This window comes from Triticum aestivum, chromosome 7B, assembly GCF_018294505.1.
Source record: "Triticum aestivum cultivar Chinese Spring chromosome 7B, IWGSC CS RefSeq v2.1, whole genome shotgun sequence".
In the NCBI taxonomy this organism is placed as follows: domain Eukaryota; kingdom Viridiplantae; phylum Streptophyta; class Magnoliopsida; order Poales; family Poaceae; genus Triticum; species Triticum aestivum.
The window spans coordinates 727,233,072-727,377,250 of NC_057813.1; the positions used below are offsets into that span (position 1 = coordinate 727,233,072).

At 45.3% G+C, this 144,179-nt stretch overlaps 3 protein-coding genes across 19 annotated transcripts; all 3 read left to right on the forward strand.

Moving 5' to 3' along the window:
- Nucleotides 1-35,101: 35,101 nt before the first annotated feature.
- Nucleotides 35,102-58,255, forward strand: LOC123158643 (putative receptor-like protein kinase At4g00960). The gene is made up of 10 exons (XM_044576554.1): nucleotides 35,102-35,251; nucleotides 35,352-35,616; nucleotides 36,050-36,275; nucleotides 36,375-36,546; nucleotides 36,616-36,789; nucleotides 37,130-37,408; nucleotides 38,194-38,217; nucleotides 38,301-38,365; nucleotides 38,735-38,789; nucleotides 57,696-58,255. The coding sequence occupies exons 1-10, from the start codon at nucleotides 35,102-35,104 to the stop codon at nucleotides 57,771-57,773; spliced, it is 1,488 nt and encodes a 495-aa protein (XP_044432489.1). The 3' UTR covers nucleotides 57,774-58,255.
- A 24,957-nt stretch (nucleotides 58,256-83,212) lies between these two features.
- On the forward strand, nucleotides 83,213-101,391 carry LOC123159779 (uncharacterized). Of its 16 annotated transcripts, none has more exons than XM_044577591.1 (19): nucleotides 83,217-83,369; nucleotides 83,759-84,248; nucleotides 88,742-88,823; nucleotides 88,953-89,104; nucleotides 89,204-89,468; nucleotides 89,922-90,147; nucleotides 90,249-90,420; nucleotides 90,486-90,659; nucleotides 91,099-91,377; nucleotides 93,172-93,192; nucleotides 93,277-93,341; nucleotides 93,698-93,752; nucleotides 94,883-94,925; nucleotides 95,010-95,353; nucleotides 95,459-95,593; nucleotides 95,672-95,820; nucleotides 100,686-100,751; nucleotides 100,885-100,905; nucleotides 100,991-101,391. In XM_044577591.1, exons 2-19 carry the CDS (start codon nucleotides 84,123-84,125, stop codon nucleotides 101,085-101,087), a joined length of 2,472 nt encoding a protein of 823 aa, XP_044433526.1. In that variant the 5' UTR covers nucleotides 83,217-83,369; nucleotides 83,759-84,122; the 3' UTR covers nucleotides 101,088-101,391. The 16 variants fall into 16 exon arrangements, with proteins under 16 accessions (XP_044433539.1, XP_044433526.1, XP_044433529.1 ...); XM_044577594.1 differs by having other exon boundaries at nucleotides 83,218-83,369; nucleotides 89,243-89,468; nucleotides 93,169-93,192; XM_044577600.1 differs by lacking the exon at nucleotides 83,217-83,369 and having other exon boundaries at nucleotides 83,813-84,094; nucleotides 84,191-84,248; nucleotides 93,169-93,192.
- Nucleotides 101,392-132,572: 31,181 nt separating this feature from the next.
- Nucleotides 132,573-134,498, forward strand: LOC123159780 (chalcone synthase 2). Of its 2 annotated transcripts, none has more exons than XM_044577605.1 (3): nucleotides 132,573-132,674; nucleotides 132,776-132,987; nucleotides 133,307-134,498. In XM_044577605.1, exons 2-3 carry the CDS (start codon nucleotides 132,801-132,803, stop codon nucleotides 134,314-134,316), a joined length of 1,197 nt encoding a protein of 398 aa, XP_044433540.1. In that variant the 5' UTR covers nucleotides 132,573-132,674; nucleotides 132,776-132,800; the 3' UTR covers nucleotides 134,317-134,498. The 2 variants fall into 2 exon arrangements, with proteins under 2 accessions (XP_044433540.1, XP_044433541.1); XM_044577606.1 differs by having other exon boundaries at nucleotides 132,618-132,674; nucleotides 132,771-132,987.
- Nucleotides 134,499-144,179: the final 9,681 nt, after the last annotated feature.

The following is a 144,179-nucleotide window of genomic DNA, read 5'->3' on the forward strand; positions in this document are numbered from 1 at the left end:
CTAACAAATACCACTCGTGATTCGGCCATGAAGTTTGTAAGTGGTACATACTTCCATTGACGGTCTTACAATCAGTGGTAGACCTCCAGGGCTGTTGAAAGTGCATCTAGGCGCCTAAGTGGATTTTGGTATTGATAATTAGAAACTAAGGGGATAATGTGATTGTTTATAGTATGAAAACAAAATTTGGTCTCATGTATGAAGGTTGTTGAGCATTGTGCCCCCCCCCCCCCAAAAAAAAAGGAAAGTGCGACTTCATATAGGTTATTCTATAATCTTGTTTTATTTTGACGATCTTACGATATCATCAATACAGAACACACACTAGTAAGAGGGGACAATATTGGGAGGATGCTCGCTATATGCTATATTCACCCATCTTGCCACCAGAAAGCCCTAGGAGTACACAGCGGTAAGGTAAGTTTCTAAAAGGAACCTTGGTTTCTCAGAAATGGTATGGGAGCTTTGGTCCTGTACCATCTAGATGTAGAACTAGGAGGTGCATGACTAGCTTTATGTGTCAAACCATCCAGCGAGTGACTATGCCCCGTCACTACCAGAAATCGAAATTTCTCTGTGGGCTGAAAACCGACAGAAAAACAATTTCTTGTCAAAAAACATGATTGAGCTATATTTTGACACTTTCAGAAATAAAAACTAGATAAAACATGAGATTTGTTTTTGAATCAGCTGAACCAAATGCTAGGTGATGGGTTGAAACCTTGAGCTTTGCCCCATATCGTACAAGTTCATTCTTCTCACTATACTCCACAGTTATGCCCTAGGGGCTGCATAAGATGTCCGACATCTTCTTTTGTTTCAAACTCTACATAGTATTGGGACAAGCTTTCTCGGACAGAGGGGGTATATGTCTACAATATATGTGTATATGTGATTTGGTATGATGATCTCTAGGCTCCTTCGAGCCTTATGTGTGTTGTTGCCATTGGTGCCACATGAGCTCCATAATGATCGACTTGGCATCTTGCTAACCCATCAAACATACCTGTTGAGCAACCAGTTATCCACCACTATCTGGTATCTTCTACTATTCGTTTCATGGTTTCGTCAAACTTTATACCACTCTCACGTAGCAAATTAAACAGGCCTCGCGCCAGGACGAGGAGGGGGCCATCTTCAGCTAGCAGCTGGTAGACCTTTGGGATTAGTCCTTGTTTTTACTAAAAATGGCATAAATTATTACATATTTTCTTTGGGCTGGACAGGGGGCTCTTAGCCACACCCCTAGGCATGCCCCTCATCATCAACAACACCCTAACTTCGTCCTTGATTTGGTGAAAATAGTAATGCGGCATATCGTTGAGTACAAGTAGCAAAACATACCACAACATGTACTGATCAAACCAGCCACTTTGAATCGACTTTTTATGGAACATTGACTCACCGTGTTGACAATTAATTCGCGGTACAGTTTCCTGTCTTCATAAGCTTATCTGGACGAAGTGACGATCAAAATCTTCTTTGATCCAAGCCAAACCGCAAGCCGAGTCACTGAACTTCCTCCCCTTCGTCTGGCTAAGTCCAAGCACTGCAATGATTCTCTTTCGGTTGCAGGCTTGTAGCCTATTGTTTTTACAGTATCTTCTTTTTGCGTGTTGCAAAGTAGCTACAGACATGTCTAGCTGTCTTCACATGTCAACAACTTGTTGTATTAGTATCTTTCAGTTATCTAAAACAAAATTAGTATATTCCAATCAGACAAAACAGAGGACAAGTGGGAGGTATCAATGCCTTGTATTATTCCGATGGACAACTAGCAAGTAGTATTATACTTGAAGACTTCCGTCTAATCATTAATCAATGTTACATCCCTGTCGCATACTCACATTGATTTACAATTTGTAGGTTGGTTGGCTAATTTCATTATCTTGGTCATCTACTAGCATTAATATAAGGGAATGGATTAAGTCAGAAGCAAAGATATTAAGCCATCATATTTAATCCACAATTAGCGTTACAGAAGTAATCAATATGTACAAGTTGTTCACGTCCTTGTTTGGATGCATACCGTCGTGGCATTGTTAATGGCTGCAGTTGGGTTTAAACTACTGGAGGAGACCAGGCCAATTATAGGTTAGAAAATTTTGGTAAAGATATAGATATTACTTTCAGAAAAATGTAAATAGACCATCTATGTATGCTCAATTATCTGCAGTACTGTTTTTTTGAATTTTTAGACTGATCAACACGTGAGCAATGCTCAGCTTGAAGACAAGAATTAGATGATTTTATATAAACATATGTGCCTCCTAACAATAATGAACAACAAAGTTTCTGTCTAAGTTTACATGTGCAAGCTTACTAGTTAACGAAGTGAGAGTTGCATCTTTAGTCCAGCTCCCATACCACATAATGATGCGAAATACTACTTTGTATGCATCTTTTGAAATTTATCATGTACTCCAAAGCTAAGAATCTCTATCTATATCTCTACTACTTAGAAACAATGTAAGGTTTCATTTTTCACAAATCTCCGCACCCCCGTCGCTCCTCTCACCCTCCACCGTTTTTCTCGTTTTTTCATCCCTTTCTGAATTTCGGCAAAGCAATCCCTGGTAACCCGGTAAACCAGGTATATAGCAACAAATTCACATTCCATAAATGAATTCTTTCTTATGGTAAAACCTGATATCTTTGGTAACCCGCTAAAGCATGGTCGAGCACGGGCACATAACTATTTTGCCAGTTTAATAAATGACAACCAATCTATACTTTATATAACCAAAACATAATTTTATTTTGTCTATTTGTTTTTCATGAAGATTTGTCCCGTATGGTCGTCCTATTGTGTTACAAAATATTTGGCACTGTGGCAACGCATGGGGCACATACCTAGTAAAAAAAAGAAAAGGACAGACAAAACTGGCGAGCGTTCGTCAGGGAGGGGGGCAATTGCGAACGTTCGCCTGGTAGTTTAAGTTGAGATGGAGAGCGGTGAGGTGGCAGTTTGATCAGGCGACATGGCAGTTTCTCTCTGAGTAGGCAATTTTACTCGAAGAACTGTCATTGTTTGATCTCGTTTTACTACTAAAACTGCCAGCTTAGATCAAAAGTTCTAGTCGATGCCTTCCCTGATCAGAAATTCTAATCGAACATCCGTGTCCATGTGTAGATTTGTATTAGAATCTTCAATTCATTTTGTTTCTATAGTTCATTAATTCATTCTCTTTTTTCTCAGCCCTTCTATTTGAAGTGGCTTCTTAATCTCAACTTGTTTAGCAGTATGTTCAAGGGTAGGATGTTATACAGTACAAAACTATTGCCATCTCAGTTTGACAAATTGTTTTCTTTTCATATACTTAGGTGCAGGGTTTGAACCATATAGACTCTTTTTGACACAGATTTCAGATGCCCTGTCATATAGTTCTTTATTTAAAGAGGCATGGCGAGTATATATGATGAATTTGAGAAGAAGCTAGAGGATTCAAATGCAACACCATTGTCTCTTCCACTAGATTTTTTGAAAAACATCACATGTCATTTTTCCAATGAGTCAGTACTTGGCCAAGGTGGGTTTGGATTAGTTTACAAGGTATGACCTCTTTTACTCCACATATCAAATGTTAGCAAACAGCACTTAATCAAAGAGATATGTGCATGCTATGAAGAGATGTTTAACGTACAACACAGGGAGTTCTTCAGAGTGGGAAAATCATTGCTTTGAAGAAGCTTTCTGAAATATGTCCAAAAGAGGAGACGTTTCAGAATGAGGTCAGCTATCTTATGGGGATCAACCACTTATGGGGATCAAACACCAAAACGTGCACTACCGGACTCGTGCACTACCAAAACGTGGTACTTATTGTAGGTTACTGTGCCGAATCAAAATGGGAAGCGATAGAGGAACCAACTGGGAGTGGCAAGCATATTTTTGCAGAAATGCCTAACAGGTTGCTCTGCTTCGAGTATGTATCCAACAAAAGCCTAGACAAACATATTTCTGGTATAGTTGCGAAACATTTCTTTCCATTTTCATTATGAAGTTTACTTCGTTTGAACACAGCTCAAAATTATATTGTATCAGCTATGCTTTGGAAAAAATTGTCCTAGCTTCTGGTCTAAAAAGTTGCAGGTAATTGACATCGTAGAAACAATATATCATTTGGTACCACGCACAAAATTATTACTGTTATGGAGCTTGCACACATACACACACATGCACGTGCGTCCATGCACAGTCATGTAGTGAGGCGAATAGCTTGAAGAAACTAGGTTCCCCTTTTTACAGAAAACTATATAGTCATCTTTTTTTACTGGAAGGAGCAAAACACTCAAATTATAAATTGAAGAGTACTTAAACTTAGGTGATGCCGACTCATGCTACATGCCTCCCACAAATGCATGCTCATTACAGTACCACAAGTGTGATCGTTGAACAAGTTTAAACATCTTTGTTTTTCCTTCTCAATATCTACAGATGAATCTTTGGGCCTTGAGTGGAATATGAGATACGAGATAATCAAGGGGATATGCACTGGTATGCATTTCCTTCATGATGAATGCCATATTGTCCATCTGGACCTGAAGTCAGAAAATATATTGATGGACTCTACTATGACACCAAAAATCACGGATTTTGGTTTATCAAGGATCTTTGGAGAGCAACAATCACGAATTATCACTGATAATCGTACTGGAACATGGTTAGCTACGGGTCTTCCACCTATAATTTTTTTTCTTTTCCTCAGCTACCTTATATCTATTCTTTGTTTATGTTTGCACTCCTTACTTTATACTGCTGCAGTGGATATATGGCGCCAGAATACTTAATCCAAGGTTTAGTCTCAAACAAGGCAGATATCTTCAGTATGGGTGTCATAGTCAAAGAGATAATTACAGGTCATAGGGACTATCCATATTTCCAGCAAGATAATCCCCACAGTACTACAGCAACTCCAGCAGTTTACAGAAAAAGTAAGTTGAAGTAATCTACCTTTGCATGTGGACCATCCTTGAGCTCATTATTGCAAATGTATAGGTGCTCCTTAGCTGGAGGAACAAACTCATATCCGCACCAAACTATAAATCAACAGAAAGATCTATCCGACAAGACAATGTATTGGTATAGCCCTTGAGTGTGTGGACCCTAGCATGGAGAAAAGACCTACTGCAAAGGATATACTCGAAATGCTTAATGGATTAGATAAGGTACTATCATATACTCACATATCGTCAATATATCATGTCATAACTCACGGTTTAAATGTTTATGAAGGAACATAATATGCCTAAATAATACTCCCTCCATCCCAAATAAATATCGTTGATTTAGTACAACTTTGTATTTAATCAACGACACTTATTTTAGGATGGAAGGAGTATTACATAACTCCATATTTTATGGTGCTGATTTTAGCATCATAAAATTACTTACACTACAAAAGTCCAGTAATATGTAAATCAAACTCTTGTATGCTTCTTATCCTTTTTATTATATGAAAAAGAAGTCCAAGATTTATGAAACAATGATCAATAAAGAGAAACTAAATTCTGTGAGTCTTAAATTTAGTAGTTCAAAATAACCAGCTGTGACTTTGATGTGTATATGTATAATGTATGAGGCAGATGATGGCCGATTATGAGCTGCAGTCGGACATGCAGTGCAAGGACATGCTGCAGGTTCTGAACACTACTGTAAGTAACGATCTCACATCTCAGAACCGGAGTATCACTCACATGTTAAACAAAGAGACAGATAGTAAAGTGGTAGCCAATGCGAAATCTTTAGAGGGTATGCCACTGATGACTTTGCCTGAATCAAACAAAATTAGTGAGATAGTGAAGTTGTGGGCAGCGAAAGCATCCAGTAACCTACAGTCAGCAAGTGACACAACCATTGTGGTAAGCTCATTGACAATGAAATCTAACTTGGAAACCTTTGTCTACTTACTTAATAACGGGTCTAAGACAATGGAAGTTTTTGTATGTTTTTTACTAAAACCAGATAATAAAAACCTGAGTTGCTTTTTCCTAAAGGACTGCTAGCTGTTTTTGGACTGGGTAATCAAGAAAGACTAGATGGCACCATGTGCACTACAGCAGGAATGTTATGTAATAGAATGTTTTTTTAATGAAGTAAAAAAAGAACTAAAGTGACTATGCATTTGTGGGGCACAAATTTCAGGTAATTACCTATCATGCTCTTATGAAACATACGCACACCCCTTGTGGCCTTCTACATCGTACAATTCGGCGACACAGGAGTAGTTAGCGGGGTAGTCAGTTTTAACGACTGACCTCTCCATGGGCTTCAAGCTACTGGGTTGCTGAACTGGCCTGCCTAGACTCAGGAATTCAGGATGCATTTGAACTTTACAAATTCGCCATTCATGGGATTTGCTCGATTAATCTTATCTTTTGTGTGCTTTTCTTCTGTGAAAATATTTCTCTAGCAAGCATAGCAGCGCACTTCTCGCAACTCACTTGTGAAGAATGTGTGAAGCATCATATTTGGAATCATTGGATTCATCTCACGTTGTAGATGCTGCCCAACAAGTCTGGATAGGTACAGGGCCTGGGAAAAGTCACCTCGGTGGAAGGGTTTTTTTATCTCCAGTCATTAGATTCGACAAAATATAAAACCGAAATTAAGAGAATCTCTAGCATGTTGCTCGATTTTCTTAGCCAGAGGTGGACGCATGTGGCCTGCTTCCGTCCACGAATTCTTGCCAAGCGAGGGCGGAGGGAGGAAAGCCATTGGCGACACGTCCAACTCTACTCTCTCGCTGCTTTCTTCCTTTTCTTAGGAAATGGAAGCTTTTATTTACACCCTGTCTCTGTCCTACAGTTCTCTCGTTTCTTGGAGTAATTAGTGTCAAAGCTTTGTTTTATCTTAGTACTAAATACTGCTTATATTTGAAATAGAGGGTGTATATCGGTGCCCATAATTTTTGCAATTATGATGTAAGACACACCGATGGAGTAAGCGACTGCTTCATATCGCGCAGGTACAAGAGACAACTTAGCATTGGCGGTCCTGGAGGTGCTAATGGTCTCACATGTCTGACGGGGTTAGGAAGGTAAGCAATGCTCCCTCTATCTTTTTATACAAGGCCACCAAATAGTGTAATAGCTAGGGAGTACTCCCTCCGTTCCAAAATAAGTGTCTTGAGCTTAGTACAAATTTGTACTAGAGCTAGTATAAAGTTGAGACACTTATTTTGGGACGGAGGGAGTATTTATCCTGTTCTTTTGACTGCCTAAGAGCATTTGACTTTATTTCTTTATTTTAATTTCTTCGGGGAATTATTTGTATTACTCATGTAGCAAAACTACCAACAAAATTACACTGTTTAACAATCCCAAACCTAGCCACACCATGGTTTAACATCCTGGGCGGGTGCTACTCAACTTCCAAAGTTTTTCTTCTTCTGGGTTTTTGAATTTGGTTGGATACATCATTAAATCTGGCGCGAATTGTGTAAGGCAGTTTTGAACCTCTCTGTATTTTCGCTTTTGCACTAGATGTTCTTTCTTCCGATATTTGTTGTTCTGTTATCTTCTCAATAGTGGAACCCGGTCCAATTCAGATCAAATGCACGGATTTTTGTTATCTCATCGTGCGCGCATTCTTTATCTTCCGTGAAACTAGAAAATTGATACATACAGAGAAAATTCAGGAGAGTTGTTAGCGAATTTTGGTTGAAGAGGGGATAGCACTGCGTGCTAGCTTAATCATCCTCGTACTTGTATCGCTGAACTAGTTGCTGCCGAATATAAGCATGTGACTTTGGCATAAACTAGGTGAATTCCAACCCTAGGGAAGGGCGCAATCGTTCGGGACTGCTCGTGTCTGGGGATTCGCCGTGCACAATACACACATGACCCCTTCGCTGTGCGCATCGTTGATTGTAGCCCCTGGCCCTGCCGACTGGTGATTCTGAGTCGTCACAAGGGGAGAGCCAATCCCTATTACAGGTTGTCGCCGCATCGTCCTCAATTGAAACATTGCCTAGGCTCCAGAGTGAATGATGACGTGCCGTCCCGTCACCCAATCACGCGAGAAATGGGAAGCTAGCTCGGCCTTTACCCGCAGGGCTAGCGCCTGCGTCTCCCTGCTTATAAAAGGCGTGACCCACGCTCTTCTGCCCACACTCCACCTTCTTGCTCTTCTTCTCACTTCTCCTATGTTTTATGTTTACACTTCAATTTGTTGTGTCGTGTTTTTCCTTTATCGAATTTTGAGTGAATAGCATAAAACTACCACTTTTCGTGTTAGAGTTCCAAAAAACTACCACAAATTTATTTGTGACTGATAACTACTAGAATCGACGTTGGCTGTTTCAAAAAACCCAAATCACCGAGGATTTAACAATTGATCACGATTATGACAGTAAGGCCCGCGTGTAAGAGAACTGATTATTTGACCGTTTGTTTGACCGTTAAATGACATGTGGGGCCCACATGTCAGTGTCTCTTCATCATAAAAAAGCAAGCATGTCCCTGCAAACATTTAAGAAACGCAATCGGGTCCCTGTAAACTTTTAAAAAGCACTCGGGTCCCTCTAAAACTTTTTTAAAAAGAATTGAGTTTGTCTGGCCTGTGGTGCCGTGGCAGTGCGCCCGTAGCCAAGCTCGCCGGCCAACAGCAGCCGTGATGAGCTCGCCGGCCAACAACCAAGGCGCCACCACGGAGCTCCCTTTCGTCGCTCGTCGTGGTCCAGTGTGCGCGGGGTGCGGGTGGACGACTCCGCCACCCTGCGGGCCGCCGCCATGCAGGACCCCATCCAGGCAGGCCGCCGGAGTTAGCCGCCCGTGCCACCTGCAGCCGCGAGCCACCTCCGCTTAGACCCTGCATGACCGGTGGCTACTGGGGTTGGCCGACAAAGCAGGGAAGCGCCTCTGGCCGGTGGCGCCATGGATCCAGGACATGGAGGGCGGCGCCTCGGGCGCCGTCGCTACAAGCCAAGGCTGGCGGCGCATCGGGCTATAGGCCTGGGGAGGGGAAGAGGGTCCGGGGAGAGGAGGCAGAATTGGAGGCGGAGGAGCGGCCGACCGACGCTAGCGAGGTGGAAGGATGGGCGGTCGGCGCTGCTGGAAGGAGAGGCGGTTTCTTAGCAACGGGCATTTTGGGTCTTTTAAAACAGCCGACGCCAATTCTGGTAGTTATCAGTCACAAACAAATTTGTGTTAGTTTTTTGAAATCCTGTAGGACCTTGAAGTATGTCTAGAGGGGGGGGTGATTAGACTACTTGATCAATTAAAAACTTAATATTTTCCCAATTTTATAGTTTGGCAGATTTTAGCTATATTAGGACAAGTCAAGCAATCATCACACGATTCAAGCAGCATGCAAAGGGTATATAGGCAGCGGAAATTAAAGCATGCAACTTGCAAGAAAGTAAGGGGAAGGGTTTGGAGGATTCAAACGCAATTGGAGACACAGATGTTTTTGGCGTGGTTCCGATAGGTGGTGCTATCGTACCTCCACGTTGATGGAGACTTCAACCCACGAAGGGTAACGGTTGCGCGAGTCCACGGAGGGCTCCACCCATGAAGGGTCCACGAAGAAGCAACCTTGTCTATCCCACCATGGCCGTCGCCCACGAAGGACTTGCCTCACTAGCGGTAGATCTTCACGAAGTAGGCGATCTCCTTGCCCTTACAAACTCCTTGGTTCAACTCCACAATCTTGTCGGAGGCTCCCAAGTGACACCTAGCCAATCTAGGAGACACCACTCTCCAAGAAGTAACAAATGGTGTGTTGATGATGAACTCCTTGCTCTTGTGCTTCAAATGATAGTCTCCCTAACACTCAACTCTCTCTCATAGGATTTGGATCTGGTGGAAAGAGGGTTTGAGTGGAAAGCAACTTGGGGATGGCTAGAGATCAAGATTCATATGGTAGGAATGGAATATCTTGGCCTCAACACATGAGTAGGTGGTTCTCTCTCAGAAATGGTAAGTTGGAAGTGTAGGTTTGTTCTGATGGCTCTCTCCACCAATGAAGAGGAGGTGGAGGGGTATATATAGCCTCCACACAAAATCTAACCGTTACACACAATTTACCAAACTCGGTGGGACCGAATAATCAAACTCGGTCAGACCGATTTAGTAAACCTAGTGACCGTTAGTGATTTTCGGTGGGACTGACATGCATCTCGGTGAGACCGATATGGTTAGGGTTAGGGCATAATGTAATCTCGGTGAGACCGATTACACAAACTCGATGAGACCGATTTTGGTAATTAGCTAACCAGAGAGTTGGTCAGGTAAACTCGGTGGGACCGATTTGCTCTTTTCGGTGAGACCGAAATGTTACACAAAAGAAACAGAGAGTTTACATTGCAATCGCGGTGGGACCAATCGCTCATTTCGGTTAGACCGAAACGTTACGAAGGGAAACAGAGAGATTGCAACCCCATCTCGGTGAGACCGAGATTTCTATCGGTAAGACCGATTTGCTTAGGGTTTGTGGCAGTGGCTATGACTTTTGGAATTGGTGGCGCCGGATAGAAAGAATCTGTGTGACCGATTTTGGCTTTAGGTTTAGGTCATTTGTGGATGTGGGAAAGTAGTTGAGGGTTTTGGAGCATATCACTAAGCACATGAAGCAAAAAGCTCATTAAGCAACACCTCATCCCTTCTTGATAGTATTGGCTTTTCCTATAGACTCAATGTGATCTTGGATCACTAAAATGTAAAATGAAGAGTCTTGAGCTTTTGAACTTGAGCCAATCCTTTGTCCTTAGTATTTTGAGGGATCCACTTTCATCATCCATGCCATGCCATTCATTGAGCTTTCCTGAAATAATAGTCTTGAAATAGCATTAGCTCAATGAGCTATATGTTGTTATGAATTACCAAAACCACCTAGGGATAGCTTTCAATCTCCCCCTTTTTGGTAATTGATGACAACATATAGATCAAAGCTTCGACAAATGATAATAGAATTTAAATAACATCGTCGCTTTGAGAAGTATGTGATAAGCAAGAGCTCCCCCTAAATTTGTGCATAGTTTTACATTCGCTTTGGACTGCAAATGCACAATGAATTAGGATCATGGGTTACTCTTCCATGTCACATACATCTTGGTGGAGCGCTCAAAATAATAAACAATGAATACATGCACTCATCACCAAGCATAGTGAGTGATCACATAAGATAGATAGGATAATATCAAGCATGCATAAGTGTAGCTTATGATCAAACACATGATCATCAATGTCTCACAAGCATAGTATCTCAACCAAAAGCAAACAAAGATTGAAAAACCACCAAATAAAGCAAGAGAGAACAAAAGCAACACTCTCTCTCTCTCTCTCGAAGCCTATGATCTATACATTTTTCTCCCCCTTTGGCAACAAGTTACCAAGAAGTTCATAGAAAATGCGTAGTGTTAGATCGACTCTCAGGCTTGATCTTCAGGTGGTGGTGTAGAGATGGCTCCTTGGACGAAGACTTCAGTTGATGTAGATGGAGCTAGAGCTGATGTAGGTGCTGGAGCTAGTGGCACTGAGGTTGTAGCTGGTGCAGACGAAGTTGCTCTTGTGTCAAGAACTGGCATAGCTGATGACCTCTGGGCTCTAGGCACTCTAGCAAACACATTGGTGGTAGTCTTTCCCTTCCTCTCCTGCATGTCATCTTGTAGTTCCTCCACTGCAGCCTGAATCTCAGTTACTTTTACATCTAAGTTATAGAACTTTTGTTCTATGATTCTCTCCAGGCTCTCCTGGTTTTGAGTTAGGGTGGCCAATCCCTTCTCAATCCTCAGGGTTGATGCTATCAAGTATCTGAGCTGCTCCTGCTTGTTCTTCAAGAAATATTCAGATGCCTCCTCTTGAGTTGGCATCTTGTCAGCCTTCTCCCTCTTTGCCTTCTCCTTCTTCTCTTGAGCTTGAACTGACGATGGATCATTCTCATTCATGACAACCTCATTGTCCTCAAAGTCTGGATAAAGTGGAAAATGTTCCTTATCCAACTGGTATTCTCCTGTGCCCATCTTTGAGTTTATCAATTCTTGAATCTGAGGTGCATATCCACAACTCCTCTTCTGATTTGCTGCTGTCCTCTTGATTGTTTCAATGATCAGGCTCATGACTTTGAACTTTTGTGGCACATCAAACACATGCAACATGTTGATGGCATGCCATCTGATGATGTTATGGTCACCAGACTTGGGCAACAAAGTGTGCCTCAGAATCCAATTTATAGTTGGCAACCCTGACAGCAGAAAGTGAACTGATCCAAACTTGTGAGTTCCTAATTCCTTGTCTGGAATTTCCTTGTACATGTGAGCCATTGTATTGTGATCCATTTTCTTCTTTGCATAAATGTCAAGATCATCATCATTTTCCTCTGGGGCATTTATCAGCTTTGCCCACTCTTCAACATTTGACTGGCACCTTGTACCTTCAGACATTCAAACAATTCTTCCATCTGGGTAAAAATGTGCTGTGGAGTAGAATTGCATGATAAGTTCATCATTCCAATTTGTGAGCTTTTGCCCAACAAAATCTGCAACTCCGCAAGCAATAAAGCTGCCTTGCACTCCAGGATAGTGCTCTTCATTCTCCTTCATGTAGGTCGAGTTGACCCACCTCATATCACAAACTATGGGGTTCTTGTCCAACAAGATGGTCTCATAAAAGTCCTGCTGTTCCTTGGTGTGGAACCTGTAATCAACAGCAGTTCTTCTTCTTGTGGCATATGGATCTGCCATCCTCCATTTCCTCAATCCTGAATCCTTCCTGATTCGCATGTCTTCAGCCACAGGATGGGCATCATTATGGTCTGGTATCTTTGGCTTGAGCTTCCTCAGAACCTGTCCTTCTTCATCTTCCTCATCAGCATCCTTAGGCACTGGGGCCTTGTTCTTCTCAGCAGCTGGAATACTCCTGGTATTCCTCTTTGGTGCAGACTTGGCCTTGGGGGCAGCTTTGGGTGCTTCCTTGGGCTTAGATGTGGCAGCCCCTGATCTAATAGCATCACCCATAAGCTTTGGTGCCTTTGGAGCTGGTGCAGCAGGCTCTTCCTCTTCCATCATGGAAGGCTTCCCAATAACTCTGGCCATGGTCATCTTAACCCTTTCCTTCCTCTTCTTGCTTTCATCAGCTGGCTCTTTGGGATCAGGCCCTTTAGGCAGTTGAGTTGATGCTCTGGCCTTGGGCATAGGTTGTCTTCCTGCAGGCCTTTTGGTCTTCATGAACCTTTTCTTCTTGAGCACTTCTTTCTTGGAAGTAGCCTCATCTTCCTCAGCTTTGTAATCTTCATCCTCTGAATCTGAAGTTCGTTTCCTCCTTTGCCTAGTTGCAGCCTTAGGCAAATTGCTAGGAGTACTTCTGCTCCCTTCATCTGAAGTTGAGGGACTAGTGCCCTCACTGAAGTCCATCTGCTCTTCTGACCTGTTTTGGCTGTCACTTTGATCAGACATACTGCAAAAGCTGAGTGCTGACCCTGTGAAGAGTTATAGATGAGATAGAAAAGATGAGCATCACAAAATGCAGAGTTTTTTTTTTGCAAAAGAATGACTCAACAGTTCAGTTTTAGTTTTCCACAGAAAGCATTTCGGATCCACCGATTTTCAAACTCGGTGATACCGAAGCAGTTTTGGAACCTAAACTGATGATCTCGCTTGGACCGAGTTTCAGTTCGGTGGTACCGAGACTGCTAGGGTTTCACAGAGTCCTCAAATCGGTTGCACCGATTAGTAATTCTCGGTCAGACCGAGAGTCACTAGTGCAATGGCATATGCAAAATCGGTGAGACCGAGTTTTTCAACTCGGTGGGTCCGAGATGGTTTCGGCGGAAACCTAACCCTAAAAAATTTGAATCACATCTAATCTATGAGCTACTTTGGCCGGATAGAAGAGTTGCAATCGTGGCAAGAATCAATATGAAGACAATGTGCTAGGAATCAGACGTGGAAAGCACAAAGTTTAAGTCCATACCCTAACTTGGCGGTGGACTTGCTACGGCGGCAACGGCGGGGATGAAATCCGTTGACGGCGGCGAAGACCAGCGACAGGAGGCTGCTGGCGACGAGGAGACGATCCGGAGACCACGATGGCAGAGCGAGCTGTTGCGCGGGAGAAGGGTTTCGGAGAAATTTCTAAAATTTTGCCCGTGTCTATATATAGCCTGACCCTGTCGGTGTGACCGAGTGGAACAACTTGGTGGCACCGAGATGCATAACTGTGTTCAGTTACACCAAATCGGTGAGACCGAAAAGTTCAAATCGGTTGCACCGAGATTGAAAACTCATATCAACTTGATGATCTCGGTAGGACCGAAATGGAAGGATTGGTCAGACCGAGAATCACTAAGAGGTTTTGGAAGTTTAAGTCTATGACAAATCGGGGACTCCGAGTGCTCCTCACACAGAGTGGTTCGAATCTGACTTGATCAAATTTTGTGATGTAGCATGAATAGAGTTTGAGATGAGAAAAGCATAGATAGCTAAAAAAGGTTCTTAGGCATTCTTGTCCATCCACTTGGCCAAAAGAAGAAAGAACCAAACAAACAAAACAACAAGTGGATGTCCTTGAATGAGTAAAATATGCACCAACATGCTCACACAATAAGATGGCAATTGAAATATGTGGCAAAGCATGCACAACCAATTCTAGCATCTATCAAACAATTGGCGATGACTAGGTCATCTATATATGAGTATATTGACTTAGGAGTCAAATGAGGACATTTGATCATAGGTCATACTCATCGTTTAAGCTCAAGTGGGGTTACCACTTTTACATAATGCATTAATGTGTTCACACCATTAGAGTTGCTTTGACACAATTCTTAGAGTTAAGCTCGCCCTAGATGTGAGATCCCCCTTTAGAGGGATGAACTAACCTTGGGTTTTGTCGATGATGACTTCATGTAGGTGTTGAAGATGTAGATGCTCAATGCTGATGTAGATCTTTTGGAGCAATCCTTTGGAGTGAGTTGCACTTTCAACTTGCCTACATGGGTTAGTCCCACAAGGAACAAACAAGAATATCCATCGACATAGAGTGATGCACACACACAAGATGATGTCCATGAAAACATTAGGTTACCTTGTCCCTTGCCTTACCAACATGAGGGTTTGTGACTCCTTGAACTAGTGCAAGATGTGAAAGTTGATTGCACTTGTTCTTGCCAAAATGATATGAGTGAAGAATGTTGGCGGAGTCACCCTCAAGAACTCTCTAGTTCATCTTCTTTGGGATCCACATCATCTTGATGGGAATCCTTGGAGTTGTAGTTGTACTTGATGAAGTAGAACTTGACTTGGGGACCCACTCAAACGTGGCTTTAGGTGCTTCTTCAAATGCATCAATCTCTTCTTGAAGCTTGTCCTTGCCTTTGTTCTTGTGGTCTTGTGGTGGAAGATCATCTTGAGCTTGTGTCCCCTTGAAGGAAGTAGGATCATGCTTCTCTTGTTGAGGAACAAACTTTGTGTTGGCATATTGATCTTCTTCCCACTCAACTCCATTGGCGTTGAACTTTCGTTCAAAACCAACACCTTGATTCTTTCGGTGCCTTCCTTGCTTGTGTACAATTTCCTCAAATTGCTTACTCCCGGCAAGGCTCTTGTAAACACCTTTCTCTATAATTCCCTTCAATAAACTATTTTCTTGCTCAAGTGTAACTTGGCTAAGAAAATCATTAGTGGAATCAAGAGAACTACTAGAAGCAACAACATTGGATTTGACATTATTATTGTTACTACTTGAGGAAGTATCTTTCTTGTACTTGTTACTAGACTTGACTTGAGGCATGTAAGTAGATAAGAGTAAACGCTTGGCAATGTAAGAAGAACTTTTCTTGCGGAGATCATCATTGATTGCCTTTAAGAACTCATGCTCTTGCTCAAGATTGAGCTTTTCAAAGCGTAGCTTCTCATGAGCCCTTAAAAGTTCTCGATGATCTTCGAAGATAGTTTCATGAGCCAACTTAAGAGTGTTTAGTTCTTTAGTTAGACGCTCATTTTTCTCCTTATCATTGTCGTTCATTTGATTAGCATGATTAATTGACGTTTCATCATAGTATTCATCACTAGAGTTGTCAACAAGTAAATCATCATCACCTAGCAAGTTATCTTCATCACTATTAAAATCAACATACTCGGGATGTGTTACCTTTGGACCTTTGGCCATGAAGCATCTTCCAATTCCTTCATTTGGTGAATCAAATATGTCGTAGGAGTTGGTTGACACAAGTGCTAGACCGGCAACACCTTCATCTTGAGTATATTCGGAGTTGGAGTGATAGCTTCTCTCGGAGTGATGGTCGGAGTCGGAGCCGGAAACCCATTCACCAACATGAGCTTGATGTCTTCGTTTTGTGTAGCTCCTTGATGACTTGTCCTTCCTTTCCGAATCCTTGCTTCTCCGTTCATAATGATCATCTCTACTCCTCCTCTCTCTTGGTGGTGATTCTTCTCTTTTGCTTCTTCTTTTTGGAGAATCTTCTCTTTTTTTGTAGGGTGTCGTACACTCATTGGAGTAGTGTCCGCGTCTCCCACAATTGTAGCAATTGCGCTCTCGACTAGAAGATCTCTTGTCATTGTAAGACCTTGACTTGGAGCTTCTTTCTTTGCTTCTACTTTTGTAGAATTTGTTGAAGTTCTTCACCATTAAGCTCAATTCTTCATTGAAGGTCGGTTTCTCACTTGATGATGTGGGGGCTTCACTTGAGGCTTTGTAAGCACCGTTTGACTTGTTGTGAAGTTCCTCCTTATCCTTGAGTGACATCTCATGAGCAACAATCCTTCCAATGACTTCCGTTGGCTTGAGATCTTTGTAGTTTGGCATCATTTGGATCAATGTGCACACGGTATCATACTTTCCATCCAATGCTCTTAGGATTTTCTTGATGATGAATTTGTCGGTCATCTCTTCACTCCCTAAGCCGGCAATCTCATTTGTGATAAGGGCAAGCCTAGAGTACATTTCAGCGACACCTTCACCATCCTTAATTTTGAACTTGTCAAACTGACTTTGGAGCACATCCAACTTGGATTCCTTGACGGACTCGGTACCTTCGTGCATATCAATCAAAGTATCCCAAATTTCCTTTGCATTCTCAAGACGACTGATTTTGTTGAATTCTTCGGGGCACAATCCGGTGAAGATGATGTCACATGCTTGAGCGTTGTATTGTAGCATCTTCAATTCTTCCGCATTAGCTTCACGGTTCGGTTCTCTCCCATCGAAGAATTCACCTTGCAATCCAATACAAATAATTGCCAAACGGCGGGGTTATGCCCAAGAATATGCATTTTCATTTTATGCTTCCAACTAGCAAAATTAGTACCATCAAAGTAAGGACCTCTACGGTGATAATTTCCCTCGCTAGACGCCATACTCTCCTAGGTTGTGAAACCAAGGCTATGACCACCAAAAGCAATGGAAATCAAAGCAAATGGAGACCAAAGCTCTGATACCACTTGTAGGACCTTGAAGTATGTCTAGAGGGGGGTGATTAGACTACTTGAACAATTAAAAGCTTAACCTTTTCCCAATTTTATAGTTTGGCAGATTTTAGCTATATTAGGACAAGTCAAGTAATCATCACACAATTCAAGCAAGCATGCAAAGAGTATATAGGTAGCGGAAATTAAAGCATGCAACTTCCAAGAAAGTAAGGGAAAGGGTTTGGAGGATTCAAACGCAATTGGAGACACGGATGTTTTTGGCGTGGTTCCGATAGGTGGTGCTATCGTACCTCCATGTTGATGGAGACTTCAACCCACGAAGGGTAATGGTTGCGCGAGTCCACGGAGGGCTCCACCCACAAAGGGTCCACGAAGAAGCAACCTTGTCTATCCCACCATGGCCGTCGCCCACGAAGGACTTGCCTCACTAGCGGTAGATCTTCACGAAGTAGGCGATCTCCTTGCCCTTACAAACTCCTTGGTTCAACTCCACAATCTTGTCGGAGGCTCCCAAGTGACACCTAGCCAATCTAGGAGACACCACTCTCCAAGAAGTAACAAATGGTGTGTTGATGATGAACTCCTTGCTCTTGTGCTTCAAATGATAGTCTCCCCAACACTCAACTCTCTCTCATAGGATTTGGATCTGGTGGAAAGAGGGTTTGAGTGGAAAGCAACTTGGGGAAGGCTAGAGATCAAGATTCATATGGTAGGAATGGAATATCTTGGCCTCAACACATGAGTAGGTGGTTCTCTCTCAGAAATGGTAAGTTGGAAGTGTAGGTTCGTTCTGATGGCTCTCTCCACGAATGAAGAGGAGGTGGAGGGGTATATATAGCCTCCACACAAAATCTAACCATTACACACAATTTACCAAACTCGGTGGGACCGAATCATCAAACTCGGTCAGACCGATTTAGTAAACCTAGTGACCGTTAGTGATTTTCGGTGGGACTGACATGCATCTCGGTGAGACCGATATGGTTAGGGTTAGGGCATAATGTAATCTCGGTGAGACCGATTACACAAACTCGGTGAGACTGATTTTGGTAATTAGCTAACCAGAGAGTTGGTCAGGTAAATTCGATGGGACCGATTTGCTCTTTCGGTGAGACCAAAATGTTACAAAAAGGAAACAGAGAGTTTACATTGCAATCTCGGTGGGACCGATCGCTCACTTCGGTTAGATCGAAACGTTACGAAGGGAAACAGAGAGATTGCAACCCCATCTCGGTGAGACCGAGATCCCTATTGGTAAGACCGATTTGCTTAGGGTTTGTGGCAGTGGCTATGACTTTTGGAATCGGTGGCGCCGGATAGAAAGAATCGGTGTGACCGATTTTGGCTTTAGGTTTAGGTCATTTGTGGATGTGCGAAAGTAGTTGAGGGTTTTGGAGCATATCACTAAGCACATGAAGCAAAAAGCTCATTAAGCAACACCTCATCCCTTCTTGATTGTATTGTTTTTCCTATAGACTCAATGTGATCTTGGATCACTAAAATGTAAAATGAAGAGTCTTGAGCTTTTGAACTTGAGCCAATCCTTTGTCCTTAGTATTTTGAGGGATCCACTTTCATCATCCATGCCATGCCATTCATTGAGCTTTCCTGAAATAATAGTCTTGGAATAGCATTAGCTCAATGAGCTATATGTTGTTATGAATTACCAAAACCACCTAGGGATAGTTGCACTTTCAAATCCTAACGCCGAAAAGTGGTAGTTTTATGCTATTCACTCTCGAATTTTGCACGCGTCTTGCAGGGTGAAGAAGGTGAAACACTCTCTAGTAGTACTAGGGTGCACCCTCGGACAAGATAGGATGCAACGCTGTGCTGCTCAGCAAGACAACCAGCTATCATATATACTATATCATTGATGGCGTGCGTTGCTGCGCACATCCATTTTACAATAAAATGACCGGTATTTGGCGATTAATTTTACTCATAAACTCATACAATAAAAGGAAATTTAAATAAACATAGCTACAAAACATGAGTATTAAATTTGCATAAACTTACCCATAATTGGGTAGTAATCAAAGTGGAGAATTTACAATTTATTTCTCTCACAACATTACAGAAAGTTACAAGAACTAAAAAAAATATTGTACCCTTTCAAAGGGGAGTAATCCAGATTATGTCTAATAGCATAACGATGGCAACATCTATAGCTATTGGATATCATATGCAGTCGCATGTATAGTTGGAGCTCAGGGAAAGCCAAGCATGATCAACACCCACGAAGAAATTCCCATTGCCTTCGTGTCATATGAGCAAAAGGAATTTAGTTTTCAGAGCTTATTGCATCTACTTCTGTTGCAAATTAAGGCCCCAACGAGTAACATGTCACTGTATGACCAATCATCAAGCATTGATGCCTTGCATAGCCATGAACTGGCATTGATGCCATCCTCATCAAAATAACATGAATAAATCAACACATTGAGATTAAAGTATATAAATTGACAAAATATGCCACCTTTATAAACAATATCCAAGTGCCTTGTTGTAATTGATCCCAAATAACCCAGCCTACATGGATAATATATATATTTGTAAGTGATCACGGAGCTTTGGCAGCCAAGATATATTTTAGTGCCCTGCAATCAGCTCCTTTCTCCCTCTCTACAAAAAGAGTACATGAATTTTTTTGGAATATATGTTCGCTAAACAAAATGCATTATAAAATAAGAAAATCTACAGTAATAATATGAGACTATACATCTATACAACCCTACAGTTTCAGATTTCCTAGTTCGAAGCCATTTTTTCACTTATTATGAAGTTGACCCATACATATTGCACATATGTCATTCTTTCTTCAATCAATCTCATAAAAAAAATACAAATACAAAGTAGAGATTGATCATCAACTTATTACTCTAATCTGCTGAGAAAAATAAAAAATGAGGCATCACTCAGAAGAAAACTGATGTGTTATTTATTTCGTATAGACCACCAGTTTATGTTTACGTGAAGCTTTCCAACTGAAGAAAGTAGACAATGAAATTGATGAGCAATTAAATAGTACAATCAAACCTTCTCTTCAACACTACTCTATTTCTAGTCGATAGGTTTTGACATGGATGAACTTGATTGGACGATGGTAACAGTAGTAGCAGGAAGCTATAAACCATATCAAGATCAATCATACAGTCCAAAATGGTCATCATCAGAGTGCAAAAAATCAGGAACCTTAAAACAATGGAGCTCAAATTTGAGAAGGATCATTAGTTGTCGCCTAGCCGCTACCGCTGAAAGAGGGGCAGGACCAGCCAACCCCGCATATGGACGTGACGGTCAACGGCCTGACCGCTCAAACCCACCATTACTTCAACAGAACCATCTCAGTTCTCAAGCTCATCGTCTCCATCACTGCCTATTTGGGATTGGAGTTACAGGGAGTGCCAAATTTTTATGTATCTATATTAATTTACTTTTCTTCAGGTTCTATCTCTCAACTAAGTAATCTAATGCAGAATGTTGATTAGTGTGTTATCTCTGCTCATAGGATATTCATGTCTAATCCATGTTCCTTGTTTTCATGTTATATTCAGATGAATCAGATCTTTACATAATGCTACTTTTTGGGATACTGCATCCGACGATTCTTTTGAAGATGCACGCCACACGGAATACCTTTTGCCTTGATATGCTGCTGAAGAACTGTTGATGGTGCTCTAATCAGCAACACCTCACTACCGCCACGTGGAAACAATGCATCTACTCCTCTACCTAGAACGACTCTTCCTAATTAAAACTCTCTTAAAGAAATATTCATTGGAGGGACGTTGATCAATATAACCCATCTTGATCCAGATCCAAAAGAATATGATTCTTGATTTGGGACGAAGGCAGGGTTCTTGGAACCAGGAAATCAAGAGGCAGACTTACTACATATGTTGAATTAGCTAATGAGAAGATGAGACGAAGGGAGTAGTACCTGCTGGGCGGAAGCATGACGGCCATCTGGACGGTTGCTCTCCTAGGGAAGCCGGTTCCACCAGCGGAGCTGCCAAGTCATGGTGGATCTGCCACTCAAGTTGAAGGTCTTGGTATGGGGCCACGCTCGTTGCCATGGCGCTGGTCCGGGTCGCTAGCAAGTGCAATTAGAAAAAGTTAAAACCCTTAAAATTTGTGCACTGGAAATTAATATACATACATACAACAGGGAGTTAAAGTCCAAACCTGATCAAAAAAGACGTAACCAAAAACTACGTAGTTGAACAATTTCAGAAATCTCTAGCAGTTGATTCTTTCAGCCATATGAAAATACCTGTTAATGGGAAAGTAGTATTAGACGATATCCACAATAGATAAAAAAAAGACATGCTTAGTTGAAGCATCTGCTTAATATTGAAAGAGCCTTTTCATCGAGATAAACCTGCAAGTATACATCAGACCAAAAAGAATTGTGAAGATTCTGAAAAAAGAAATAAGACCTATGAAGCAAGTTTGTGGTGAAGAGATTAAACATTCATTAGCAGTAGTATTCCCAGAACTGTACTGCCTGCGAGTGCGAATATATATCGGCCTATTTATCCATCTCTTGTTGAAAAAAAATGCTATTTTATTGAGTTCAAAAATCGCTGAACACTGTGAGATCACGAACAAAGTAGAGATGTATTCAGGCAAACGCACTTCACTTTCATCCTACCGCTGAAAAAAATAATTCCAAGTGAAACTCACATAGGTAGGAGGCGTGCCGATCTTAGGCACCCGGTGCTGGACGACGGGGTTGATGTCGGCGGATCTCGGGACCGGTGGAAGCAGTCTGGGTGGAAGGAGAGGTGCGGCCTGGCCGCCGAGGCCGACGGCGGCAAGTTGTGCTCGGACCTGAAGGGGCCGACGGTGGAGCGCGAGCACGGTGTGGATGGCGTGCCGCCGCCAGTGCCTGCGGTTGTGGTGCTCCTCCTGGAGCCGCTGGGGGTGGATGCAGGGGCGGCGTTAGGGGTATTCTTAGGTCTTCATGTTAATACCCATGATTTTTACAAAACAGTGTTGATTTTGGCAAAAGAGTGACAATTTTCGAAAAACAACAATGATTTTGGCAAATGAATACACATGAATACCCGGTTGCAAATTCCTGGAGCCACCAGTGGGTGGATAGGCGGATGAGGGCATGGAAGGCCTGATGGAAGGGAGAAGCCGACGAGGATATGACTGGTAGTGGGTGCCCCCGGCCGATCCCATCGCGCACCTGCAACTCCGGTAGATTGAATCACGCGCCTCGCGTCGCCTTTGGCTCAATCCCTCTCTGTATCCTCATCGCCTTTGGTCGATCCCTGTCCTATGTATCCCACGTCGCTCTATCTCCTTTAGAGAAAAAAATATTAACAAGCGCATGAGCACAACACCCTCCCCTTATGGTCCGAACAGGCCCGGTTTACCCGGTTTCTTCGTTTCGGCCTCCAGAGCAGCAGCCCATTAGGACAGCTGGGCCACATGCGGGACAGACGTCTGTACACAGGAGATCAGACAGCCACGGACGCCCAGATCGCCAAATCGAACGGCTGAAAATGCAAATCGCTGTGAGGGCAGGGATTAGGTGCGGTTATACTGTCCTTAATATGTTCGGTGGCCGATTGTTAGTTTAACCTCAATCCTCATGCAAAACAACACACAGTTAATTCAAAAAGATTCAGACAACAATTGAATTCGACTCACTGCTGCTGATGCGCAGTTTTATATGAACAACAACAAATCTGGTACCGATCGAATGATTGTTCCTACTAATGGATACTCGAAGAGTACATTACTCGTACATCTACGGAAATCTTGGGGCTGGCCGTCGTCACCCTCCTGCATCTACGGCTCTTCCAAGGCGTCGTAATCCTCCTCCGGCTCAGGCTCAGGCTCGCCGCCCTCGTGCATCCACTGATCCAACTCCGAGACACCATAATCCACCTCCTCCTGTGGCCACAGCGGTTGCAGGAGCTGGGCATCTGCCGCAGACGGCGGCGGCGGAGAGGCGAGGCCTGCAGCAACAGCGGCGTCGTCGTTGAACAGCCACCGGAACTCCATGGGGACCTCCGACGACGCCGACTCACCGCCGGGCTCCTGCATTGTGAACTGGTGGTCGTCGAGTGGGGCGGCGAAGAAGCGCAGCCCCCATAGCTCTACGGGGACGCCCGGCGGCGACACGGGCTCCCGCGTCCACCGGTCGATCGCATCGTAGTCCTTCGCCAGCGCCAGCGGCTGCGGATGCAGGGGCGGCAGCAGTCGTTCAGCGTCCGCTGAGAGGGGCCCCGGCATGGGAGCACACCATGGACGATGCTCCACCTCCTCCATATCTCAATCGATCGAGCGAGATCGCCGCCCTGGATCTCGGTTGGGGTTAGATGGTTCTACTCCCGCCGGCTATCCTGGTGTCTCCTTTGTCTGATTGCCTAATTTGTTCGCGTGCGCATGCTGCTGCTGCTTACGTAGCTTTTATGAAAGAAATCGATCAGGGAGCCGGCCGGAGTCCGACTCCAATTTCAACTCTTCTTGGCATCACGACGCTGGACCCATATCGATTTGGCGAGTACTACGGATGCAGCCTCGATCTCGTCTCCTTCCCCCGCTCGGTCAACGGCTCAACGCATGGCGTCCCTTTCTCTCCCCCACTCGCCTCGGCGAGACTCTCCGTCGGCTGGTTCAAGTGGGTGGTCGCCGTCAAAATATTTCCAGCGTCTTCCACCTCTAGGTCGCCGTCGGCAGCGGCCGCGTTCCAACAGAAAAAACAGATTCATCAACAAAAAAGTCAGTGTCACCAGTGGTAGCAAGAAACAAACACAGTTCAGCAAAAAACATCTATCACCGGTTCCAGCAGAAAAACATGTCGTCGCCGCAAACCATCTCGCCGATGCAGCTAAAAACCTTGCCGGTTTTAGGCAACCAAAAAGACGGTGCCAACAAATCAAAAAGACGGTGCCAGCAAAATTGACTGGAAAACATGCGTCCCTGCCTACGGTTGCAAACGAAACATCTCACTGGTCCAGTAAAAAACGGTTGTAGCAAAACAAAAAGCCAATGCCGGCAAATTCAAATGAAATGGGCGTCTGATTGCAACACTAGTCAAATGTGGATGCAGCTTTTTCGCCGGCTGGTTTGAGCAAAAACCTAGCTGGTTGATGTAAAAACAAAAACCTAGCTGGTTGCAGCATCAGAGATTGTCGTCTCCATCACCAGCAATGCTGGTTGCAGCTTTTCGCCGGCATGGTTCTAGCAAAAAAGCCAGCCAGTTGCAGCACCGGAGAGCATCATCTCAATCACCGGCAGCTGCTAGTTTGCAGTGCCGATCGAGGTGCTGTGTCCCCCTATCCTTCAATGGTTGCTTCCCTGCCGCGCTTGTGCTCCGCTGGCCGGTGTAGGGCATCCCCGTGTTGTGGCACGGCTTGGATGTTGTCCAATGAGTTGCTAGGAGTAGGGAATGAGCAGGGCCGGTCCTGAGATTTTGGGGGCCGGGGCGAGACTAAAACTCGGAGCCCTTAATATAGACATAACAATAACAATGAATACACATATTAATATGAAATATTATCAATAACCCTTGAACCCATCCATTTAACCTCTCTTGAGTTATTGTTTTTTTACAGGGTGAAAATAATCTCTATTAAGATCACGGTGGCTTTTCAGCCATAGCCAGGTTTACAACATGGTCTATACCGCCAGCCAGCCATACTTCTGTGCGCGGATTGCTACGGCCATAGGCGGCCAACTCATGACTAACAATGTTCTGAGAGCGGAAACAGTGAATAAAAGAAATCTCTCTAGTAGCGAGACTAGTCATTCTGCATATCTCTTCTACTAGTGCACGATGGACCGATCTGTCCCGCTGGCATCCTGTAAGCATGGCCACCGCCTCCGTGCTGTCCATCTCGACCACGACCGGAAGGTTCGTTCGGTATAAAGCCAACTCCAGGCCTTCTCTGCACACCGCTAGGTCTGCATCAAGGGCATTCTCGCATGTGCGAAGCTCCCTACAGGCGCTATAGATGATCTAGCCTCTGTCGTCTCGTAGGATCATACCCCCACCCACCGCGCCTGTGGGCGCTATGTAACTCCCATATGTGTTCAACTTTGCCCAGCCTGGTATAGGACGGGCCCATCTCGCACTCGCCTTGGCCTCTGTATGCCCTTGGGCGCCTTGTGTGGAGGTAGAGACCACCATCTTCCCTTTCTCTAGATCACCCATTGGATGTTGTTGTATGCACAGTAATGAGGTAATGTACCCATGCAAAAAGCGTCTGGAAGCTTCAGCGGGGGGTGGCAGCTTGGCGTGTGTGATCTCATTGCGTACATGCCATATTCGCCACATGGTCATGAGCACCACCAGTCTTGACGTATCGTCCAAAGGATCCAACAATGAGAAGATCCACTCCATGCCTGTGTTGTTGTTGACCTTATAGATCTTCATAATTTCAACTTTGAAAAACTTCTCTAGGCCAATTGACGGTTACATGCACAATAAAAAAGATGTAATAAGCAATAGAGATATTAGGATACCAATGAGAGCTTCTCTGACATGCTTGAAAAATCTCCATAGCAGACACTACACTAGCTGGTAAAGTGAATCTCATAAAGATAAAGATCATATACCTCAACATTACATGAAACATTAAGAGAGAAAGTCTGCAATTTTTTGTTCTTCAAGATCATTGTGGTTGTACCCACTCATCGACAGTTTTCTTCCTTTTTCCTTTTAGATGCTTGCTTTCTTTCGGAACAATAGAGTAAATAGCATAAAACTACTACTTTACGGGTTAGGGTTCCAAAAAACTACCAATTTTATTTTTTTCGCTGATAACTACCAAATTGGGGATCGGTTGTTTCAAAAAACCACAAATCCTCTTTGTTAAAAAATTAAACATGTTTATGACAAGTCGGGCCCGCCAGTAAACGCACTGTTTGGTTAACCGTTTGTTTGACTGTTAACTGACTTGTGGGGGGCATGTGTCAGCGCCTCATCCACAGATTTTTTACGGATTAGCCCCTACAAATATTTTAAAAAAGCGATCGGGTCCCTGAAATCAATTTCAAAAGCAATTGGGTCCTTGGACTGTCGCCGTCGCGTCTCCAAAGGGCTCTGCCCGTGGTCACCGTTGCGCCTCCATGGGGCTCCGCCCGTGGTCGCCGCTGCATGCTGCCATGGGTGGTCGCCACCGCGCGCTACCGCCATGGGGTTCCGCCCGCGGTCGCCGCGCGACGTGGGTTCCGCCTGCGGTCACCGCACGCCTTGGGGCTCCGCCCGCGGTCGCCGCGCGCGCCCTGGGTCTCCGCCCGCGGCCGGCCGAGCCGCCACCCGCGCCGCAGATAGCACCAGCAGTCCCCGCCCACTCCTGCAACCCCTGACCTCCGCCACCAGCGCGACAGAGCCAACAGCCTGCACCCACCTCGAGTTGGCGCGAGGAGGAGAGAAGAGGGAGAAGCCGCACAAGGGGGAGCACATCGCGGCTCCGGCTCGCTCACCGGAGGAGACGACGGGGCTGCTGGCCGGCGAGCTCATCAAGGTTGGTAAAAGCGCTACGCGGTAGGCGGGCGGTGACCCTCTGCCTAGCGCCTAGCCTGCCTAGGCGTAGCCTAGGCGGGCCAAGGCGTTTTGTATGGTAGAAGGTTAGGATGATCATTATTTAGCTAGACTTTGTACTATATATCAGGTTAGAAGGATAATTTGATGATAAAAATAACATACATGACATAATGTGGAGAACTAAATATAATCTATTCAATGGAAGTAGTACGCCCATAGAAATATCAAATGTTCAAATATAGGAGAGTCAAACATCACGCAAGACCCAATTGGCATAGCATTATATATTATAAGTTCAACAGTTCACACTTCAGAATGAAGTTCTTTATTCCTAGAATCTTATTTGGAAGACTTCTCTCACAAGTCAAAAAGTGAAAATTCCACATGGACGCACACACAAATAGTTCGACACACAATGACATAAAAGGTATAAGATAATAACGAAGTACTTAACAAAGGACATCCATGCATTTGGGTCTTCTTAATTATCAATATTCGTTCTCATCCTCTCAATGCATCTCCTCCTCATCATCAAACTCCTCTTCTTCAGAATCGAATTCTCCTTCTTCATAAAGTTGTCTTAGTCTCGCACTTCTACGTGGCTCGAGCAGTTCATCACCTTCCATTGTTTCTCCAATGCCACTCCCTGGCATCCCTGTACTATCCACCTCCTCCTCATCATCCCTATAGATGACTTCTGCATAATCATCTCCGCCCTCAAAAAAAAAAACCTTGAGCTTCGGTAGTTTCAGCAGATAAGAGGACATCAGTGATCCTCTTCTCCTTGATCATTTGTTTCTTGGCCATCATTCCTGAGTCCAAAGGCACGTGTCGTGCCTCTCTTTCTCTTTATTATTTTCTCCTTTTTCTCCCACGTCGTTACAAAACTCTCACGACGTCTTACATATATATAAGCTAGCCACACATAGGTAGCAAGCCGACTCCGATCTAGAATCCAAAGCCTACACGGACGGAATACTACTCTACTAGTACTTAGACACAAACGCTAATCAATACGGCCAAGTAGACTAATCCTAGCCGGACAACTGCGACTCACGCTGCTTTCAGTTTCCTGGCCGGACTAGACTCTAACCCTGGACACGTACTGCACCTAACTTGCTAACCAAGTCTAGACACAAACTCAAGATTATTTCTAACATTCTCCCCCTAATCTTGACTTGTCATCTTCTCGTACTCCTTCTGATCTTGGCTCGTTGTAGATCCACGACTTGATGATCCTCCTCAACGTATGATCCAGACTCCTAGTCACGCTGCCAGGCGACACCATCGGTCACCCCTAACGCAATACATGCCAACGGATCACACACTGTCCCATGTAGAGACAGATCCTCATTGAAGAGGCTCCCCTTCACTGGTCCTCGAATGTTAGAAATAATATTGAGTTTGTGTCTAGCCTTGGTTAGCAAGTTAGGTGCAGTACGTGTCCAGGGTTAGAGTCTAGTCCGGCCAGGAAACTGAAAGCAGCGTGAGTCGCAGTTGTCCGGCTAGGATTAGTCTACTTGGCCGTATTGATTAGCGTTTGAGTCTAAGTACTAGTAGAGTAGTATTCCGTCCGTGTAGGCTTTGGATTCTAGACCGGAGTCGGCTTGCTACCTATGTGTGGCTAGCTTATATATATGTAAGACGTCGTGAGAGTTTTGTAACAACGGTGCAAGAAAACAGAAAATAAAAAGAGATAAAAGAAAGGCACGACACGTGCCTTTGACAAAAGTTTCTTGCGTGTGCGTGTTCATCGTGTTTTGATGTGATCGATCCTGTGGACGGAGTTCCAACACAGACCAGTCGATGCTCCCTTGGTTCCTCCGCTACAATTACCTTCAGACCAGTCAGTACAACTGCATCACGGAGTTATAATTATTTTCAGTCATGTTTTATCTAGGAAGTGTTCAGTACAGAAAATTTCTCTTTGGGTATATAGATTTCTGATGGTTCAGATACCTAGCTTCTGTCTCATTTCTCGCGGTCGATCACAGGAAGGAAATGAACACAAGAGATTTTGGTGCTTCCTGCAACTAACTGCAACGTTTTGCTCTAGTGAAAACAAAAGCTACCAGCTGCTTATTCTGACGAAACTGAAGAAAAGCAAATATCTAGCTAACTGAATATTGTGTAGCAGGATTACAGTAGCCAACGATTTCCTCTTGATCTTTGTGAAGGAAACAGAGCATAGCAAAACTGCAGCTCAAGGGATTACAAGCGAAGGACAGATCTAGAAGCATCCAACATGCAATCCAGATAAACCAATACTGTTTATAAATTTAAAAGACCATTTGTGGATGTAAAAAGATCATACATAAATTACAGATCGAGTGATTACATGATAGAGATGGAGCAACAATCAACTAGCAATCCACCGGTGATGCAGAGGCAACACACAGGCATGGTGAAAGACATGAGAGGAGAAGGGATGGTTGAAATCGCATTGGCAGCTCACCTACAGCAGGGGAGAAGACCGGACCTCAGGCTGTGGTCGAACGGAGAAACAGCTAGGAGGAAGAAGTCATGGCGGTGAATCACTTCGTCCCGGCGGTCGGCGGACGAGCGGCAACAGAATAGATCGAGCCGCCGCCACCCCTTCTGTGTTTATATATACAGATCCTAACCTAATCTCTCCGTTCCTCCCGCCGGCAAACTGCCCACAATCATCTCGCAATCTTCTCGCGATTCTCTCGCCACCTTCCCGCATGCTAGCACCCTCCCGTTGCATCTCCGGTCCGCCTTGCTCCGCCTAGCGCCGCCCCCTCACTGCTTTTCTCCGCTTCCTTAGTGCCTAGGCGCACGCCTTGCTCCGCCTAAGCGATGGGCCCGCCTAGAGGACCGATTAGGCCCAAAGCTACGCGATGGGCCCGCCTAGAGGACCGATTAGGCCCAAAGCTACGCGATGGGCTATCGCCGAGCGCTTCAGCGCGCTGAGGGGTACGCCTAATAAGGCTTTTTCCAACCCTGGAGCTCATCCGGCGGGGCTGCTGGCCAGCGCAGCTCCTGTCGTTCTGGAGCACGGGGACGGGAGGGACCCGATTGCTTTTGTAAAAATTTACAAGGACCTGATCGCTGTTTCTTAAAACAGACAGTCCCGAATGTCAGCTAACGGTCAAACAGACGGTTGGTTTAGGTGCGGGCCTGACCTGTCATAAACCTGTTTAATTTTTTAACAATTGGGGTTTTGGGTTTTTTGAAACAGCCGACCCCTAATTTGGTAGTTATCAACGAAAAAAATAAAATTGGTAGTTTTTTGAAACCCTAACCCGTAAAGTAGTAGTTTTATGCTATTTACTCGGAATAACATGATAAAACACACTAATGAAAATCAACAAAAAAATTGCATCAGCTGTTTAACAGTGCCGCCGTGCCGTCTATGCATCCAGGGAACTGCAAGAACCACAATATGAATATAAGATACACCTTGGATGGTCGAATCAGTGATGAACGCGAGCAAAGCGGGTTGGCGGCGACCAGGCGTCGATGCCCAATGGATTGAAGTCGCGGCTAACTGACGATCCGAAGTACTAGGAAGGAAACTAGGATTTAGGAGACAAGGGAAAATAAGCGCTGAGCATGCTTTCGCGAACAGAGGAAGCGTCGGTGGCCGCTGGGAATCGCTCCATGATTAGGAAGGGGATCAATCATTCCTTTTGACGTGAATCACTCCTTTTTTTTCTGGACGGAAACAAAGGAAGGTGTCCCTGCGACCTACTGCGTGCGTACGAGCGCCTCGTGGTGGGTTAGACCGAGCCGGCCAGCCCATACAATTTTTCGCTGATCACCAGAAATTTTTGGGCCATAGCCACCCTACGTAACATATCTGGGGAGGGGCCCCTGGATTCTGGGGGCCTGGGGTGCTGATTGTGCTGAAGCTTGTGGTGGCAGTTCTCTTTCCACTTCTCGTTGTGTGTGATGTAGGTGTGATGAAGATGTGAGACCATTTTCGTTGTCCGAATGATGTATATAAGGTCATATTATAGTACTTTTGGGATGATGAACTATGTGTAATGTGGTGGTTGTGTGTATGTTCAAACATCAAATTTGATCGTATACTTTGGAGACTGGCAGCATTCAGTGCATTGGATGGGCTCGTCGTCTAGTTGCGGCCTCGACACCTGATTCGAGTGCCATTGTTGTTCCCCTCTACAGTTTCTGGTCTCTGGTTTCTTCGTTGCCTTCTCAGCAGCTAATGTGGAACTGGCAGTCGCTAGTACCATTGTGCGCGCGTTTTTTTGAGATAAAAATGTTGTCTGCTCGTGGGACGTTAAATTGGCGGCTGTTTCTGACGGGCCGTCATGGGCTTCTTTTTTGCATCGCGGTTCCGCGCCCGCAGTCATGGCCTTGTTTTACCTTGGCCGATCAAGTGGAAGCTACTTTGTTTGTTTTTCTTCTTTTGAGAAAAGGAAGCTACTCTAGGGAGCTCCTAGTCAGCGCACTCAGCGCCGGTTTACGTACTGGCGCTCGAAGGGGAAACTACTGGGCCGGCCCAGCAAAACTACCGATCGACGCATGTGACGCTTGAACGAGATGTCAGTCATTCGCTCGCTCGCTGTTTTTTATAGCAGTTCGCTCATTCACTTCTGATGCTTTGCTTTGTCTAAAAAGAACTGGTTGGTTGGCTGACCATTTGGCAGTTATCCATTGACTCTTGAGAAGGTATATAAAAGGAAAAAAGCGTAAATAAGAAAAGGAGTTCACAATTTTCTTTATGGAAATATTCATCAAATTTGAAAAAAATTCATCAAATCTGAAAAAAGATTCATTGATTTGAAGAAAGTTCATCAATTCTGAAATAAAGTTCACGGATTTAGCACCAAAAAAAGAATTTTTTTTAACAAAACCGTCCCAAAAAAAGGGAAAATAAAAATAAAAAACCAAACAAAACCGTTCCACGAAAAAGAAAGAAGAATGAAGAAAACTAATAAAAAGCTGTAAGTAAACAAAAAGGTGGGGTGGCCGGGTTGGTTAGCACAGCATGCATATCACCAGGAAGTCACCCGTCGAATAATGCCCACACACGCATTGTTTCGTGTTAAAACTTAAATGAAACAAGAAAATAATGAAAGATGGGCCGGCCCAACTAGACGTGCACGTGAGCGCCCGTTTGTGAAAACAATAGAAACGGGCGCCTGAAGCGCCAAATAGTGAAATCACTAATTGAGAAGTACTCTGTGTAAAGATAACTCCCACCTTCCCATGTTGTGACAAGTAGTTTTTCCTATTTTTCCTAGATATGTTTATTCAAAATGTTTTATCTTTTAAATCGTGCGTTCAAATATCAAACTGTTTTCACCGTTAGATTCCTTGCGTTGACATGTTCAAACCTAGATCACATGTTGATAGGTTTTGACGAATTTTCTTTTCGCGAAAAAACCGAATCGGAAGCAAGGTTTTTTTTCCTTTTCAAAAGAGGCACAACCGTGCCTCTCACGAAAGCACAACCGTGCCTCTCACGAATGCAAAACTGTGCCTCTCGTAGAAGGAAAAAAAAGAGAAAACACGTTTTTTTCGTTTTCGAGAGACACGCTCGCGAAAGCAAAAAAGAACCCGCATTTTTTTCCGTTTCCGGGAGGCACGGCTGTGCCTCTCACGAAAGCACAACCATGCCTCTCGCCGAAGCAAAAAAGTGCCTCTCGCTGAAGCAAAAAAAAAAAACAGAAAACAGAAAAACCTGTTGTCCGCCTCAACTTGTTTTCTATTGTATACTTGAACTGCTCTGATGTGTACTTGAGCTGCCTATGTCACGATGCGACACCGACTGATGAAGGTGTGATTTGTAAACTTGCAATTTAAAAGGATTGAACCCTTCAGCCCAGCCATCGCATTCATCGCCTCAATCATAAACTGTTACACTTGTACCATGTTTTCGTTCTTATGCTCATATCTTAATGGGGAAGACGAGGTCTCTCTTCTACTTGCCGCATTTTCCTCTTTCTTTATTCATAAGAGGAGGGGGGGGGGGGGGGGGGGGGCATCTCGTGCGTACTTAACGTCTCCTATTAACCCACCCCCCATTTCTTCGTTTCTATGAGCCTATCTTCTTGAGCCTCCTCTTCCACACGGATGCATGTCTTCTGAGCTGCTAGCTGCATCCCTACTACATCTCATCCAGGTTAGTGCTGTCGCCCTTTGCTGAGTACTTTTGGAGCAACGAACCAGGTTAGTGCTGTTGCTCTTTGTATATATTCGTATGATTCACCTATATTTTGACACTTTCAGATCTAAAAAGTAGATAAAGCATGATATATATTTTTGAATCGGTTGAAGCAAATGCTAGATGATGGGTTGAAACCTTGAGCTACTAGCTTTGCCCCATATCATACAAGTTCATTCTTCTCACTATACTCCACGGTTATGCCCTGGGTGCTGCATAAGATGTCCAGCATCTTCTTTTGTTTCAAAATCAACATAGTATATATCAACAATATATGTGTATACGTGATTTGGTACGATAATATCCACGCTCCTTTGAGCCTTATGTGTGTTGTTGCCATCGTTGCCACATGTTCTCCATATTGATCGACTTGGCATCTCACTAACCCATCGAACATACCTGTTGAACAACCAGTTATACACCACTATCTGCTACTATTCAATTCATTGTTTCGTCAAACTTTATACCACTCTCACGTAGCATAGCAGGCCCCGTGGCAGGGACGAGGAGGGGTGGGGGGGGGGGGTACCTGGCTAGCAGGTGGTAGACTTTTGGAATCGATCTTTTTTTTTTACTAAAAATGGCATAGATGATTACGTATTTTCTTTGGGCTGAGCAGGGGCTAAAGCCCTCTTAGCCACACCCATAGGCATGTCCCTCAGCATCAATAACACCCTAACTTCATCCATCATTTGGTGAGAATAGTAATGCGGCGTATCCTTGAGTACAAGTAGCGGAACATGCCACAACATGTACTGATCAAACCGGCCACTTTGCATCGACTTTTTATGGAACATCGACTCACTATGTTGGAAATTAATTCGTGGTATAGTTTTCTGTCTTCATAAGCTTATCCTGGCAATCAAAATCTTCTTTGATCCAAGCCAAACTGCATGCCAAGTCACTGAACTTCCTCCCCTTCTGGCTAAAGTCCAAGCACTGCAATAATTCTCTTTCGATTGCAGGCTTGTAGCCTATTATTTTTACGATATCTTCTTTTTGTGTGTTGCAAAGTAGGTATAGATATGTCTAGCTTTCTTCACATGTCAACAACTTGTTGTATTATTGTATTTCAATTACGTAAAATTAAATTAGTATGTTCCAATCAGACAAAACAGAGAACAAGTGGGAGGTATCAATGCGTTGTATTATTCCGATGGACAGCTAGCATACTATACTTGAAGAGTTCCTTCTGCCCATTGACTTGCCATTTTTTGGTCAGTTGATGAATGTAATATACTAGCTTGGTCCGTCTACTAGCATTAATATAAGGGAATGAATTAAGTTACATGCAAAGATAAGCCGCCATATTTAATCCACAGTTAGCATTACGGAAGTAATCTATATGTAGAAGTTAGGTGCACGTCCTTGTTTGGATGCTTGCTCTAAGGGCATAGTTACTGGCTGTAGTTGGGTTTAAACTAATCGAGGAGACTAGGCCATTTGATTACAGAAAACAATGGGTGTCTTGCGTCTTTAATTACGGGTCCCACTTCATGTAATCATCTGAAATACTATACATCACAGCCAGTAACTGTCATGGATTTGATCCTGTCCTCCAAAGGTAAGAACAAACAAAAAAGAAAACAAATTCGGAGTTGGATTGGTTGCATAGATAAAAAAATATTATAATCCATGCCTTCCCTGATCAAAAGTTCAAATTATAATCCATTTGTCTTATAGGCTTCAATTTTTTTTTTGGTCCTAGTTCATTAATTCATTCTCCTTTTGGTTTTCAGGCCTTGTGTTAAAATTTGTTTCTTAGTTCAGGTTAAGATTTTATAGATACAAAGCTATTGCCGTGTCAGTTTGACTGATGGATTCTTTTTTTTGCATATCTTTAGTGCAGGGCTTGATCCTTCCGGTGGCAACCCCCCCCCCCCCCCCCCCCCCCCCCCGCGCCCCCGCGCCTCGAAGCTTTCGCTTTCTTGCTCTCTAGTGGACACCAGACACATATATGTACAAAAGTGACACAACCAACGACACATACATTCTTTACTTTTGCAAAGATGGCCTCTCATATAGTTCTTTGTTTAAACAGACATGTGGAGTGTACATGGTGAATTGGAGAAGAAGCTACAGGACTCAAATGCAACACCAATGTCCCTTCCACTAGAGTTTTTGGAAGACATCACATGTGATTTTTCCACAGAGTCGGTACTTGGCGAAGGCGGGTATGTGATAGTTTACAAGGTACGACCTCTTTTACTTCACTTATCAAATGTTGCCAACTGCAATTAATCAAAGATACACGTATGTGCTATGAAAAAGAGATGTTTAACTTACAACACAGGGAGTTCTTCGGAGTGGGAAAATCATCGCTGTGAAGAAGCTGTTTGAAATGCGTCTAAAAGAGGAGACATTTCATAATGAGGTCAGTAATCTTATGGGGATCAAGCACCAAAACGTAGTGCAGTTTATAGGTTACTGTGCCGAATCAAGATGGGAAGCAATAGAGACACCAAGTGGAAGTGGGAAGCATGTTCTTGCCGAAATTCCAAAGAGGTTGCTCTGCTTCGAGTACATATCCAACAAAAGCCTCGAGAAACATATTTCCGGTATGGTGAGGGAACATTTCTCTCTATTTTTCATTATGACGTTTACTTCGTTCGAACACATATCAAAAGTATCTTGTGTCGGCTATGCTCTGGAAAAACAAATTGTGTTAGCTTCTGGTCTAAGAATGGTTCCAGACACAAAGTTGTTACTTCCACGGTGCGTGCGCTGACACGTGTGCGTGCATGGACATGTAGTGAGGTGAATAGCTAGCTTGAAGAAACTAAATTCCCCCTTTTTTACCGAAAACAATGTGGACATCTTTTTTACCGGAAGTAAGAAATCACTCATTATAAATTGTAGAGTACATAAACTTAGGTGGTGCTGACGAATCCCTCATGCCTCCCACAAATGCAAGCTCATTACATTACCACAAGGGTAATTAATTGCTCAATGGGTTTAAAATTCTGTTCTTTTCTTTGTTTACTTCTACAGATGAATCTTTGGGGCTTGAGTGGAATATGAGATACAAGATAATCAAGGGGATTTGCAGTGGTATGCATTTCCTTCATGATGCATGCCATATCGTTCATCTTGACCTAAAGCCAGAAAATATATTGATAGACTCTACTATGACACCAAAAATCGCGGATTTTGGTTTGTCAAGGATCTTTGGAGAGCAAGAATCACGAATTGTCACTGATAACCGTGCTGGAACATGGTTAGCTACTGGTCTTGCAACTATAGTGGGTTTTTTTTTCTCAGCTACTTTACATCTCTTTGATTATGTTTCCACTTCTTACTTTATACTATACTGTAGTGGATATATGGCACCAGAATACTTAATCCGAGGTGTAGTCTCAAACAAAGCGGATATCTTCAGTGTTGGTGTAATAGTCATAGAGATAATTACAGGTCATAGGGACTATCCATATTTTCAGCAAGATAATCCTCACAGTACCGCAGCATCACTCCAGCAGTTCACAGAAAAAGTAAGTTGAATTAGTCTAATAACCTTTGTGTATAGACCATCCTTATAGTTCACTATTGCAAATGCATAGGTGCTCCTAAGCTGGAGGAACAAATTCATATCCACACCAAACTATAAATCAACAGAAAGATCTATCCGACAAGTAAGACAATGTATTTGCATAGCCCTTGAATGTGTGGACCCTGGCATGGAGAAAAGACCCACTCCAAAGGATATACTCGAAATGCTTAACGGAGTAGACAAGGTATGGTCACATGCTCACATATCGTCAATATACCATATCATAACTCATGGTTGAAAAGCTTTTGATGGACCATAATATGACACTAAATATTACAACATAACTCCATATTTTATGCTGATTTTAGCATCATAAAATCATTTACACTACAACAGTCTTATGATATGTAAATCAAACTATATTATGTTTCTTATCTTTTTTTACTTGTATGAAAATGAAGTCCAAGATTTATGAAACGTTAAATCAACAAAGAAAAACTTAATTCTGCGACTCTTAAATCTATTAGTTGAAATTTGTAACCACCTGTATACTTTGGTGTGTACATGTATAATGCATGAGAAAGATGGTGGCCAATGATGAGCTGCAGTCAGACATGCACTGCAAGGACATGCTGCAGGCTCTGAACACTACTGTGAGTAACGATCCCACATCCCAGAACCGGAGTATCACTAACGACATGTTAAACAAAGAGACAGATAGTAAATTGGTGGCTAATGTGAAATCGGTGGAGGGTTTGTCACTGACACCTTTACCAGAATCAAACAAAATCAGTGAGATAGTGAAGGGGTGGGCAGAAAAGGCATCCAGTAAGCCACAACCAACAAGCGACACAACCATTGTGGTAAGCTCACTGACACTGAAATCTACTCCCTCTGTAAACAAATATAAGATTGTTTAGATCACTAGAGTAGTGATCTAAACAGTCTTATGTTTGTTTACAGAAGGAGTAACTTGTAAACCTTCGTCAACTTAATAACCGGTGTACGACAAAGGTACTTTTTGTGCATTTTACTACGACCAAATAATTAGAAAACTGAGTTATTTTTCTAAATGAATGATGTTTTGGACAGGTTATTAAGAAACACGAGATGGAATGTTATGTAACAATAGAATATTATTTGAATGAAGTAATTAGAAAGAACTAAAGGGACAATCCATCCGCGTTATAGGATTTAGAAGAGGTCTTGCATTAAGGGACTTTTGTTCAAACACATGAAGAAATATTTTTAATACCACGAGATAGCACCACTATAGCATGCTATAGCTTTTATCAGAGGTCCACCGCTAAGAGGCATAGCCCCACTATTTAAAACTAGGGGACAATGCAAATAAATGTAATAACAGAGCACATGAATCAGCAGATTAGAACACGTCTTTAGGTTCTGGGGAAAAAAACAGAATACTGAATAAATGCTGTGGAAATAAATGGATGGAACCAATGGAAGCTAAATATATCCAGTGATTGCTTGCATTTTTATTTCTATTTCCTTTCATGGTTTGATGAGTAAGGTAGCAATCACATTTGAGTTCATATTTTTTGACATGTCTTGTTTCAAACACGAGTTGTTGTCCACTGATTGGTTGCTTTTGTTTCGCTTTAATTTCATGCATTTACCATCCATGTAGCAAGCAATCCCAGCTTTAACACAGGTATGGACTTTTCATCTCACTTCAATAGATCCTCCAACTTTGATTTCGCTTCTAAAATGTTGACCAGAATTTTGTTGGTTCAGATCATATCTAGGGAGATACCTAAGAAGCGCATGGTTTCACTAGACGTAAATCTGACAGAGTCATGGTGCGTACCCCGCACATATAATATGGATATCATAATATTCATTCTTTTGTCACCAGTTATCCGATAAATCATTATTTCTAAGTCAACTAAATTTCAGATCGTGAAACCGAGAGTTCACGAAAACTTATTTGTAACTTTGTACTTGTAGAAATGTGCAACTACCGAATTGCATATTTGTAAAACAGAAGTAGAACATAATTTATTATGTGGCTATCTAGTTTTTGCAAAAATGTCAAGATTGTCAAATTACTAATAGGATTTCTTTTTCGACTTAGAAATAGACGATCCGTCTAAGATCCAAACATTTTTCTTGGCATGAGTGCATTAATTGGATGTATCCTCGGTTGATGTTTTTTCCTCATTACACAGGATTGCAACAGGCCATGAAGATGGATATATTGATATATGTGATTATATCATGCAGGTAAATTATCTTATTCTAATTTGGGTTGTGTGCATCTGCAGATGCAGAAGTTGCAGAAGAGTTATCTTTCATTTTCTTTGAATGTTAGCAGAAGAGCTGACAAATCCATTTAATATAAAGATGTATTACATGTAACTGCCCAAGGAGGAATGCACCCCATAAGACGAGTGCCAAAAAAGAAGAGAAGAAATAGGGTTGCTCGATTTATTGAGGAAATCCGACAAAGACCTAAAATAACGCCTAGCTAGACTAGCCCTAAAACACAACAGTACATAAAACATGCCAGAAGGCCAACACCCGTTAACACACCCTGCTGGGCACTAGAGCGCCTTCGCCGCTACCAGATTGCACACTGAAAAATCATTGTTTCAATCTAGGCTGCCAGAAGCATATCCACGAATCATGACGACACTAAAGAGGAAAGCTATGTACAATAGAGAAAATATATGCCGCTTCAATCCACGAGATTTGCTGCCATAACTCACTAGTGCACCTTGTAAATGGAGGATGCTTCTGCTGCTCCCACGGAGAAGTCATGCTATCTGCCTCAACCACCTCCATGATTCATGAGTCTCTCTAACCAAGTCCAACTCCAAGGTGATGCCCCGAGCAAAGCCGCTAGTGTTGTCATCCTCTGGTATAGGAGGCAGGATCTAGGATTTTCCAAGTACGTTGCTGGGAAAGGGTGGAAGGACTGCCACATCGACGCCTTCAACAAGGGAACGGTGCCCGTAGACACCGCCAACGACGACTTCAGCCGCAACCGAAGTACAACTTTCGCCGGAACCTAGCCTATAGGATCGAAAGTATGCCTAGAGGGAGAGTGATTAGACTACTTGACCAAATAAAAATCTAGCCTTTTCCCAATTTTAAGTCTTGGGAGATTTTAGCCACTTTACACAAGTCAAGCAATCAACCAACACATGCAATTCTAAGAGTATAGCAGCGGAATGTAAAACATTGCACATGAAGGTAAATGGAGGGGATTGGAAAGTGCAAACGCAATTGGAGACACGGAGATTTTTTGCGTGGTTCTGATAGGTGGTGCTATCGTACATCCACGTTGATGGAGACTTCAACCCACGAAGGGTATGGCTGCGCGAGTCCACGGAGGGCTCCACCCATGAAGGATCGATGAAGAAGCAACCTTGTCTATCCCACCATGGCCATCGCCCACGAAGGACTTGCCTCATTAGGGTAGATCTTCATGAAGTAGGCGATCTCCTTGCCCTTACAAACTCCTTGGTTCAACTCCACAATCTTGACGGAGGCTCCCAAGTGACACCTAACCAATCGAGGAGACATCACTCTCCAAAAGGTAATAGATGGTATGTTCAAGATGAACTCCCTGCTCTTGTGCTTCAAATGATAGTCTCCCCAACACCCAACTCTCTCTCATAGGATTGGATTTGGTGGAAAGATTATTTGAGTGGAAAGCAACTTGGAGAAGGCTTGAGATCAAGATTTATGTGGTTGGAATGGAATATCTTGACCTCAACACATGAGTACGTGGTTCTCTCTCAGAAAATGAATGCTGGAAGTGTAGGCACGTTCTGATGGCTTTCTCCGCGAATGAAGAAAGGGTGGAGTTGGTCAGGCAAACTCGGTGGGACCGATTCACTCATCTCGGTGAGACGGAAACGTTACGAAAGGGAAACAGAGAGTTTTCATTGCGAACTCGGTGGGATCGATCGCTCATCTCGGTTAGACCGAAACGTTACGAAGGGAAACAGAGAGATTGCAATCCCATCTCAGTGAGACCGAGATCCCTATCGGTGAGACCGAAGTGACTAGGGTTTCTAGCAGTGGCTATGTCAATGTAACTCGGTGGCACCGGATAGATCAAATCGGTGGGGCCGAATTTGACTTTTGGTTTCGGACATATGTGGATATGAGAAAGTGGTTGAGGGTTTTTGGAGCATATTACTAAGCACTTTGAGCAAGCAAGCCATTAAGCAACACCTCATCCCCTTTTAATAGTATTGGCTTTCCTATGGACTCAATGTGTTCTTGGATCACTAAAAGTAAAATGTAGAGTCTTGTGCTTTAGAGCATGAGCCAATCCTTTGTCCTTAGCATTTTGAGGTGTCCACATTCCTAATCCATGCCATGCCAATCATTGAACTTTCTTGAAATATTCATCTTGAAATAGCATTAGTTCAATGAGCTATATGTTGTTAATAATTACCAAAATCACCCAGGGATAATTGCACTTTCAATCTCCCCCTTTTTGGTAATTGATGACAACATATAGATCAAAGCTTCGACAAATGATAATAGGATTGAAAATTTGAAATTTATCGTCACTTTGAGTAGTATGTGATAAGCAAGAGCTCCCCCTAAATTTGTGCATTATTTAAGATTTGCTTTTGAATACAAATGCACAATCGATTAGTATCATGGGTTACTCTTCCATGTCACATACATCTTGGTGGAGTGCTCAAAATGATTGCAATTAAAAGCATGCACTCATCATCAAGCAAAGTGAATGATCATATATGGATATAAGAGATAATATCATCCAAGCAAACATTAAAGTTGCATATGATCAAACACATGATCATACAAGTATCTCACACAAGGACATAAGGTATTAAGCAAGCACACAATAAAGTTCAACCCAACAAATAGCAAGAGAGACAAAAAGCAACACTCTCTCTCGAAGCCTATGATCTATACATATTTCTCCCCCTTTGGCAACAAGTTACCAAAAAGTTCAAATATACATAGTGATACGCGTCTCTCAGGCTTGGTCTTCAGGTGTAGAGAGAACTCCTAGGATGAAGGCATCAGTTGATGTAGTTGGAGCTAGTGGAGTGGCTGCTAGAGGTGGTACTGAAGCTGTAGCTGCTGGTGCTGATGCGGTAGCTTTAGTATCTAGTACTGGCACTGCAGCTGACCTCTGACCTCTAGGCACTCGCTGAAAATATTCTGTAGTTGACTTCCCTTTCTTCTCCTCTGCATCCTCCTGGAGCTGCTCAACTCTTGTCTGCATCTCAGTCACTTTCAGATCAATATCATAGAATTTTTGTTCAATGAACCTCTCCAAACTCTCCTGATTCTGAGTTAGGGTGGCCAACCCCTTCTCAATCCACAAAGTTGATTGGATCTGCTATCCAAGTTGATCTTGTTTGCTCTACAAGAACACTTGAGATGCCTCTTCAACATTTGGCATCTTTGCAGCTTTGTGTGTCTTTGCCTTAGCTCTCCTCTCTTGTGCTTGCACTGATGAAGATTCATTCTCATCCATTACAACTGTGTTGTCTTCAAATTCTGGCTTGAGAGGAAAGTGCTCCTTGTCCAACAAGTAAGTGCCTTTGCCCATCTTTGAGTTGATGAGCACCTGAATGTGTGGAGCATACCCACAAGATCTTTTCTGATCAGCAGCTGTCCTCTTGATTGTCTCTACAATCAGTGTCATGACCTTGAATTTTTTAGGCACATCAAAAATATGAAGCAAGTTGATTGAATGTCCTCTTATCATCCTAAGATCTCTAGATTTTGGCAACAGATGCCTTAATATGGTGTTGATACCTAATTTCTAGAATAGGGCTGTGGGCAGGAGGGCTTTATTTGTGCATAGTAGGCGAACCAGACGACAAATATTTCACTAATACCAACTTATGAGTTTCCAGGGCTTCATCAGGAATTTCCCTATACATACTTGCCATGGAGTTGTGGTCTTTCTTCTTCTTGGCATACACATCCAAATCATCCTCATGGTCTTCTGGAGCATTGATCAACTTTGCCCGTTCCTTAATAGTTGTCTAGTACCTTGTACCTTCAGACATCCACTCTATCCTTCCATCTGGATAGAAATGAGCAGTGGAGTAGAATTGCATGATTAGCTCATCATTCCATTTGGTGAGCTTCTGTCCAACAAACTTTTCAACTCCACAAGATTTGAAGTTGTCATATACACCTGGAAAGTGATCTACATTCTCTCTAATATATTCCCAATCAACCCATCTCATATCACAGACAATTGGCTTCTTGTCAAGCAGAATGGTCTCATAGAAATCTTGATGTTCTTTGGTGTGAAACCTATAGTCCATAGCAGTTCTCCTTCTCACAGCATATGGATCAAACTGTATCCAAAGTCTCAATCCTGCATCCTTTCTGATGTTCATGTCCTCTGCCACTGGATGAGTGTCATTGTGGTCTGGAATCTTTGGTTTAAGCTTTCTGAGCACTTGGGCTTCAGCATCTTCTTCTTCATTCATTTCAGGCACTGGGGCCTTGTTCTTCTCCTCAGCAGGAATTTTCTGGTGCTTCTCTTGGGTGCAGGCTTGGTGGTTTGAGCAACAGCTTTGGGAGAAGGTTTGGGCTTAGAAGTAGCAACCTCTGACATGATTGCATCTCCCATAAGCTTTTGTGACTTGGGTGCTGGTGCAGCATCGTCTTCCTCTTCCTCTTCTGATGGATCTCTCGTCATGGAGGGCTTGCCAATAACTCTGGAAATGGTCTTCCTGGCCCTCTTCTTCTTCTTGGCATCTCCAACTGCCTCACCATCATCTGATTCTATTGTGAATTTCATGGTTTCTCCTATTGGAACTTTCCTTGGCTTTGACATTGGGACTCACCTTGCTGGTGCCTTCTTATGCAACCCTGGCTTAGTTGCAGCACCAGTGCCATACGCTTTCTTCAACACTTTCTTCTTTGAGGTGGCCTCATCCTCAACAGCCACATAGTCCTCATTCTCAGAGTCTGAGATTATCTTCTTTCTTGTTCTAGTGGCTGCCTTGGGCAAGTTACTTGGTGTTCTCCTGCTGCCCTCATCATAGCTGCTTGAGGTACTAGTGCCCTCACTCATTTGCACTTGCTCTTCACATTTATTCTGGCTATCACTCTGGTCAGACATCTTGGCAGGCAAACTGACAGCAAACCCTGTGAATAGATATAGATGAGGTAGAGTGGATGAGCATCACAAAGAGCAGAGATCTTTGCAAAACAAATGAGTCAAAAACTTAGTTTTAGTTCTCTAGTGAAATGATTTCGGAGCTACCTAATTGATAAACTCGGTGATACCGAAGCAACATTTGGAGCCTAAACTAGTGAACTCGGTCAAACCGACTTTGGTAATAAGCTAACCAGAGAGTTGGTCTAGCAAACTCGGCGGGATCGATTTGCTCATCTCGGTGGGATCGATTTGCTCATCTCGGTGGGAAACAGAGAGTTTGCATTGCGAACTTGGTGGGACCGATTGCTCATCTCGGTTAGACCGAAACGTTATGAAGGAAAATAGAGAGTTTGCAATCCCATCTCGGTGAGATCGAGATCCCTATCGGTGAGACCGAAGCGACTAGGGTTTCTGGCAGTGGCTATGTCAAATGAACTCGGTGGCGCCGGATAGATCAAATCGGTGGAGCCGAGTTTGACTTTTGGTTTGGGACATATGTGGATATGAGAAAGTGGTTGAGGGTTTTTGGAGCATATTACTAAGCACTTTGAGCAAGCAAGCCATTAAGAAACACCTCATCCTCTTTTAATAGTATTGGCTTTCCTATGGACTCAATGTGATCTTGGATCACTAAAAGTAAAATGCAGAGTCTTGAGCTTTAGAGATTGAGCCAATCCTTTCTCCTTAGCATTTTGAGGGGTCCAGATTCCTAATCCATGCCATGCCAATCATTGAACTTTCGTGAAATATTCATCTTGAAATATCATTAGTTCAATGAGCTATATGTTGTTAATAATTACCAAAACCACCCAGGGATAGTTGCACTTTCATAGCCCACTCAACCCCATGACAGTCAGCCTATAGGGCTAACCAGCTCCATGATAGGCAAGCATATCGTTGCATCTTGCCCCTGCACAACACACATAGAGAACTCCTCCACCATAGGCCCACAGAACCCAAATCGGTCTCCGCCGCCATAAGCCACCGTACGCGAGTCCGCACCAAACCCCTCGCGCAGACCATCTTCTATTTTCTGAAAGAAATAAAGTAAATTACCGTGTTCTGTGTGTGCCAGCATTTCATTTTTTTATGTGGAACACATTCCATTGACTTTGTGCGGAAGAATCACGGGACATAGCACTGATTACATCATCTGGATTTTATCTAAAGAAAGTCGTGGTAGCCCTGAGCACCTCTAAGGGCATCTCCGGCGAGAAGAAGAAGGAACTCGCCGGCATTGTAGCCGGCTTGGTGGCCAACCGAGCCAAATGGGCGTAGGATGGCTTGCCGTGAGGTCTCTGGAGGAGCAACTCGAAGCTCCACCACCCTCGCTCCTTCTAGCCACAACCAAGGGCGAGGCGTGGCTTACGGAGGAGCAAATCGCCCGCACGACCATCGTGGCAGGCATGGACTAGTAGCAGGCTCCGAACCTGTCCTACAATTCCGCCCGTGCCATCCACACTAGTAGTAAAACACCTATTTGTCCCGGTTCATAAGGGCCTTTAGTTCCGGTTCATGAACCGGGACTAATGGGTCGTTACTAATACCTCCCCCCTTTAGTCCCGGTTCTAACACGAACCGGGACAGATGGTCCTTCACGTGGCCGGTGCGCCGAGCCCAGGCAGGGGGGCCATTGGTCCCAGTTGGTGGCACCAACCGGGACCAAAAGGCATCCACGCGTCAGCATTCTAGTGGCTGGGGTTTTTGTTTTTTTTTGAAAGGGGGGGGGGGGTTGGGGGTTTTGGGGGTTAATTTAGGTGTTTGATATATTGTGTTAGCTAGCTAATTAATAGAGAGAAGTGTCCTCTCTTATGTCCGTGCTTGGTTGACGCTACGTACTATATACATATAGCCCTCGACACGCTAGCTAGTAAGAAAATGAAGGGAACCATCGAGTACAGAAGTCCGTCATGCATACCGAGAGAAATGATCGATCGACCTCTCCTTCTCCTAGAGATTGGTCGAACAACAAGTTTTCGTATCATGTACGTCCGACGCTACTGGCTACATACATGTACAATATATAAGATCTCTCAATTACAGTCCCCTAGTATTTGAAATCCACTTCCACATGGTATTCTCCGGCTTTATTGATGACGTGGTCAAGAAATAATCCCGCCAATTCCTCTTGAATTGCTTTAATGCGATCTGGTTCTAGGAGTTCATTCCGCATCTGCCACGTCTAATTTGAAGAAGGGGGTTAATTAATACATATATATGAATGAAACTCAACAGAAATGATGGTGTAATAAAATGAAATTGTGAATATTATTAATTGCTTACGCACTTCATATTGTCTTGGAGAGTAGCCCCGCTTGTTTTTCAAAGTCGCGTTGTAGATGAACTCGCACACGTAGTATCCACAGAAATCATTCCCTTGTTCCTGCCACAAGCACTTTACGAGAAATAGAGGTCAATCAAACTGATAATGAAGCATTATAAATGGCATTGATGAAAGTATAGCTATAGAATCAACGGGAGATGCGCACAACGGGTATGTATATCGCAGCTCCTTCGGCGGTCCCGGAGCTTTTGCGGTGAACTGTTTCCAAACCCTGCAAGACAAAGAAAATAATTATTATTACTTGAGATAACAGGAAATGAACAAAAAGTTGCCGCTGTGGTGCGATAATGATCGGTTAATTGAACTTACTTGCTGAGCATTTCATTCATGTTCGCATAGGTGCTGGGATCTTTCCGTCTCGACTCTAAGACGATTACTAGTCCACGCTCAAGCTTAATGTCCAGAAGAATATAGTGGAACCTGCACACGCATGCATAACTCATCAATTACATTACTATAACCTCGCTCGAGTAATAAGGGAAACCGAATATGCAAACGATCAGTAACACTCACTTGTCGTTATAAGGAAAGAGTATGGTATCTTTGTTTTGATTTTTCATCAACGATTGTAGCAAGTTGTCCTCGGCCTCTTTGACGTGCTTTTCAACCAGAAATACATCTATGATATTTGTGTTAATGAACCCAATATCATAGATTTCATTTTTTTTGCACTTGACGATCTTCAATCTGCATAATATATTGAGAATAATTAATTATAAATACATGCAATGAAAGAGCCGAGCTATATATAGAGACTTAATGACAGAAATAGTACTTATAGGCAGTAGCAAAAGACCGTTAATTTATCGATGGCCTTTTGATTGAAGAACGCGAAGAACTCCTCAAATGGAACACACATCAGATTAGTTCCAACGAGGTCCTGCTCCTCTTTAATGTTTAGATACAAACAATTCGTCTCCCCAGACTCTCTGCAGGTTTTCATGTACCAAGTATGGAATCTTCGCATCATCGTTGTTAGAGATTTTTCATCTTTGACGAGAGGCTTCCCGTGCTCGTATCTGTGTTCTTCCACCTTCATGTATTCAGGAAGTGCATCATCAGGCAGGTAATCTTGTAGATTGCCATAACCGGCCACCATCCCGGAACATTAGCGACGATGTTGCCGCTAGACACATTGAGCAGGGGGCATGATTGGTTTGCTTGTTTGCCAAGCTGGTCAATATTTTTCTTAGCTGCTCGTTCTTTTGCTCTTTGATGTCTGACTGTACTTCCCGACCGCTCCGCTTGGAGACATGTCTGTTCAGTAATGCGCTCATAGTTGGTTCTCAGCGGAGACTTTGCCGGTTTCCTCAGGGCAGCCAGAGTGCGCTTCGCTTTCACCGGATCTACCTTCTCCTCCGGAGGTGGACGTCTCTTTGCTTTCAACCCTGCAAACTAGTCATCCACTTCGGTCTACGCGATCTTCGCGTTTTCCTCCTCGGTCCTCTCGTACGGTAACTTCTCTAGAGTCTTCAGAGGAGGACCGTATCTGTATTTCCTCCCGCCTTTGGCTGTACTGCTAGACGCCGGCAGAGCAGACGGAGCGGATGTCTTCTTTTTTGCTTGCTTACGAGGTGGAGGAGAAGGACTACGACGCGCCTGAGCAGCCGGAGCGGCGGTGGGTCTCTTCCGCCCTTGCTGACGAGGCAGAAAAGGAGGAGGCTGGCTGCTCGGGCGCGCCGGCGCAGGCAGAGAAGGAGGCGGAGTGCCGCCACGTGCTGGAGAAGGAGGCGGAGTGCCGCCACGCGTGCCCTGATCATCACTCGCCGGAGGAGGAGGCGGTGGAGGAGGCGGAGTGCCCTGACTCGCCGGAGGAGGAGGAGGAGGCGGAGGCGTCCAGTTCGGAAGGTTGATGAGCTCCTTCCGCCATAGGCATGGAGTCTTCATTGCAGAACCCAGCCTAGTCTCCCCTTCGCCAGTAGGGTGTTCAAGCAGGAGGTCCTCAAATCCCTCCGTTATTTCATCCACCATCACCTTAGCATATCCTTCTGGAATCGGCTGGCAGTGATAAGTTGTGCCGGGTCCACTAGGATAAACTTGGCCAATAGCCGCCTTGACCTTCAAAGTCATCCATCGCGCCATAATGTAGCAAATTTGAGACTCCGTGATACCATCCACGGGATAGCCCCATTACCCTTTCGTGCAGCGCCTGCAGTTGGTCCTGCTCCAGTTTCTTCCTCCTCTCGTGGGTTTTGTAACCCCCTGCGTCCGGAAAACCAACCTTCCACGAAAGGGAGCCTGGCGTGCCTCGTGTCCGTCCAGGGTGCTCAGGATTCCCAAGGGCCATTGTGAGCTCGTCCTTCTCCCTGTTTGGAAGGAACGTCCCTCACTGCGCTGCATCGATATAGTATCGAAGCTTCCTGACTGGTATTTGCAGTTGCTCGTCCGTCCACTGGCACTTCCCTGTTACAGGTTCCAAGGTTCCGCCAGCCCCGAAGAACCAAGTCCGGCAACAGTCTGGCCAGTACATTGTCTCTGGTTCCATCCCTTTTTCAAGCAGATCATGCTCAGCCTTGGACCACTTAGGTCGGGCTTTGAGGTAGCCACCTGACCCCGTGCAATGGTGAAGCTTCTTCTTCGCAGCATTTTGCTTGTTTGTCGCCGACATCTTCTTACTCTTTTCCGATGTCTTGTGGGCCACAAATGCGGGCCAGTGATCTTTGATCTTCTCATATTTGCCGATGAATTCTGGTGTCTTATCTTTCTCGACAAACTGGTTCAGCTCTTTCCTCCACCTCCTCATTAGGGTTGCCATCTTCTTAAGAGCACAAGACTTGATTAATTGCTCTTTAACTGGCTTCTCTGGATCCTCCTCTGGCGGTAGGGTGAAATTTGCCTTCAGCTCAGTCCAAAGATCATCTTTCTGCATATCATTGACATAAGACACCTCAGAGTCTTCCTCCTTAGGCTTATACCATTGATGGATGCTGATCGGGATCTTGTCCCTAACAAGAACCCCGCACTGAGCAGAAAATGCCTTCCTTGTCCGCATGGGTTCAATCGGTTCGCCGTCGGGCGCGATTTCTATGATCTCAAACTTTTCATTTGAGCTCAACTTTTTCTTCGGGCCTCGTCTCCTTACCGAAGTTGTGCTCGATCCGGAGGGCTAGAAATTATAAGGAAGAAAGACGAGAGTAATTAATATGTGTTCATATACCAAAACAATGGATGCATCAATTAACTAGTCAGCACAGGCTTAACTAATATATATATACCTGGCCGGACTCAGTTCGGTCACCGGAGCAGTCAGCACGGTCTCCTTCTGCTTGTACCTCCATTGTGTCATCGGAGCCATCATGAACATAGTCCTCTTCTTGTACCGGCATTAATGGGTCGAAGCCATCATGAACATAGCCCTCTTCTTCACCCAGTCCGGTGTCGTTGACAAATGACGCAACTTCATCACTTCCTTGTGCGATTATGTGCCCCAACATCGCTTATGTTTCTTCGTCTCGGGAGTGCTCCATAGTTTCTGAAAATATTTACAACATGTCAATTATTATTCAAGCATGGTACAGATGGATATATATATATATATATATATATATATATATTAGTGGCAAACGTAGAACTAGCTAGCTAATCACAATAAGGAATCATGTTAGTGGCCTCGACGCTGCTTCTCTAGGATTTGGGGTCGCCTTGACACAACGCTTCAAAGGTTAATTTGGGTGGCCTCGAGAGAGTTAATTTGTCGGGTAGGGGCGCGACGGGAGGGGGTAGGGTACCAACATCGTTTTCTCTCTAGGGTTTGGGGTCGCCTCGACACAACGCTTCAAGGATTAATTTGGGTGGCCTCGAGAGAGTTAATTTGTCGGGTAGGGGCGCGGCGGGAGGGGTTAGGAGACCAACATCGTTTTCTCTCTAGGGTTTGGGTGTCCTCGAGAGTTTTGGTCGAGCAAGAGGGACGAGGGGGTGCTGCCGTTGTATAAGTTATCACGGTCGAGAGGGGGTGTATATATCGACCGTCCCTCATGTGGAAGTTATCTCGAGGGGGCTATATCGACAACGACGCGACATACATATACATGGGAAAATAATGTTATCGGGGAGGGGGTATCGGTACCCCCCCCCCCCTCGTGTTGAAGTTTCTTCTTTCTCCTCTATTCCTTTCTTCTTCTACTACTCTTCTTTTTCTTCTTCTCGCGAGAAAGGAAAATAAGGAAAAGGAAGAAAAGAGGAAGAAGGAAGAAGAAAAAAAAGAAGAAAAAAGGAGAAGAAGAAAGGAATAGAGGAGAAGAAGAAAAATAGAAATTTTCTATTTTTCTTCTTCTCCTCTATTCCTTTCTTCTTCTCCTCTTCCTTTTCTTCTTATTTCCTCTTCTTATTTATTTCTCCTCTTCTTCCTCTCCTCTTCTTCTCCTTTCTTCCTCTTCTTATTTTCCTTTTTCCTCTCATTCTTTTAGTATTGCTTGTTTTAAAAAACAAAGTTTTTGCCTAATGCATTGTTCATATGAATATACAAACATTTGCATATTTCTACAGTAATTAATATCACCAAAAAATCTATGAACAGAAAAAAACATAACTTTTCTAAAAATCTATCTTTTGCATATATGAAAACATTAATACACATATGAACAAAAAATACATATATGAAGAAAAACATGCTCTGAACAATTTTTTTATAAATTTTGAACATCTACATACACATAGCCACATACATACACATATACATTATATATATATATATATGAACAAAAAAATTAAACTAATAAAAATGAAAAAAAACAGAGCCGGTGCGGCGCGGCGGCTCACAGCGGGGGCGGCTAGATGACGATGGCGACGGTGGGGGCAGCGAGGGCGCCGGTGCGCGGGGGCGGGACGACGGGGCAGGGTCTCGGGGCGGCGCGCGGGGGCGGGATGGGGCCCGGGCTAGGGGAGGCCGGCGACGAGGACGGCGCGGGTTGGGGGGCGACGGCCTTGGCGGCGGCGGCGGCGACAGCGAGGTGGAGCAGCCTGGCGGCGCCGAGGAGGGTCGGCGTCGTCGGGGGGGGGGGGGGGCAACTGACGATGAGATTCTGAATTTTTGCAAAGTGTTTGCTTATATAGCAAAGCCATTGGTCTCGATTCGTGAAACCAACGGGGACTAATGCACCCTTTAGTCCCGGTTGGTGCCACCAACCGGGACCAAAGGCCTCTTTTTCGGCAGCCCAAAGGGCGGGAAGCGGCGGCCTTTGGTACCGGTTGGTGCCACGAACCGGTACCAATGCCCCTCCTTTAGTCCCGGTTGGTGCCACCAACCGGGACCAAAGGCCCCTGTGCTCCCCGCGTCGGGGCCAAAGTTTAGTCCCACCTCGCTAGTTGAGAGGGGCGTGCAGTGGTTTATAAGCCCCACTACCGCACCCCTCTCGAGCTCCTCTCCACCCCAGGCTTTCGGGCCTACTTGCTATTGATGTGCCCGATTGGCCTTCTGGGCCTACTGCGGGCCTGAATCCTGGCCCATAGTAGGGTTTCATGTCGTATTCAGGCCGTGGGGGCCCAGTAGGAGGCATTTTTTGTTTTTTTGTTTTCTTTACTTATTATTGCTATTTTTATTTTTTTCAGTTTTTTTGTTTTGTTTTCTGCATTATTTATTTTCTTTTGTTTTTTGCTTTATTTTTTAATTCTTTTTGCTTTTAGTTTTAGGAAAATTATAAACTTTCTATTAGTGCCATTACTTTTCAAATTTGAAAACGCTTTTTTTTGTTTTTTGTTTTCTTTCTTGCTTTATTTATTTTATTTTGTTTCTACTTACAACAAAATACTTATTGTTGTTTTTTTGTTTTGATTTCTGCATTATTTATTTTCTTTTGTTTTTTGCTTTATTTTTCAATTCTTTTTGCTTTTGGTTTTAGGAAAATTATAAACTTTCTGTTAGTGCCATTAGTTTGCTAATTTGAAAACACTTTTTTGTTTTTTTATTTTCTTTCTTTCTTTCTTTATTTTATTTTGTTTCTACTTACAACAAAAAACTTGTTGTTGCTATTTTTAATTATTACGAGGGCCGAACCATAAGACATTAAAGCATTTCAAATGAACTCCGAAAAAATTGAAAGTTGGCATGGTATCATACTCGTCAGTTACAAAGTTGGCATGGTATCATCATAATAGTTGCGGGAGAAAGTCTTCACATTTTCTTCGCTTGTGTCATTTCCTTATTGCGCCGTAACCATGGATAATCTTCATCGTTTATGAGGATGCTGGGGTCAGCCTTGACTTTGAAGGGAGGAATTTCATGAAACTTTTCATAATCTTCAGACATGTCTGTCTTGTCCTCCACTCCCACGATGTCCCTTTTTCCTGAAAGAACTATGTGGCGCTTTGGCTCATCGTATGATGTATTCGCTTCCTTATCTTTTCTCTTTCTCGTTCTGGTAGACATGTCCTTCACATAGATAACCTGTGCCACATCATTGGCTAGGACAACGGTTCGTCAGTGTACCCAAGATTTTTCAGATCCACTGTTGTGATTCCGTACTGTGGGTCTACCTGTACCCCGCCTCCTGACAGATTGACCCATTTGCCCTTAAACAAAGGGACCTTAAAATCATGTCCGTAGTCAAGTTCCCATATGTCCACTATGTAACCATAATATGTGTCCTTTCCCCTCTCGGTTGTTGCATCAAAGCGGACACCGCTGTTTTGGTTGGTGCTCTTTTGATCTTGGTCAATCGTGTAAAATGTAATCCCATTTATCTTGTATCCTTTCCAAATCAATACAGTCAAACATGGTCCCCTGGACAACAAGTACAACTCATCACAAACAGTGTTGTCACCTCTGATACGTGCTTCCAACCAACTGCTGAAAGTCCTGATGTGTTCACATGTAATCCAGTCGTCGCACTGCTCCGGGTATTTGGAGCGCAAACTGTTCTTTTGTTCATCGACATACGGGGTCACCAAGGTAGAGTTCTGTAGAACTGTGTAGTGTGCTAAGACCAAGAATATCCGTCCCTGCATATTATTGAGTCCCTTCCAAGCGTGCCTTTTCCAGTCAGTCTCCACTCATACCGCGATTTAGGGAGACCTATCTTCTTAAGGCCAGGAATGAAGTCAACACAAAACCCGATGACATCCTCTGTTTGATGGCCCATGGAGATGCTTCCTTCTGGCCTAGCGTGGTTACGGACATATTTCTTTAGGACTCTCATGAACCTCTCAAAGGGGTACATATTGTGTAGAAATACGGGGCCCAGAATGACAATCTCGTCAACTAGATGAACTAGGACGTGCGTCATGATATTGAAGAAGGATGGTGGGAACACCAGCTCGAAACTGACAAGAGATTGCACCACATCACTCCTTAGCCTTGGTATGATTTCCGGATCGATCACCTTCTGAGAGATTGCATTGAGGAATGCACATAGCTTCACAATGGCTAATCGGACGTTTTTCGGTAGAAGCCCCCTCAATGCAACCAGAAGTAGTTGCGTCATAATCACATGGCAGTCATGAGACTTTAGGTTCTGGAACTTTTTCTCTGGCATATTTATTATTCCCTTTATATTCGACGAGAAGCCGGTCGGGACCTTCATACCGAGTAGGCATTCAAAGAAGATTTCTTTCTCTTCTTTCGTAAGAGCGTAGCTGGCAGGACCTTCATACTGCTTCGGAGGCATGCCCTCTTTTTCGTGCAAGCATTGCAGGTCCTCCCGTGCCTCGGGTGTATCTTTTGTCTTCCCATACACGTCCAAGAAGCCTAGCAGGTTCATGCAAAGGTTCTTCGTCACGTGCATTACGTCGATCGAAGAGCAGACCTCTAGGACTTTCTAGTAGGGTAGGTCCCAAAATATAGATTTCTTCTTCCACATGGGTGCGTGATTCTCAGGGTCATTCGGAACAGCTAGTCCGCCGGGACCCTTTCCAAAGATTACGTGTAAACAATTGACCATAGCAAGTACGTGATCACCGGTACGCATGGCGGGCATCTTCCGGTGATCTGCCTCGCCTTTGAAATGCTTGCCTTTCTTTCGACAGTGATGGTTGGTCGGAAGAAATCGACGATGGCCCAGGTACGCATTCTTCCTGCAGCTTGCCGGGTATATACTATCGGTGTCAAGTAAACAGTGCGTGCATGCGTGGTATCCCTTGTTTGTTTGTCCTGAAAGGTTACTGAGAGCGGGCCAATCATTGATGGTCACGAACAGCAACACCTTTAGGTTAAATTCCTCCTGTTTGTGCTCATCCCACGTACGTACACCATTTCCATTCCACAGCTGTAAAAGTTCTTCAACTAATGGCCTTAGATACACATCAATGTCGTTGCCGGGTTGCTTAGGGCCTTGGATGAGAACATGCATCATAATGAACTTCCGCTTCATGCACATCCAAGGAGGAAGGTTATACATACATAGAGTCACAGACCAGGTGATCTGATTGCTGCTCTGCTCCCCGAAAGGATTAATGCCATCCGCGCTTAAAGCGAACCATACGTTCCTTGACTCACTTGCAAACTCATCCCAGTACTTTCTCTTGATTTTTCTCCACTGCGACCCGTCAGCGGGTGCTCTCAACTTCCCGTCTTTCTTACGGTCCTCACTGTGCCATCGCATCAACTTGGCATGCTCTCCGTTTCTGAACAGACGTTTCAACCGTGGTATTATAGGAGCATACCACATCACCTTCGTAGGAACCCTCTTCCTGGGGGGCTCGCCGTCAACATCACCAGGGTCATCTCGTCTGATCTTATACCGTAATGCACCGCATAATGGGCATGCGTTCAGATCTTTGTACGCACCGCGGTAAAGGATGCAGTCATTAGGGCATGCACGTATCTTCTGCACCTCCAATTCTAGAGGGCATACGACCTTCTTTGTTGCGTATGTACTGTCGGGCAATTCGTTATCCTTTGGAAGCTTCTTCTTCAATATTTTCAGTAGCTTCTCAAATCCTTTGTCAGGCACAGCATTATCTGCCTTCCACTGCAGCAATTCCAGTACGATACCGAGCTTTGTGTTGCCATCTTCGCAATTGGGGTACAACCCTTTTTTGTGGTCCTCTAACATGCGATCGAACTTCGACTTCTCCTTTTGACTTTCGCATTGCGTCCTTACATCGACAATGACCCTGTGAAGATCATCATCATCGGGCACATTGTCTGGTTCCTCTTGATCTTCAGCAGCTTCGCCCGTTGCAGCATCATCGTGCACATCGTCTGGTTCCTCTTGATGTTCAGTAGCATCACCGTATTCAGGGGGCACATAGTTGTCATCGTACTCTTCTTCTTCGCTGTCTTCCATCATGACCCCTATTTCTCTGTGCCTCGTCCAAACATTATAGTGTGGCATGAAACCCTTGTAAAGCAGGTGGGTGTGGAGGATTTTCCGGTCAGAGTAAGACTTCGTATTCCCACATATAGGGCATGGACAACACATAAAACCATTCTGCTTGTTTGCCTCAGCCACTTCGAGAAAATCATGCACGCCCTTAATGTACTCGAAGGTGTGTCTTGAACCGTACATCCATTCCCGGTTCATCTGCGTGCATTATATATAATTAAGTGTGTCAAAAATCATTACAGAACATCATGAATAGATAATTAAGTGATCAAATTTAATAGAAGTTCATCATCACATTAAAACCAAAGTACATACATAGTTCTCATCTAACAACATAAAGCTCTGCAGAGCATCTAAATTAGTTAAACCATACACTGAAACTATGTAAAACATTTCAATGCGAAAACAAATGCAATCATAATCGCAACCAATGTAACAACTGGTCCAACTGCATAATGATACCAAGCCTCGGTATGAATGGCATATTTTCTAATCTTTCTAATCTTCAAGCGCATCGCATCCATCTTGATCTTGTGATCATCGACGACATCCGCAACATGCAACTCTAATATCATCTTCTCCTCCTCAATTTTTCTAATTTTTTCCTTCAACAAATTGTTTTCTTCTTCAACTAAATTTAACCTCTCGACAATAGGGTCGGTTGGAATTTCCGGTTCAACAACCTCCTAGATAAATAAAATCTATGTCACGTTGGTTGGCATAATTGTCATAAACAATAAATGAACCAATAGTTATGAAAAGATAATATATACCACATCCGAATCATAGACAGGACGAGGGCCGACGGGGGCGGATACCAAAACCATCGCACTATATAAGATGCAACAATAAAAGTAAGAAAATTATACAAGTATATATATAAACATACAAGTAAGAATTTTTTTTCCTTTCAGAAAGAAGATAAGAACAAGAGGCTCACCACGGTGGTGCCGGCGACGAGATCGGCACGGGCGATCGACGGCGGTGAAGACGGGGACGGGACGTGACGGACCGCTAAACCTAGACAAATATTAAGGAAAATAAAGCTTGGAGGTCGATCTTGGAAAGGAGAAAGCTTAAGTAGTGTGGCTCGGGCATTCCATCGAACACCTCGTGTGCATAGGAGGTGAGCTAGAGCACCACAAAGCTCTCCCCTCGCCGGCCACGAAAAACAGAGCACTGGGAGTGCTCTGCTCGCGGGCGAGGGGTATATATAGGCAACTAATTGGTCCTGGTTGGTGACTTGAACCGGGACTAAAGGGCAGCCTTTGGTCCCGGTTCGTCCCACCAACCGGGACCAATGGTGGTGGACCAGGAGCGAGGCCCATTGGTCCCGGTTCGTCCCACCAAGCGGGACCAAAAGGTCCAGACGAACCGGGACCAATGGCCCACGTGGTCCGGCCGGCCCCCGGGGCTCACGAACTGGGTCCAATGCCCCCATTGGTCCCGGTTATGGATTGAACCGGGACTAATGGGCTGGTCGGGCCTGGACCATTGCCCTGTTTTCTACTAGTGCCACCGCGAGCGTTGGTGGTACCGCATTCTACAGGCGGAGAAAGAGGACATCTACACGGAGATCGATGAGGCGGCTGACGAAGTTTACGGCTGCGATGACGAGGCTAGCACATCTATCGCCGCCATGGATAGTGAGGAATAGTAAACCATGGGAGGCCGCCTCACTTGGGTCCCATGAAGGCCGCGACCATCGTACTCCCGGGTTACACAGCCAGTGACTTGCCCGCTTCGCGGTGGCGTAGCCAGCATGACTATCTTCCCCCACCCAAAAACTAACCGTCGGTCCATGCTTCGGGGCGGCGGAGGCCACTCTTCCCCGCCCGCTGAAACATACACCTCCGGGGCTCCCCACAGTCCTATGAGCGGGCTGCCGGACATAGGGAAAACATGTCGTGGGAATGGTGATCCAGCACGGCCGGCGATAAATGTTTTCATCCGGTTTATATGAAAATCATCCGGTTTTTATGAGTTCCGTCCATTTTGTTGAAATGTGTTTTGAATTGTATACGGCTACCGTTGGATGGCCGGCTCGTGGATCAGTATCCGCAGACAAGTGGTCTCCCTCAATCCGCGGACGTATGCGGTGTCCAGTTTAGGGGTCAGCGTTGAAGATGCCCTAAGACCCAACCCAACTTATGGCCATGGCACACATCTCTTAGGCTCTAATTGGATTCTGGTGGATATGGCTTATCCACAGCTGGAGTATTGTTAGGCTCTGATGGCCAATCGTGCCATTTTGAACTACCGTGGGAAAAACATAAAGGGCGGCCGTAATTCGACAAAAATACCATAAAGGACTATTGCATGAAGTTCAGTTTGTATTGACAAATATATGGTTGTTCTGCTTGCATTGAACTAACAAATAATTCATCTGTATTTACTGGCAGAAGTCGATCTGTTTTATTAAAACCGAAGAACATGGTTACTTCCCAGGCAAGCTCTCTACATTTTTTTCCAGCATATAAGTTATTTCCGTTGTATATACACTGATATGCTAATAAGGTTATCATTCTTACTGCAGTTAATACGATTAAATTTATTGAACGAAAGCAATGGTTTATTGTTGGGCTAGGGCCTGGGAGTGGCAAAATCTATGTATATAACTATAAACCCGAGGTGCAGAAAATCACTAGTTTTCGTGTTAAGAGATACTTCTTAGGTATCAACTCACTGGCAGTTCATCCAACCCAACCGTATGTGTTGTCGTCATGTAGTGGGTACATACAGCTTTGGGACTGGGACAAGAACTGGGAGTGCATAAAAACTTTTAAGAAACTATCCTATTTTGGGTTTGAACTCGAACTTGCATTTAACCCGAAGGATGCCAACATATTTGCTAGTGCTTCAGAAGATAACACAGTAAAGGTTTGGTCTCCTCTTCTGTCGTCTTTTTTATATACTATAAACCGTGACACCAGGATGATATATATGTTCATTTTTACTGGATGTTGATTCGACCTTCTATACTTGGTGTTCAGCTTTGGAGTCTTGATTAACACAAGCCTAACTATGTTCTGGCTGGGCATTCGGCCAAAGTGAATTGTGCGGATTTCTTCATGACTGATGATAATCAGTAGTATTACTGGCTCTAGTGATAAGTTTGCCAAGGTCTGTTATTTCATTGAAACATACAATTATATATACTATGCACATATATGATTTGCTGATAATACAATTATATATACTACGCACATACAATTATATATACTATGCACATTTCGAAAGTTCAAGTCTTCGGTTATTTTTGTTGCTTCCCATCCCATTCTTCCAGTTTTAATTATAGGCACAAGAGATGCTATTCATTTGTGGGGCACAAATTTCAGGAAATTACCTATGATGCTCTTATGAAACATGTTAGAATAAACCTGAGGCATACCGTCGATCATCCGAGGATTAAGCAATCACATGAGCACGGCACCGAGATTTGTTAACGAGTTTAACCATCATGGCTACATCCCCGGGGATTGACTACGGCTCCTCCTCCCCATGACACCGCTACAATACCGCACCCTGGCTGCCTGGGCGCCGGCACACGCCGTCGGCTCCCCTGCATGCTTGTGCTGTTATGTTGGCATAGGTTACATTGTGCGTCTACCCCCTCATTATATAGAAGGCCTAAGATACAAGTGTCCTATTTGGACACAACTCCAAATCCCATCTACGCACAGTCCAAATCCAAATCTAACTACAACCTACCTTATACAAATAATATTCGACACAATTCTAACAAACTCCACCTTGGCGAATATTCTCCACCACCTTAGATTTATCCATGCGTAGAACCTCCATGTACATTTTACTTGAGATATGTCATGAGCACCACTGCTACTCCCAAACTCCCTTTGACTCCACCTGCGACTGTAGTTCCTTCTCGTCCTCTTCACAATCAACACGCGAGCAAAATTAAGTTTCGCATTACTCTACTTTGTGCTCCCAACTCTCAGAGTATCTGCTCAATGCCACCACACACCGATAACTGATCTACGTGAAAGTGAACAACTCACATATTGGACGCCACATATAAGAGTTACATGTACTCAACATCACCGCTCTTTGATGACCGTCGGTCTGAAACTTGAAGGAATTTCACTGTCGCCCTGTGTCAACCTGAGTAAAATTCGCAGTTGTCTCATCCTTTTTTCCCGGATAGTCTCTGACATGTCCCACAGCTATAACACCCCACATCCTTTTGTACTTGTCATCCACACTTTTCCATGTGCACCGAACACCACAGAATATACGGCCATGTACTCTCTCAACTTTTGACAATTACAGACCTTCCGCCACTTTCTCAGATTCTCCATCGTCATCTCCTGTCCATCAACTAGCACTGATAGACCCAGTCACCAACTTAAATCCGGTACTCGTCAACACTGCTTCGACACCCCTGCACACTTTATCCGGCCACATGTCTCACCATTAGTGCCTTGTTCTGTCGATCTGTCCCGTGCTTACCGCATGGATCACCGCTATCACCGCGTCGAGCCTCTGCAGTCCTGGTCGGGTTTGCCGAGTAGTTAGCCGACACCGTCTCAACCCCAACTGCAGAGAACCACCGGTCATCACTGACCGATGCCGAGTATCACGTCTCCATCAGACCATTGGTACCTAGTTCGACCCACATGTCTCTCGCCATCCCCCTGAAATAGGCTTCAATTCTCCGATCTTACACCGTAGCCCCTCCATCAGTACTAAGTGAAGTCTTCTGCCAGGCTCCATCTCCACCTTCAACATGCCTCTATGTAGCTGCGCCATGCTACGCTTGCCCCGTCGACTTCAAGCTCTCTTGTGTGCGCATCATCTTGAATCAACCCCGCGCCATAGTCTGTCAAAGACGCACAAGCCCTTACGCCTGCGCCATGTGTTTCCACGCCCCAGAAGTCGGCCACCATCAGCATCACGCTCATATGTCGTCATCGTCGAAATCACGGCCGTCTTCAGCTTTGACCAACATCCCTATCGATCCATCAGACTGTCCAGTCGGACCCAGCAGAAATAGTCCGACTACAACCATGCTCCCCCCTGCGTCGTCTTCGCCCGCGCATCATCGTGCATTGCTTGATGCCCATTGTATGTATGATCCCTTCCACGACGTGTTTTTCCACACCGGTATGTCATGTACAACTTTCGTGTACACCAAGAAGAAAGTGCCCAAAAGAACCTTCCTTGTTGCATGTCATATCGCAATGTAGCAAAACCAGTCAAATATTACTTTGACCAAGCCAGGACATGTCTCGTGATTCCTTCCATGGGCAACATCATCTTTTTTTTCAAAATGGAGGCAAAAGTTTTGCCTTATCGATTAATTAAGAGGAAGATAATTGCCCAGTTAACTTATGAAAAACCGGGCGAAAACCAATACGAACGAAGCACATACTAACTCCTCACACGGCAGGCAACCCCACAACCGCACAGGTGACCCCGCCAGTCTCTTCGAAAACTCAACATCCACAGAACCCGACATTGCTACTACACCAAGAGACCGCCGACAATAACCCGACATTGCTACTACACCAAGAGACCGCCGACAAGAACACCTAGACACAAGGCATCTGACACCTCGCGAGGACGGGCCGAGATATCGAAGGTGATCCATCAAGCAGTCAGAGATGCCTTGCCTTTGGAGCCACTCTTTCCTTTGCCCACCTTCTTTTGCTTGCCCCTTATTGGTGTCCCAATCAAGAGGCAAGCAATCGACCTACCCAAACAAGGTATAGCAGTCTCCACACTGGCGATCAAGTCACAAAGTTCCTTCGCGAAGAGAGCATATGGGTTTGGAGTAGGTGGCAAAACACGTGGATCAGTGGTCGTGTCACTCCCAGGCATCACCTGCTCGATGGTCGCAGACGAGGGATGGGAAAAAACATCTGAAACACCATGCTCCATGACACCGAGAGGTAGGTTGCCTGACACCTGACACCCAATGGACTTAGGCGAGCGAGACATAACAACATCTAAATCACCACACTCCTCGGCATCAAGTTTTTAGCTAGACTCCCGAGGTGATGCAGGCAACAAATCCGCAATCGAGATCGCCGAGGGGGCCACCTTCAGTTGTTCGACGGACAGAGGCAAAACCGGAGCCCCACACAGGTCCCGAAGCTCAGGCAACACCATCTTTAATCTTTTTTTTCTTTCCAAACAAATCTCATGGTAGCGCATTGCATATTCACCTCCACGTGGACCAGCCATCATGGCGCAACTCCTGCCAGCCGCTGGCACGAGGCCAGTCAACATGGGCCTAGTTCGCCACCACCCAGTGCCTGGTCTTTGGCTTCGCTGACTGGGCCATGTGCCTCAGTGCGCCGGGCCTGCTCCGGGCCGGCTGCTCCGAACCTCTGACTGCCTACCAGCCCACGAACGTGGAAGTGTACCGCGCGTCAATCTGATACCATCGTGAACTCGGCTACTGCACCTTCCGTCGTTGCCAGGATCAGTCCGTCGCTCACGAAGACCTACCATGTCCACGCCGCCAGAGTCTTCAGTCTGAGCGAAAACTTGTCGAGTTCCACGCTGATGCCGCTACGTGCTTCTCTGATTGCCCTTTGATTGCTGCCAATCCGCACAAATCACTTGATCACGTCGCCGATCCGATCAAACAAGTCGCCATCTGTCGTGGCCGCAACATTCGATCTCTCAGCCACACGTGGATCAAGTTCCGACCTCCGCCGCTCCTTTGGATCAAAAATCCGCCGCCTCCATGAACCTTGCTCTGATACCACTTTTTAGAATCAATCTGAGGCAATACCATCGATCATCCGTGGATTAAGCAATCACACGAGCACGACATCAAAATTTGTTAATGATGTTCACCATCATGGCTATATCACAGGGCTTGACTATGGGCACTTCTCCCCATGACACCGCTACAATACCGCACCCTGGCCGCCTGGGTGCCGGCACACGCCGTTGGCTCCCGGCCCCTGCACGCCTATGCTGTTATGTTGGCATATGTTACATCGTGCTTTTACCCCCACATTATATAAGAAGCCTAGGATACAATTGTCCTACTTGGACATGACTCCACATCCAATCTACGTAGATTTCAAATCCAAGTCCAACTATTACCTACGTTGTACAAATAATATTCAACACAATTCTAACAAAACATACGCACCACCCCTCACTACAAAAAAAAGACACATCTGTGACATTTTGGGCCGAACGAATTTTTTTCCTGTCATACTTATGACACTTCTATGATGATAATTATGAAAAAACCCGGTATCATCATAGATGTGGTGGGCTCTTAATTCTATGACAAAAAATCATGACAGAAAATGGGCTTCTCGTCCTGGGCGGGCCGGAGACGCAGCTGCATGAGTTTCTTTGGGCCGTCCATGACGGAAAAAACCGTTGTAGAAGCGAGGGCCAGGAAAAAAAATTCCCGGCTACGGTGGGTGGTCGGGGGCCGAGCGATGCGTGTTTCTCTCGTACCGTACGTGCGTGGGTGCGAGGCGTTGGGCTCTAACAAAACCCGAGCGAGGCGACGCCTAACTGAACCCAAGCGATTGCACTGGAGACTACGCGTTACTGAACCCGAGCGATCGAGCGATTTCTTCGGTACTGCTGCTAACTCAAGCCGATCGATGTTGTCTCTGGATGAACAGTGAGCGTTGCTGGGGGGTTTGGATGAACAGTTCCCGGTGGGGTGGATGAACAGGACCCCGTGGTGGTGCCTCTGGATGAACAGGACCCCGATCAATCCAGCCGGTTGGGGCTGGATGAACATGACACCATGGAGGGCTGGATGAACAGGATGACCCCGTGGAGGGCTGGATGAACAGTAGGCGGTGAAGGGCTGGATGAACAGTAGCCCGTGGAGGTGTGGTTGAATAGGAGCCCGTGGAGAGGGGTGGTTGAACAGTAGCCGGTGGAGTAGCGCGCGGTGGAGGCTGGATGAACAGGAGCCCGTGGATGAACAGGAGCAGGTTGAGGCTGGAGGAGGTCGACGGTGGATGAACAGTAGCCCGTGGAGGCTGGAGAAGGTTAACGGTGGAGATGAACAGTATCCCATGGAGATCCGTTTTGTGGTACACCACACCCCTCCTCATGAACAGGACCCCCGTTTCGACCGTAGCAATCCAACACAAGTCCGTTTCCTCCGTTTTGCGGTACGCTACAGCCCTCCCGATCAACAGGACCCCGTTTCGACCGTAGGAGGTCCAATACAAGTCCGTTTCCTCCGTTTTGCGGTACGGCAGACCCCTCCTGATGAACAAGATCCTGTTTTAAACGTGGCCGGTCAAACACAAGGCCGTTTCCTCCGTTCTGCGGTACGCCAGGACTCGTTTCCATCGCCTGTTTCATCCAAGCCCTCGCGATGAACATGACAACGCATTCCGTTCTGACCCATCCGGTTGGCTCCCCATGAACACGACGACGACGTTGTTTCTCCGTTCTTACCTAGCCATCTACACGAGCCCTGGCCGTACGTATGCGCGAGTAGGCGTTCGAGACCCCACTCGTATGTACGTACGTGGCCGTATTTACTTTCTTGCACCCTGGCCGATGTACGTACGTGTACATTCTACGTGCGCGCCTCTACTACGACACGCTTGCGCCTCTACTACGACACGTGCGCGCCTCTACGTCGACCAGTATGTACGTACACGTTCGCGACCAGAATGACAACGCTACGTACGCTTCAACCAGGTGGGTCCCGACTATCAGGCACTTCCTTGCGTGCGAAAATGTAGCTGGTGGGTCCCAGCAGTCATAGGGGTGAATCATTTTTTTGTTGCCCGGACGCACTTCCTTGCGTGCAAAGATGTAGCTGGTGGGTCCCAGCAGTCAGTGGGGAAACATTTTTTTTCTTGAAATACGGTGGCCCGACCGGTGGGTCCCCGCTGTTAGGTGGAGGAATAATTATTTTGCACGTAATGAGGAGGCACTTCCTTGCGGCCGCCGTGGACCCAGCTGTCAGCCTCTCCATGTACAGTACTCTTCCGATGGAAATCGTTCCTTGACCACGTTGACCACGCCATGCCGAGAGCTCCAGGGCGGTGGACGATGGCGAGGCCTAGGAATGGGATGACGCGGAGCCGGGGAAGATGCTGGAGTGGAAGCCCGCGCGGAGAGGAGTACGAGGGTTCACTGGTTAGGCTGCGGTGTGAGGCTGCCGTCGCCACAGGGCCTGACCAGCGATGGGAATAGTAGGGGGCCGTGAGGCCTCCGCGGCAGCATAGCCGGCCACGGGAGGCAGGAGCATGCGGCACTACAGGCGCTGCTTTGGGCGGCTGGAGCAAGAAGACTAGAGGTTGAAGAAGCACTACGTCCGTTGGATGGACATCGTACGGTCACTGGAGCTAGAATCGTTCATATTGACTAAGTTGAAAAAGCCCTCCGTCCATGTCAACTTAGTAGGCCCACAAGTTAGACTCCCACCATGGAGGGTTCCCTGACTCGCCGAGGAGGAGGAGGAGGTGTCTAGTTGGGAAGCTTAATGTACTTCTTCCTCCAAAGACATGTATTCCTTAAAGTAGCTCCCAGATGATCTCCCTTCACCTGTAGGGAAGTCAAGCTCCAGCTCCTCAAATCGCTCCATTATTTCATCCATCGTCACAAAATCATAGCCATGTGGAATCATACGGAAATGAAAAGTACCCTCATCTTGAGGAGATATAACAGAGCCGGCCGCCGCCTTCAAAGTCAGGTTCTGGCATTTCGTCATTAGCTCGTAATTTGCAGCCTCCGTGATACTATCCACGGGGTAGAGATGGGCCGTGAAATTAGACTGAACGAGCTCTGTGGAAGCCACGCTGCTTCTCCGTTGAGATGGTGGGGTAGCTTCTGGGGCAGCGTCGAAGCAAGGATCTTGTGCCGCTGAGATGGTTGGTCAGTACCTCACTGCCTCTCAAGTTCCTCTAGCACTGCTATTCTCTCATTGAGCTTCTCCATTTCGCTCACTTCCACTTTCCTCTTTCTCTCTCGCCATCTATAACCACCGGTGCCGGGAAACCAATGCACCCACGGAACGGAGCCGGGTGTGCCTTGTGTTTGTCCAGGGTGCTCAGGATTCCTGAGGGCCACTATCAGCTCGTCCTTCTCGCTGTCAGGAATGAACATCCCTTCCTGCGCTTCCCTGATATCACTACAAAAAAAAAGACACATCCATGACATTTTAGGCCGAACGAAATTTTTTCCTGTCATACTTATGACACTTCTATGACGATAATTGTGACAAAACCCAGTATCATCATAGATGTGGTCGGCTCCTACTTCTATGACAAAAAATCATGACAAAAATGGGCTTTTCGTCCTGGGCGGGCCGGAGACGCAGCAGCATGACATTCTTTGTGTCGTCCATGACGGTAAAAACTGTGATAGAAGCGAGGGCGAGGAAAATATCGGGGTGTTCCCGGTTAAGGTGGGCGGTCGGGGCCGAGCAATGCATGGAGGTTTGCGCATTTCTCTCGTACACGCACGCGCATGGGTGCGAGGCGTTGGGCTCTAACTGAACCCGAGCGGAGCATTCGCCTACTGAACCCGATCAATTGCACTACGAGCTACGTGTTACTGAACCCGAGCGATCGATCGATGGCTATTAAACGAACCCGATCGAGCGATTCTTTCACTACTACTGCTAACTGAAGCCGATCGATGCTGCCTCTGAATGAACAGTGAGTGTTGCAGGGGGGTTTGGATCAGTTCCAGTGGGGTGGATGAACAGGACCCTGTGGTGTTGCCTCTAGATGAACAGGACCCCGATCGATCGAGCCGGTTGGGGCTGGATGAACAGGACCCCGTGGAGGGCTGGATGAACAGGACGGCCCCGTGGAGGGTTGGATGAATAGTAGGCGGTGGAGGGGTGGATGAACAGTAGCTTGTGGAGGAGTGGATGAACAGGAGCCCGTGGAGAGGGCTGGTTGAACAGTAGCCGGTGGAGTAGCGCGCGGTGGAGGCTGGATGAACAGGAGCCCATGGATGAATAGTCGCAGGTGGAGGCTGGAGGAGGTCGGTGGTGGATGAATAGTAGCCCGTGGAGGCAGGAGGAGGTCGACGGTGGAGATGAACAGTATCCCGTGGAGTCCCATTTTGCGGTACGCCACACCTCTCCCGATGAACATGACCTCTGTTTCGACCGTAGCGCTCCAACACAAGTCCGTTTCCTCCGTTTTGCGGTACGCCTCACCCCTCCCGATCAACAGGACCCTGTTTCGACCATATGAGGTCCAATACAATTCCGTTTACTCCGTTTTGAGGTACACCAGACTCCTCCTGATGAATAGGATCTCGTTTCGAACATGGCCGGTCGAACACAAGGCCGTTTCCTCCGTTCTGCAGTACGCCAGGCCGATTGGCTCTCCCGATGAACACGACGATGCATTCCATTTCGACCCAGCCGGTTGGCTCCCCATGAACACAACGACGCCGCTGTTTCTCAGTTCTGACCCAGCCATGTACACGAGCCCTGGCCGTACGTATGCGCGAGTAGGCGTTCGAGACCCCGCCCGTATGTACATACGTGGCCGTATTTTCTTTCTTGCACCCTGGTCATTATACGTACATGTACATGCTATGTGCACGCCTCTACTACGACACATGCTCGCATCTACATCAACTAGTATGTACATACACATTCGCGACCAGAATGACAACACTACATACGCTTCGACAAGGTGGGTCCCGACTGTCAGGCACTTCCTTGCGTGCGAAGATATAGCTAGTGGGTCCCAGCAATCAGGGGGCGAATCATTTTTTTTACCCGTAATATGGACTCACTTCCTTGCATGCGAAGATGTAGCTGATACGTCCCAGCAGTCAAGGGGAAATGATTTTTCAGGAAATATGATGGCCCGTCCGGTGGGTCCCTGCTATCAGGTGGAGGAATAATTATTTTGCGCGTAATAAGGAGGAACTTCCTTGCGGCCGTAGTGGACCCAGCTGTCAGCCTCTCCATGTACAGTACTCTTCCATTGGAAGTCGTTCCTTGACCACGTTGACCTCGCCGCGCTGAGAGCACTAGGGAGGTGGACGACGGCGAGGCCTAGGAAGGGGACGACATGGAGCCGGGGAAGACGCGACAGTGGAAGCCCGCATGGAGAGGAGTACGAGGGTTCATTGGTTCGGCTGCGGTGTGAGGCTGTCGTGGCCACAGGGCCTGGCCAGCGATGGGAATAGTAGGGGGCATTGAGGCCTCCGCGGCGGCACAACAGGCCATGGGAGGCAGGAGCATGCAGCACGACCGGCGCTGCTTTGGGCGGCTGGAGGAAGAAGACCATAGGTTGAAGAAGCACTACGACCGTTGGATGGACATTGTACGGTCACTAGAGCTAGAATCGTTCATATTGACTAAGTTGACAAAGCCCTCCGTCCCCGTCAACTTAGTAGGCCCACAAGTCAGCCTCCCACCAAGGAGGGTCCCAGGTAGCAGGGAGGGTATTCATTTTTTTGTGCGTAATAAGGAGGCACTTCCGGTGGGTCCGAGCTGACAGAGGGGGGAACGTTTTTTTCATGAAATACGGTGGCCCATCCGATGGGTCCCAACAGTCAGGGGGGATGTTTTTTTTCGCGAAATACGGTGGCCCGTCCGGTGGGTCCTTGTTGTCAGGTGGAGGAATAATTATTTTGCGCGTAATAAGGATGCACTTCCTTGCTGCTGCCTGATACGTCTCCGTCATATCTATAATTTTTGATTGTTCCATGCCAATTTTGTTCAATTTTCATATACTTTTGGCAACTTTTTATACTATTATTGGGACTAACATATTGATCCAGTGCCCAGTGCCAATTCCTGTCGGTTGCATGGTTTATGTTTCGTGGAAACCCCATATCAAACGGAGTCCAAATGGGGTAAAAACAGACGGAGAATTATTTTGGAATATTTATGATTTTTGGAAAGTAAAATAAATGCGAGACGGTGCCCGAGGGGGCCAGGAGACAGGGGGCGCGCCCTGGACTCTCCTGGGCCCCCCTAAGGCAGTTGACGCTCTTCTTTTCCCGCAAGAAAGCTAATTTTATGAGAAAGATCTCGGCGAAAGATTCACCCCAATCGGAGTTACGGATCTCCGGATATAAAAGAAACGGTGAAGGGGCAGAATCTGAGAACGCGGAAACAAAGAGAGACAGAGAGACAGATCCAATCTCGGAGGGGCTCTCGCCCCTCCCACTCCATGGGAGCCAAGGACCAGAGGGGAAACCCTCCTACCATCTAGGGAGGAGGTCAAGGAAGAAGAAGAAGAAGAAGGGGGCCCTCTCCCCCTTGCTTCCGGTGGCGCCGGAACACTGCCGGGCGCCATCATCATCACCGCGATCTTCACCAACACCTTCATCACCTTCCCACATCTATATTCAGCGGTCCACTCTCCCACAACCCATTGTACCCTCTACTTGAACATGGTGCTTTATGCTTCATATTATTATCCAATAATTTGTTGCCGTCCTATGACGTCTGAGTAGATTTTCGTTGTCCTACCGGTGATTGATGAATTGCTATGATTGGTTTGAATTGCATGTTTTATTATTGGTGTTGTCCTATTGTGCCCTCCGTGTCGCGCAAGCATGAGGGATCCCCGCCGTAGGGTTTTCAATATGTTCATGATTTGCTTATGGTGGGTGGCGTGAGTGATAGAAGCACATACCCGAGTAAGTAGGTTGTTTGCGTATGGGATAAAGGGGACTTGATGCTTTAATGCTATGGTTGGTTTTTACCTTTATGATCTTTAGTAGTTGCGGATGCTTGCTAGAGATCCAATCATAAGTGCATATCCAAGAAGAGAAAGTATGTTAGCTTATGCCTCTCCCTCAAATGGAATTGCAATAGTGATTACCGTTCTAGTAACGTAGTCCATTGCTTAGGGACAATTTCACAACTCCTACCACCACTTTTCCACACTTGCTATATTTACTTTATTGCATCTTTATCTAAACAGCCCCTACTTTTTAATTACGTACTATTTAGTATCTAGCAAACCTATCCAACAACACCTACTAAGTACTTCTAGTTTCATACTTGTTCTAGGTAGCGACCATTAAGCGTGCGTAGAGTCGTATCAGTGACAGATAGGACTTGAGAGAATATTTGTTCTACCTTTAGCTCCTCGTTGGGTTCGACACTCTTACTTATCGAAAGAGGCTACAATTATCCCCTACACTTGTGGGTTATCAAGACCTTTTTCTGGCGCCATTGCCGGGGAGTCATAGCGTGGGGTGAATATTCTCGTGTGTGCTTGTTTGCTTTATCACTAAGTAATTTTTATTTGTTGTTCTAAGTTGTTCTCTATCTTTAGTTATGGATATGGAACACAAAATACCAAAAAAAGTTAGGTGTAGATGCTACTCATGGAGATGGGGAACCTCCTAAAACTCTCGATGCTCGTTATGTGAATACAATTACAATATTAATGCATTTATTGAGAAAGTCTCTGTTGTCCAAGAAGAGACTAATATTTTGCAGGAAGCTATGGAAAATAAATTGATGAAACTGTGAGCTCATTGGATGAAAAAGATGATGAGGAGAGCGAAGAACAAAAGGAGGAAGAGCGGATTGATCACCCGTGCCCACCTTCTAATGAGAGTAACTCTTCAACTCATACATTGTTTAATTCCCCTTCGTGTTACCGAAGGATGATTGCTATGATCCTGTTGATTCTCTTGAAATATCCCTTTTTGATGATGCTTGCTATGCTTGTGGCCAAGATGCCGATATGAATTATGCTTATGGAGATGAACTTGCTATAGTTCCTTATGTTAAACATGAAATTGTTGCTATTGCTCCCACACATGATAGTCCTATTATCTTTTTGAATTCTCCAAACTACACTATATCGGAGAAGTTTGTGCTTATTAAGGATTATATTAAGGGGTTGCCTTTTACCGTTGCACATGATGATTTTGATGAATGTAATATGCATGTGCTTGCTGCTCCTACTTGCAATTATTATGAGAGAGGAACTATATCTCCACCTCTCTACGTTTTCAATATGATAAAATTGCAAGAAGCTGCTTATACTATGCATTGGCCTTTACTTGGTGTGCATGAATTGTTCTTTTATGACATGCCAATGCATAGGAAGAGAGTTAGACTCATGATATATTTTACTTTGTGCCCACTACTAAATTATAAATCATTGTTAATTAAAATTGGCTTTGATATACCTTGGGATCCGGGTGGATCCATTACTTGAGCACTATATGCCTAGCTTAATGGCTTTAAAGAAAGCGTTGCCAAGGAGACAACCCGGAAGTTTTAGAGAGTCATTTATTTCTATTGAGTGTTTTTATATAGTTTAAAAACAAAAATAAAATAAAGAGGGGAACCTAAAAACTTTTCAAAAAGGAAAGTGAAAGTGAGAGAGACAAGCATTGTTGAAATGGGAGAGCTCCTTGAACTTTGTTCATGGTCACGGAAACTTTGTGAATCTTAATTGCAGAAACTTTTCATCAAAAAAAATTATCCCCTTGTACAATTCCATTGTATTATAAAAATAATGTGCCAAGGTTTGCCTTTAGGATGTTTACAATGCTTGTTGGTTTGTACGGTGCAGGACAGAAACATTGGCTGTAGTGCTTGATTTTTTATATTTTGCTGGAACGTCAAATGGTTTTGATTCCTATTGCACTGTCTTGTTGTACAAATTTTTTATTGTTCCTAATTTTGGTAGAATGTTTGGGGTACCAGAAGTATGGTGAATGTTCAGATTGCTACAGACTGTTCTGTTTTTGACAGATTCTATTTTTGATGCATAGTTTGCTTGTTTTGATGAATCTATCAATTTATATCAGTGGATTAAGCCATGAAAACGTTATATTACAGTAGACACAATGCAAAAACAAAATATGAATTGGTTTGCTACAGTACTTAGAGTAGTGATTTGCTTTATTATACTAACGGATCTTACCGACACTAGTAGAAAAGGGGGCATTTGTCCCGGTTCGTAAGGGCCTTTAGTCCCGGTTCTTGAACCAGGACTAAAGGGTCGTTACTAATGCCTCCACCCTTTAGTCCCGGTTCTAACACGAACCGGGACAGATGGGCCTCCACGTGGCCACTGCGAGCAGCCCAGGCAAGGGGGTCTTTGGTCCCGGTTGGTGACTTGAACCGGGATCAAAAGGCTTCCACGTGTCAGCAGCTGAGGTTTTCCTTTTTTTTAAAAAAAGTGGCTGGTTTAGGGGTTTTGGGGGTTAATTTTAGGTTGTTATTAGCTAGCTAATAGATAGAAGTGTCCTCTCTTATATCTTCGTCCTTGGTTTACCAACGCTAGCTACTGCTATGTTCATTTCACCCGCTGATATATAATAACTCATGCATGCGCGCATCATACATCATCATATATAATAACAAGTCCTACTAATCATGCATCATCATACAACTTCTACTCGTTATTAATAACAAGTCATACGATCATCATCCTCATAGTCATCGAAGCCAACCATACATAATTGTTCTTAGCACATGATCATCAGCATCAGGTAGGACCTAAACACCCTTAAGGTAAAATAGCATAAAACAATATAGAACCTGACTCTCCATTATGAAGAATGGAGATCATCCTGTCTCCAATTCTTGCGCTTCGCCTCCTTTTGCTTGCAAGAAGCTCCTTACGACTGTCCATACATTTTTTCCATTCTTTGATTGTCATGTCTCCACTTCTTTTAGAAATCCGGTATGGACAATTGAGATTCGTAGGACGACCTGGTTGTATGTTAAAAACATCAAGGTGACCGTGCGTATACATCAGATGAGGCACACAATCATTCGGGATTATCTGTTGAAAAACATAGTAATAACTTCGTAGTTAGCAATGATGTACTAGTTTTAGAAGTATTTAAAAAAGATGCAGGGATGTCGTAATAGTAAAAAATCTTACCAGGGTATCTCCATGGTAGTTACCGTAGTTCAACACGTGCACTAGTGGCACGTATTGACCATAATGTTGAGGAGTTCGATTGTAGACATTGTAATTCTCAAGATCAGTACAAAATGCGATCAGATGATTTTTCTCCTTATAAGTTAATTCGGAGCCATCGGCGTAATGGGTTTTGTCTACCATTTTCCGCACATTCTTTGAAGAATGAAAATAAGCTGTCAATGGAAACAAGCTGTCAACTATTTTGAAATAAACAATATAAATTACTTAATAACTATGTTAAGCTCACATGGGGGAAGAATTGGAGGTGTATCCACAAGGACCCAAATGCCCATATTGTCTTGCTGGATTGTAGGATCACCAAGATCCATGGTGACAAGCATACCCTCATCAAAACCATACATCTTGCAAAGTGCTTCCCAATTTTTGCAACCAAAATGGGTTACACTCTCAGTATTGTACAGCTTTACTTGAAAATCCCCACCATGATGGGTCCTTAGGAGAATTTTTTTTGGTTTCCATACTTTCATGGTCTTCAAAACCCATCCTCTCCAAGACATAGCGTCTTGCATAGCATGGGATAAGCTAGTCGAATTGGAAAAGATGAAAAATACACGTTAAAATAGTTGAATTCGTGCTTAATTACGAAAAAAATATTGTCGTCGTTGTGTACCGTATGAACATCGAAGGTCTCCTCGAGCTTAATGCTGAAGCGCTGATCTTCGTCCAGCTCAATGAACCTGTCGCACATACCCCGGTCGTCGTGGCACCAGTCGCACTCCCCCGGGCGGTTTTCGTCGTCCGAGTACGTCATTTCCGGCCTAATTTCATAATTCAAATATTAAATATATGTACTAAAAAACCTAAATTAGATCATTATTATTAATCACGGGTTGACTATCGGTGATGGTACGTAGCTCCTCCTTTCATTCCCGAGTGCATTATTACAACAAATTGTCTAGCACACGGGAATGAAGGAGAAGCTACCCCCACGACGGCGTGGATGATGGAGGGGGCTCCTAGATTTCTGCATAGAGTGCTCTTCAATTTTAGCATTCAAAGTAGGAGTACTTTTCCAATATGAGCATTCAATAAGCAAAACCAAATCGTAAAATAAAGTAGTATTCAAATTAGCATGCATTCAATTATAACCAAAAGTACATCATCTCTTGTGTCCGTACATCGTCGAATACTCCTCGAATACTATCATACATATAGCATCGCTAATTAATACAGCTAGAACCGTAGCGCCCGACGGGTAACGTCGCGGGCGGTGGACACCCAAAGATAAGGAACGATCACGGGATCATAGCTCCAGTGAGATCCTGAAGAACCTGCCAGGTATTGTCGAGCCTGCCCTCCAACGCAACCATGTAGCGACGGACGTGCTCGTCCTCCTCTCTGACACGGTGACGTACCACCTCCGCGGTGTCCGGAAGCCTCGGCACCGTCACTGGCCCACGCGACCGCCACCAAACAAGGATCGGGTCAACAACGGGCTGCCTCCTCACCAACCTACGTCCCCCAGAAGGTAGCACCTCGCAATACCAGCCCGGCGGAGCCCAGTCCCGAACATGGCCCTGATCAAGCAGGCCTCCACCGCCGAGTCGACGACAACGAGGATGCAGGATAGGCATCGTCGATGTCGATGCGGGAACTACTTCTATATATAGTTAAATAAAATAGTTTTATTAATTAAATCAACTAGTTCAACTACTAAGCACTTACTATAAATAAATAAAGTAATACTTATTAAAAATAAACTACTTCTATATATAGTAAAATAAATTGGTTTATCAAATCAACTAGCTAGTTCAACTATATATGAAGCACTTACTATAAATAAAATAAAGTACTACTTACTAAAAATAAACTAGTTTAACTATAGTTCTATTATTTTTCTAACTAATTTTCCTATACATACACAATAAATTGACAAAGAAAATACTATGAACAAAAAAATCATTAAAATACTATGAACAAAAAAATCAATGAACTACAAAAAAATCATTAAAATTCTATGAACAAAATTAGAACAGAAAAGAATCATAAAAATTATATGAACAGAAAAAAATCATAAAAATTTGACATCTAAATTACTTACACAATATGAAAAAATTGACATCTAAATTACAACAGAAAAAAATCATAAAAATTTGACATCTAAATAACAACAAAAAAAATCATAAAAAATCGAACACAATATGAACAAATTAATTACACAATATGAAAAAAAATCTAACAGAAAAATCTATGAACTACACATCTAACAAAAAAATCAATGAACTACAAAAAAATCATTAAAATTCTATGAACAAAATTAGAACAGAAAAAAATCATAAAAATTTGACATCTAAATTACTTACACAATATGAAAAAAATTGACATCTAAATTACAACAGAAAAAAATCATAAAAATTTGACATCTAAATAACAACAGAAAAAATCATAAAAAATCTAACACAATATGAACAAATTAATTACACAATATGAAAAAAAATCTAATAGAAAAATCTATTAACTACACATCTAACAAGAAAAATCAATGAACTACAAAAAAATCATTAAAATTCTATGAACAAAATTAGAACAGAAAAAAAACATAAAAATTTGACATCTAAATTACTTACAAAATATGAAAAAAAATGACATCTAAATTACAACAGAAAAAAATCATAAAAATTTGACATCTAAATTACAACAGAAAAATCATAAAAAAATCTAACACAATATGAACAAATTAATTACACAATATGAAAAAAAATCTAACAGAAAAATCTATGAACTACACATCTAAATTACTACACATCTAACAAAAAAATCTATGAACTACAAAAAAATCTAACAAGATTAACTACACATCTAAATTAACTACTACTAACGTCAAATTAAATTAGTTGCTTACGGCGACGGCGACGGCGGCGACGGCGGCGGCGGCGACGGCAACGGCGAGGTGCGGCACGGGGCGGGCGGGGCGGCGACGGCGTCGGGGCGGCGCGGGCCGGGGCGGGCGGGGCGGCAACGGCGTCGGGGCGGCGCTGGCTGGGGCGGGCGGGGCGGCGACGGCGTCGGGGCGGCACGGGACGGGGCGGTGTGGGACAGCGCCGGGGTGGCACGAGATGGGCCGGGAAGATGGATTCGCCGCCGTCGGGGGAGAGCAGGGGAGAAGAGATTGAAGTGGGGATGGGCGGTTCTGAAATTTTTCCTAAGTGCTACTTATATAGCAAAGGCATTGGTCCCGGTTCGTGGCACCAACCGGGACTAATGCCCCCCTTTAGTCCCGGTTGGTGGCACCAACCGGGACCAAAGGCCTCTTTTCAGCAGCCCAAAGGGCGGGAAGCAGAGGCCTTTGGTCCCGGTTGGAGGCACCAACCGGGACTAAAGGGGGGGCATTGGTACCGATTGGTGCCACGAACCGGTGCCAATGCACCCCTTTAGTTCCGGTTGGTGCCACCAACCGGGAGTAAAGGCCATGTGCTACCCGCGTCGCGGCATGAAAGTTTAGTCTCACCTCGCTAGCTGAGAGAGCTCGAGAGTGGTTTATAAGCCCTAGTCCCGCTGCCCTCTCGAGCTCCTCTCAAATGCAGGCTTACGGGCCTAAACGCACTATATGTGCCTGTGGGCCTATTGGGCCTATTGCGGGCCTGAATCCTGGCCCATTGTTGGGTCTCTAGTCGTATTCAGGCCGTGGTAGCCCTTTAGGTGGCACTTTTTTATTTTATATATTTTAATTTTTTGCTTTGAATTATTTATTTTCTTTTGATTTTTCCTTTTTTTATTTTTTTTTCTTTTAGCTCAGATTAATTATAATCTTTCTAATTACTTACTTATTTATTTTATGATAATTTTTTTTGCTATTAAAGTTTGTTACAAAATTCTAATTACTTATTTATGTTCTTTTATGATAATTCTTTTTGTTTTAATGTTTTGAGCAGAATTCTAATTACTTATTTATTTTCTTTTATGATAATTCTTTTTTGCTTTTAATGTTTTGAACGGAATTCTAATTACTTATTTATTTTCTTTTGTGATAATCCTTTTTGCTATTAAAGTTTGTAAAAAAATTCTATATAATTTTAGTTTCAGTAATACTAGAGGTTTATAAAAGCTTTTTAGTTGATTTTTTCAGTACCAATTCTAAGGCTGTTACGAAGGCATTTTATTTGGTACAGGTTTTAAGGCTGGTGCCCCACGAGCACCTTTTAGTATAGGTTCGTGCCATGAACCGGTAAAAGAGTTTTTTAGTTGATTCTTTCTGCAGCTGTTTTTTAGTCACACCTCGCCAAGCGAGAGGCACTCGCAGCGGTTTATAAGCCCGAGTGCAGAGACGATGCAGAAGAGGCTCAATACTAACCTACACGTTGCTTAGCTTTAAGCCTTGAGGAATAGGGTAGACTGCACGAAGCTATGTGCAGTGCAGTTTACACTATTCCGAAAGGCTTAAAGCTAACTAACAAGCATTGCCCCTCTTTTTTATTTTTAATGACTTATTACAACTCAGAAAAAAATAGAAAAAAATAAATATAGCAGAAAAGAAAAAAAACTATATAAAAACTACTCAGAAATAAATAGAAGAAAAAATAGTTGTGATTAACTTTACTAAAAAATGAGCATAAATGCGCTTATAGAGAAAATTCAACCTAAATTCATAATTAATTTCTACTAACTTCAGAGAAATTCAATATGAATTTAGGTCAAATTCCCTGTATAAGGGCATCTATTTTCACTTTGAGAGGGAGGGGCTTATAAACGGGTGTGAGCGCCCTTCGGTTCGCGAGGTGAGACTAAACACTGACCGCAACGAGGACCAACCATTTAGTCCCGGTTGGAGGCACGAACCGGGACTAATGGGCTGCCTTTGGTCCCAGTTCAAGCCGCCAACCGGGACCAATGGTGGTGGGCCAGGAGCGAGGCCATAGGTCCCGGTTCGTCCCACGTGGCCCGCCCGGCCCCCGCGGCTCACGAACCAGGTCCAATGCCACCATTGGTCCCGGTTCTGGACTGAACCGGGACTAATGGGCTGACCCGGCCTGGACCATTGCCCCTTTTTCTTCTAGTGCGAGCTTTTTGTTGAAGTTTTGTGTGGATGAAGTGTCTAATCGAGGAGGTCTCGATATGAGGAAAAGTAAGAGAGGCAAGAGCTCAAGCTTGGGGATGCCCAAGGCACCCCAAGTAAATATTCAAGGATACTCAAGCGACTAAGCTTAGGGATGCCCCGGAAGGCATCCCCTCTTTCTTCAACAAGTATCGGCATGTTTTCGTATTCGTTTCTTTCTCGATATGTGCAAGTCTTGGAGCGGCGGCCATTGCCGGCAACAAAAAACACCGAGTGCTTGATGAAATGCCAACAATGTAAAAATAAAACCCTGTGTCCCGTTGGAGCACCATCCATGACCAATGCAACCGATGGACCGGTTTCATCGACCAAGTGAACCATGCTCCACCGAGTGATATGCGAGTAGCGGAGTATGGCCCCTACATCCAAGAGCTATTCAAGCATCGGAACACCAAGTTCGGCCACAAACCCTTCACTTTCCATCATTACTACAAAGAGGGTGGTGGTGGCCGAGAGGGTGGTCGTGCATGCCAAAGATTGGCTCGATCCACAACATATAATATGTTATGTTTGTGGTGATTTTGATTCAAACATTGTGTTTGAAATGATATCTTTTGGCGAACTTTACATGTTTAATTTTGAAAACGCGGTGATGAAACCTTATGTTATAAGGATTATTGCTATCCATGTTTTAATTTGAATGATTTAAGATATGTATTGTGTAGAGATTGTGTTTGTGCGGCTAGTATACAAAACGGCCACAAATTTGATTTTACTCCGCTAACTATAGGGGATCGGCTAGGTGCGGCCACTGTCAGTGGAGTAAAATTTTACTCCACTAACTTTACTCCAACTTTTACTCCACTAACTCTTAAGGGATCGGTTAGAAATGCCCTAGGACGAGTTATCCGTTCACCTTTGTCGCACAATGTAAGTGTATCTGCGATACCTAAACCTGCCTTCTGCCAATGTCTGCGACTGAATGCCCTATCTCCAGTAACAATTGAGCTAATTAAGGAGAGTGGTGATCGTGGGAAGAGACATGATCCTGCTGAGATCGTACGTATTGTCACCTTAGGCACTCAAACTTGTAGCTAGTTACCATTAAAATCTGTGTATTTCTTCTGTACAAAATGCAAATGGCCATTTTAGATACAGAAATGCCTATTTATATTGGCAAATATATGGTACACTTTGGTTTGCATTGGACTAACAGACGTCTCGCTTTTATTTACCACTAGAAATCGATTGCTTCGGTTCAACATGGTGACACAGGCATGCTCACTAACTATTTTTGCCAGCATACAGTTTATTTCATTATTATATATAAATATAATGCAATGATATGCTAATAATATGATCACCCTGCCACAGTTTCTGCTGTTAAATTTATCGAACGGAAGCATTGGTTTATTGCTGGGTCGGTGGATGGTTTCATCTATGTGTATAACTACAAAAATGGCATACAGAGAATCGCGGGTTTCCATGGTGAGGGAAACGGCTGCGGTATCATCTCACTGGCTGTTCATGCAACCCAGCCATATGTGTTGTCATCATGTGGTCTTTTTTTTTTTTGAACGTCAGTACAGACACAAGCGCTCATATACACGCGCATACACTCACCCCTATGAATGCACACACGCACATCCTACCCCTATGAGCATCTTCGAGAGACTGAGCCGGCATATCATTTTGAGATTTACGAAGCCACCGTAGGCGCCTCGTCGTCGACGGGAATGTCTCCTCTCACTGAAAGCGCATTGCCGAAAATCCTGAAATAAATCCAGGAATAATGCGAGCACCAGAATTTGAACCCTGGTGGGTTGGGGATACCACTGTCCACCTAACCATCTTAACCACAGGTTAGTTCGCGTTGTCATCATGTGGTCAGTATACAGCTTTGGGACTGGGACAAGGGCTGGGAGTGCATACGAAATTTTGAGGAGTCCCATGGTGCAAGTCAACTAAAATTTAACCCAAACGACCCCAACAGTTTTGCTAGTGCAGTATTTGATTACTGGTTCTCATGATGAAACTGCCAGGGTCTGCTCTTTCAAGAAAAAAATTAATGTGCTAATAAAGTGCATGTATATTTGCTAATAATGCACTTTTTCTGAAATTAGGTTTGGAACCTGCAGACGAGAGAGATTATCTATAAACTTGGAGGTTTCATGTCTTCGGTTACTTGTGTGATTTCACATCCCAATATTCCACTATTTATTACAGGTACAACAGAGGGCGCTATTCATTTGCATAGCGCAACAGATTTCAGGTAATCATTACTAGAGTATGTCCTTATGAACACACACACACACACACACACACACACACCTTCGGTCTTGCCACTCCTAACATTTCTGTGTGCTAAATGTGTACAAGAGATGTCTCGTTTTGCATCAGCTTACGAAGGTTACATAAATAATTTTTATATTTATGGGGAAATTAGTAAGCGCCTTCATATTCCACAGGCTTAAGAAAATCGTTGACATTAATGGTTATGGAGGTGTTCATCGTCTTGCATGGTTGATGGAGTCAGGAAGGTAATCACTATTTATGTTTTTCATTTGGTGTTTTAATGCCTAATGGGCATTCGTTCACTGCATGCCGTGCATATACAATTTTTTCTTTATTAGGTCAACTTTATGCATATATAGAGTTTTTTCTGGAGCGCTAACTAGGTCCATCTATTTTCGCCATCTATTTTCGTATGATGCCAAACATGTGAATCACGTATTCTTTATCTATCAGGATTGTGATTGGAACTTATCGGGCAGTATCTATAATGGAGATCCATGATGAATGACCAGATGCTTGCTAGGGCAGAAATGGAAGTTCCATACAAGCACCGGTTACGAAATCCATTGTTTTCGGGCCTCACACCAAAGAAGACAATTAATGGGGAAGCTTTTTTTTTAACTTGGCTCGCATGTACGCCTCGAATGTGGTTTTGCTATGTTGCCACTTCTTTTGAACACATTTGATTTGTTTGCCAACTGATTTGGATAATCCGCTGCGATTTTACATGGGATTTATCACTAGATTAAACTATTTGGCACACATTCATCGATCATGTCAATGTTTGGTATTTTTGCTACTTTTCACACCATGTAGTACTGTAGGGAAAAGTAGCAAAACATGAATCGTCCATGGACAGTTGAACATGAACATGAACTGACTAAAAACTGAATCCCCCCCCCCCCCCCCCCCCCCCCCCCCACTCCCTTCTATAGTAGTAAAACATGAACAGTTGGCCTGTGGTCAAATTAGTTAATGTCAACAACAAAAAACTGCATAGAAGAGTAGGAAGCATCAGGTGCTTGTGCTTGGTGCATGCTTGAACTTTTTGAGAGGTCTCGGAGTGCATCACTGTGGCAAGAAGGTTGGACGTGTGGTAGCGTTTGGTTGAGTTCCTGCAGCTTTATGTGGCCAGTATGGACCTTTTTATTGTTTCGAAAAATTGTAATTTTAGTGACCCCTTTGAAATATTTGTTTGTGACTTCCTTGCTCATCTCTTGGTTTATACTCTATAGGCTAGTTTTTTGTTTTGGCGAGAAGGATCAGATCAATATAAAGATTCACCGGAAGTACAGAACACATCAAACATAAAAAAATTAAATCGAGGTCCATGGACCACCGAACAACCACTGCCGCCGTCAGAACGAGTCGTCGAAGCGCTGTTGTCGCCGCTCCTATACCGTAGCCGGCCTGACCTTGTCGATGATGGCCAGAAGTCTTTGTGCCCGTGCCGCTAAGGACTAGTGCCCTGGAGCCGCAGTCGTCGTCGTTGAATCCTTGAATCGATCAGAAGAACCTGACACCAAATATCGCCGTTGCGCACGCACAATGAGAAATCCTAACCTGGCCAGCCTGAGGAGCTGGCAGGAATCTACGTCGAAGCTCTATCTAATCCGTCACAACGAACAAATTTGAGGAGGATCAGAGCCCAAAAGATTGACTCGAAGAAGAAGCGCCGTCATCCGTTTAAACGCCGCCCCTACAATGAAAAAAACAATACCTATCTACGGTCTGAGGCACTAGAACCCCCTCCCCGCCGCCGGCCGCCGAAGCGGGGGTCGGGCGGGGGGGGGGGGGGCAAATCCATGGGCTCACCAGTGAAGAACAAGGGGAGGCAAATTTTCCCTACCCGCCTTGCGAGAGGGAAAGAAAAGCTATTGTTGCCTGCAGGAAGTGCGAGTTGACAGGTAATAGTACTCAGCTGCATACATTGCTTCATCACATTCTTTTTTTTTGAGCATCAGTACAGACACAAGCGCTCATATACACGCGCATACACTCACCCCTATGAACGCACACACGCACACCCTACCCCTATGAGCACCTCCGAGAGACTGAGCCGGCATATCATCTTGAGATTTACGAAGTCACCGTAGGCGCCCCGTCGTCGACGGGAACGTCTCCTCCCACTGAAAGCGCATCGCCGGAAATCCTGAAATAAATCCAGGAATAATGCGAGCACCAGGATTTGAACCCTGGTGGGTTGGGGATACCACTGTCCATCTAACCAACTCAACCACAGGTTGATTCGCGCTTCATCACATTCTTGTAATCTAATTGCGTGTACTAGATACCCCTGGTCCCAAAATAAGTGTCTCAACTTTGTAGTAACTTTAAAGTTTGTACAAAGTTGAAAGTTACTACAAAGTTGAGACACTTATTTTGAAACGGAGGGGGTATATTGTTTGAGCTCGAAAGCATATTGACAGTGTAAAATTTTACAAAATTCACACTGTTCAAAATCTTGAGATCGGACAGGCTTGACAACATATTCATACAGCACAAATCTTTGCACGCACCGGGGCGCATTCATCCAGTAGAAAATATACAAGGCTGAATCCAACGCTAGATTTCTCCTATTTTTTGCTTTCATCCAGTACAACATATTTATGTTTAATTCTCATATCTTGGTTTATACTCTATAGGCTAGTTTTTTTTCTGGCTAGAAGGATCAGATCAATATAAAGATTCACCGGAAGTACAGAACACATTAAACATAATAAAAATTAAATCGAGGTCCATGGACCACCGAACGACCACTGCCGCCGTCAGAACGAGTCGTCGAAGCGCTGTTGTTGCCGCTCCTATACCGTAGCCGATCTGACCTTTTCGATGATGGCCAGAAGTCTTTGTGCTCGTGCCGCTAAGGACCAGCGCGCGCCCTAGAGCCGCAGTCGTCGTCGTTGAATCCTTGAATCGATATGAAGAACCTGACACCAAATATCGCCATTGCGCACGCACAATAAGAAATCCTAACCTAGCGACCCCGAGGAGCTGGCAGGAATCTACGCCGGAGCTCTATCTAATCCGTCACAACGAACAAATTTGAAGAGGACCAGAGCCCAAAAGATTGACTCGAAAAAAAGCGCCGCCATCCGTCTAAATGCCGCCCCTACAAGAAAGAAAAAAACCTATCTATGGTCTGAGGCACTAGAACTCCCCTCCCCGCCGCCGCCGGCCGGAGCGGGGGTCAAGAGGGGGGGGGGGCGAATCCATGGGCTCACCTGTGAAGATCGAGGGGAGGAAACGGGTAATAGTACTCAGCTGCATACATTGCTTCATCACATTCTTGTAATATAATTGCGTCTACTAGATACCCCTGGTCACACTTATTTTGAGACGAAGGGGGTATATTGTTTGAGCTCGAAAGCATATTGACAGTGTAAAATTTTACAAAATTCGCACCGTTCAAAATCTTGAGATCGGACAGGCTTGACAACATATTCATACAACACAAATCTTTGCACGCACCTGGGCGCATTCATCCAGTACAAAATATACAAGGCTGAATCCAACGCTAGATTTCTCCTATTTTTTTGCTTGGGTTATCTCAAAAAAAAAAACTCGAGCCCTGCCATGTTTCTTTTAGGGATCCTTGCCATGTTTGTAAATTGTAATCCTTGCAGGAAAAAAAGTCAGAATCCTGTGAGGGCCGATTCGCCTTGCAGGTGTTGTCGGGCCAATTTCACCCCACGTGCTTAACACACCGAGCCCATTGCCCTGCTCTGCTCTCGTGCTACCCCGAGGCGTCGCTTCCTTTTCATCCTCATCCCCCAATCCGACGCCGGCGACGGCGGAGGGGAGCAATGCGGTGCGACCTCGCCGTGTGTATGTGTCCCTCCGCCAAGCGTGCGACACCGGCGTCGGGCGCACGCGACCGCGAGCTTCTCCGGCGGCAGGTAGCGCCCTGTTCTCTGCCCCGTCGCCTTGGCATTTTCCAGATTTGTATACTACTTTAATTGCTCTGCCGTGTATTAAATCAAACCCAAATCCAAATGTGAAGTCTTCTCTGTTTGGTTTTCTTGATCCCTACAGATTTTCCAGGTTAGTGCTTCAGCCCTGATACAGACCTTGTGTTTTGAGTCTACTTTTGACTAGCAGAATATGAGTTATATGTCCTAAAAATTATACAATTGGATTCAGATTCGATTTTTTTTCAATCGAACTTTTATGACATAGAACTCATATTTTATCAGTCAAATTCATTGTCAAAATTAGGCTCAAATTCATATTTTATTTTTGTAGAGAGGGAGTGAATTTATCCTGAATTCTATGTCGCCACTTACAGAACTGAAAATCAGATGAAGTACCACCTGTTATTCCCTCGGCGCACGGAAAAGCGACGTCGAGGAAAGGATCTGGGGAGAACAGTCAAGCGAGAGGATAAACGAGAGAAATGAGTGGATGGGAGGGATGGCTCCTGTATATCTATGTGGACCGCTCAATTTGGTTCACATGGTTTGGATGCATGCACCTGGATTTCTGGTTTCGAGCCAAATTAACCAGACCCAGTCATATTTCTGTGGAACAGCTGCTAGGTTGACCCAGACCCAGCGTCTTCTTGCCCCTCTGGCGTGCCCACTTGGATGCTAATTTTCTGAGAAATTTCCTACACATCTTCCAGGTTAGTGCTTCAACTCTCAGTGGGATAGATGCTTTCACATGGAACCATGAACCTTATTTTAGTAGTCCTCTCTTCGACCTGGACGCTATGCTTCAGTTCCTCTGTTTCCAGTAGCCACTTTTCACTAAGCGCTGCATCCCTGCATACCCTCCAGGTTGGTGGTTCAGCTCTTTTTTTTTCCTTCCATATGATCCAAAATGAACAGACTTCCACTATTATGATAAGTATGGAGCAAAGTATCTACTCCCTTCGTCCTATAATATAAGAACATTTTCTACACTAGTATAGTGTTAAAAATATTTTTATATTATGGGACGGATGGAGTAGCATCTAGTGCAAAAGAAAAGCCAAAGGAATCAGAGTATACGGAGCTCTTGGTGGAACGATGAACCTAGAGCTGATAAAAGAGCTGTATAGATTAAGCTATTATAAATACTCCCTCTACAAACAAATATAAAAGCATTTAGATCATTACTTTAGTTATCTAAACGCTCTTATATTTCTTTATGCAGGGAGTACTAGAGAGTAAATTATTTTTCATAAGATTGCATTGCTGTTTCTGCTCGTCCATGATAGGTCTTCCAGCGATTTGCAGTCATCAAACGTGACAGCTGTCCCGATTTCTTGCTGTCTGTAGTAGCGTAGTACTCTACTGATCTCTCACATATGTCCAACAGCAAGCCGGCTGGCGGCGGTGGGGCGCTTCTTGACCCTTCCACCTCTCTCCTGAAGCTCATATCTTGTGCAACCCACATCAGTGACCCGCAGTGGCGCCCAAGTCTCACCCTTTCCTGTTGGCGCAAAACCCTAGCTCTAGCTCTCCTCTCTCTCTCACTGAGCTCTCTCTCACCCGACGTCATGGCGCGAACCAACGAAAGAGAGGAAGAAGATCAGAAGAGTGGTGGACACATGAGCTTTTCCGGCGCACAAACGCCTCCTTCACTACAGGAATAATGTAATTTGCCGTCTGTGGATTACAGACGGCAAAGGCCTAAAAACAGACGGCAAAGATTTTGCCGTCAGTCAGCAGACGGCAAAGTCAGACGGCAAAGATAAGTCGGCAAAGAGTTCTTTGCCGTCAGCATTTCATCGGGCAGACGGCAAAATCTTTGCCGTCAGCAAAACTCCAGCTTTGCCGTCAACCAAATAATAGCATACGGCAAAGAAAGGCAGCTTTGCGTCAGCCAGACTCTTTCTTTGCCGTCTGCCTCATACACACCAGACGGCAAAGAAAATTATTTCATTTAAAAATAATGAACCACCAGTGGAGGTCGTAGTTGCTCGATGGCGTACGCAAAAAAAATTACAGCGATTTCACCATCTACAGTTCAAGACAACAGAATGGATTTTACAAGACTCGAAAATTCTATTTGCACAATATATCCATCATCACAATATTTACACAGAAATACACTATTTACAATATGAAGTTCCCCATTTACATGACCAACAAATGAACGAATCAGCACACGTAAAAACTAGTACAATATTTCACAAAAAAGGACGCACTGGCCCTTGCCAGCGGTTAGATCCGAGCGTGAGCGTCGAGCTCGAGGCGGCGGATGGTGGTCTTGAGCGGATTTTATCATGGCAGAGGGGCGGATGGAGGGCGGGGGAGACGGAAGGAGAAAGGGGTGCTGCAGGGTAGCTCCGGCGAGCTCTTGACGAAGCTGCGGCGCGATGATTGACGAGCAGAGGAGCTCGAGATCAAGAGGATGCATGGGGTCGCGGTCAGGGAGGAGGATCCCGTGGCGGGGCGGAGAAGGAGGATCCCGCGACGGCCTCCTACTCGCACGACGGCGAGCTCTTGCGGCGCGGGCGGATCGAAGGGCGGCGGCAGTTGACGAGCAGAGGAGATCGGGATGGGGAGGAGGCGTGGGGTCGCGGGCAGGGAGGAAGAGGAGGACCCCGCGGCGAGGAGGAGGATGCTGCGGTGGCCTCCTGCTCCGGCGGCTGCTCTGGGGGTGAGGAAGACGGGGCCGGCGACGGGAGACGGGTCCGGCAGCGTGCGGCTGCTCCGGGGCCGAGGGAGACGGGGCCGGCGACGTGAGATGGGGCCGGCAGTGTGCAGCTGCTCCGGGGGCGAGGGAGATGAGGCCGGCGTCGCGCATCTGCTCGTGGGCGACAGGCGATGGGGCCGGGACTGGGCGTGCAGGCTTCTGCTCGGGAGAGGTGAGACGAGGGAGCTCTCGGGGAACGGGGGAAGGAGAGATAGAGGAGACGAGTGCGTGGGTGGGGCGGGTCGTGCACGTGGGTGGGGCCGGTACTGGTGGGTACCTGGCACATGACTCGTGGGTGGGTGTGCGGCTAGGTCCGATGGATGCGGTCGAATTGGATCTGCGTTTTAGATCTTGCCACGTCATACATCCGCGTGATCGATCCGCGTGGTGTGTTTTCTCTTTGCCGTCTGTTAATAAAAATACAGACGGCAAACAACAAACTTTGCCATCTGCCTATAACAGACGACAAAGAACTTTGCCGTCTGTTATATAGTAGGCAGACGACAAAGTTTATTGTTTGCTGTCTGTATTTTTTTTGAAAGACGGCAAAGCCTATTTTGCCGTCAGTCTTTCTTTGCCGTCTGCAGCTAACGGCAAAATTGGTCTTTGTCGTCTGGCCCGAGAAAAAGTTGACGGCAAAGCCTCCTCCGGACGGCAAATTACCTGTTTCCCGTAGTGTTTCCTTTCCTCGAGCACGAACTCGACAGTGTCCATCTGTTACAACGCCACCATGCGGCTTTATACCCCGAGCCAGTGAACTGGGCGCACTCACGCCTCCACTCGCCCGCGATCTTTCCCACGTCCTGCATGCTCTGGCCCGTGCCCACACGCGCGCTTCTCGCGGTGAGCATCAACAGAACCTGCCCGATCGCCCCGCGTGGCTCGCCAACGATCAACACACACACTCACACCTACGGTGTTCCAGCACACAGACACGCCCATGCACACCACACGCACGCACACACTCGACCCGCCGTGGACCCGATGCGCCCAGCACGCCTAGCGCGCCCATACACGCGCCCAACGTGACAAGCTCGTCGCCACGGCTTATTACACACAACACTTCCCAGGTGACTTTGCCAAGTCCAAGCACTGCTATAGTTATCTTCTAGTTACGGGCTTGTAGACCATTTGTTTCGGAACTCAGACCAGAAACGACCTTGCCATAGCCCGTACAAGACTTTGTGTAACTTCAGTACCTCGTGCTCTTCTGCTTGATGTATCCCGGTGACTGGTTCACATATAAACCTCTCCTTCTAACTCTCCGATCAGAAACCCGGTTTCCTCGCCGCCGCCGCCGGCTCCCCCGCACGGAGCCGATGCCACGACCGGAGCCTGACATTGTCGCTACCCCTCCCACACTTCCCTACCCCTCCCCCCTCCCCTCCCTTCCTCGTACCACCGCGTCACCTCCCCGAGCGAGGCGACAGGGGGCCTCTTCCCCGCTTCTCTCCAGCTCTCGTCCATCGCCCCTGCCCCATCCCGCCGCCATTGAGCGCCGCTGGGCCTCGGCCGCATGGTGCTGGCGGCGGCGGGCCTGCCTTTCCCGGTGTGCGGCACCCCCTTCTCGGACGGTGGTGGCTAGTGGCGGCGCTCAGCTGCGGGCATCAATGCGGCCCGTCAGTGGTGGTGGTGCCACGGGCCCAGTGGCTCTCGACGCGACAGTGCGGCCGTTGGCCGTGGGGCGGCGCGATGGCGATGTTGCTGGCGGGGCCCACCCAGCCCAGATCTGGGCGCATTTGGGCCCCATCTGGGTTGGGGCGGGTCGGTGGCTCGGTGTTCGGCGGCAACATTCCCTGGTGGTGGCGTGGTGGCGGCGGTCTTGGGCGGTGAGGACTTCGTTGGTCGGCGAGCTGTAGTGTGGTAACAGGTCTGTCCGAGTCCAAGTGGGCCCGTCCGTGCCGTCGAGGCCCGACAAGTCCTCGTCACAGCGTTCGGCTGGCTCCGCTGCGGCGGTGGAGGCTATCCCCTCCCTCGGGCCGTGTTGTGGTCGCTCCCGTGGCCGGTGTCTCCTCTCCCTCTCCAGGTCTCGTGTTGACAGCTCCATTGAGGCGGTGAGGGCTGACCGGTAGTCGTGGTGGCACAAGTTGGTGGATAGATGAGGGGGGGTGCATTTCGAAATGCCTGGGGTGGTGGTGGTGGTTGTGGGTCGGGAGAAACCCCTGTCGGCCTGGCCGCACCGATGCTATGACACCTGTGGGCGCCGTCGGACCTTCCTGAGGGGCATCGGGTATACCCCTTCCCCACTATCCCTCGCGTACCAGGGGAAACCCTAGAACTTGTTCAGGCAACAGCGGCGGCATCGTCGCATTCCTTCTTGAAGGTGTTGCTTGGGGTGCGGTGCTTCAGGATGCTGGGAACGTGGTGGTACTTCATCAGAGGGTGCAGCGGTTGCCGGTCTTCCTTTCTTCGTTGATCTGCCGGTGTCGGCATTTATTTCTCTTTCTTCTTATTATTTTTCTTTTAGGCTTATCTGTGCTGCAGCCCCAGGGAGCTGGATGTATCGGCGAAACCATTTATCGTTAAAAGTTATAATCCATGATCAGAAGTTCTAATTTAATAGTCGTGTCCATGTATAAATTTATATTGTAATCTTCAGTTCATTTTGGTTCTAGTTCATTAATTATTTCTCTTTTTCTGTTCTCAGCCCTTCTGTTTGAATCCTGCACTAACCTATTGCCGTCTCAGTTCGACAAACGGATTCTTTTTGCATCCGGCAGCGACTGCAGGTAGTGCTCCATTTCCTCCCCACACCACACCCCCCTCCATCCCCACCACCATATATGCACAAACGGGACACAACCACACATGCGGTCTTCCACACAAATGCCCTCTCATATAGTTCCTTGTTTAGACAGAAATGGCGAGTGCACATGGTGAATTGGAGAAGAAGCTACAGGATCCAAATGCACCACCAATGTTTCTTCCACTTGATTTTTTGCAAGATATCACATGTGACTTCTCCACAGAGTCGAAACTTGGCGAAGGCGGGTATGGAATAGTTTACAAGGTATGACCTCTTTTAATTCACTTGTCAATTGTTGCCAGCAGTACATAGTCAAAGATACATGTACGTGCTATGAAAAGACATATTTAACTTACAACACAGGGAGTTCTCCGGACTGGGAAAATCATCGCTGTCAAGAAGCTGTTTGAAATGCGATTAAAAGAGGAGACGTTTCAGAATGAGGTCAGTTATCTTATGGGGATCAAACACCAAAACATAGTGCAGCTTAAAGGTTACTGCGCTGAGTCAAGATGGGAAGCAATTGAGAGACCAAGTGGAAGTGGGAAGCATGTTTTTGCTGAAATTCCAAAAAGGTTGCTCTGCTTCGAGTACATATCCAACAAAAGCCTCAAGAAACATATTTCTGGTATGGTTAGGGAACATTACACTCTATTTTTCATTATGAAGTTTACTTCGTTCGAACACAGATTAAAAGTGTATTGTGTCGGCTATGCTTTGGAAAAAAAATTCTGTTAGCTTCTGGTCTAAGAATGGTTCCACACACAAAGATGTTACTGCTACGGTGCGCGTAGACACACGTGTGTGCAAAGACATGTAGTGAGACGAATAGCTAGATTGAAGAAACTAGGTTCCCCACCCCCCCCCCCCCCCCCAACCCTTTTTTTACAGAAAACTATATAGGAATCTTTTTTATAGGAAGTAACAAAGCACTCATTATGAATTTGGAGAGTACTTAAACTTAGGTGGTGCTGACGCATGCCACATGCCTCCCAAAAATGCAAGTCATTACAGTACCACAAGTGTAATTAATTGCTCAATAGGTTTAAAGTTCTTTTCTTTTCTTTGTCTATTTCTACAGATGAATCTTTGGGCCTTGAGTGGAATATGAGATACGACATAATCAAGGGGATTTGCAGTGGCATGCATTTCCTTCATGATGAATGCCATATCGTTCATCTGGACCTAAAGCCAGAAAATATATTGATAGACTCTACCATGACAGCAAAAATCGCGGATTTTGGTTTATCAAGGATCTTTGGAGAGCAAGAATCACAAATTATCACGGATAATCGTGCTGGAACATGGTTAGCTACGGGTCTTGCACCTATGATTTTTTTCCCCTTCCCTCAGCTACTTTACATCTCTTTGTTTATGTTTGCACTTCTTACTGTATATACTGTTGCAGTGGATATATGGCGCCAGAATACTTAATCCGAGGTGTAGTGTCAAACAAGGCAGATATCTTCAGTATGGGTGTCATAGTTATAGAGATAATTACAGGTCATAGGGACTATCCAGATTTCCAGCAAGATAATCCCCACAGTGCTGCAGCATCACTCCAGCAATTCACAGAAAAAGTAAGTCAGAATTAATCTACATTTGCATGTAGACCATCCTTGAGCTAATTATTGCAAATGCATAGGTGCACCTTAGCTGGAGGAACAAACTCATGTCCACACCAGACTATAAATCAACAGAAACATCTGTCCGACAAGTAAGACAATGTATTGGTATAGCGCTTGAATGTGTGCACCCTAGCATGGAGAAAAGACCTACTGCAAAGGATATACTCGAAATGCTTAATGGATTAGACAAGGTACGATTACATACTTACATATCGTCAATATATCATGTCATAGCTCACGGTTTAAATGTCTATGAAGGAACATAATATGCCAAAATAACACTCCTCCGTCCCAAAATAAATGTTGTTGATTTAGTACAACTTTGTACTAAGTGTTGATTTAGTATAACTTTGTACTAAATCAGCAACACTTAATTTGGGACGAAAGGAGTATTAATATCATGGTTCTCATTTAGCACCATAAAATTATTTACACTACAAAAATCATGTGATACGTAAACCCAACTGTCTTATGCTTCTTATCCTTTTTATTATATGAAAGTGAAGTCCAAGATTTATGAAACAATAATCAGTAAAGAGAAACTTAGTTCTGTGAGTCTTAAATTTATTAATTCAATTTTTTAACTAGCTGTGTACTTTGGTGTGTATATATGTATAATGTGTGAGGCAGATGGTGGCAGACTACGAGCCGCTGTCGGACATGCAGTGCAAGGACATGCTGCAGGCCCTGAACACTACTGTGAGTAACGATCTCACATCCCAGAACCGGAGTATAACTAACGACATGTTAAACAAAGAGACAGATAGTAAAGTGGTGGCCAATGCGAAATCGGTGGAGGGTTTGTTACACACACCTTTGCCAGAATCAAACAAAATAAATGAGATGGTGAAGTGGTGGGCAGCGAAGGCATCCTGTAAGCCACAACCAACAAGGGACACAACCATTGTGGTAAGCTTACTGACCCTCGCAAAGAAAAGGTCACTGACAATGAAATCTGACTTGCAAACCTTTGTCCACTTAACCAGTCTACGACAATGGAACTTTTTCTGCATTTTACTACAACCAGATAATTGAAAAACTGAGTTATTCTTTCTAAATGATTAAAGATTTGGACTGGATAATCAAGAAAGACTAAATGGTACCATGTTTTTCGAAAAGGAGGATAACCCCCTGCCTCTGCATCGAGCGATGCAAACAGTTATCTTCATTAAATTATTCAACAAGGCCTTACACAATGAATACATGAACTAACCCAAAGCCACCTTCCTTGCGAAAAACTATCACCCTACCTACAAGGTTGATGATGTATCCTGACCTCGCACTAGTACACACCATAAAGTCTGGTGGCCTCACCAAGCTGCCCGTCAGCTTGCAAAGAGCATCAAACGGTGAAGCAGACTCTCAGCGTGCACTGCATGCGCACGCTATAGAATCTGCCGCCGCCATCTTCCACCATCTCGTTTTCCTGATTAATAAATGCATTGACCTTGACAGACCCTTCTGTCGTCGATGCCACCACGACGCCAAGTATCTCGACCATCTTGCACGCGTCCATGAATATGCGTCCATTGCCGAGACTCCGCATCCCCATGCCATTGAGACTCACCATTGTCAATGTAGTAGATCCCACGCCGCTCCACGTTCTTGAACCCCACCTATTATCACTGGTCCCATCCCGTCCGTCCGCAGTTCCTCTAGCTGAGCACCCGAACACCCCAGGTGGCACCTCCAAGAAGGGAACGCCACACATGATATCGTCGTCGCCCAATCCGATGGGTTTCTAGATCTTCATACGGGCATGGGGTCGAGGTGGAGGGGAAGGACCTCGATGACACCTGCAAGGAGGAAATCTACGATCTTGGTCGTCGCAAGCCAGGACGAGCGAGCTGACACAAGTTTCCTTCGGTCCCATGCCACCTCCACCAGCACCCGCCAGCACATTCCATCAAACGAGACTGCAGACCACCTAGTGCAGTAGGAGAGACGATGCATAGGGGAGAGGATCTAGCCTTCAGATCTAGTGGAGGGCCGCCGAGATCCAGAGCCACCAGCCACACCACCACTACACAGATCCACAGGCAACCGCCACGCTACCCTCGCAGCCGCCGCAACCATGCCTCTTCGAAGAAGCTCTGGGGACGCTAACCCGGTTTTTGAGCTTCGCCGAACGTGTGTCGTCTAGGGCCGCACACCATGCTAGGATGGAGGTCCCGTCAATGGGAGAGGAAGAAAGCCCGCCACCGCCATCTACCGAGCCAGCTTTGCCCGTCAGCTTCCTCCGGCAGCAGCGGGGTGGATGGAGGAGAGGAGACTCATGTCAGCGGCTAGGGATTCACCCGTGCAGGCGCCTCGAGTTAAATAATAATAGAATATTATTGGAATGAAATAAAAAAAGAATGAGAGGTAGAAATAAAAAAAAGAATGAGAGGTACAATGCAAGTAAATAGAAGAACCGAGCACATGCATGAATCAGCAGATGAGAACAGGTCTTTAGGTTGTCGGAGAACAGATTAGAATACTGAATACATGTTGTGGAAATGAACAGATGGAACCAATGGAAGATAAATATATCCGCTGATTGCTTCTCTTCGTTTTTTTTCTTTCCTGATCTGATGAGTAAGGTAGCAATCACATTTGGGTTCATATTTTTTGACGTAATCTTGCTTCAACAACGAGTTGACATCCGCTGATTAATTCCCTTTGTTTCTCTTGCAATTTCATGCACTACCATCAATGCAGCAGGCAATCCCTACTTTAACACAGGTACGGACTTTTGTTCTCTCACTCAACTGATCCTCTAACGTTAATTTGGTATCTAAAATGCTGACCAGAATTTTGTCTTTTCAGATCATATCTAGGGAGGTCCCTAAAGAGCGCATGATTTCACTAGACATAAATCAGACAGAGTCATGGTGCGTGCCTAGCATATAGTTTGGGCATTATAATATTCAACCTTTTAACATTAGTTGTCTAAGGAATCTTTATTTCTAAGTCAACCGAATTTCACATGATGAAACCAAGACTTGCACGAAAACTTATTTGTAACTTTGTAGAAATGTGCGCCTATCAAATTGCATATTTGTAGAACTTTGTGGCTATCATTTTTTGCAATATGAATAAAAAAAATCAAGATTGTCAACTAACTAAAAGAATTTCTTTCTCAACTTAGAAATAGAAGATCCCTGTAATATTCAAACATCTTTCTTGACATTAATGCATTAATAGAACTTGAAGATCCTGGGTTGATTTTTTTCTCCTCATCACCCAGGATTGCAACAGGCCACGAAAATGGATATATTGATATATGTGATTATATCATGCAGGTAAATTACCGTCTTCTTATATTTACTATGAAATAATTTGGGTCATGTGCATCTTCAGATGCAGAAGTCGCAGAAGAGTTCTCTCACATTGTCTGAAGGAAAGAAAGTAAATTACTGTGTTCTGCATGTGCCAGCCTCTTCTTTTGACATGGAATGCTCGTTTTCCATTAACTTTGCGTGGCAGAATCACCGGACAGAGCACCAATTAAATCGTCTGGGGGGTTATCTAACCACACTTGTTGGTAACCCTGAGCGTCCTCTTAACCTCTGTGAGACTAATGCATGCGCTTGCTTATTACATTTGTGTGAATGGTATACAACTCGATGAACGATGCTCTCATTAGGAAATTGGTCTCACAGAATTAAGAAAGCACCCAGAGTGGCCAAGTAGTACTCACTTGAGGTGACAGCCTCTACTGATTTGTACAACCAACATTGTACTCCTAGTGAGCCGCTGCACAAACATTTGATCATTAGTATATAATAAAATATTTTGGCATTGCCGGGTACGTCATGAAATAAACTTTTACAGTGTGTACTTAACTCTATTTGAACCAATTTATTTTCTCAATACCTGCTGGTCGAAGTGTCGCGTCATTTTTTGTCCGGAAAACTATAGAGGCCCGAACAATATATTATTTTCATGCCGTGCAGTGCCTAAAATTACCTACGCTGTGCCTTAGCAGGAGTAAAGCTTCAGCCAAGATATTACAAAACTTAGTTACATTATATAACATATCTCTTTTTCTGCCTGTTTCCATAAGGGGTGATCCTTGGACCCCCATCATCCCTTTGAAAATGTACCAAACCGAAGAGGGTTACACACCCTCCTCTCCCACTCCCACTTTAAATGATGGATTAGGAACAAACCCAGGAAGAAGTATGCTTTGTAGGTGGAGACAATGTATATATGGTTGTAGCACACATCTATTAGGACCTCATTAGATTAATGCGGACATGGGTTATCCAGGCCATAAGCGGTTCTGATGGCCAATCACACATTCTGAATTACCGTGGGAAAAACGTAAAGGGCTATTACATGAAGCTTAATTTGTATTGACAAACGTATGGTGCATACTAATTTTTTTTTGCATTGGACTAACAAATAATCCATCTGTATTTACCGACAGAAATCAGTGTGTTTGGTTAAAATCGAAGATGTTGACGCCCCAGGCATGCTCTCTACCATTTTCTAGCATAAGTTACTTCCATCATATATACACTGATATGCTAATAAGATTATCCTTCTTGCTGCAGTTGATAATATTAAATTTATTGAAAGAAAGCAATGGTTTATTGTTGGGTTAGGGGCTGGGAGTGGCAAAATCTATGTGTATAGCTATAAACCGGAGGTGCAGAAAATCACGAGTTTTCGTGTTAAGAGATACTTAATCGGTATCGACTCACTGGCCGTTCATCCAACCCAACCGTATGTGTTGTCATCATGTAGTGGGTACATACAACTTTGGGACTGGGATAGGAACTGGGAGTGCGTCAAAAAGTTTGAGAAACTATCGTATTTTAACATGGAATTGCAACTTGCATTTAACCCGAAGGACCCCAATGAATTTGCTAGTACTTCAAATGATATGACTGTAAAGGTTTGTATTCCTCTCCTGTCATATTTCCTCTATCCTAAATTTTGGCAAAAGGAAGATATGTGTATTTGTACTGGATGTTGATCAACTTCTATACTTTGTGTTCAGCTTTGGAATCTTGATTCACTCAAGCCTAAATATATTCTGGATGGTCATTCAGCCAAAGTGAACTGTGTTGAGTTCTTCACAACTGATGATAATAAGCAGTATTTGATTACTGGATCTAGTGACAAGTTTGCCATGGTCTGCTATTTCATTGAAACATACATTAATATAGTACTCACATATATGAATTGTTGATACTATATTTCCTTTTCAAAGCAGATATGGGACATGCAGACAAAAGCATGTGTTCAAATATTTGGAGAGTTCAAGTCGTCCGTTATTTCTGTTGTTTCCCATCCCAGTCTTCCAGTTTTAATTATAGGCACAAGAGATGGCACTATTCATTTGTGGGGCACACATTTCAGGTAATTACCTATCATGCTACTAAATGTACAACAGACGCCTAGTTCGCACCAATTTATGAGGTTTGCCTAAGCTAGTAATCTTGCAAGTGCAAGACATATCTTGACTAATATAAACCAACCAAATAGATTATGGGAACAACAAGTTTCTTCAAAACTCAGCTTAGGATAATGTACCATAAGGTGATGATGATGTAGTAACTCTTGCAATTATATAAAGCACATTCAATTTAACAGTTGAATGATGCTATGGCCATTTCCTATTTGGAACGCTGGTCACATCTAAAAAACTACAAATTGTTGCACCATTGAAAAGATAGTCTTGCAATTAAGTTGTAATCACAGAATTTTGGTACTTTGTAACAGAACTTTCACAGCAATAAAAAATTCTTAAGGTGCAAAAATGGCAGTAGATCCCCAATGATGCATCTTCCCACCATCTTAAAGCCCACACTGAAGATCAAAGCTTATGGATCAATCAGGAAAACTGCATAATAATACTTTCTTTCAGTAGAGGTTATAAACTAACAGACACCATCTCCCATATAAACCCATAAACAAACCCCAAATTGGGTTTGCACTTTTGTCGCTAAAAAAAAGCAAAGGCGGTACCAATCAATTAGTGCCTCCATTCCAAAAGTTCACAAGATACTAGAAACTATTTATTTATTTAATTGATGAAAATGCTGACGGTGCAACTTTTCATTACTGTAGCTAGGAGTGAACAGGAATGGTTTTACAAAGCACAAAATGCATAAAGCTAAACGAAAAAGACAGAAAAATAAAAGGGGAAAGGGTACAATCAATCAGGCTCCATAGGTCGTTCCAATAGGTTTTGTATACATATGTAACTTTATTTATTGGACTAAAATTTAATGACCTAGTTGTAGTTAACCAGATAAAAAAAATATCAGTGCTTACCCATTCATAGCCATGAAGTTTAACTTGTATCAAACTCATATGGTTATTTGTAAGTTGGAACTTGAAGCAATCATTAACTGTCTACTCAACCTAGAGCAATCATCTATAGTGTTTCAACAACTACTTACCTGGCACATGCTTACGTGTCAGCAGTCTACACATAGAAGCCATTGAAAAACAATAGTTACACACAGAAAAATAGATTACTTGATGCAGTTTGAGTGTGCGATCAAATAGTTGCCACAAGGGTTAGCCTGTCTGTAAATTCCAATGCGGGCAACCTGATCTAACCCATGAGCTACTCGTTGATCGCCAACACCGGACCAGACTCCTCTAGCATTGCCCTTCGCACCACCCTCGATAGCATAACCGTCGTTAGCACCCTCCCTCCATTGCTGGTGTTGTGCTTTCCAGCCATTGCAGCGCTCTTGCACATGACGGTCTCTTCCCCGAGGAATGCGGCGCCATCTTGCGGGTCCAGGACACCCCATGTAAATTCTTCCAGAACCACATCCTTGCTTCCTTCCATTCCAGAGTGTCTTTCTCCCCCTCGCCCTTGCCTTGCCGGCATGGTCTTTGCCGACTATGGATCACCCCCTTCATCTCCGCATTTTATCTGGCCATTTTATAAAACATCGTCAACTACCTGTTCCATGTAGCTCTAGAGCATCTCCTCATTTTTGTCATAGAAGAAAATGTTTTCTCTATCCTCGCACGCTAAGTTGCAACTGTGGGATAGGCACTGAAAAAATAGCGCGCTATAGCATGCTGATCAATGACTCGCTATATAAATCAATTACAATATTTCACTAATAGCACACTAATAGTAGATTTTAAGCTAGGCTTTTTTGCATGCTTCCATGAAGGAGGCCTGCATTACGGTCATGAAAATTCAAGCGCGTTTGTTTCCCTACCAAGACCCAACCACATGGTGTAAATGTTTTTGTTGGCAGTAAGGTGACCACTGGCTGGATGCACCATGCGCCCGGACTTTCGCCGTGCCGCCTCTGAACGCCTTTGGAGTGAACTCCATAATTTTCTGGAGGCCGTTGAGCCAATGGGCAAACTCAAGTGTTTAACAAAAAAATGCCACAATTCAATCAACCCTAACGATAAGCTACCACTTTATAGAAATATTCAAAATGTACCACTCTATGACTAATTTTTTGCCAAAAAACCTACCATGTCAAAAAAATGACTGATTTAGCTCATTTAAACATGTTTATAACAGGAATGGCCCACTTGTTAGGGCCGACGTGGTACCATAAGTCAACACTGTCTATTTGACCGACAAGTTGGGTGTTATGACATGTGGGACCCACATATGAGTCTATAAAATCCCCAAGTCTCCTCTTTCATCTAGCCCACCCACCTCACCATCCTTTGCCATGGCAGGCAACTACCGCCGTCGAGCGAGGGTGGGATCAACAACGACGGCCATGCGGATCCATGCACCGGCCAAGCTAGCACAATAGTTGTGTGCTAGCTTGGCCCGTTGTGGATCTTCTTTGGCTGCATGGATGGGAGGAGGCGTGATTTGTGGTGCAGCTCCCCTGCTTTGCTCCCCATGGTAAAGAGGTGACCGGCGAGCCTCAAGGTTGGAAAGAGAGGATCCATGATGGTGACCAGAGATGGGCGATGAGGAGCGGCGGAAGGGGACCAACGAGGCTGACGGGCAGATCCGGACGGGTGGCGTCCATGATGGCGGAGGCGAGGTCGCATTGGAGAAGGTGGAAGAAGAAGAGAGTGAGAGATGGGAGGGAGAAGGAAGAAGGAGGGGCACGGCAAGGAAGGATGCCTGGAGGACTTAGCATTGACCTAGATATTCCCTGTGAATTTTAGAGGAAGGAGATGAAACTGGCATGTGGGCACTACATGTTAACGGTCAAAGTAATGATGTTGACTTTTTCAGACCTGACGGGTGAGCCCAGCGTATCATAAACGGGTTTAAACGAGCCAAATCAGGCACCTTTCTGACATGATAGTTTTTTGCAAAAAAGGAAAAATAGTCATAGAGTGATAGGTTTAAAAAAAATCAAAGTGGTAGCTCATCGTTAGGGTTTATCGAATTATGGTAGTTCTTTGTTAAACAATCGGGCAAACTCAGATTCCCCAAAAGGGCAACCTCCATTTTTATATTTTTTTGTATTTGTTCTATCGAGTTGCATGTACGCTCTATTCCAACTCCCATTTGGCATAAAATAATCCAAACTTTCCACGGTTCAACATCAAACAATTCAACAATATTACAAGCCTGATTTAGCTTATTTAAACTAACAAATAATCAAAATACAAAGAATTATTAGAAAATATCAAATAATCCAAACTAACAAATACTTTGAATGCAGAACTAATCCAATGAAACAAATAGTCCAAGTTAACAAATATTCTTGAGTTAAATGATTGGGTTGTGACCTTGCAGACTTCCACTTCGTCCGGGTTCTCATTATCCATTGAGAAATCATCACCACAATCTCTTCCTCAAAGTAGACGATCATCCTCATTGGGTATCATGGACGCAGTTTTTTTATAAGATAATTATGACCCTATCTATCTCTGCATACTTTAAGTCATTATAATGGAAGAAGCTATCTCTTTAGCGTCACTACCAAGACTCCAAGAGAAACCCATAAACTCTCAGCCTTAGACACACAGTCCCTATCAAAAAAGTATAAATATTGTGGAGTCCGTCCTGAAGCGCCTCACTTGCCTAGTTGTCGTCGGCATCGTGTTGGGTTCTTACCCTGCTGCTGAAGTGAACTTCGTTAGTTGGTTGGGTAGGGGATGCCTCCAAAGGTACACGTTGCTAGCTCCTGGCCAGTCTCCTTCTGATGAGGGATGACAATCTAGATGCCCGACTGCGGTCGTTGTGACAGACGCCTGAGGTGACGAAGATGGAGAAGGTGAGGTGTGCCATATACCTGATGCGCCGGCAATGACGACAAGACACGACAAGGGAATGTTCCAGGGTGAACACCCAGTGGAGAAGAAGAGCGTCGTGGCATACAAAGGGTTGACGCCAGTCGCCTGGTGCACAGGGGAAGAGCGCTGTGGCGTGCAAAGGGTTGATGGAAGGACGCCCGTAGGCTGCATGGGTGAAGGCACCGGGAGCAGCGCCGGAGCGCCGGAAGCAGGGGGCAGCGCAGATGGGCATATAACCAGAATAAACAAAAGAAAGGAACTACTCTCAAAATTCTTTTAAAAAGATTCAAAAGTAAATAGGTTATAAGAAAATATTGAAAAGATGCTCAAATTTACACACTATGAATTGTCGCTAAGCAAAAGCGGACAGAGGAAAGACATTGGTGACACGTCCAACTCTCAGTCTTTTGTTGCTTTGCTTTTTAGAAATGATTGTGAAAAGATGCTCAAATTTGCACACTATGAATTGTCGCTAAGCAAAAGCACATATATGATTGTGACTTCTGAGGGTGGGTTTTTTCTTATGCATATTGTGCGATGATGTGACATGCTTGCATCTTGAGAGAAATAGTTAGAGAGGGCTATTTAGATATAGAAGATGTCAGAATAAATCCGAGGCCACCGTCGATCTACCGAGGATCAAGCAATCAAACAAGCACGACTCCGAGATTTGTTATCGAGGTTCACCGATATGGCTACATCCCCGGGGCATGACTACGGGTGCTCCTTCCCATGACACCGCTACAATACCGTACCCAGGTCGCCCGGGCGCCGGCACACGCCGCCAGTTCCCCCGCGTGCCCATGCTATTATGTTGGCATAGGTTACATCGTGTGTCTAGCCCGCTATATATGAGAGATCTAGGATACCAGTGTCCTACTTGGACACGACTCCGTATACTGTCTACACACCATACGACTCCAAGTTCAACTGTAACCTAACTTGTACAATAATATCCGACACAACTTTAACAGAAGATATGTAACATTCATAGAACAATTAGTAATGGACTACTTCATATACAGGTACAAGAGACAACTTACCACCGAGGGAGGTGCTAATGGTCTCACATGTTTGACGCCGCTAGGAAGGTAATCAAAACTCCCTCTGTCTACTTATACAAGGCCACTTAGTGATAATAGCTAGGGAGTATTTATCTTGTTCATGTTGGCTTTTTTGCCTGCCTAATAAAATAACATATATAATTTTCTTTTTCATTTATAGAGTTTGTTCTCGAGAGCTAAGGTAGCTCCATCCATTCTTCTTGTGTTCGAGCCATTCAATTTCTTATGATGTGAAACCTGTAAACCACATATTCTTTGCCAACCAGGGTTGTGATGGGAAACGAGTCGGCGCTATTCACGATGGAGATCCTTGACGAAGAGCCGGATGCTATTGTGGAAGCTGAAGAAGCAGTTGCTAGCTAGGGCAGCAACAGAAATCCCCTCATTTACCCTCAATATGATCTGCGGCCGTTGTGCATTTGGTTGGATACATTAGTGATATGGCACACGTTCATTAATTAATCATACTATGTATGTATCTGCTGCTACTGTACTTCCGACGCCGTGTAATGCTTCCCCACAGCAGCAGCTAGCGGCTACGCATGACCCATGCTAGTTTGCTGCTGCTTCCTTTGATTTATAATTACTAGGGCATATGCTCGTGCGTTGCAACTGGAAATGTAATTGATGTGTTTATCAAAAGATCCACTAGCATGGCATGACAACATTTTAATGTTATCACTCGACGGTGGCAGGGAAGCACACACACCAAGTTCTAGCAGACATGTATATCAGTGATATATTAAGAACCATGCTACACTACAATACTCTTTGGGTATGATCTTTATATGATAGTTCTAGTCACGTCATCCATGAATAAATCAAAGTGTAGGAAAGCCAAATTGACTAATTCCTCCATCTAATGGGCATAATTTTCAAATGGGGCATTTTTTGAAAGTCAGAGCAATTTTTGGAATTGGACGGGGCCACCAAATATCTCGCTAAAGGGCCCGTTTTAGCACTCTCACCTCCCTGGGTATTAATTCCTTTGTGTTATTATCGATGCTTGCAAATTCAATTGTCATGGTAGTCACTTTTTCTCTCTTTTATCCGCCACACAGCATTGCCAGAATCATTAGCGTAATTTATTTAGCGCGCACATCTCCTTTCTCCCCATTTTATTGGATAAGACCCACACTTCATCCTTTCTTTCCTTATTCTCAAGGCGACTTGCATTTTTTGATGGATAGACGACTTTCTGATTTTTTTTTCCAGGCAACTTGTTCATATATATAAACTTGTGAATCTACATTACTATTAAAAAAGCAAACATGAATTCCTCTAAAGACACATCATAAAGTGTACACCGGGTAATCAAAACCCTCGGATACATTTGATTAAGTGAAATCTAAGAGCCCATAATGATCCCGTGGTCTGCCAGTCAATCGAACGGTTCATATTCGATGTTCTGCCGACAGACCACCTCGCGCACCTTTTATCTAGGAAAAAAAAATCAAACTTATTACTCCCTCTCGTTCCGTGTAGTCTGGTATAATTTTTCGGGATTGTTATTTCACGTTTAGATGTAACATATTATCTCACATCTAAGTCCAGGGCTGTTGATTTTTTTTTTGTCTTTAAAAGCCCTGCACATGTGATGTGCCTGCCGCGTGATTGTTCGCACCACGTTCTCACGGCTGTCAGGCCGGCGAGGTCGGCCTTTTCTTATGTTTTTACCATTCGTCAAGTCGCGTCTTGTGGTTGCATTATTAGGGCTTCTCCTCTGCACGCTGCTTGCTATGTGTTCAAAGTCGAGAGCCCTCGCTCGCTGCTTGCTTGCTTAATCATTTTGGGTTGCATTATTAGGGCTTCTCCTCTTCTTTTATTTTTTTGTTTTCTTTTTTTTGTCATTTTAAAATCCATGATTTTTCAAAATTTATAAGTCTATTTTATATTCACCTTTGATTTAGTTCTCAAAATTTTCATGCAAATGATCTATCTTTTGCCTCGCTTGTTGTTGTTTGTTTATTGCGTATATTGTTGTTCGCCTAGGCATGTTTTGTCTCGTTTTTGTCCGCCCTGGACTAACTACTAGGGCTTGAACCTTGTTTGTCTCAGTTGCATGTCCACCCTCAACTCGTAATTAGGACCCGACCTTTTTTATCCCAGTTGCAAGTTCACACTCGACTCGCAACTGGGGCCCGATCTTCCTTTTTCCCCAGTTGCAAGTTCACCCTCGAGTCGCAACTGGGACCTGAACTTTTTTATCCCAATTGCAAGTCCACCGGTGACTCGCAGCTAGAGCCCAACCTTTTTTTCTTGTTGCAAGTCCGCCCTCCACTCACAATTGGGGCCCAACCTTTTTGTCCTTGTTGCAACCCCCCCCCCCCGACTCATAACTGAGACCTGATTTTTGGTCCCACTTACAAGTCCACCCTCAACTCCCAACTGGGGGTCTGATCTTTTTTTTGTTAGAGTTACAAGTCCACCCTCGTGTCGCAATTGGAGCCCAACCTTTTTCCCAGTTGCAGTTTCACTCTGGACTCGCAACTGGACCCCGACAAATTTTTGTCCTAATTTCAAGTCCACCCTCGACATGTAATTGGGGTCCTTTTTTTTGTATCCCCGTTGGAAAGTGTTGGAAATATGCCCTAGAGGCAATAATAAAAGGATTATTATTATATTTCCTTTTTCGTGATAATTGTCTTTTATTCATGCTATAATTGTATTATCCGGAAATCGTAATACACGTGTGAATACATAGACCACAACGTGTCCCTAGTGACCCTCTAGTTGACTAGCTCGTTGATCAACAGATAGTCATGGTTTCCTGACTATGGACATTGGATGTCATTGATAACGGGATCACATCATTAGGAGAATGATGTGATGGACAAGACCATTTCCTAAGCATAGCACAAGATCGTGTAGTTCGTTTTGCTAGATCTTTTCCAATGTCAAGTATCTTTTCCTTAGACCATGAGATTGTGTAACTCCCGGATGTCGTAGGAGTGCTTTGGGTGTACCAAACGTCACAACGTAACTGGGTGACTATAAAGGTATACTACGGGTATCTCCGAAAGTGTCTGTTGGGTTGACACGGATCGAGACTGGGATTTGTCACTCCGTATTACGGAGAGGTATCACTGGGCCCACTCGGTAATGCATCATCATAATGAGCTCAAAGTGACCAAGTGTCTGGTAACGGGATCATGCATTACGGTACGAGTAAAGTGACTTGCCGGTAACGAGATTGAACGAGGTATTGGGATACCGACGATCGAATCTCGGGCAAGTAACATACCGATTGACAAAGGGAATTATATACGGGGTTGCTTGAATCCTTGACATCGTGGTTCATCCGATGAGATCATCGAGGAGCATGTGGGAGCCAACATGGGTATCCAGATCCCACTGTTGGTTATTGACCGGAGAGCCGTCTCAGTCATGTCAACGTGTCTCCCGAACCCGTAGGGTCTACACACTTAAGGTTCGGTGACGCTAGGGTTGTAGAGATATGAGTATGCAGCAAACCGGAAGTTGTTCGGAGTCTCGGATGAGATCCCGGATGTCACGAGGAGTTCCGGAATGGTCCGGAGGTAAAAAAATTATATATGGGAAGTGAAGTTTCGGCCATCGGGAAAGTTTTGGGGTTCACCGGTATTGTACCGGGACCACGGGAAGGGTCCCGGGGGTCCACCGGGTGGGGCCACCTATCCCGGAGGGCCCTATGGGCTGAAGTGGGAGGGGAACCAGCCCCTGGTGGGCTGGTGCGCCCCCCTGGGCCCCCCTCTACACCTAGGGTTGGGAACCCTAGGGGAGGGGGCGCCTCCACTTGCCTTGGGGGGCAAGTTTCCCCCCTTGGCCGCCGCCCCCCCTAGGAGATCCCATCTCCTAGGGCCGCCCCTCCTGGGGTCCCTATATAAAGAGGGGGTGGGAGGACAGCCGCACCCTGACACCTGGCGCCTCCCTTCCCCCTTGCTACACCTCTCCCTCCCGTAGTCGCTTGGCGAAGCCCTGCCGGATCCTTGCTGCATCCAACACCACGCTGTCGTGCTACTGGATCTTCATCAACATCTCCTCCCCCCTTGCTGGATCAAGAAGGAGGAGACGTCACGCAGACCGTACGTGTGTTGAACGCGGAGGTGCCATCCGTTCGGCGCTAGGCTCTCCGGTGATTTGGATCACGACGAGTACGACTCCCTCAACCTCGTTCTCTTGGATGCTTCCGCTCGCGATCTACAAGGGTATGTAGATGCACTCCTCTCTCTCGTTGCTAGATGAACTCGTAGATTGATCTTGGTGAACGTAGGAATTTTTTTATTTTATGCAACGTTCCCCAACAGTGGCATCATGAGCTAAGTCTATGTGTAGTTCTCTATTGCACGAGTAGAACACAAATCTGTTGTGGGCGTAGATGTTGTCAACTTTCTTGCCACTACTAGTCTTATTTTTCTTCAGCGGTATTGTGGGATGAAGCGGCCCGGACCGACCTTACACGTACGCTTACGTGAGACAGGTTCCACCGACTGACATGCACTAGTTGCATAAGGTGGCTAGCGGGTGTCTGTCTCTCCCACTTTAGTTGGAGCGGATTCGATGAAAAGGGTCCTTATGAAGGGTAAATAGAAGTTGACAAATCATGTTGTGGTTTTTCGTAGGTAAGAAAATGTTCTTGCTAGAACCCTATTGCAGCTACGTAAAAGATGCAACAACAATTAGAGGACATCTAACTTGTTTTTGCAGCAATTGATATGTGATGTGATATGACCAAAAGTTGTGATGAATGATGAATGATATATTGTGATGTATGAGATCATGTTCTTGTAATAGGAATCACGACTTGCATGTCGATGAGTATGACAACCGGCAGGAGCCATAGGAGTTGTCTTAATTATTGTATGACCTGCGTGTCAATGATTTAACGCCATGTAATTACTTTACTTTATTGCTAAACCGTTAGCCATAGTAGTAGAAGTAATAGTTGGCGAGCAACTTCATGGAGACACGATGATGGAGATCATGATGATGGAGATCATGGTGTCATGCCGGTGACAAACATGATCATGGAGCCCCGAAGATGGAGATCAAAGGAGCTATACGATATTGGCCATATCATGTCACTACTATTTAATTGCATGTGATGTTTATTATGTTTATGTATCTTGTTTACTTAGAACGACGGTAGTAAATAAGATGATCCCTCATAATAATTTTAAGAAAGTGTTCCCCCTAACTGTGCGCCGTTGCTAAAGTTCGTCGTTTCGAAGCACCACGTGGTGATCGGGTGTGATAGATTCCTACGTTCACATACAACAGGTGTAAGACAGTTTTGCACATGCAAAACACTTAGGTTAACTTGACGAGCCTAGCATGTACACATGGCCTCAGAACACAGAGACCGAAAGGTCGAACATGAGTCGTATGGAAGATACGATCAACATGGAGATGTTCACCGATGATGACTAGTCCGTCTCACGTGATGATCGGACACGGCCTAGTCGACTCGGATCATGTAACACTTAGATGACTAGAGGGATGTCAAATCTGAGTGGGAGTTCATTAAATAATTTGATTAGATGAACTTAATTATCATGAACTTAGTCTAAAATCTTTGCAAAAATGTCTTGTGTATCAAATGGCCAACGCTCATGTCAACATGAACTTCAACGCGTTCCTAGAGAAAACCAAGCTAAAAAATGATGGCAGCAACTATACGAACTGGGTCCGGAACCTGAGGATCATCCTCATAGCTGCCAAGAAAGCATATGTCCTAGAAGGACCGCTAGGTGAAGCACCCATCCCAGAGAACCAAGACGTTATGAACGCTTGGCAGTCACGTGTTGATGATTACTCCCTCGTTCAGTGCGGCATGCTTTACAGCTTAGAACCGGGGCTCCAAAAGCGTTTTGAGCAACACGAAGCATATGAGATGTTCGAGGAGCTGAAAATGGTTTTCCAAGATCATGCCCGGGTCGAGAGATATGAAGTCTCCGACAAGTTCTATAGTTGTAAGATGGAGGAAAATAGTTCTGTCAGTGAGCACATACTCAAAATGTCTGGGTTGCACAACCGCCTGTCCCAGCTGGACATTAACCTCCCGGACGAGGCGGTCATTGACAGAATCCTTCAGTCGCTCCCACCGAGCTACAAGAGCTTTGTGATGAACTACAATATGCAGGGGATGGTGAAAACTATTCCTGAAGTATTTTCAATGCTGAAGTCAGCAGAGGTAGAAATTAAGAAGGAACATCAAGTGTTGATGGTCAATAAAACCACCAAGTTCAAGAAGGGCAAGGGTAAGAGGAACTTCAAGAAGGACGGCAAAGATGTTGCCGCACCCGGTAAGCCAGTTGCCGGGAAGAAGTCAAAGAATGGACCCAAGACTGAGACTGAGTGCTTTTATTGCAAAGGGAAGGGTCACTGGAAGCGGAACTGCCCCAAATACTCAGCGGACAAGAAGGCCGGCAACACTAAAGTTATATGTGATATACATGTAATTGATGTGTACCTTACCAGTACTCGTAGTAACTCCTGGGTATTTGATACCGGTGCCGTTGCTCATATTTGTAACTCACAGCAGGAGTTGCGGAATAAGCGGAGACTGGCGAAGGACGAGGTGACGATGCGCGTCGGGAATGGTTCCAAGGTTGATGTGATCGTCGTCGGCACGCTACCTCTACATTTACCCACGGGATTAGTTTTAAACCTCAATAATTATTATTTAGTGCCAAGTTTGAGCATGGACATTGTATCTGGATCTCGTTTAATAGAGTAAATAGCATAAAACTACTAGTTTACAGGTTAGGGTTTCAAAAAACTACCGATTTTTAATTTTTCTCAGATAACTACCAAATGGGTGGTCGACTGTTTCAAAAAACCCAAATCGCCGAGTTCTTATCAATTGATCACATTATGACAGGCCAGGCCCACACCTAAACGAAGCGTTAGTTTGACTGTTAGTTTGACCGTTAACTGACATGTGAGGCCCACATGTCAGTGTCTCTTCTTATCTTCCTCTTCTCCTCTCTGCCTCCCTTCTCCTCCACTCTCCCTGCTCGTCAAGAACAGCACAGAACTGCCATGGCCGCCGACCACTCCACGCTGCCGTCCTGTGCCGCCACGTCCGGCCTCCGCCCTATGCCACTTCGAGCCTCCCTCCGCTGCTGTTGATGGAGCTCGCCGGAGCTCCTGGTGGCAAGGTGGAGACCGACCGAGCTCGTCTCCCGTCTCTTTCTTCTTCGTTTCCTCCTCCCGGCGAACGACCGAGCTCCAGCACCTGCAACACTCATCGACGGCCACCTCCACTGCGCGTCACGCCCAGTAGCAAGGGTCGCCGCGCGTTGCGCCCAGGAGCAAGGCGAGCAAGGGATGCCGCGAGCGCGCCCAGGAGCACCGGCTGCCGCGCCCATGAGCTAGGAGCAAGGGCCGCCGCGCGCCATTGCCCGGGTTCAGGCCGACGCGGCCAGGAGCACGCGCTGCCACGAGCCGAGCACCATGGCCAGGGGCTCGGGCTCGGGCCGCCGCACCCAGGAAGACGGAGGCTCCAAGCGCATCTCGCCGGTAGGAGGAGGCAGCGGCCCAGGGGAGCTCCGCGGCGGCGCGCACTGCATGCCGACGGGCGCGCGAGGGACTCTGCGGGGGCGCAGCTCCTCTCGAGCTTGAGCACGCCAGGGACCCGATTGCTTTTTCTTAAAAGTCTGGAGGGACCTGATTGCTTTTTTCAATTTTTACAGGGACCTGATTGCTTTTTTAAATTTGTGTGCAGGCCCACCCCTAACGGTCAAACAAACGGACAAACAATTAGGGCTGTTACACGCGAGGCCAACTTGTCATAATCGTGATCAATTGATAAGCACTCGGTGATTGGGTTTTTTTGAAACAGCCGACCGCTCATTTGGTAGTTTTTTGAGAAAAAAAATAAAAAGTGGTAGTTTTTTGAAACCCTAACCTGTAAACTAGTAGTTTTATGCTATTTACTCCGTTTAATACGAGATGGCTACTCATTTAAATCCGAGAATAATGGTTGTTCTATTTATATGAGAGATATGTTTTACGGTCATGCCCCAATGGTCAATGGTTTATTCTTAATGAATCTCGAACGTAATGTTACACATATTCATAGCGTGAATACCAAAAGATGTAAAGTTGATAACGATAGTCCCACATACTTGTGGCACTGCCGTCTTGGTCACATTGGTGTCAAGCGCATGAAGAAGCTCCATGCTGATGGACTTTTAGAGTCTCTCGATTATGAATCATTTGACACATGCGAGCCATGCCTCATGGGCAAAATGACCAAGACTCTGTTCTCCGGAACAATGGAGCGAGCAATCAACTTATTGGAAATCATACATACTGATGTGTGCGGTCCAATGAGCGTTGAGGCTCGCGGAGGATATCGTTATGTTCTCACTCTCACTGATGACTTGAGTAGATATGGGTATGTCTACTTGATGAAACACAAGTCTGAGACCTTTGAAAAGTTCAACGAATTTCAGAATGAAGTAGAGAATCAACGTGACCGAAAAATAAAGTTCTTATGATCAGATCATGGAGGAGAATATTGAAGTCATGAATTTGGTACGCACTTAAGGAAATGTGGAATCGTTTCACAACTCACGCCGCCTGGAACACCTCAGTGTAACGGTGTGTCCGAGCTCGTAATCGCACTCTATTGGATATGGTGCGATCTATGATGTCTCTTACCGATTTACCGCTATCATTTTGGGGATACTCTCTAGAGACAGCTACATTCACTTTAAATAGGGCTCCTTCTAAATCCGTTGAGACGACACCGTATGAATTATGGTTTGGGAAGAAATCTAAGCTGTCGTTTCTAAAAGTTTGGGGTGTGATGCTTATGTCAAGAAACTTCAACCTGAAAAGCTCGAACCCAAGTCGGAAAAATGCGTCTTCATAGGATACCCTAAGGAAACCATTGGGTATACCTTCTACCTTAGATCTTAAGGCAAGATCTTTGTTGCCAAGAACGGATCCTTTCTGGAAAAAGAGTTTCTCTCGAAAGGAGTAAGTGGGAGGAAAGTAGAACTCGATGAAGTACTACCTCTTGAACCGGAAAGTAGTGCAGCTCAGGAAAATGTTCTTGTGGTGCCTACACCGATGGTCAGGAAATTAATGATGATGATCAAGGTACTTCGGATCAAGTTGCTACTGAACTTCGTAGGTCCACAAGATCACGTTCCACACCAGAGTGGTATGGCAACCCTGTCCTGGAAATCATGCTGTTAGACAACGGTGAACCTTCGAACTATGAAGAAGCGATGGCGGGCCCAGATTCCAACAAATGGCTTGAAGCCATGCAATCCGAGATAGAATCCATGTATGAAAACAAAGTATGGACGTTGACAGACTTACCCGATGATCGGCGAGCGATAGAAAACAAATGGATCTTTAAAAAAAAGATGGACGCGGATGGTAATGTCACCATCTATAAAGCTCGACTTGTCGCTAAGGGTTATCGGCAAGTTCAAGGGGTTGACTACGATGAGACTTTCTCTCCCGTAGCGAAGCTGAAGTCCGTCCGAATCATGTTAGCAATTGCCGCATACTATGATTATGAGATATGGCAGAGGGACGTCAAAACGGCATTCCTTAACGGCTATCTTAAGGAAGAACTGTATATGATGCAGCCGGAAGGTTTTGTCAATCCTAAGAATGCTAACAAGGTATGCAAGCTCCAGCGATCCATTTATGGGCTGGTGCAAGCATCTCGGAGTTGGAACATTCTCTTTGATGAGATGATCAAAGCGTTTGGGTTTATGCAGACTTATGGAGAAGCCTGCGTTTACAAGAAAGTGAGTGGGAGCTCGGTAGCATTTCTCATATTATATGTAGATGACATACTTTTGATGGGAAATGATATAGAACTTTTGGACAGCATTAAGGCCTACTTGAATAAGAGTTTTTCAATGAAGGACCTTGGAGAGGCTGCTTACATATTAGGCATCAAGATCTATAGGTATAGATCGAGACGCCTCATAGGTCTTTCACAAAGCACATACCTTGATAAGATTTTGAAGAAGTTCAAAATGGATCAGTCCAAGAAAGGGTTCTTGCCTGTATTGCAAGGTGTGAGATTGAGCTCGGCTCAATGCCCGACCACGGCAAAAGATAAAGAAGAGATGAGTGTCATCCCCTATGCCTCAGCCATAGGATCTATTATGTATGCCATGCTGTGTACCAGACCTGATGTAAACCTTGCCGTAAGTTTGGTAGGAAGGTACCAAAAGTAATCCCGGCAAGGAACACTGGACAGCGGTCAAGAATATCCCGAAGTACCTGAAAAGAACAAAGGACATGTTTCTCGTTTATGGAGGTGACGAAGAGCTCGTCGTAAAGGGTTACGTCGACGCTAGTTTCGACACAGATCTGGATGACTCTAAGTCACAAACCGGATACGTGTATATGTTGAATCGTGGAGCAGTAAGTTGGTGCAGTTGCAAGCAGAGCATCGTGGCGGGATCTACATGTGAAGCGGAATACATGGCAGCATCGGAGGCAGCGCATGAAGCAATATGTATGAAGGAGTTCATCACCGACCTAGGAGTCATACCCAATGCGTCGGGGCCGATCACTCTCTTCTGTGACAACACTGGAGCCATTGCCCTTGCCAAGAAGCCCAGGTTTCACAAGAAGACCAGGCACATCAAGCGTCGTTTCAACTCCATGCGTGAAAATGTTCAAGATGGAGACATAGATATTTGCAAAGTACATACGGATCTGAATATCGCAGATCCGTTGACTAAACCTCTTCCGCGAGCAAAACATGATCAACACTAAAACTCTATGGGTGTTCGATTCATTACAATGTAACTAGATTATTGACTCTAGTGCAAGTGGGAGACTGTTGGAAATATGCCCTAGAGGCAATAATAAAAGGATTATTATTATATTTCCTTTTTCATGATAATTGTCTTTTATTCATGCTATAATTGTATTATCCGGAAATCGTAATACACGTGTGAATACATAGACCACAACGTGTCCCTAGTGAGCCTCTAGACTAGCTCGTTGATCAACAAATAGTCATGGTTTCTTGACTATGGACATTGGATGTCATTGATAACGATATCACATCATTAGGAGAATGATGTGATGGACAAGACCCATTCCTAAGCATAGCACAAGGTCGTGTAGTTCGTTTTGCTAGAGCTTTTCCAATGTCAAGTATCTTTTCCTTAGACCATGAGATCGAGTAACTCCCGGATGACGTGGGAGTGCTTTGGGTGTACCAAACGTCACAACGTAACTGGGTGACTATAAAGGTATACTACGGGTATCTCCGAAAGTGTCTGTTGGGTTGACACGGATCGAGACTGGGATTTGTCACTCCGTATTACGGAGAGGTATCACTGGGCCCACTCCGTAATGCATCATCATAATGAGCTCAAAGTGACCAAGTGTCTGGTCACGGGATCATGCATTACGGTATGAGTAAAGTGACTTGCCGGTAACGAGATTGAACGAGGTATTGGGATACCGACGATCGAATCTCAGGCAAGGAACATACCGATTGACAAAGGGAATTGTATACGGGGTTGCTTGAATCCTCGACATCGTGGTTCATCCGATGAGATCATCGAGGAGCATGTGGGAGCCAACATGGGTATCCAGACCCCGCTGTTGGTTATTGACCGGAGAGCCGTCTCGGTCATGTCTACGTGTCTCCCGAACCCGTAGGGTCTACACACTTAAGGTTCGGTGACGCTAGGGTTGTAGAGATATGAGTATGCAGCAAACCAAAAGTTGTTCGGAGTCCTGGATGAGATCCCGGACGTCACGAGGAGTTCCGGAATGGTCCGGAGGTAAAGAATTATATATGGAAAGTCGAGTTTCGGCCATCGAGAAAGTTTCGGGGTTCACCGGTATTGTACCGGGACCACCGGAAGGGTCCCGGGGGTCCACCGGGTGGAGCCACCTATCCCTGAGGGCTCCATGGGCTGAAGTGTGTGGGGAACCAGCCCCTGGTGGGCTGGTGCGCCCCCCTGGGCCCCCTCTGCGCCTAGGGTTGGGAACCCTAGGGGAGGGGGCGCCTCCACTTGCCTTGGGGGGCAAGTTTCCCCCCTTGGCCGCCGCCCCCCAGGAGATCCCATCTCCTAGGGCCGGCGCCCCCCCGGGGTCCCTATATAAAGAGTGGGGGTGGGAGGGCAGCCGCACCCTAACACCTGGCGCCTCCCTTCCCCCTTGCTACACCTCTCCCTTCCGTAGTCGCTTGGCAAAGCCCTGCCGGATCCCTGCTGCATCCAACACCATGCCGTTGTGCTGCTGGATCTTCATCAACCTCTCCTTCCCCCTTGCTGGATCAAGAAGGAGGAGACGTCACGCTGACCGTACGTGTGTTGAACGCGGAGGTGCCGTCCGTTCGGCGCTAGGATCTCCGGTGATTTGGATCACGACGAGTACGACTCCCTCAACCCCGTTCTCTTGAACGCTTCCGCTCGCGATCTACAAGGGTATGTAGATGCACTCCTCTCTCTCGTTGCTAGATGAACTCGTAGATTGATCTTGGTGCACGTAGGAATTTTTTTAGTTTATGCAACATTCCCCAGCAGAAAGTCCACCCTCAAGTGTAACTAAGGCCTAACCTTTTTTTGTCCTATTTGTAAGTCCACTCTCGACTCACAAATGGGCCAGACTTTTTTTTGTCCGAGTTGCAAGTCCACGGTCGACTCGCAACTGGGGCCCAACCTTTTTTGTCCGAGTTGCAAGTCCATCCTCGACTCGTAACTAGGGCCCACCCTTTTTGTCTGAGTTGCAAGTCCACCCTTGACTCGCAACTAGGGCTCAATCTTTTCTGTCCGAGTTGCAAGTCCACACTCGACTCGCAACTGTGGCCCGAGCTTTTTGTTCCAACTGCAAGTCCACCCTCGATTCAGATCTGGGGCCCAACATTTTTTCTTCCAGTTGCAAGTCCATCCTCGACTCATAACTTGGGCCCACCTTTTTTTCCCGAGTTGCAAGTCCATCCTCGACTCGCAAGTAGGGCCCAACCTTTTTTTCCGAATTGCAAATCCACACTCGAGTTGCAACTGTGGCCCAAACTTTTTGTTCCAATTGCAAGTTCACCCTTGATTCGCAACTAGGGCCCAAATTTTTTGTTCCAATTGCAAGTTCACCCTTGATTCGCAACTAAGGCCCGACCTTTCTTTCTCCCAGTTGCAAGTCCACCATCGACTCGCAACTGGGCCTCGACCTTTTCTTGTCCCACTTGCTAGTCCATCCATGACTCGCAACTTAAGCCCATCCTTCTTTGTCTCACTTGATGGTCCAAACTCGACTCGCAAGTTGGGCCTGGTCTTTTTAAGTCCCGTTGCGAGTCCACCCTCGTCACTTTGCGCATATACTTTGGACTATTGTTGTCAGGTGGTGGGCATCAGATTCGAGCGTGTTGGCTGGGCTCGTCGTCCGGTGGCGTCGGCACCGGATCCGAATGTTGTGCACGCGTTGGATGGGCTCGTCGTCTGATGGCGTCGACACCGGATTCGAGCACCATTATTCCCCTCTTCAGTCTCTGGTCTCTGCTCTCTTCGCTGCCTTCTCAGCAGCTAATGTGCTACTAGTTTTTCTTTTCCTTTTTGAGACAAACATACTGTGGTACTAGTGGTAGTGGCCAGTGGCTAGGACTGTTGTGTGCCCGTGGAGCCTTTTTTTTAGGGGTCGTGGGACGTTAAAAGGGCAAGCTGTTTTTGACGGGCGTCATGGGCTTGTGGTATTACGCCATTTGAGTCGGCCTATTTGGCCGATCAAGCCCTTCTTTTACCTTGGCTAGCCCAGTATGAAATGCGGCCGCGCCATACGGTGTCCCTCCGCCAAGTGCTCCACTTGTTGGAGCTCAACGCCCCGGCGCATGCGACCGCGAGCTTCTCCGGCGGCACCACAGCCGAGCGCAGGTACCGTCCGGTCATGTTCTTCGCCTTAACAACCTCCCCATATTTTAGTGCTCCGTCACCTGTCGTTGTTCTTGGCTGCACTTGTGAGTCTTCTCAATCCCATGTTATAGCCGGCGACATGTCACATAAGTGAATTATCTGTATATATGATACTTGTGCTGTTTGGCCGACCGACGTAAATTTTAGTTTATGACGTGTCCAGGCTTTGGCAATTTGCTAGCTCTGCCACTGCTCGTTTGGTTGTGCACCTCTGGTTCAGTATGAACAGTGTATGCTGCATGTTTTCTGAGATTTGCTTAGGCCTCCTATGGTATATATAGGATTTGTTTAGAAACTGTAAATGTCAAGAATTTTGTAAGTAAATTTTCTTTAAAGCCCTTTGATTTGTAGTGATGGGTTTCCTATTCCTATGCAGGTAGGAAACAGGCCTTCACATTTTAATTGTGTCACGGTTTGACACACCTATTAATACGCAACTGGTCAAAATTGGCAGCACGATTGCCAACTTCCCCGTATGTTCGTGCAGGTACCGTTGGCTCATGTTCTTCACCCTCCCCGGCCGGCCCCTACTTGCCCAGAGACTTGCACTAGCACTTTGCCAGCCCAAATCCGGCACAAGTAGAGCCATCGAGATCAAGGTGCCTATCGCTATCAGCAGCCTATCTATGTCACCATATCTACACAGATTAATATGCAACTGACCAAAAAAACGATAGTAGGATTACCAGCTTTCCCATATTCTAGTGTTCAGTCACCTGCCGTGGTTCTTGGCTGCACCCATGAGCCATATCATTGCGTCGACCTCATCGCGAATCGAAGTCGGTCCTCTCAATCCCATGTGAAGTCGTCCGCTCTGTTTGGTCTCCTTTGCAGCTCTGCTTGGTCGTTTCCTGAGCAAAGCTAGCTAGCTGCCTGCATCCCCACAGACCGATCTTCCAGGTTAGTGCCGCTTCAGCTCTTTGCTGAGTAGTACATTTTTGGAATCACCAACCAGCCTTCAAGCTTTCTAGTTTACCGAAAAAGGCTTTCGCACCGCTTTATATATAAAGCAACAACCCACAAGCATCCAGTACAACCACACGCTACGCCACCGCAACACACGCACACACCCAGGACGGGATACAAAGGCGCTGAGCGCAGCAACACTACTCCTAGCACTACCGCCCCGAAGATATGAAGCTACATATGACGAACCATGCGCTCCAAGGCGGCGCCTTCAGGAAGAAAACGACGCCGGAGTGCCGCCACCGCCCGATCCAAGGATCAAACTTTTCCCCGGAGCCACATGACGGGCAATGAGAGCCGCGATGACGCCTTCAAGAAGAGAGCGATCTTCTCCGCCGCCGGTCCGTCCGAAGATAGAGCAGTGATGGGGTTATGTACCTAGGGTAGGGTCATGGACCTGATCCAAGTAACTTACCCCAGGACATCCTTAGAAGAGGTCGCCTTCCAGTCGACCAACGAGGATTCACTCGACTGGCCTGAAGGACTCGACCACGAAGACTCACTCGACCACCAGGAGGTCAAGAGGCACTCTGCACTGCAACGGCCTGTAATCAAGTAGACTTTATGATAGTAAAGGCCTTTATGTGGGGCGTTACCAGTAACGCCCCAGACTTAACTCACCTTAAACCCTCTCCTACGTGGGCTGGCTGGGGTCCTGGCGCACTCTATATAAGCCGCCATCAAGATTTCCGCCGCTGGATCACTGCTTCCGCACTCGGATGCGGTCTCTCCGGAGCCAGTCGACTGATCGAACAAGCCGTAGAGAGATTCGTTGGCCAGTAGAGTGGGGGGTAGGTATGGAGAGGCAAGGTCCTCCATCGTGGCCAAAGCATACCGAGCCGGATTTTACTGGCCCAAGGCGAATGAGATGGCAAAAGAGATAGTAGATAAGTGCGAGGGATGTCAGTTCTACTCGAATATGTCGCACAAGCCTGCGTCAGCTTTGAAGACCATCCCACTCGTCTGGCCTTTTGCAGTTTGGGGGCTGGACATGATCGGTCCTTTGAGAACAGGACGAAGTGGCTTCACGCATGTACTGGTGGCAGTCGACAAGTTCACCAAGTGGATCGAGGCTAAACCAATCAAGAGCCTTGACACCGGTACTGCTGTTAGCTTCATCAGGGAACTAATATTCAGATATGGAGTCCCGCACAGCATCATTACGGATAATGGGTCGAACTTTGACTCAGAGGAATTCAGAGCTTTCTGCGACTCCCAGGGCACACGGGTCGACTACGCATCAGTCGCCCATCCGCAGTCGAATGGACAAGCAGAGCGAGCTAATGGACTGATTCTCAAGGGACTGAAGCCTCGACTGATGCGTGATCTCAAACACGCGGCTGGGGCTTGGGTCGACGAACTTCCATCTGTACTCTGGGGACTGCGGACCACGCCTAATCGGTCGACCGGAAGAACTCCATTCTTCTTGGTCTATGGAGCTGAAGCAGTCTTGCCGAGTGATCTTCTCCACAATGCTCCTCGAGTTGAAATCTACAACGAAGCAGAAGCTGAACAAGCGCGGCAGGACGCAGTCGAACTTTTAGAGGAAGAAAGGGAGATGGCTCTGATCCGATCGACCATCTACCAACAAGCTCTGCGCCGTTTCCACGCCCGAAATGTGAGAGGTCGAGCCTTCCAGGAAGGGGATTTGGTTCTCCGAGTGGATCAGCACAAACCACACAAGCTTGCTCCTTCTTGGGAAGGCCCCTTCATCGTCACCAAGGTTCTCCACAACGGGGCGTACCGTCTTTACAACGTCGAGCATAATATCGACGAGCCCCGAGCTTGGAACGCGGAGCTACTCCGCCCATTTTACACTTAAGTTTTATCACTCGGATGAGTTGCAATAAAGTACTTTTGTAGTTCATGGACCTCAAAATAATAGTGTCATAGTTCCTCCACACTATCTGTCACTTTTTATTTTCCAATAAAATTCCCCTCAGTGGGTGACTTAGTTGCGAATCCGTTTCGCCTAAGTTTGTAAAAATCCTACCGAGTGGTGAGCCAGACTCCCACTCAGAGGCTTAGCTGCGAATCCGTTTCGCCTAAGTTATCAAAATCCTGCCGAGTGAAGAGCAATCCTCTCACTCGGAGGCTTAGCTGCAGCCTCGTGCTCGCCTAAGTTATCAAAATCCTACCGAGTGGTAAGCCAGCCTTCCACTCGGAGGCTTAGCTGCAGCCTCGTGCTCGCCTAAGTTATCAAAATCCTACCGAGTGGTAAGCCAGCCTTCCACTCGGAGGCTTAGCTGCAGCCTTGTGCTCGCCTAAGTTATAAAAATCCTACCGAGTGAAGAGCAACCCTCTCACTTGGGGGCTTAGCTGCAGTCCAAGCACTCGCCTAAGTTGTGAAAATCCTACCGAGTGAAGAGCAATCCTCTCACTCGGAGGATTAGCTGCAGCCTCGTGCTCGCCTAAGTTATCAAAATCCTACCGAGTGGTAAGCCAACCTTCCACTCGGAGGCTTAGCTGCAGCCTCGTGCTCGCCTAAGTTATAAAAATCCTACCGAGTGAAGAGCAACCCTCTCACTCGGGGGCTTAGCTGCAGTCCAAGCACTCGCCTAAGTTGTGAAAATCCTACCGAGTGAAGAGCAACCCTCTCACTCGGGGGCTTAGCTGCAGTCCAAGCACTCGCCTAAGTTGTGAAAATCCTACCGAGTGAAGAGCAACCCTCTCACTCGGGGGCTTAGCTGCAGCCCTGTGCTCGCCTAAGTTATAAAAATCCTACCGAGTGAAGAGCAACCCTCTCACTCGGGGGCTTAGCTGCAGTCCAAGCACTCGCCTAAGTTGTGAAAATCCTACCGAGTGAAGAGCAACCCTCTCACTCGGAGGCTTAGCTGCAGCCCTGTGCTCGCCTAAGTTACAAAAATCCTATCGAGTGAAGAGCAACCCTCTCACTCGGAGGCTTAGCTGCAGTCCAAGCGCTCGCCTAAGCACAGGCACCTTGCTTTGAACCTGCAAAAGACATTCCGAGCCGAAGGCAATCGTATTCAAGCACCAAATCCAAGTTTGAATCGACATCTAAAGGAACCGAAAGTGCTCAGGCGTCAAGCCTGTTAAGGTTTGTCGGTTACAATTTCACTCGGCATACCGAGGCAAATTTAAAGCGTCGAGCCAGAAGAAGTTTTTTTACCCCTCCTGTGGAGGGCTGGAAGGTGCAACAAATTCATGAAGGTCAATCCCGTCGGCGATCCGAGTGGCAGCTGCAAGGAAAGTTTTCATAAAGGATCTGAAGTCGTGCTTCTTGGTATTGGCCACCCGAAGGGCCGCCAGCTTCTCTTCTCGCGCATCTTTGCAGTGGACTCGGGCCAGACACAGAGCGACATCTGCACCACACCGAGCCGAGGACTTCTTCCACTCCTGCACTCGACCAGGGATCGTGTTCAAGCGGGCCATCAGCGACTCAAGGTCATTCTGAAGTGTCTCCTCAGGCCAGAGCGTCGAGTCGATGCGAGATGTGGCGGCCTTCAGCCTTGCGAGATAGTCCACGACAGCTGCAACACGAGACTCCAGTCGGAAAACATCCATGGCAACTTCGTCGTTCACCGGAGAATTGACGGGGTCAAGGTTTGGCTCCAGTCGGCTGGTTTCTTCTTCAAAATTTTGACAAAATTCTGCAAGGGTGATCACTAAGTCAAGGAGATAGTCGAATGGAAAAAGCCACAATTGGAAATATTTGCCAAACATGGAGGTCTACCTTCAAGCATAAGGAACAACTTCTTGGCAAGGCCACTCAGGAAGGCCTCCAGTTCAGTTTTCTTCTCAGTCAATTTGCTGACTTGGTCGGTCAGGGCAGCTTTGTCAGTTTTCAGTCGACTGACCTCCTTGTTGGCAATCCCAAGAGCAGCTTTCAGATTGGTATTGTCTTGTTCGAGCTTGGTGACTGAAGCTAACTTCTCGTCAGCAAGCTTGATCTTCTCAGCTAGCTCAAGGTCTTTCTTCTGCTGGGCCTCCCTTACCTTACCTGCAAGTCACAGCAAGATCAGATGCTGAAACAAGCAAGGGGAAAAGTAGTCGTCAGGGTCTCACCAAACATACCTTCGGTCTCCTCCTTTGCCTTTGTCAGCTTCTCCTGAACCAGCTTCAAGCTCAGTTCGACTTGAGTATGTTTTTGTTCCAGCTCTGAGTAGCGAGCCACAAGATCACAGGAGTTCTGTGAAGAACAAATCGACTAAATGTCAAATATAATTCACTTCCGAGTGAAAAGGGGATAAACACACGTTTCTAAGACTACAGCCAAATACAAGCATTCGACCGTAGTCTCGGGGACTACACCCAGTGGGTGCACTCAGCGTGCCCCCACTAATCCTGTTGAAGACAAAGTCGACCAGTCGACCTCAAAAAAAAAAAGAGAGATGCATTCTCTAAGACTGTGATCAACTGCAAGCAGTCGACCACAGTCTCGGGGACTACACCCAGTGGGTGCACTCAGCGTGCCCCCACCGGTTTGTGAAATCCAGTCGACATAGTCGACTGAAAGAAAAATTGACGTCATAAAGCCTAAAGCCGAGTGCCAGCAGTCGACCTTAGCCTTGGGGACTACACCCAGTGGGTGCACTCAGCGTGCCCCCACCGGTTTGTGATGTCCAGTCGACCAGTCGACTGACAGCAAGATTGACATCATAAAGCCTAAGGCCGACTGCCAGCAGTCGACCTTAGCCTTGGGGACTACACCCAGCGGGTGCACTCAGCGTGCCCCCGCTAACATGGAGTTTATTCGACACACCCAGTGGGTGACTAATATAAATTCCGGAAAAGAAAAGTTTTTGGTAGCATATCCAACAGAACAAACAGCGGTCGACTGACCTGGACATTGCTTTGGAGGGCAGAACTGGCGTCATAAGCTGCCTGGCTCGCGTCCCGGATGGTCTTCAGCTGCTCCATCATGAGTCCCGCCTGGCGTATTGCCTCCTTCGCTGCGCCAGCTTGGTCCTCTGGGACGTGGTGCGTCGTAAAGAGGGAGGGCTGCTGAGCACTCGTCAGTGGATTTGCGAAGGACACCGTGTGTCGAGTGGTGTTCCCTTCCTCCACAGTCAGAATCTCAGGCGCCATCACATCCTGAGGTACCTTACTGGCGGACGCTTTCCGACTCCTCCTGCGTGTCAGTGGTTCTTCATCCTCGTCGTCGTCAGGGAGATTGATAACAGTATTGGGCGGAGCTGCGAAGAAGAATCAGGATCAGAGGTCGCGAGTCAGTCGACTAAAAACGGTGTTAAGAATACAGTACCTGGGTTCGAAGTTGCCGCATCCTCCATCTCGTGGTCATCGGCCCGGGCCGAGGTCTCAGAAGTAGCAGCACTGCAACTCCAAAGGATCAGTCGACTAACTTCAGCGTCGACCAGAAATAAAGTTCACACAGAATAAGAAAATATGAGCAGCACGGTTACCCTGATATGGTAGGGATGGACACCTTCATCTTCGGCAAGAGTTTGATCGGCTTCGACGAGGCCGCCCTGGGCTGCTTCGGCGCCTTTTCAGTCGGCGCTGGAGAGGTGGTCCTAGGGCGCTTGGTCGACTGCGTCGCAACCCCCTTGCCACGTTCAGTCGAAGGGTCGTGGACGAGTTTTGACCGCCTTTCCGAGCGCGGTGGCACGACCTCCTCCTCCTCCTCTTCCTCGTCCTCGACGTCGTCTTCATCACCGACATCATCATCATCGTCGTCATCGTCCTCTGCGACATCCGAGTCCCATTCCTCCTCTTCCTGGCTCTTGCCTCCGCTCGCCTCGCCCTCCTCAGTCGAAGCTTGTGCCCCATTGGGCATCGAGTACAGCTCGGTGAGGGCCTAACAAATGCCCAGACAAGAATCAGTCGACCAGTCGGCAGGATTAACAGAAATGAATACGACGAGGGCGCAGTGGAGAGCAGAGCAAGTGTACCTTGTTTGAGTCGCTGTTGTGGTCGAGTGGAGGAACCCTTCTGGCTCCGCGCGGGTTGTCCTTGTTTCCGGTGACGGCCGCCATCCATCTTTCCAGAGTGACATCGTCGACTGCTTCTGGATGGACTCTGGTCTCGTCTTCGGTCCCACAGTACAACCACATGCAGTGGCTCCGGAACTGGAGAGGCTGGATGCGACGCCTGAGGAAAACCTCCAAGAGGTCCATGCCTGTCACTCCCTCCCGAACCAACTGCACCACGCGCTCCATCAACATCTTCACGTCGGCTCTCTCCTCCGGAATCAGCTTCAGAGGGGAAGGCTTGCTCACTCGGTCCATGGTGAACGGAGGGAGTCCACTCGACTGCCCTGGCGTCGACTGGACCTGGCAGTAGAACCAAGTCGACTGCCAGCCTCTAACGGACTCGGGAAAGGTCATGGGCGGGAAGGTGCTCTTATTCCTCACCTGAATCCCCAGGCCCCCGCACATTTGGACGACTCGGGTTCTCTCATCACCGGGGCTCGCCTTCTTCACGGTCTGAGATCGACACGTGAATATATGTTTGAACAAACCCCAGTGCGGTCGACAGCCCAAGAAACCCTCACACATGGACACGAACGCAGCAAGATAGGCAATGGAGTTTGGGGTAAAGTGGTGGAGCTGCGCTCCGAAGAAGTTCAAAAAGCCACGAAAGAAAACACTCGGCGGCAAGGAAAACCCGCGATCAACATGGGTGGCCAAAAGCACACACTCACCCTCTTCTGGCTGGGGCTGCCACTCCTTCCCCGGAAGCCTCGTAGCTCCGTGGGGGATCAAGCCCTCGTTGGCCATGTCGAGAATGTCATTCTCAGTGATGGTCGACTGGATCCAGTCTCCTTGGACCCAGCCTTTCGGCAGGCGGGATCTGGACGAGGACCCTCCGCGGCTGGTGGATCTCCCCTTCGCCTTCTCCTTGGCCATGGTCGCCGGCGAGATGCGCGAAGGGAAGTGGTGCGGGGGCGAGAGCGAGCACGCTGAGCAGGGAGGAAGGAAGCAGAGAGAGAGGGAGAATGCTAAGGCGCAGCACGGAAATCCTCGCCGGGCACATTTATAAGGTCCCTTCCGAGTGGATGACAGGTGGGCCCGGTCGATCTAATCATATCTGGAACAGTTATGCAGACGGGATACGTGGCGAAAAAGGCGGCGCGGAGATCGAGGCGTCCATGCCCCGTCCCATCCGAACGCCGCGGTCCGCCCCGCTTCGCGCGCGCCCCAAAATTTCGCATCCCGCGGAATCCGTGAGCAACAAATCAGTCTGTCAGGCGCGGTGTTTCCGGCGATCCGTCGCTCGGAGAACGTCGAAGCCTGAAAGATCACTCGACGCAAAAACAGAATGGATCAAGTCGACTGAAGGCAAGTTTTTTCCTGTCGACAAAGGGATTCTTTGGTCCAGAACAGCGCACAACCGGAGCACAAAGATTAATCGGAAACGACATCAACTCCTTCTTCACTCGAAGCCTCAATCCATTCGAGGGCCAATGATGGGGTTATGTACCTAGGGTAGGGTCATGGACCTGATCCAAGTAACTTACCCCAGGACATCCTTAGAAGAGGTCGCCTTCCAGTCGACCAACGAGGATTCACTCGACTGGCCTGAAGGACTCGACCACGAAGACTCACTCGACCACCAGGAGGTCAAGAGGCACTCTGCACTGCAACGGCCTGTAATCAAGTAGACTTTATGATAGTAAAGGCCTTTATGTGGGGCGTTACCAGTAACGCCCCAGACTTAACTCACCTTAAACCCTCTCCTACGTGGGCTGGCTGGGGTCCTGGCGCACTCTATATAAGCCACCCCCCTCCACAGGCAGAGGGGTTCGGCACCTTGTAATTCATACATTCATAATCCACTCGACCGCCTCCGGGCTCCGAGACGTAGGGCTGTTACTTCTTCCGAGAAGGGCCTGAACTCGTACATCCTTTGTGCTTACAACCTCTCCATAGCTAGGACCTTGCCTCTCCATACCTACCCCCCACTCTACTGTCAGGCTTAGAACCACGACAAGCAGGTTTTCACCTCGGCCAACATTCACCGTCACCGAACGCCACACCCCGGCAACCACGCCGCCCACACGGCCATGATGAGCGGGCAACACCAAGGCGCGGGCTTTGTCCAAGAGCACCGCGCCACCACCACCACCAGGGCCGCCGCCCCAGCATCCAAGACCTCGACACCACCTCACCCGTGACCCGGCGCACCCCAACAAAAGAGACGAGCGGAAAGGTCCCACCTTTCGCGCCCCTGGGCAACCCCCAGCGTCGAGACCCAATAGGTTGATCGAATCGATGATGTGCTTGTGCCAATACAGTGGCGGAGCTACACAAGATTGGTCGGGGGCAAAAGAGAAAATGTCCAATTCTAAGGGGGCAAAAGCTGTATTTTTTCCAATCTGCATCTACATATAAAAAATGTCTTCACAAATTTTACCAAACCTGGGAGGCCATGGCCCCTGCAGGGTTGCGTGTAGCTCCGCCAGTGCCAATAAGGCTATATACAACACCTAGAATCTGAAGATGCAGAGCAAAGCGGGGGGTGGTGACGGTGGCCTCTAGGAGTCAAAACCGGCGGCGAACTGAAATTAGGATTTAGGAGAAAACGGAATGGGAGCACCGAGCGCGCAGTTTGGAACTGGCCAAGCGCCGGCGGCCGCTGGGAATTGCAGTTGCTGATCAGGAAGGAATCAATCACTCCTTTCTTTAGGTGGACGAAGGAAAGAATGGATCCCGAATCCTATTCGGCGCACGTTGCGCCCGATATAGGCATCCGCGCAAACAGGCGCACACCCCGGCTGCACCCCCGCGCCGCCCTGGGCTGGCCCGTTTCTTTTTTTTCCTATTGAAACTAGAACAAAAATTAAAGTGCACTAGCGAGGGATCGAACACTGAAATCACTAATTAAGAAGTTCTCCTTGCGGAGATCACTCCAACTTCTCAAGGTTGCGACAAGTGGCGCGTTGTATGTGCGCCACTTGTCGCAACCTGAGAGTTTTCCCTTTTTTCGTAGATCCGTTTATTCAAAATGTTTTATCTCTTAAACCGTGCGTCCAAATCTCCAACCGCTTTCGCCGTTGGATTCCTTGCGTCGAGATCTTCAAAACTAGATCCCATGTTGATAGGTTTTGACGAACTTTTTTTTCACGAAAAAAGCGGACGAAAAAAACCGACAAAAAAGCCAAACCGGGAACACGGGTTTTTTCCCTTTCCGAAAGAGGCACGCCCGTGCCTCTGACGAAATCACAACCGTGCCTCTCGCGGAAAAAAAAACAGAAAACGCATTTTTTCCCTTTCCGAAAAAGGCACGCCCATGCCTCTCGTGAAAGCACAACCGTGCCTCTCGCGGAAGCAAAACCGTGCCTCTCGCGAAAGAAAAAAAAACAGAAAACACATTTTTTCCCTTTCCGAAAGAGGCACGCCCGTGCCTCGCGCGAAAGCACAACTGTGCCTCTCGTGAAGCAAAACCGTGGCTCTCGCGAAAGAAAGAAAAAAAACAAAAAATACGTTTTTTTCCTTTTCGAAAGAGGCACGCCCGTTCCTCTCGCGAAAGCATAACCGTGCCTCTCGCAAAAGAAAAAGAAACAGAAAACAGGTTTTTTTCCATTTCCAAGAGGCACGGCCGTGCCTCTCACAAAAAAATGCGTTTTTTTGCGCAAAAAATTTAATTTTTTCGAAAAAAATATTTGGTCGGAAAGCTAAGGAAGATCGGTGGAAAACCAAAACGTCAATTTTTTTTAGAAAAAACCCGTTTAAAAAGCCGAAAACGCGTGCGGAAAAATAAATAAATAAAAACCGAAGAGAGCGCCCAGAGCGTGACACATGGCGCTGATCGTTGCGAGGCTCCCGAAGGAGCGCTCGTTAATTAGTTGCTCCCATCAAACACTGGATCACTTGATGGAAAGTGGAGCGCACTCACAACCAGGAAAACAAGGCGCCTATGCCCACAAACTTATATAGGCCGTTCGCTGGTCAGCTTGTGGGCGTTTTTTTTCTTGTTCCTTTTTCATGTTTCTTTTCTCATATCCTTTCCTTTTTTTTCCTTTTCTTAAATGGGCCAACTTTTTATCAAATTCGAGAACTTTTTTTCAATTTCGATGAACTTTTATCAAAATCGATGAACTTATTTTCAAATTCAATGAACTATTTTTTAAAACCAATGAACATTTTTCAAATCCGATGATTTTTTTCCAAATTCGATGAACTTTTTGCACATTCGACGAACTTTTTTCAAAATCGATGAACATTTTTTCCCCAAATTACATGAACTTTTTTTCCAAATTGATGAATATTTTTTCAAAATCGGTGAACTTTTTTCAAAACTGATAAACTTTTTTTCAAAATCGATGAAACTTTTTAAAATTTTGTGAACTTTAAAAAAATGGTGAACTAGTTTTCAAAATCGATGAACTTATTTTTCAGAATCAGTGAACTTTTCAACTATTTTTCAGATTTTACGTTAATGTTGTCACTGAATAATGGTTAAGTAGCACTTTTTCCTAGCTATAGAACGGCAGAATGTGTTTGGTCTAGTGGTACTCGCGTCAGACAAGATCGAAACCCAGCTTTTGCAAAAAAAAATCACGTTCATTTTTTCACATGGTTTTCGGTCGAAGCTCACCTAGGCCGGCCCAGTAACGTGCGCTTCGAGCGCCAGACCGCGAAACCGGCGCTGAAGGCACCGGTTAGGAGCTCCCAGAATGGATCGCTACGCTAACTGCGGCCTGTTGCGTGCACATTTACGCGTCCATCTGGGTTCTGGAGGCCCGCGGCGGCCGCCCATAGGATTTTCTTTTCCTGACCATTGAAATACATTGGCCATATAGCCTACATACTTGAGGAGGGGCCCCTGGATTCTGGAGGCCCGCGGCGGCCGCCCCCCTGCCCTCCCCAGGGCCGGCCCTGGGTCATCTATGTCATAATCACGGTTAATTTTGAGCAAAGAGGTCAAGAATGTAAGGTGATAGTTTTTAGCCAATAATTAGGACCGGCTTAATTGTTTTTAGGCAAAAATTGCAAAGTGGTACTCCCTCTATAAAGAAATATTAAAATGTGATCTAAACACTTTTATATTTCTTTGCAGAGGAAGTAGTTTCCAGTGAAGGATGTCTGAATTGTGGTAGTTGTCGTTATATTCGTACAAGGGCCATGATTATCATACTTTGTATTGGTTTGATACTACATTTTGAGTTAATATGATTGAAAAGAGAAGGAGCTCGGTCTGACACGCACGTACATTAACAGTTACAACTATGCGGGCTATGACAGGCATGCATGCCTATGGATTAACTATTGTAGTGTATCCATGTTTTTCGAGATTTAACTTTGATCATAAATTTAATCAACATGAGCGACTGCGACGGGAGCATGACAAATACCTTTGATTTTTTATTCGAAAAATGTTTTCAAAGGTATAATTTTTCAGTTAAATGATTTATGTATTATTGATCTAATTTATGATCAAAGTTGAATATCAAAAAGTGCGAGTGCACTATATGGAAAGGAGGAAGTAATATTTTGTACAGTGTTCCATCGAGAGAGGAGACAGCAGATCCAGGGGTACTGGCGCCAATCGTGGGAGTCAAGACCTCGTGGCGCCACTGTCTTTTCCTGCATACATGTTCGTTGAACTGCATGCATGTGCATTACTGGGTACGTGTCGGGGATAATACGTGTGTACGCATGCATGCATTAGTTAACGGATTGATCCGTCCAGTTCGGTCCGGATGAGCGCACTTCACGGATCTTGCCCAACCTAGGGTCCTCCGTGTTTAAATTTCGGTAAGCTACAGTTGGACTTGTTGCACTGGTGCAGAAACGGGCATTAGTCCCACTTGAAAAATGCCTTTAGTCCCGGGTCATCAACCGGGACTAAGTAATCCAGACTAAAGGCCTTCACTCTTTAGTTTTAGTTGGCTACGATTCAGGACTAAATCCCTTTCATGTGGCTGGCAGAGCGCGTCGGGGCCGGGGACCTTTAGTCTAGGTTGGTGACACCCACCGGGACTAAAGGTTTAGGGGTGTAAGGTTTATTGTTTATTTTTTCTTTTTATTTTGTGTTTTTATTTAATTTTTTTTATTTCAAACATATTTTAATCTACTACATACTGCATATTCATAGAATTTTTCGTAGAATCAATCATATATAATAGAATTTCTCGCGCGCGCGCGCACGCGCACACACACACACATATATATATATACACACACACAATTTCTTCCACAATTTGCAGATCATTACATCCAGGCATTACGTGAAATGGTATTCTCCGTCGGGAGCTATGACCTGCTCAAGCAAAAAACTCACCACTTCCTATTGAAGTGCTCGTATGTGGTCCTTTGGTAGGAGCATATCCCGCATCTCCACCATCTTGAAGGAAGGAGATCAATATGAATATATTAGTTGTGTGTATATATATTAGATCATGATAAAAAAATTATGAATAGTGTTTACGTACCCAAATATTTCTTCCATCTCTGCTCCTTTCAGTTATAAAGTGAATGTTCTCGCAAATCGTAGTATGCACATAAATTGTTTCCTGGTGCCTACCTCATGCACTTTACGAGGATAGAATTCAATCAGATAATAATAAAGCATGATAATGGTATTGAAATTAGAATTAAAGAGATGCACGAACGTAGCTAATAGTACTTAATTACCCTGTGTCGCGACCATTTCAGCTTTGATTCTTATGCACCGATAACCTCTTTGGTGAACATTTTCCAAACCCTGCCCGGAAAAAAAGTATAAAGGAGTTATTAATTACTTGATACCAGGAAATGAACTAAAGAGACCAACATAATGCGATAATGATTGAAATTACCTGTCGAGCATCAATTTTAGGTTGGTGTAATCTTTAGGGTCTTTATTTAGCGAGTCTAGTACTTAAACTTTTCCCTCGTCAACTCTAATGATTAGAAGGATCCAGTGAAAACTACGCACACGTTTGTATAGACGGGCATGCATAACTCATCAAGTACTACACTTAACATCAAGTAAGCAAAAAAGAACTTGTAGTACAAGACAGTAACACTTGTCTGAAGTTGTAAGGAAATACTATTTCTGGTTGTGTATTTAGTTCCTTCAAAAACATTAGCTAGTTATGCTCTGTGTCATCTTTGTGGTTTATTGACATAGTTTCATTAACAATATTTGGGTCAATGGACCCAATGCCATAGACTCCATCTCTTTTCATTTCAAAAATCTTCATTTTACATAATAAAGCAAGGTGATATTCTTAGTTTCGTCCTGCTTAAATGATTTTATTATTTGTACTTTTTTTTACTATCTGATGAGGTGGTACTATTCATGTGAAATTCTGTCGGTCTTTTAGTGCGTTGGGAAAACAATAGTCAAAGGCGCAATGCCTCAACCGGCTGGGCTGGACCTTCCTTTGATGGGCCTGCTCCTGCCACCTTGACAAAAAAAGAGTTAAAATGTATGTTTCGGCTGGGTATCGAACACCGAGCTATTTTTGAATTTTGAATTTGGATCATTTTTTGGCTTGTTTTTTTGCTCGTTTTTTTTGCTTGAATTTTTTTTCAAATTTCTTTCTCGACCTAGATCTGGTACGTTCTTTGTGCCGGGGGAGCTCCACATGTGGCCTAAAGTAGAGGGGGAGGGAGGAGAGACCGTGAGGAGGAGAGGAGGGAGGAGAGACCGTGAGGATCAGGAGAGGAGGGAGGAGGAGGTCGCCGGAGAGAAGGAGGAGGACCGTGAGCAGGAGAGGAAGGAGGAGCACCATGAGGAGGAGAGGAGGGAGGAGGAGGTCGCCGGAGAGGAGGAGGAGGATCGTGAGCAGGAGAGGAAGGAGGAGCATCGTGAGGAGGAGAGGAGGGAGGATGAGGTCGCCGGAGGAGCACCGTGAGGAGGAGAGGAGGGAGGAGGAGGTCGCCATAGGATGAGCACCGTGAGGAGGAGGAGGTCACCGGAGAGGAGGAGATGGAGTGGAGGAGAGGAGGAGAGGAGGAGATGGAGTGGAGGAGAGGAGGAGAAAAATAAAGGGGTAAGTGGCTGGCCGCCCCTTTTCTACTTCTGTCCCAACTTAGCAGTGGCGCACCGTGCACTGGTTCGCCATTGCTATTTTTTTGAATTGTGAAGGCGGGAAAATAGTAGTGGTGCACTATTCACTGATGCGCCATTGCTTTTGTTTTTGCATTTTTTTTGAATTTTTTTGCCTCCAGATTTTAAAAGCATCGTAACTTTTATTCTGTTAGGTTTTTGGGATTCTGAAAATCTTCAACGAGGTTCCCCCAGTTGAATTCGGATGTAACTTTTCGAGTAGATGATTTTTCATATAAAAACTTTTTAATCCGAGTTCGTATGCAAAAGTTATACCCATTTTACTAAATTCCGGAGAGATTTTGCAAATAAATTCGAAATTCATATTTGTAAATTTTCCCAACAACTAGACCACATATCACATGGGAAACTTATTTTCTTTTATATTCTTGACATTTCCATCATTTTCTATTATTTTTTTAAAAACCGAAGGCGGTCCATGGGGGGGGGGGGGGGGGGTTGATGCATTTGTTGAAATTTTTGGTCAAAGTTAGTAAAGGCGCACCGTGGGTGTGGTGTGCCATTACTAGTTTCGAAAAAACAAAATTATGAGTAGTGGCGCACCGAGGGTGTGGTCCGCCATTAATGTCCATATTAGCTATAGCCATTTTTCTAGTAGTGCTTCCTCGACCCGACCAACCTTGATCCATAGGAACCATTGTTTTCTCCCGTTGCAACGCACAGACATTTGTGTTAGTAACATACAGTAGACAAAGGATATAAATTCAGAAGAATATGTGCAGTCGAACTTTTCTAATACAAGAGCCAATAGGGAGTTAAATTAAAGAAACTTGCAAAGATTAAATTGGCTGACATCAGCCGACTGAGACTTAACCCAGTCTGAGTCCATTGAGGCCTAGCTGCCCCCGCTAAATTTTGAGGTGCAAATGAGTGAAATTTCTATTGATTATTCATTGTGGCATCATTTAGTTAGTAACGCGAAAAAGAAAAATATAGACGACTTTTCTTTCAATGCAAAATCAGAGATAAAGCATCTGAAAGAAAACATAGGAAACTTGACACCACTAAAGCCTTACTTCTTTTATTGTACCACTTCTACGGAGTTAAGTTTTGGTATCACCGTTCAAATTTATGTATTGTGGTTGTAATTAACTCAAATGACAATCATGTTGTCAAGATTGCATTTTACTCTCTCCATCCCGAATTATTGGTCACAGAGATGGATAGCGATGAAGTATTAAATAGTGTGTCAACATTATTATGTCGGCAGATTAAATCGGACAGAGATTTAATGGGTGTTTGGTTCAGGGACCTTTTAGTCCCAGAGACTAGAAAAAGTCCCTAAAAAGTCCCTAGGAACCAAATGAAAGGGACTTTTTCTACAGGGACTAGAAAAAGACTCTACTAAAGAGTCCTTTTAAATTAATCCCTGGGACTAGAAAAAGTCTTAGGACTTCTGAAACAAACATCCCCTTACTCCAACGGAACACATGACAAATGCTGGCTGAATCTGGCCACGCTAGCAGTAAATACTCAACCGGCTCAATCATTTATTTTCTTGCAGAAATGCATGTGCCGTGCTTCTCGGGTCTATATTTGTATCTCACCATAAATGATGCACATGATGGCTGCTGGCGCTGCTTGCATGGCCATGTACACAGTATGGTCGATGCACATCAAATACAGATCAGTCAATCAATACATTAATTCGTTGTTCCAGTGATACACATGCATGCAGTTCAAAAAAACACTACTCTTCAACGCACGGACGAAATGGCACCGCGAGGTCTGGAGTACGCCAACTCCAATACACTACCCCAAACAGACGTCCGTTTTATTCGGATTTCGTCTGTTTAGGAATGAGGATGGGGTCGTATCCGCTCGGATTTGGGTTTGCGTTGGCAACGCGCGGCTTCTTCTTCGACCGCATCAAATTTTCAAGATATATATTACTATTTTTGATGGATTGATGCAAACTATTTTTGAAGATAATTTCTAATTCAAACTTCAAGGTGAAACCTTTTTCTTTTATTATCTTGAGAAATGATAAGCTTAGAACTTCAGTTATATGAGTATATCAAAATTTAGGAAGCCATTTTGCATTTCGTCCCGGGCCCCCAATTTTTTGGAAACAGCCCTGGCACCCAACAATGCGTGAGAGTGAATGGCTTGTCTTTGTGTCGGGTCTTGAACGCCTCCAAAATTTGGAATGCCTACACAATCAAACATGCGGCCAACATGAAAGGACATAGAATGCATGAAACTTAAATGTCATGCCAACATGAATGGATGCATGATGGAAAAGGGAGAGGTTCATACCAAGTCACCAAGGCCTAGGCCGCTCACGGGACGGGCTTTGACACTCTCAAGCGCGGCACCATATTTGTTGCATTCTTGTTGGATGATTCCCCACCTTTTTTGGATTGAATTGATGCCGCGGGTGCTTGTGAATTGGTAGGGGGGCAAACTTTCTTCGCTCATGAAAGTTCTTGCAAACTCTTGTCCAAAAGATGGCTCTCAGCAAAAAAGACAGTCAGAACAGTACATGAACAATAAACTTTTTACAAACCCCAAATTTATCTTTTTTGCTGAGAGCTACCCAAATGTCCAAATGATCAGAAAATTGGAGCGGACCTCATGCATCAAAATATCTACCATGGAAAAAATGGATATTTTTGAATTTTTCTAGTATTTTTTTAATAAAAATTCTTCAACACGGGCTCAGAAATGGATATTCGGTATTCAGCACGTTAATTACTAATCCCCCGGTAAAGAAATATAAGAGCCTTTAGATCAGTAAAGCAGTGATCTAAAAATCTAAAAACACCTATATTTCTTTAAATGGGTAGTAGCAAGTACATTTTGAATGTGGATGGGAGTGGCTGATTATTCAGGTGAGTGATTCTTTTGCGAAATGATGTTTGTAGAGATGGTTTCACCTGGATGAGTGGGTGGATAGCATGCAGCATTATGAGATAAGCGCAGGGGTTTTGTGCAAAAGTATCAAGCCCTCCCGGTCTTGCCTCATCTGCACTATGCACGATCTCTTCGTTTCTATATAAGCAGCCCCAAAGCTTGTACAGGTGACAGACACAGCCCGGTCTTCCTGCGTCTCTCTTGTACCTGGACGCCCTCGGAGCAGCTAGCTGCATCTCTACAAACCATCCAGGTTAGTTCAGCATCTAGTTTATGCTCCCGGTAATTATCTTATCTTTGCTCATCGTCTTTGTGAACGTAATGAGACGTCTAAGTGGTACATACCTAGTATAGTAGGCAGCAGTTGTTTGGAGGAGAGATGGCGCCGGCGGCATTGACGGCGTTGGACGCGAGGGCGCCACGGGCGGAGGGCCTGGCGACGGTGCTGGCCATCGGCACGGCGGCACCGGACAACTGCGTGTACCAGGCCGACTACCCGGACTACTACTTCCGGGTCACCAACAGCGACCACCTCCCCGAGCTCAAGCAGAAGTTCAAGCAGATATGTAAGTTTGGTTGAGCAATTAGAATAAAGAACTATAAGTATATATGGATGGTAAATAGAATACTACTAGTATTTTAGTTGCCCATAAGTAGTACATCTTGTTTTAAGTTTCGGTTTCAGGAAAAGCAAGTGCTTTTGGTCTGCATTTCGACCAAGAGAGAAACTTCCACTTGAAACTCAGCCAAAAAATTATAATTTTTTTCATGTATTGTTGGACTGGCTGAAATATCTTACCAAAAGGTAATTATATCGGTGTCTACTGGAACTGACTGAAATTCTGTGAATTTCATTCACTGTTTCCATCTTCTGGGTGAGTGCAGGTGAGGGGTCCATGATCCGGAAGAGGCACATGCACATGACCGAGAAGCTGCTTGAGCAAAACCCCAGCATGTGCGAGTTCAACGCCCCGTCACTGGACGTGCGCCAGGGCATCCTCCTCACCGAGGTCCCCAAGCTCGGGATGGCTGCGGCGCAGAAGGCAATCAAGGAGTGGGGCCAACCGTTGTCGAAGATCACACACCTTGTGTTCTGCACCCGGCAATCCGTGGGCTTGCCGGGTGCCGACTACCATCTCATAAAGATGCTTGGCCTCAACCCGTCGGTGAGGCGCGTCATGTTGTACCTACAAGGCTGCTTCGCCGGCGCTACAGCGATCCGTGTGGCAAAGGACATTGCCGAGAACAACCATGGAGCACGCGTCCTCATCGTCTGCTCGGAGATCACAGCCGCCACCTTCCGTGGCCCCTCAGCCACGGGGTCCCACCTTGATAATCTCGTCTCCCAGGCGCTCTTCGGTGACGGCGCCGCCGCGATGGTTGTTGGTGCTGACCCCAAGGAGCCCATGGAGAAGCCAATTTTCCAGTTGGTCTCAACAAGCCAGACCATCCTGCCCGAGTCGGATGGTCTCATCGAAGTAAACCTCTTGGAGGTTGGGCTCACCATCCACATCGACAAGGACGTGCCTAGGATCATCTCAAAAAATATTGAGCATGCGTTGACCAACGCCTTTGCGCCACTCGGCATCGATGACTGGAACTCCATCTTCTGGGTGGCGCACCCCGGTGGGCCGGCAATTCTTGACATGATCGAGGCCAAGGTCAACCTGAACAAAAAGCGGATGAGTGCCAGCAGGCACGTCCTGTCCGAATACGGCAACATTGCCGGCGCCACTGTCCTCTTCATTCTGGATGAGATGCGTAAGCGCTCTGCCGAGGAGAACCATGCCACTACTGGCGAGGGCATGGACTGGGGCGTCCTCTTCGGATTTGGCCCCGGCATCACCCTCGAGACCGTCGTCATCCGGAGCATGCCTATCAACACCACCACATGATCCATACTAGTGGAGAGCATGTGTGGTGGCAGAAACGTTTCTTTCCTGAATAAGTCACCTTATCAGCATTTTCATTGTTGAATAAGTTACCTTCTCTTGAAGTGTATTAGGCTCTCGTTGCTAATCAAGTTGTATTGTGCTATACTATTTGTGATTGTTATTTAATAATTTTTCATGCAAAATTGACCATCGAAGTAGGTAAGACCCTGTTAACGAAACACTAAATAAGCTAAAAATGGTGGGAAAATTGTGATGATCCACCGCAATACCGCGAACCTGTAATCACGTAAATAGAAGCTTGGATTACTTAGGTTATGACCCATGTGGTATGCATTCAACCCTGTTTTGCAATGTCTTGTTGCGGAGTTCATGGAACTAGCTACATAGCACCATTTAACGGTCATCCCTTTTATCCTTTTATATAAGTAAACGTATGGATATCTTCTATGAGCAATGATTTTGGTCTGTAGTCTTTGACACGGGAGGTTTCTTTTAAAACACCCCCCATATTTTTTTCGAAAAGGGGGTTTGCCCCAGCCTCTGCATCAGAAAGATGCATACGACCATATTATTAATAAGCAAAAGATTCAACAGAGGTCCCGTAGTCTCAAACAAAGAAACAAGTGCTCAACAAGGAGCACGAAAGCACAAAAAGGGACAGCCACAACCGGCAGGCAAAAACAGATAGAAAACTAAACACCTATCCTATTACATGACCGCCATCCAAACAGGTTGAAGATAGCCCGAGCTACCGTCTCCCATCAGATAGAACCAGTACCCAAATGCTCTCTGGCCTCCGTCGAAGTGAGTAGCGACCACATACGGATGAGTGTAGTGGCCCTGAAGATAACCTGCAAGAAATGAATATTTTTTGTTCTATTAAAAACCAAATCGTTTCTGCAGTTCCAGATTGCCCAGAGTAAAGCACATACTCCTAAATGGATATGTCTCGCTGTTACTACGTCAATCCCATCGAGCCACGTCCCAAATAACGTGTTGATAAAATTCGGAGGCGTTATATTAAAAGCTATATGGATGGACCTCCACAAAATCTTTGCCAAAGGGCAATCAAGAAAGAGGTGTCTGATTGATTCATCACTATCACAAAAACTACATCTTTTAGAGACCGTCCAGTTGCGCTTCGCCAAATTGTCTTTAGTTAAGATGACTTGTTTGTGGACAAACCACATAAACACTTTGATTTTTAAAGGCAGTTTGACTTTCCAAACATGTTTCGAACTAGGAACAACGCTAGCGTTGATAATATCCAAATACATGGATTTAACTGAAAACTCCCCATTCTTAGTTAGTTTCCGGCGAAGCTAATCTGACTGTTGAGAGAGTTGGACATCCATCAATCGTCTCATAAGATGGAGCCAAGCTTCTCAACGATTTCCTACTAGCGTCCTCCTGAATTGAATATTAAGAGGATTTGACTGTAATACTGTTGCAACGTAAGCGTCTCTTCGCTGAATAATATTATAGAGAGAAGGATATTGGATCGCAAGGGGTGCCTCCCCTAGCCATGTATCCTCCCAGAATCTTGTGGAAGTACCATTTCCAACTACGAACTTTGTCCTATTGAAGAAGGCTGATTTCACTTGCATGAGTCCTTTCCAAAAAGGCGAATCAGTCGGTCTTACCGTCACCTGGGACAAAGTTTTGGACTGAAGGTACTTAGCACGAAGAATCTGTGCCAAAGTGGCATCCATCTCTACAGATAACTTATACAGCCATTTGCTGAGAAGACATCTGTTCTTTACCTCTAAATTTTCAATGCCTAGACCCCCCCTGGTCTTTCGGCCTACAAATTATATCCCACATAGCGAGTCTGTATTTTCTTTTTAATTCATCGCTTGCTAGAAGAAGCGCGATCGAGAAAATCTAGCCTTTTCCGTACTCCAACTGGTACTTCGTAAAAAGACAATAAAAACATAGGCATACTCGTGAGAACCGAATTAATCAGAATCAATCGTCCTCCGTATGACATAAGCTTGCACTTCCAGCAGCTCAGTTTTTTCTCAAATCGATCTTCAATGCTCTTCCACTCTTTGTTAGAGAGCTTGCGATGGTGAATTGGTATACCCAAATATGTGAAGGGTAAAGATCCCAATTCACACCCAAACAATTATTTGTAAGCTTATTGTTCTTCTTTAGCTCTTCCAAAGCAGAACAATTCACTTTTGTGGAAGTTAATCTTCAACCCCGATAATTGTTCGAATAAGCATAAAACAAGCTTCATATTTCTATCTTTAGCCAAATCATGCTGCATAAAGATGATAGTATCATCAGCATACTGTAGGATAGACACTTTCCCATCAACTAAATGCGGGACGAGGCCACCAACCTGACCATCATCCTTGGCCCTTCCTATTAAGATTGTCAACATATCAGCGACAATATTAAACAGAATCGGCGACATCGGATCTCCTTGTCGCAGGCCCTTGTGAGTCTGGAAATAATGACCTATGTCATCATTAACCCTGATTCCAATACTCCCTTTTTGCGTGAACGAATCTACCTGGTCTCTCCAGGCCTGATCGAAACCTTTCATACGCAAAGCCTGCTGAAGAAATGACCATTTTACCTTGTCGTGCGCTTTCTCAAAATCCACTTTAAAAACCACCCCGTCAAGTTTTTTCGTGTGGATTTCATGGAGCGTTTCATGCAGAATCACAACCCCTTCTAGGATGTTTCTGTCCGACATGAAAGCAGTTTGGGACGGCTGAACCACAGAATGTGCAATCTGTGTAAGCCTATCAGTCCCAACTTCGGTAAATATTTTAAAGCTAACATTAAGAAGAGAGATCGGCCTAAATTGCTCAGTCTTCACAGCCTCTGTTTTCTTAGGAAGAAGCGTGATAGTACCGAAGTTCAAGTGAAACAGCTGCAACTGTCCCAAGAAAAGGTCCTGGAACATCGGGAGCAAGTCCCCCTTAATAATGTGCCAACACTTCTTATAAAACTCCACCGGAAAACCATCCAGTCCTGGAGCTTTATTATTTTTCATTTGGGAAATTGATTCAAATAACTCTTTCTCCGAAAATGGGGCTGTCAAAATATCGTTCTCATCAACTGCGAGCTGAGGAACATCCTCAACCCTCGACTCATCCAAAGAAACAAAATTGTCCTCAGGAGGCCCAAACAGCTCTTTGTAGTAATTGGTGATATATGCCTTTAGGATCTCCTGCCCTAAAATCATTCCCTCATCTTGCTCAAGCTGAAAAATTCTTTTCTTTCGGTGCTTGCCATTCGCAATCATGTGGAAGAATTGTGTGTTATCATCCCATTGGACGATTTTGCGAACTTTAGCTCGTAGTGCCCATTCAACTCCTCCTCACGGAGCAGTTCTTTCAATCTTAACTCCACCTCCACTTTAGTTTCCAGTTCTCTGGTATCTAATATGGAGGACTTCGCTTTTAAATCTAGGGATTGAATAAGCAAAAGGAGCATTTCCTTCTCAGCCTTATAAATCCCACCTAGATGCTTAGCCCAACCCCGCAAGAATTGTCGTAAATGTCTAATCTTATTTTGCCAACGCTCAACATTCGTTCTCCCTCCTGAATCTTTAGCCCATTCTCTTGCTATTAGATCTAGAAACCCCTTCTCTTTCAAACCACGCTAATTCGAAAGAAAACGTACTCTTGTTCCCCACGTGCGTTGTGGGGTATGATCGAAGATTGTGCGAGAGAGCGCTTGGACCGTCACAAGGGAAACTTCTGTTCCCACTCGACGCTCACTAGGACCCGGACTAGCTTCTCAAAGGTCGGGACTGGTAGTGTGTTAGCCCAAGTGAACTTTCTACCAGAAAGCTCAATCTCTCGAAGGTCTAAGCTTTCAATAATTGTATTGAACATAAACGACCATCTGCCGTCAAAGTTATCATTGTTTTTTCGTCCCGTCTATGGATAATGTTAAAATCCCCCCCCCCCCAATTAGGATTGGGAGCTGCTCGTTACCACAAATACGGACTAAATCCGCCAAAAAGTCTGGTTTGAGTTCTGGTTGTGCGGCACCATATACCGCCACCAAGGCCCAATTAAACCCATCTGCCTTAGACCGAACCCGAAACTTGACCGCAAAGTCTCCGATAACCACATTCCTAACTTCCAATGAGTCGCATTTAACCCCAAGTAAGATCCCACCGGATCTTCCTCTTGGAGGTAGTCAATGCCAATCAAAGTCAACCCCTCCTAACAGAGTACTAAGGAACTGGGGGGGTGAAATTGTCCCTACCAGTTTCTGACAGGGCAATAAAATTCAATTTGTGATCAATAGAAGCATCCACTAGAAACCTTCTTTTAGCCAAGTCCTTAAGACCTCTACTATTCCAAAAAATCCTTTCATATTTCATCATGAAATTTTTTAGTTGTTCGGATCCTAGCACTTCTACGCACGGCCGATGCCGGATAAATCCTACGATTCCATTTGCGTTTAGGTTTGTTTTGTTCCTCTACCCGGTCCTCACAACCGAGCTCGATGGACACATCCACTTGGCAATCAGCAATAATGGAGTCCCTTGGGGAAATAGAATAGGCGTCCTCCTCATTCTCAGGAAGTGAGGGTGCCAGACCCATGCAAAAGCTATCAAGCACATTGACCCCCAAAGCATCTACATCAGAATCATTCATAGGTTTAACAACCGCTAGGTTTCTAATCATCTCTAAAGCACGCTCTGCTTCAAGATCCAAAAGATCATTAACAGACTTAGCGACTTCAACGTCAATTCTACCCAGAGAAACACCCAACTTATTTGCATTATGAATAATCTCATCATTAGAAAAATGCAAGATAATACTGGAAGTGTTGATTGACATACCAGTAGTGACCTCAATATCACGAAGCTTGGCCGCCCGCATGGCGCACCATAGCTGCATGTCATCAACATCCGACTGATCTTGTAGACGATAGCTCATCCATAGACCATCAAAGACCGGGTCCGGAATCCCTCGAGGTGCGGGAAGCACATCAACAACGCAGCCCGGCATCGCCGGACTTCTCATCCGCAGAAAAGCACCATCCCGATCGAGGAGAGCGGGGGATCAGAGAGCCTCCTGCCCATGATCCTTGATGTCTACTACACAACCTTCTTCTTGTAGATGTTGTTGGGCCTGCAAGTGCACATGTTTGTAGGACAGTAGCAAATTTCCCTCAAGTGGATGACCTAAGCTTTATCAATCCATAGGAGGCGTAGGATGAAGATGGTCTCTCTCAAACAACCCTGCAACCAAATAACAAAGAGTCTCTTGTGTCCCCAACACACCCAATACAATGGTAAATTGTATAGGTGCACTAGTTCGGCGAAGAGATGGTGATACAAGTGCAATATGGGCAGTAGATATAGGTTTTTGTAATCTGAAATAATAAAAACAGCAAGGTAACTAATGATAAAAGTGAGCGTAAACGGTATTGCGATGATAGGAAACAAGGCCTAGGGTTCATACTTTCACTAGTGCAAGTTCTCTCAACAATAATAACATAGATAGATCATATAAAAATCCCTCAACATGCAACAAAGAGTCACTCGAAAGCCACTAATAGCGGAGAACAAACATAGAGATTATGGTAGGGTACGAAACCACCTCAAAGTTATTCTTTCGGATCGATCTATTAAAGAGTTCGTATTAGAATAACACCTTAAGACACAAATCAACCAAAACCCTAATGTCACCTAGATACTCCATTGTCACCTCAAGTATCCGTGGGCATGATTATACGATATGTGTCACACAATCTCAGATTCATCCAACTAACACAAAGTACTTCAAGGAGTGTCCCAAAGTTTCTATCGGAGAGTCAAGAAAACGTGTGCCAACCCCTATGCATAGGTTCATGGGCGGAACCCGCAAGTTGGTCACCAAAACATACATCAAGTGGCACGTGATATTCCATTGTCACCACAGATAAACACGGTAAGACATACATCAAGTGTTCTCAAAGTAAAGACTCAATCCAATAAGATAACTTCAAAGGGGAAACTCAATTCATCACAAGAGAGTAGAGGGGGAGAAACATCATAAGATCCAACTATAGTAACAAAGCTTGCGATACATCAAGATCGTGCCATAGAGAGAACACGAGAGATAGAGAGAGATCAAACACATAGCTACTGGTACATACCCTCAGCCCCGAGGGTGAACTACTCCCTCCTCGTCATGGAGAGCGCCGGGATGATGAAGATGGCCACCGGTGATGGGTTCCCCCTCCGGCAGGGTGCCGGAACGGACTCCCAGGAGGTTTTTGGTGGCTACAGAGGCTTGCGGCGGCGGAACTCCCGATCTATCTTGATATTCGATGTTTTTAGGGTACGTAGGCTTATATAGGAAAGAAGTCGGTCGGGAGGTGCTCGAGGGGCCCACGAGACAGGGGGCGCGCCCTACAGGAGGGCGCCCTCCTATCTCGTGGCTGCCTCGAGGATCTTCTGACGTGAACTCCAAGTCTCCGGGATCATATTCTTCCAAAAAATCACGCTGCCGAAGGTTTCATTCCGTTTGGACTCCGTTTGATATTCCTTTTCCTCGAAATACTGAAACAGGCAATAAAACAACAATATGGGCTGGGCCTCCGGTTAATAGGTTAGTCCCAAAAGTAATATAAAAGTGTATAATAAAGCCCGTAAACATCCAAAACACATAATATAATAGCATGGAACAATCAAAAATTGTAGATACATTGGAGACGTATCAATCCTCCCCACCCTCGCAGCGAAGCTCCGTAGTCCGACCAAACTCCATCTCTGGACCAACGAACGTCCTCGAGTCCGTCCCCGAAGATTGAGATATCATCGGAGACACACTGCCAGAAACCAACACTGGTGGTAACTCAAGTTCCACCGGCTTGTCCATCTCCACGCGAATACTCCATAGACGACTAGGCGCAGAACGCGCATCAAAAGACCCAAAGCGAAGAGTGTTCATCGGGGTCGAGGAGCCAGACGGCCCCGTAGAAGACTTATCCGCCTTATCCAACAGCGAATCCGGCCCCTTAGCCTCTCCCGTGATGTGCTCTCTGACTCCTTACTCTGATCTCCGGAGGCCCCATCCCCCTCAGTCATATTCATGTCCTAGGTGTCATTCCCCTCGCCCTCCTGAGGGATCGGAGTATCCTCAATCTCAAGCTCAAGCACATAGGCGCTGGCATGTGTCCACTTGAGCACATCTGAAACAAACTCCAAGCTGACAACACTGACCAGCAATCTCGCTGCACCATGTGCCTGAGTGAAAGGCAAGTCCACTTGTTCTGTCTTCCCAATGAGAGAACCCATACTCCAAGCTACCAGGAAGTGATTAATATATTTGCGTGGTGCACCATAGAAACGAACCCAAACCTTCTCCAAAGGTGTACCCTCAGGCTCCTTCTCCTTCCACTCATCAAACGTAAGGACAATGTTCGTACTCTGAACTCTACACATGCCCCATTTGAGGATATGTAGCTGGTCCTCCTTAGTGGGAAAATCAACCTTGTAAGTCTGGGTCTCCAACTTGACAAGGTCCCACTGGTGATTACCTGGAACAAGATCCTGCAGCTGACGCACAATCTGTGCCTCTATAAAACTCCCATTATTCACCTTAACGACTGCGGGAAAGGAACTCTCATGCACGTGCGTCAAAGGTGCCACATCAGGTGACCCAAAAACATAAGTTCCTGACAACAGACTCCATAAATGGTGACCACCGGCTTGGGGCCAGAAAGAAGAGGGCAGTCAGCGGACTTATCCTGCGATCTACAGCAGTAATCACACAGTTCTGTGGTACACTCTGCCACAAAATGACCTGGCTCTCCACATCTATAGCACGGTAACTTCTTCTTCTTCTTAATATCCCACTTAGATAAATTTTCACCATTACGCTTATCCCGAGCCTTTTCAGAAACAGCATCATTAGCCTTAGCCGCCGGAATACTGACTGCAGCCAAAGCCTAGAATGTGTCTACAGCCACCTCGGGGAGCGCAGGAGAGGGTTCCTGCTCAGTCACAATAGGCACGACAGTAGCCACCACGGTCGTATCAGCCGGCGGCGGAGGAGGCCATGGTGGAGGTGGGCGGCACCCCCCTCCTCTCCCGCCACGGAAAGCATAGTGAGCTCCTCAATTGATTAAGAATGTTCATACAACCGTTCATTACAGCATACACCATGTAGGGTGAACGCTATCAAGGACGCTGTCTATTCTATTGTCAAAACTAAACTTTGTCATCTCATGAGCCACCATATTTGCCTGGGATTGATCTTCAAGATGTTAAAATTTTGAATAAGCTTGATGATGCTAAGCACTTCTATCTTAAGATCATCAGTTGGGACCAGTGAAGTGTTTCATTTGCAAGATAGGAAACCACAAAAGAACAGACATATTCTAAAATAATGTGTTTGTGGAGGGTGATACCAATGTATAGACTGGCGACACATGCACAAAATTGCAACACAACATCACGACCAAATAAGTTTTCTATTTAACACCATTTTCTATTTATTCTTATATCAACTAAATGGATTTTGTTAATTGTGAAACTATGCACACAATTCGAGCAAAATATTTTTAGGTGGCACAAAAAGTTTGGGGCCAAAAGGAAATACATAAAAATAGGTTTATATTTAATTGGTTATTTTAACTACTATTGGACGTCTTATTAATTTGAGAAGATTTAATTTTTGGGTCAAATAATGTTGGGCTCAACATGTCAAAGATCAGTGGAATTTATAGAATATGGTGAACTTTTTAGTTTTAATGTTTGATGAAATAATTTATTTGACTTTATTTTAAATTTGAATTGGGCTTTGATTTTTATCAAGTGGCAGTCTGGCTTAGCAAGCCTGATGACATGTCATCATTAGGGGGAGGTCACCGCAGCTAACGACTTGAGGTGTTACATAATTTTCCCATTTCTGAAATTTCATTGTTAAATGATTGAGGAATATATCACACTATCCATTAGTTCAGTCAAGCTCACCACAAGTCCACACATTATTGCCAATTGAGTAAGTCTTATTGGCGGGGAGAATAGGCTATGTGTGTGTGTTGGAGAGAGAGAGAGAGGGAGAGAGAGTGAGGAAGATGGAGGGGGGAGAGTGTGTGTGTGAGGATTTGATGGTTAAAAAGGTCACCAATGTCATAATATTGAACTCTTAAAGTTAATGTGGCCCCGTTGCAACGCACGGGCGTTCTTCTAGTTCAACTAATTCAACTAAACTAGTTCTATTAATTTTCAGATCATTACACAATTTCTTCCACAATTTGCAGATCATTACATCCAGGCATTACGTGAAATGGTATTCTCCGTCGGGAGCTATGACCTGCTCAAGCAAAAAACTCACCACTTCCTATTGAAGTGCTCGTATGTGGTCCTTTGGTAGGAGCATATCCCGCATCTCCACCATCTTGAAGGAAGGAGATCAATATGAATATATTAGTTGTGTGTATATATATTAGATCATGATAAAAAAATTATGAATAGTGTTTACGTACCCAAATATTTCTTCCATCTCTGCTCCTTTCAGTTATAAAGTGAATGTTCTCGCAAATCGTAGTATGCACATAAATTGTTTCCTGGTGCCTACCTCATGCACTTTACGAGGATAGAATTCAATCAGATAATAATAAAGCATGATAATGGTATTGAAATTAGAATTAAAGAGATGCACGAACGTAGCTAATAGTACTTAATTACCCTGTGTCGCGACCATTTCAGCTTTGATTCTTATGCACCGATAACCTCTTTGGTGAACATTTTCCAAACCCTGCCCGGAAAAAAAGTATAAAGGAGTTATTAATTACTTGATACCAGGAAATGAACTAAAGAGTCCAACATAATGCGATAATGATTGAAATTACCTGTCGAGCATCAATTTTAGGTTGGTGTAATCTTTAGG

Excerpts from the sequence above, each read along its gene's own strand:
- LOC123159780 (XM_044577605.1), top strand. The coding sequence starts at position 132,801 with ATGGCGCCGGCGGCATTGACGGCGTTGGACGCGAGGGCGCCACGGGCG. Across the intron at positions 132,988-133,306 it reads GCAGAAGTTCAAGCAGATAT|GTGAGGGGTCCATGATCCGG; the intron begins GTAAGTTTGGTT and ends GGGTGAGTGCAG.
- LOC123158643 (XM_044576554.1), top strand. The coding sequence starts at position 35,102 with ATGTGGAGTGTACATGGTGAATTGGAGAAGAAGCTACAGGACTCAAAT. Across the intron at positions 36,547-36,615 it reads TCCAGCAGTTCACAGAAAAA|GTGCTCCTAAGCTGGAGGAA; the intron begins GTAAGTTGAATT and ends GCAAATGCATAG. Across the intron at positions 38,366-38,734 it reads GTAAATCTGACAGAGTCATG|GATTGCAACAGGCCATGAAG; the intron begins GTGCGTACCCCG and ends CTCATTACACAG.
- LOC123159779 (XM_044577589.1), top strand. The coding sequence starts at position 84,123 with ATGCTTTCACATGGAACCATGAACCTTATTTTAGTAGTCCTCTCTTCG. Across the intron at positions 84,249-88,741 it reads CATCCCTGCATACCCTCCAG|CCCTTCTGTTTGAATCCTGC; the intron begins GTTGGTGGTTCA and ends TTCTGTTCTCAG. Across the intron at positions 93,342-93,697 it reads ATAAATCAGACAGAGTCATG|GATTGCAACAGGCCACGAAA; the intron begins GTGCGTGCCTAG and ends CTCATCACCCAG.